The following is a 134430-nucleotide window of genomic DNA, read 5'->3' on the forward strand; positions in this document are numbered from 1 at the left end:
AAACTTCCAAGGAGCTACTGCAGATAAATTATCACTGCAATTACGGGTAGCCATGGAGCTCTAGGATTGTGTGTATATAATACATTGTTATGCAAACACACATCTACTTTTAAACCTCCGCTTCACAGTCATCGTGGTTTTAATTTCAAAGCATCAAAAAGGAGGCAAAAATAAAGTCTCTTGCAAATAGATCTTGATTATATCTAGAAAGAATTTTTGCAAACAATTCAAAAACAGGCAGTCTGGAAATCCTAAAATAGAACTGTGCTAGTGAGAAAAGGACAGTTGCCCTTAAAAGTTGTCCTTAAAATGCAACTTCTTACTTAATAAAATCTAATTCTTGTGCTGGTTTAATGTTAAACAGGAAAAGACAATTGCATAGATAATTGCATCTTTCCTCAGAACACAAGCAAACTCCCACCAAGGTTTTCATGAGAGATTCATAAAATGCCTCTTAGAAATAGCACTCATTTCTTCCTATCTGACTCATTATTGCAACCTTGTGAAGCAGTATTTAATCCCGCAGGTATTTAATCTCGATCATTAGCCTGGACATTTCACAGATTAACTAATCTTCTGTATGTCACTGTACAAAAAAAAAAGAATTTAAAAGCTCTGCAAAAACTGTGAAAATAATATTCCCCCACTCATCCCCCCTGAGACTCACCAGAGCCTGAAAATGCTTCCCACGCCCAGCTCGCCTGCTGGCACCGTCAGGAGTGGTTTTCATCTGAAGGAGAAATCCGAAGACTGAGAAGGGATCCCATCTGGGAGGATTTTGGTAAACAAAAACAAAGTGTACCTGGGGTTAACAGTTCTCAGCAGAGCAAAGGGAATAAGCTGAGACAGAACGATCTGCCTCTCCCAAAGGCTGTAACGCATTCTTTGTGTTAGCAGAAATACCTGGACCCACACACTGAACTCTTGAGCGTCACATGGGTGACAGAGCTAAAAAAGGCAAACCCATAGGCTTAATTTAAACTGCCCCCAATATGTTAGTGTTTTCCCCTGAGGCAGCTTATGTGTCTCTTCCAAACTTTTCTACGATTTTCCTGGAATTTTAATATCCCTCTCTCTTTGGTTTCATACTTTTTAACTCTTTTATTTTTAGATTCAATTTTTCACAGTGGTCTGTAGAGTCTGCTTGACGCCAGCAAATGTAACTGGATCCCAAATCCCTGCAAGCCAGGAATTGCAGCCATGATCAGCATGCTGCCGAGCAAAACCTTGGCACTGGTCAAAACCAAATAGTCTGAATCCTCTATTTATCTTATGGCAGGGCTTGGGAAAGCAGGCAAGAGGAGTTCATCAAAACGTAAAAAAGGAATAGCTGGGAAAGGCTAGGGGTAAGTAAACAGAAATCAAAGACGCAAATAGATCTGTTCTACAACAGATTTGTGTGACCGGACTTCCAAAAGCAAGAACAGGGGTTTACAAAAAAACAGATATTTTATTCTCTAGTAACCTAGTAACAGGACAGGCACGCACAAAGCAGATTGCCTTTAAAAAAGGCTTGTGTCAGCAAGGTTGACTTTAGTGGAATAAATAAGAATAAGCTGCTTGGCAGCAGATCACTGCTGACAATAATCTCACAGGTCAGATTTTCCAAATTTGTTTCATAGCTCATTCAATACACTCATAACTCCAACTACCATTTCTGTCTAGGAACAACATGGAGCACCGTCTCTCACCCAACCTTTGATAATTAGGTCTCAGGTTTTTACCTTGATTTTACATGGTGTGCAACTGGAATAAATCCACTCAGAGACTAAGGAGCTGAATTACCTTGCTTGAACTTTTAATTTTCTGTCACTTGCTGCCCCTTCTTCCTGTAGAAGAGAACAAAATTAAGGATTGACAGTTTATGTGAGTGAGAAATTGTTCATCCTAACTATTCTAGGATCTCTAACTTTGGTAACTTGTGTCTGCAACAGAGTGTGACCACTTCACAGAAGAAAAAACAAGAGTATCAAGGCAGTTATTTGCCAAAGGTGACATGATGAGTCAGCAGCAGAGCCCAGATTAGAGTACAGTGTTCAGACTGCCCATCCCATACGCAGCTCACTAAACCACTGTTCCTCCTGCAGCCTCAAGGGAATAAAGTTCATTTAGTTAGGTGGTAAATGCTCAACTCCTGCCCTCATGCTTCACCTTGTTATTTATCTAAGTTTTGGATTTTATTTAATTGTTTGTTGCCAAGAAAGGCTACAGATCAAGAGAAACAGAAAAAGTGTTGGTCTTATCCTCAGAGAAGTGTTGCAACAGCAAAACTCCACTTTGTGAGAACAAGAGTGGTCTGCACTTGGAACACAGTTGTATGTAGCACTGAAATTGCTTGAAGTGATTTTTGACAGGACAGCTTCTTTGTCTCTTTATAAGTAAAAAATGCAGAGTAGAAGACTCCTAAAGCAAAGATCTTGAACAGAGCAACTGACATTGTATGTCCCTTTTCTCCGTTGCATGAAGAAGGTTCTGTATTTTTTAAGCCATTTGGCAACTTCTGTAGCCTTGGCATATTTTCTTCTCCTGGCAGAGATAGTGTTTGGTATTCACATTTGCTCAGCTAATGAGAAACTTGGAAAGCCAGCCCCAAGCAGTTCTGCCAGCTGTGAGTGATGCCACGTTACTTACATGCAGGAAGTCTTCTGCCTTCACTGGGCTGTTGGTGCGGGAAGAGATGGGACAAATGGGCCCAGTGTAATGCTTGTAACATTTCAGTTCCTCTTGGATGGCAGTTCCTCCTGGTTCTTCTTGGTACATCTGCTTCGTGGCTAACCTTCCATTCTCATTGTCCTAGTTTGCAAGCTCTTAAAGGGAAACATAAGAAAACTGATATCATTCTGTGGTTTATTTATCACCTCGCACTGTACAGCACAGTTTAGGAGTCTCCATTGTCACTGTGATGCTTCAGTGTATCATCACATGAAGCGTAACTAAGGCAGAAGTCTTGCAGGTCTCCCATATTCAAGCAACTGTTCTGTAGAGTTGTTCTTAACATCAAGAATTTTGTGTAAGTGACCCAAAACCGTAACTTTGTCTTCCTGCTACTGGCTAGCAGCCTGATACAGCTCCCTGAAAATGCTTCAGATCATGGCTTAATGATGAGTCAAAGATTTTTGCAATTTGTTCATTGTCAATTTGTCCACTGAGTTACTTTTTTTTTTTTTTTTAATTGCTAAAACATTGTTGATTTTGGAAAGGGAGTTTCTGATCTGCTATTTATTTTTTTGTTTTGTTTTCCAGCATTCAAGATATTCACAGATTATGTAAAACAGTGTAAGCTGACACAGCAGTTGTCAGAGAGCTCAGAAGTAGTAACTTTCTGCTTGGTCCATGGGATTCACAGAAGCCTCACAAGGCAGAAAGTCCAGTGAATCCTAAGTGGCCTGGTCTCTGGGAAGCATCTATGGACTATGGACTATCTACCACCAAGCAGCCTCTTGAGGTCAGCACAACCCAAGATGTAATGGGCACTGAAAAGTAGATGAGCACCAGGAAAGAAATGTGTGACACCACATTGGGCTTTATCAGGGGCTCTTCTCCACTTGGGAAGAATTTTCCATGATGAAGCGTGGATGGCAGAATTACAAGTCCCTGAGATATTGAGAACCAAAGTGTGATTTGGGGGTACATGTTACATTCTATTTAATAAGTTATTTAGCTAAAAGTGGCTTTAAATGTGGTATCTCATTGTATGTACTTTGAATGTACGTAACAGTACTTTTTCTATGATGGATGATGCAGAAATGCTTGCGCTGGGCAGAAAATTCAGCCAGATACTCTAGGAAGCCTCCACAGTAGCCTAAGGCAGCTGTAAAAAGAATGTGGGGTGCTGCTTAGATATTTAACAGTGGGGACTGAGTTACCACTACTGGTCATGATTCATCAACTTTTTGCATATCTATCACCGAGCAATATAAAGGAGTGAGTCCATGAGAGCAGAACACACAAGAAGCCTTAAGCTCTTACCATGTAAATATTTGTAAAGCAGATGGTGAGTCCTGAGCATTAGGGTAAACATACATTTTTCTGTTTTATTCTCAAATGCAAGTGTATTTTATTCAGACCTCAATCTTGGTGCTGTGTAGCTGCCACTAATAAACAGTTTCTTTTCAACTAATCTCTAGAGAAAGATTCCTACCTACCCTGTCATGCCTCTTGCAGCCATGTTGCTCTTTCCTTTGTTGATTTATTTTTTCTTTTTTGGACATTGTGAAAAAAAAGGTTAGGCATCTGTGCTGTGGAAAAAGCAGATTTTAAAACTAATGATACGGAGATATGGTGTGGAGAGCATAGAAAATTTAAGTTCAAATCCTAAGGTTTTTATTCAGTTCTGCAACTGTAGGGAGAGCAACTTTACTTGTGTGTTTGAGAGGGGATGGGAATATCTCCACAGTCCAACTTGCAGTATCAAACTTTAGGGTCTTTATAGAAAGAAGTGGACTCCCGTTTTTTATTTTGAGTTGCTTTCTGGAAGATCCTGTCTCTTTCTGTTGAGTACAAAGTGTGCCAGGATTAGCAGAGCCAAACCTTGTTACATTAATTCCTTCAACGTGAGGATTTTGCTTTAGACTGAGGAGGATTTGATCTCTCTCTTGTTTCACTTGGAATGAAAAAATTCCTGTCAAATGCTAACCAGATTCAGATCCCTGAGCTAGAGTGTGGTATTTTGCTCAGTACATGCATCTCATTGACACATTTGCCTCTCATTTATGCCACCAGCTGAAAAGCTTCAAAATCTACTGTCATAAGTATTTCCTTCATGTAGGGATTTCATATGTATCATGATCTGAATTTATCAACAGATGGAGCATTGATTTATAACCCATACTGTGTGCTTCTTTTAATTAATTGTTCACATGCAGGTCAATTATTTGAAGTAGCTGTAGCAGGCTTGGTGAAACATTATGTATGCAAAGAATATTTTCAAGGACTCAGTTTCCTAGCAAGACCATTCTGTTATTGGCTTGGATTTGCCTCATGACTGTTGTTACAGGATTTTTACTTTATTTCTTTCTCACTCTTTTTGACTATGTTTTGTGGTTGCTTGCTCAGAACAGAAACCCAAGCCCAAAGGAGATAAGTGCTCTCACAATTGCACGTACACAGACTTGGGCAGGACAGGCAAGCAGCTGCCTGGATGTCTGTAACAAACACAAATCCTGGCTACAATTAAACACGTCACTAGTTAAATAAGCAAATGTGTTATTCCAAATAAATTAATTTTTAGATGATACAGTTTCTTATATATATATATATTTATTTAATTCTTAGCATTATTTCAGAATCAGAGAAGTAGGCTACTCTACTTTTTGCATCACTTTTATATCCTGGTAGACTACTGCCCTCACTTTTGGGGTTAAAACTGACCAAAATTAAAACCAAAATAATATCATCAACATCCTGGATTTCTTATTGGAATTTCTACGCCTGGCCATTTTGATAATCTAAGATGATGTAGTAGTTAACATTTGGTTTGCCCTTCATATACAGGCTCTCAATACCCTTGAAATCTCCATGGAATTTATAGTGCTGTGTAGATGGAGACACAGAAAACCAGCAAGTGAATGTGAGCAGGGAGTGAACTCCCATGTGACTGTTACATCATTGGGAAGTACCACCAGGCTCTCTCCTTCTTAGATCAATCACACCACATTACTAAGTAACACACTAGAATTTTTGTACATCTGGGACAGGGCTGAGTCTAAAAATGAGAGTCTAAGATAATGCAGAAGGTATATCATTTTGGAGGGAAAGAACTGCTTCATTTTGTTTACCTCAGAAAACTGATGGCCAGAATCATTCTTCGGGGTGAGCTAGGTTGTAGTTAGTACATTTGTGAATGCAGCTAGGAAGCACTAAGTTGTTGGGCTTCATAAACTGTCCTTGTAGCAATGTGGCATCTCAGCAGAGGAAAAAAAAGGGTTGGGGGGAGGATCCTAGAGTCCTCCAAGTCAACAGTTATGCCTGAGTTACCATAAGGACTTGTGGGGCAGACGTAAGGGGTTTTGTCTTAGACCTGCCACCCTCACGTGACCACAGACAAATTCTCTGTGATGCCATTAATAACATAATTGAGTAATACAGTGTTAGGCATTTTACTATCAACATGGTCAACGTGCCATCTAAACAGCATGGAGCAGCAGTAAATACACGTAACAAGGATTCTGAAAAAGATATACTTGCTATGTATGTGTGGTAGATGTAAAATATTACCATTATAGGTCCTTCCAAGTAAGACATAGTTTCATTAAAGGCAAGTTGCAAAAAGGGTGGTGCACATACTGAGATCAGGCCAAAATTTCAACTGAAATTGTTGGAACAAGATCTTTAGACTTTCATTGCTCTTCATTCTTCCTTATCCCATGCAATATACATACATAGGAAAAGCAACCATAAAGCGTATTTATCTTCATGATACGGGGTCAAGAGCCAGGATGAGACTAAAGACACTCCTTGGTGTTGATAACAACTGCTTTGTGGTTGAAACTGGATCCTTGATGTTCAGTGCCTTGTTTTATGTGGTATGGTGGGAGGAGTCCCCAGGCTCCATGTTCCTGTGTTATCAGCTGGGAAGCAAGTGCTAGAGTTGCTTTCCTAGAGGAGGCTGACTCCTGATGGGGCTCTCTCTCATTTTTACAGAGGGCTAAAACAGCTTTTCAAGTGCTTTATGAAGAAGTTTGGATTCCGTGTCTTAACCTTAGGAAGAACAAAAAGCAACAATAAAAGTCAAATCAATGAAAACAGCTCTTGGTTTTATATCTGTATCTGTATCTATCTATCTGTATTATTTTTTTTGCAAACCAAACAGGCTGTGGCAAAGGTATTAAAAGTGAAACTCAATAGATACAAATTCAATTCACTGATTTAGTTTCCCTCCCTTGACAGAAAGTAAGATTATGGAAACTCTAGTCCAAAGTAAAATAGGAGTTAAATCTTAAATCCAAACATTTAACAGTCACAATAGTGACTATATAGTCACAATAAAAACTTTACTTTTCAGAATCATCTGTTCTAAGTACACAACCACAGACATAACCTTACCTTGCACAACAAGACAAACAGGGCCACCACAGCACAGTGCTTCTTGCCCTGATTCATAGCCAGAGAATTTGATACAAAGCTACAGACCCTGTATTTTTTTAACATGCCCTTAATGAGGTTGTGGGAAGGGTAGGCTATACAGCCACCACAGGATTAATGTACAGACAAGAAAAGGAACATTTTGCAGCTCTTTCGTTCAGAGGAGCACCAGCCTGAACTTTTTTTCTGATCAGCCCTTGCTATTTACCATACAAAAAGTAGAAGATCCTAGACAATAATGGAAGAAATACTAAGCAGGGTGAGCTCTCTCTATGCTCCAAGAGCAGAAAAACTCATGATTTTAAAAGTCTGCGATCATTTTAAATGTTTAGATTATTTCATGTTAGTGACAGCATGACAATTCCAGTAGTGACAATAAGATGCTTTTTGGTCTCATTGTGACACTTTGAATCCCTGCATGGTTTCAGTTCAGTCACTTCAAACCATTCCTGAGCCAGCTCAGACAGCTGAGTTATACCTGGAGCACAGCTGCACGCGTGTTCAGCCATGCTGAGCCAACAGTTTGCAGCAAGGGTAGGGTTAAATGAGCTTCACTTACACATCTCCAGTTGCTGTCTATGAAGCATGAGTCAGGAGAAACCCCACTTGATTTTATGCTCCCTGGGGAACAGGCAGCCTTGGCAGTTCAAGGAAAAACTTGTTTATAAAATGAACAAAAGACGGACAGATTGAGACAGCCCTCCACAATGTCACTGTGAGTCCCTTTTAGGCTCAGAAACGCACTTCAGCTGAGCCTGTCACCTGCTCTCGAGCCTGTTTACTGTACACATTGCTAAGTGCAGTTATTATTGCTTGCTCTCTTTCTCAGATCTGGGCGTACCTTGTCAAAAGACCTTATGGAAAATGCCTAATGTAAACCTAGCTTGCTCCTCTGGAAGTCTGTCAGCTCTCTATCTATTGTTCAGCAGAGCTTTGGTTATCTGACACTGCATACCAGGGAGGTTAAGTGAATGTCAGCTCCTTTAAAGGCACAGGTACCTGGAGCATTGAAGATTGCATCTGTCCTTCATATGTGGTTACATGAGGTCTTTTTCAAAGTCATTATCTAGGTTTCATTATATTGCCTAAATGGTTTTGGCTATTTCAGGCTGGATCTGAATTCCAAATGACACCTACCCCTAAGGCTTTTTATATAAAGGTAACTGGGCTCTTGCATCTGCGGCAAAACATGCTGATCTGCTTTGCCTGCCCATCTGCTCTCCAGCCAGTCTGGCTGACAAGGCCAAAGGCACGCTGCTGACTCAGGCACAGCATCCCTGACAATTCGTAGCACTCCTGTGTCGCCAGCCACGGATCCAGGAGAGACGTAATTCAGTAGTGCAGGAGGCACTGCAAAGTGCTGAGGGGAGCTACCGAACCAGAAGTGCAAATGTAACTCTCGTTCAGTATTAAATTGGAAAATGTAGTTTAGAAGTATTCCTGCATCTCGTCATCGTCCATGTTTCATATCCTGTATGCTTTATGCTATACGCAAAGAGCAAACAGCAGTACCGGCTGAGGTTTACCTCACAAAGGGAAATTGTAACCAGAGCCAAGGTAGTATGAGAACAGCGTGACCTTTAGAAATTCACCAACTTTTGCATGCTCAGGCGCTTTGTTTTAGGGGGCATTCACGTTTCCCTCACATGTTCTTCACACAAATGTAGAGTTACTCGGATGGGAGAGCTTTTGCACCATCTTGAGGAAGGAGCACTGTGACTTCTGTATGCAGGTTCTCTGCTGTGCAGATAAGTTTAGTACAGGAGTGCTGGCCGAGGGAAATCTGATGCCCAGCTCTTGCACCGACCCCAATAAAGCTATGAGAATCCCTGCAGAGAATGTCTCCCAGAGCAACTTAACCAGTCAGGCCGAACACAGTCACTGGGAACTGATTCCCCGAGTCCCAGCAGATTAATGGCTAAAGCTGATTAGAAATTTTGAGTAACCAGAGGGCAACATTTTTTATCACGACGTTAAAGTCTCTGTCCTTCCTACCCCATTTTTGGATAACTCACAGCTGAAAACTCATTTCACTTGGTCTTTCAAACATGAGAGTTGGCTTCTGATCTGGAACCATGCACGGAGAGCTTTGACCCAAGAGGAATGTATTTATTAAAACCTGAAACCATAGAAGCAAGGGGCTGAAACTGACTACCAACTCTGCATTTTAGAGGCTACTTCATGAGTTTGCTAAGTGTTGTTTACAAAGCTTCAACTTACAGATACTGTATAAAATATTATATTTATTGGAGCTAAATACTAAATACCATTCTGTACAGTCCTTCCCCAAAGCAAAAGTTAGGTACTCTAATCATTTTCATTTATTAGCTGCTTTTGAGCACTTTTGCTCCCCTTGTTAGTGGGGGTTCTGTATCTGGGTAAGAAGTGTTCTGGGACATAGGCAGTCAAGGCGTGTTAGCTGCCTTTCAGCTCCTTCCCAGAAGACAGGGGATCCTAGACAGGGAGAGATGCTGAAAAGCTTCAAGGGAACAGTTGGAGATACACAGATAATCATCTCTACTTCATTAAACCTCATTAAACATAAACTCCACTGATGATTCAGTAATGTGAATGTATAAATTCAGTTTGGATTAACCTCTGCTTCATCCTAGGACCCCAATCAAGTGAATTTACCTCTGGGTCCTGCATGCTGGCGAGCATGCAGAGCAGCGCAGCACTGTGTTCTGTACGTGCAGCGGGAATGAGGCTCAGAAAGGTATTGTTATGCTCAGTGTTCCATACCCATGTGAAGCTGGTGTCCTCTTATTTGTCCATTTCTTACCATTTGTCGTGTCTAACAGAATTTGTGTCCTCACCCATGTTGTCTGAATATACAGAGAGCCAGAAAAATCACTTACAGACTCCCTCACACAGCAGACTCCCTAGCAGAGTCTTTATTCTCCAGATAGAGTCTGCTGCCCCCTTTTTTCCTAAATGTTACATAGAATGGCATAAGCAATAACCAAGTGTAGGGCAGTACTGCACAGAATAAAATCAAAGTTACTTGTAAAGCTCTGACAGCTTAGCCCTAGAATTTCAGCTGAATTTTTTTTTTTTTTTTTTTTTTTTTTTTTTTTTTTTTTATCTCATCTTGAAAGAGCTTCTACTTCTCTGAGTGTGAAGACTGACCTATGGCTGAACTCAGGGCACAAATATCCAGCTCCTGAAGTTTGGAGTCAAGGAGTCATTCCATGTGTGCATCACTGTGACAAGGCAGTAAAATGGAAAACATCGAAACCAGTCTTTTTTCAAAGCTTTGCTAGAAATATTATGGAGGAGATTTCTTGTGGCAAGAGCAGAACACTGAAAAAACAAACTTGCTGAGGCTGTCGCACGGACCTCCAGGTACCCCGTTGCAAAACTCCTGCTGCTGGGCAGTAGCAAGACGAAATCCAAACCATTTCCTAACCACCACCAAGTGACTCTGTGCCTATGAGGGCAGCTCTGTTAAACATACTTTCCCTGATGAAACAGCCTGAGTGACAGGAGCCTGCAAATACAGCCTTTGGGGCACGAGAATAGTGCACAGCCATTTGTGACTAATGGGGTATCCCAAGGAAAGGGAAAGAGCCTCACTAAGTAGGTTGCGGGGCATACACTCATCAACAGTAAAACAGGTAGCCACCTGCACTCCCTTCACCTTTCTGTTTATTTTGCCTGTTGACCATAGGAAAACAATCAAATGCCTTTAACACAAATTTTGCATTAGCAACACTGGCTTACTTGCATTTACCTAGAACTGGGGGTAACAGCTTTGTGTTGTTCTTTACTGTTTCATAGATGTTTGAAACCTACCTATGGCAAAATGCTTAGGGGTGAATGGGTGATTCTAATACCTGAGTAATGTTAGAAATCACAAACAGTAACAGAAAAAGACCTTCCAGTCACAAGGTTCCAATATGGATAAACTTGAGATTTTTTTAGAGTCATTGCTGACACAGAGAAACGTACATCTGTGGAAGCGCAGATGACTTCAGTGGGGTGGTAGAGCTAATAGCAGATTGCCTTCTGCTAATTGTAAGTCTGGAATAGCAAAAGTGGTGGAATTGCAAAGCTGCTGGAATACATGATGTGGGGCTCTGAGGAACAGAGAAAGGCCCCTGCATCTCAGGAAGATTATATATTTTTCTTCCTTGTCAATAGCACATAATCACAGACTCAGACTAATTTATTTTTATAATTTCAGGGAAAATAAATTGCCTGGTACATAGTGATCAATGACTGGGGGCCCTGCAATTTACAATGACCTAATGGGCAAGAAACTAAATAGATGCTAATTTGATATTTCAGTACTTTTAGACATTTAAAAGTATCTTCATGAAGAAATAAATTAGCTTCTTTCCATATGTGGATTCCTGCACTCCTTCTTGACAACACTGTAATAATCCTATCTGTTCTGAATGCCTGACAAGGGAGGAGCTCACACCTTTCAATGATTTGGTATGTCTTAGACATCCTCATAGTCAGAATTCTTTGATTTGTTGAGCTTAAAAAGAATGTATTTTAAAAGAAGTATGATCATACTCAAAAGATGAAGTAGGAACCTGTTAAAATTCTTGCTCAGGACTAATTTTTTGATGAATCAGAAATGGTTTTGATTTCAATCATTTGTGTGTAACTGCAGCAGAGATCATGCTTTTCTAGTCAAGATAACACATTTTGGAACTGGGAAGCATTTGGGAAAGAGAACTGGTAGGCTGTTGCACACTACCATAAATAATGAAGAACCATAACAACTATTTTATAGCAATCCAAAATAAGCTTAAAAAATACCAAAACTACAAACATTTTTTTTCAGATTTCTATACAATTTGTATTCTGCCTTTTAACAAAGTAGCTTGAAACTTATTTTATACAAATGTTCATATTCTGTTGTCCAGCAAAAGGTGTATGATGCTCAATTGATACGTTAGTACAACCCATTGCACTCAAATCCCTTCTAAGATTAGTTTTATAAATGTCTCTGACTACCTGGTAAGCGGACTCCTAAAGTTTCCCTCCCTTTGAAAATATTTGAAGTGTCCACAAGTTGTGTGGGGAAAATTGCATTGGACATCCAGACCCTGGAGGTTGACCGGACTTGATCCCTTAAAGCAGCCTGCTACAGTAACAGTGCGATCTGGTGAACCCAGCCTCCAGCAGGAATCAGATCTGGGATGCAGGAGAGGCTGATGATGAAACGAAAGGGGACTGCATGCTATACTGAGCACATGCTGTTTTGGAGATTGCATTCTTTGTCTGACTTAAAGTAGGTTTTCTGCATGGACTTACATTTTTCCCACTGGCAATGATTCAGACTTGAGCTCTGCAAGAGGACCAAGTGAGGGTAAACCCTGTCTTCTCTCCCCGTGGCTCAAAGCAAGTGATGCCCATGTACTCTTACATGGAAACTCAGAGTCCCAAGAGCTTTATTTGGTGCCATCAATGTGACTTTGGTTGTGAGGAGCTCCTAAATAAAACGGTCATTCTTGTGTCAATCCATGATTTCTAGCTCACTTTCAGAGTACAGACTCACCTCGAAAGAGTTAAAAATAATTTCCCTGCTGTCCTGCAGCAAGGCTTTCCTCCAGCAAAATATCTGCAGGTAGCTAGAAACAAGTACTGCTGAGATATAGGAGCAGAGGGGATTCTGCAAACCTGTCCTTGTACAGCTAGCAGACAAGCAGTAACAAGTCTTTCTTCCCATGGTTGTGGTTGTGGCAGTGTTGGGTGGAGGAGATTGATTAAGGGGTTGAATATCTGAAACCCCTCTTTCAGGTGACTTTATTCAAGTCCTGTATCACAAAGGTTCAGTGATGCTTAAGCCATTCTCAGACAAATGTGGATCTTGTGCTTGCTGGTAGTATGGGAGCGCTGGAGCTGGCACGTTATGGCTGCAGACTAAAAAATTCCAACTACAAGGATATAAAGAACATGTGGAAGCTCCTGCAGCCAAGTGCTTGCAATCCATAAACCACAAACTGTGTCTGGGCTTTGCAGATGAGAGGCACTGTAATTCATTAGCGAGCACAGCTGCACATGTAGATAGAGGACTCTGTATTTTAAGATGTGTTTGGAGCCTGTATGACTGTAGCATGCATGAGCTGTTGCCATGGCACAAGGGCTGAGCTGTTTTGGAGGACATAGCTGCTATTCAAGGCATTGTCACAGTGGTGCTTATGGAGTCCACGACCCAAAGTACCAGTGTTTGTAAGGAGCTGTGAGACAGGGCCTGGGAAACAAGCAAGAAGGTGTATACCTTTATACCTATACCTCAGCTGGTGTTGAAGAAGTTAGAAGAGCCACGATGAAAAACTGAGCTGCATTTTGTGTTTTTCTTCTCAGCTGCAAGGAATCAAGCCTGACAGGCCCCTCAGTGCAGCTGGCTGTCAAACAACTAGACAAAATAAAGACCTGCTCAAAACAAAAGTCCTAACAGTAAGCAGTAAATATCAGATCCTAAATTAGAGCTTCACTTCTCAGAAGTCATTTCTGAACTGTCCCCTCAACAGACAGTTACAACGTGCATGTGTCTATGTAATGACTCTGGCACTAACAACCTGCTGTGAACTGACTCTGCTGGGATTATTTCATTCACAATGACCACGTTACTGAGTTAATCTATATTGTTGTCTAAATTAGGACATAAAACTAGGAAGAAATTCATTGAACCTCAGGTCTAGCTCTCCTATCACAGAAAAATTGCTCGTTACCTATTGAGTGATGACCTGCCATCTCCCATTTGTTCCTTTTTGAATCCTACCTGGCCCAGTGGGGAAGCCTGGAGGATACCCTAGGACTGTGAACAAGGCTATCACCATTTTCTTTGTGTCACCTGATAAAAGATTTGCTCGTGCATGAACTGAAATTGAAAATATAAAAATTGACTTTTTTTTTTTTTTCTGTGTAGGCTGTCCTCTTCAGTATTCAGAAGGGAACACATTCTGGTGTTGTGATGTGTAGAAGAGAAGGCAGTGAACATGTGGAGTACAACCAAGTTGTAGTGACTTTGCTGTGAATTGCACAAGCAGTGGTGAGTAGTTGAAAGGTTTAATGTATTTTGTAATGGAAGCCTCCAGGAAATATATGCTGAATGGAATAATTCTAATACCCGAATCTCTTAAGTTTTGTCAATTTACATTTTCTCTCACTTGGTGCGTTCCAGTGAGTCACAGCGTGATCATATTTAGAATTGTAATAAATGCCAGCAATCATGAGCACTTGCTATTTATAGAATGGAGAAGTGAAAACTAGTACTTTCAATGTAACAATTTAAGCTTGCTGAAACTTTCCAGCCAGGACAGTTTTCCACCAGAAAATGTTGATTGAATGGAAACTTATTGGGCTATTTGTGGTCTATCCTTAATCTTAGCATCTCTCTTTATGCTGGCATTGAAATGTATCCTGTTTCGTTGATACTGTGAATGACTCCTTCTCATTTTCTCCTTCAGCTCACACCCAGTAAAACTGTAGGTCTGTCTTTAGCACTCCAATTCTGGACTGATAAACATGGAGGTGCAACTGTTTTGTAACAGAAGTTTCAAATATTTGAAGTTTTTACTCAAAAGAAATGTACAGATATGAACATGTGGTTGTCACAGCTAGGTCAGTTTAGATTATTTTCCTCCATGTACTTTGAGCTGACTTCATCCACAGTGTGCAAATTGGGTATCAAAACGTGCATCACTGGAGTTTGCCAATGTCAAGCTATTCCTGTGCATTCTAGGAATACCATTACCCATCCTCTGGCTACCAGGGCAACCTCTCACTCTATTTGGTGTTGATCAGGGAAATTCCTAAATGTGACGACTACTGCTGCCTTGCTTCTTGTTAATCTGAGGAGGGTCAAGTCACTTTAGTCTTCAGAATTCACTAGCTTTTTTGTTTGTTTAATGTTGAAGTAAAAAAAAAATACCCTCTTAGTTTTAAAACTGACCATATTTAGTCTTGCTTCAGACTGTCTCAGACTTTGCTCTGCTACTTACTTCTGCTGCAGTGCTAATTGCTTTTGTCTCTCTTTATAATCACATCGTATTGGATACAATAGCTGCCTCCTGTGCTGCTTTCCTGGGCCTCATTAACTCATGCTGAAGTTTCATATTTCAGATGCCAGTTTAAAGCTTTGGTCATAATCTTCAAAGTAGTTAATGGATCAAGCCTTAGCTACTTTAAAGGCTGAATTTTGATCTGTGAACCATCATGACAGCTGCACTTCCTCGGGGCAATGTAGATTACAAAGCCTAGAAGGAAGTGTATGAAAGGGAAGAACAAGGCAATCTTAACTGAGAGAAACAAAAAATATCTGGAAGTTATTCTACAGATCCAGACCTTTCAAAGCTGAACAAAATCTTTCCCTTTGAGTCACTCAGAAAACTGATTCCCCCCCCTATCGTAGAAGAATCCTGTCAGACCGACCAGAAACACCTCAGCACCATAATTAAAACAATTTCTACTGTGAGGAAATTAAAGAGCTACCAAAGTCTACTACAAATTGTGCTTAAATGCAAAGTTCTCAAATATCCAAGTGCCAGAACATCTTATCTCTCATGTCTTCAGTTGCATCATGGCCCCAGTGTTATGAGATTTTATTATGCAGAATCAACAACAACAATTAATGAGAAATATTGAAATAGAAACAAGCAGATGCATGTGGGCATTTCTTCGAGTCTCTTCTTCAAGGGGGACTTTTTGTGAATTTGATTATGAATATAGTACACAGTTTACTTTTGATGTTAAACTAGACTTTTTCATTTCTTTTCTAAGCTAAATTAGTGTATTTCAGGATTAATGTTTATGCAAACACTGAAGTCCCAATGGTTAATCTTCCATGGAGGTTTTAACCTATTCAGTTAAATTGGTATAAACACTTCTGTAAAGTCTCTTAGTTTAGTTTATGTCAACTTGGAATCTGTTTATGGCAACTCAAAATAAGCTATTCTTAAGCTTGACTACAAATGTCAGCCAACTTCTTGCACCGATTTTGACTAAACTGATTTAAAATAGAATCTTAACATAAACCAGTGTAACTTTCCTGTAAACTGGAAACTTCTTTGGTAAACTAGAAACTTTAGTGTACTGCATGTCACGTCCTCCCTCTTGTGGCTGACAAGAAGATTCACACAGTTTTGGGGAATGTGCATTAAAGCCCTAAAATGGATCACGCTGTCCTTAGCCACGACCTGGCAACACAGACGGTGGCCTGGCAGTTATTTTGGTGTTCAAAGATATATAAAAACAGCTTTATAAAAAGAGAATAACAAAATACTTGAATTTGTTAATTTGGAAAATAGAATTTATAATTATTCTGGAATAAAGTAACTAATAAATTAACAGTAAACAGTCCTGCTAAAATTACTGATACGAGAATAGCTTGTACTGAGAGAACACGAGTAAGGGAAAGTTGGCAAGGATGGGTAATTGGGAACTGGGGGTGGCTTGTCTGAGTTAGGAACAAAGGGAAAAGCTCCAGAGGACAGCCAAGAGAAATAAGGCTGGCAAATTTGAAAGACATTCTGGAAACAACATTTCCAAATTTTGTCCCACTTTGGATCCAGTACTGGTGGAAAAGTGTCTGAAAAAATGGATGCAACAGAGATACCGAGCACTGCACCTTGACCTCTCTGCAGCAATGTGGCATTTGTTTGCCCTGTCTGGCCGTGCTGCCCTTCCCAGCCTGCTCTGCCCATCCAGACACTGAAGGTGGAAATACAAAGTGGTGTGACTGGTGGCTGGGGTAAGCTGTGCTTCTCCCAAATAAGAAATAGCTGCCCAAGGCTTCAAGAGAACTATAACTAAATTAGAGAAACTAGATCCCTTGCCTGATTGACTACATAACATAACTGAGCAACTCAAAGTTGCCATGAGGATCTCAGTCCTGGACTTCCAGATTTATTTAATTGTTGTGTTTACTTTGCTAACACCATTATATTTTTTTAATTTTTATTTTTTATTTGGAATTTGTCTTAAAAACACTTGGTGCCAGATGAATCCTCTATTCTCTTTCTCCACCCTGCCAAGGCAAAGCTGTCTTACATCCCAGCCCAACATAAGCTGAAAACTGGCAGTAGTTTCAGATCTGCAGAATCCTTTAGTCCTGTCCATACTGTGATTGATCTGTATGCTGGCCAGACCACAGTTTCTAGAGGCCCTTCTTGCCCTTTCACTGACCTGTTTGGGACTGGCTTTAAGTCCTCTCAATACCTCACTACATAAATCACAGAGAACGGATGGGTTGAAAGAAGGAAGACACAGATGTTCTGCTTCCATTCTGTGAGCAAAACTTCTGAAGGAAAAGATGAGCCTGCAAAGACAATAAAACACATCGTCTGTAAAATCTAAAATGGATTGAGAAGTCTTTCCCTGCTGAAGGCATAACTTTCAAATGTCTTTGGGAAGCTACATGTTAACACATAAATTATCCATACCTCCTTGGCACCTTACGCTGTGTTTCTCCACATCCATGCTCCCCACTGTGTGCATAGCAGGTTCCCCTGCCCAGCTCTCTCATCCTGTGCTGTGCTGTCCCAGATGCCTACCACATTTCAGTTGCCAGATGCAAAGCACATAGCTGCTCCACCTCCAGACTCAGGCCTATTATAGCAGGTGTTGTTGCACATAGTTTTTCACACTGAGCCTCTACTTCCTTTCATGAGGGATGCAACAATACTGCTTTGCTAGGGTCCACCTCTTCTATGAGAACACCAGGACTGAGGAATGTGAGAAGTTTGTCTTAGAGGCAAGGAGGTTCAGGACATAGGGAAAGAAGAAGAAAAGCATTGCATAATGCTTGTGCAGCCGGGACGAAGTCCTTCTGTGCCCCTAACTTTGCATCCCAGGCCATCCACAAAAAGGTATTTAGGGAAAAGAAGAAGGTGGTAGCACAGGAAACATATCTCAAAGAGAGGATGAGATGAACCTAGGGCTTCTAATATTGAGGTTGGAACACCTTTCTTCGTGATGGTACAGCCAGAAGGCTACTGCCAATAGCCAAATGGGCTGAAAAGGTAGTGAAGTACTGCCATCATGTGTGAACGTCCCAAGGATATTTCAACGCCAGTCCACAGAATTCACTGCACCGATCAAGCAGGACATCACATGGGTTAATGCAAAATAATCAACACAGGATGAAGTGTTTTTGTTTTGAAGCAGGATTGGTGGGATAATCAGAGTTCTGAATTCTTTTTTTTTTTTTGTCAAGATTTCTTCTAAGTCTATTTTCGATTACATTGTCACCAAATTTCGGATTTTCTGAATTTCGGGGGAGCTGCAAACAGCCCCAGTCTAACAAGGCTGAAGGTGGGGGGTCAGGCCGCAGGTCAGGGTCAGTGGGTCCATGGGCAGGTACAGCTGTGGCTGAGCAGTACCCCGCAGTACCCTGCGTGGGCCAGGACTGAAGGCCTAGGGCTGGAGGCCCCAGGCAAGGCTGGGCAAGGCCATTGCGGCCTATCAGCGTTCCTAGGGCCCCAAGACCCAATGTGATGAGCAAAGGAGACTTCTGGCAAGACCCTCAAAAAGCAGGGATAGAGAAGACAAAGGAATCCACCTGGAGAAGATAACAGGCTGGGACTCCAAGGAGTCTGGAAAGATAAAGTGTGTGTTGGCAAAACTTTCCATAGCATATCTTGGAGAGGCATGGTCAGGAGACAGAAAGTATATATTTGTTAAATATGTAAACAGTCATTTTGCCAGCAGTCTGCTCTGGTTCCTGAAAAGACTGGGCTGTCACCAGGCAGAACCAGTATTGGCCTGGTCACCCAGTGGTGACTCATTGTAGCATTCGGCCCTGAGAGGCGGGGAGGGACGCTGAGTTCAAAGTGATCGTGAGCTCCTTTTGTCACAGCTATTCCCACTGAATGTTAAATAGAAATGTGGTGTACCAAAGGACTTCAAGAGAACAACTAGGCCAAGGATGAGCATCTCTTCCATACTGAAGGCCAAAAAGGTCTTGGGTACCCCATAGTAACAAACACTGTCATCCAGTAAAAAGATGGCAAAAAAATCATACGGCTATTTAGCTTTGTGCTGGAGTTGTACATCTGGCCTCATAGTTTGGACTCCCTCTCTGTGATCTTGGCTACTCCTCTGTGTTCACACACAATGAAGTAACATCCAGCAGGCAAGGGAAGGTAACAGTGCAGAAGGGACCTTTGCTGAACAGCAGTGCTATAGGGTATTCACTGACTGGGCATAATGGAAACTGGACAAAACTGTTGAAAAGTTAGTCTTTTTTACATGTATTTATTCAACCCACTGGCACAGACATTTTGGACATCCTGCTCACATGTTTTGCATTAAAACATTATGAAATCCCAAATTCTGGTGCCAGATGGTTTTGGATTACTTTGCTTGTATGAAGGGTTTCATTTGGGTGCATGGAAAATGTAAAATATTCTGGTAATAGCTTTAGCAGGATATGTTGCATTTGTGTTATTCTTTAACTATGCTATATGCCTTCTATACATTATATTCCGAGTCATGAGAAAACTTTAAAATGTGAATTGAAATGTTCTGACTTCCCAGAACAGACTAAGCTCTGTAGAATGCTTAAAGGGATTGACGTGAAAGGAAATATTCCTAAAGACCTGCTATGCTGAGAAACCACACAGTGAATTAAAATAGCACTCTCCTTACGAATACATGCCTCCTAAGAATGCATTGAGCTGGTTCTGAATGTGGAGCTAGAAAAGAAAGAATGGGTAAAGGTCAAGCATACATCTGTTGTTTCTGCCAGTAATCGTTTTGCTTGCTTTTCTCGGTGAGCTGAATGAGTTTTCTAACAGGGATCTGTTAACTGTTAACAGGGATCACATTTTTCTGATGATCTTTTCTTGGTGCAACAGATGAGCACAAGAAATATAAATATGGAGTTAACTTGAAATTAGATCTGTTGGAATTCACACATCCTATTCTACACAGTATGAATAGGGTGACATGTTCCTTGCAGTTTCTGAATTTCATCCTGCATGGACCACCGTCACGTCACGTCCCGTACTGTGTGGCTCCTGCCTTGTCATTATTCAGGTATAGAATTACTTCACAGATCCAGTCACGCTTCCAAGTGCAAGAGCAAAATGTTGACCTGGTTAAACCAGTGGCTTTCTAGGATACAGTAATAAAAGTAAGCTGGGTTGTATGTTAGAATATTTTAAAGTGACTTCTTTAACTGGGTGTGGTTTTAGCTGGTTTGTTTAAACTCAGTCTAGATGGGGAAGCTAGTGACTAGCTGGAGATAGCCTTTTTCTCAGTATCTTCTTTTCCGGTTTTCCAGAATTAAATTGCTTATTTTCAGACACAGCACAAGAGTAAGGGTATGATATGAACAATGATTTTATTCTCAGTCATAAAGTAGGCTGGGCTGTACAGAGGGATTCCCCTGGCTTTGCTCAACCTTTCCTAGCAGACTTCATTTTCCTGTTTTCCACAAGTACTGAACTCCTGAATTTCAGCTTAAAGCACACAAAGAGAGGCATCAAAAATAATAAAATAAAATAAAATAAAATAAAATAAAATAAAATAAAATAAAATAAAATAAAATAAAATAAAATAAAATAAAATAAAATAAAATAAAATAAATAAAAATAACCCACAGATGAACAGGAGTTTCAGATTTGATTTTGACAACTTATGTAAGAGTCTATGTTTCCAGTTGTCCTGTGTTAAAGAGACTGAAAGTCATTGACTTACATTGCATTTGATCAGTCTCCAAGTACTCCAGAATAATTTACTTGGGAAACATATTTCTATCCAGTTATTCTCTAAAAAGAAAGTGAAACAATGCAAAGTCTTGCAAGCTGTCATCAAAACCTGTGAGCTCCAAATGAGACCTGCGCAGCACAGTAGGAAATTACGAAGTTATACAGGACTCTTATACAGGACACCGATCTCCGCCTCAGCTGAGGTTCCTCATCTGCATCGCCTTACCAATGCGACTGAAAGTAGCAGCTGATGCCAGCTCAGACTGCACTAAGATCAAGAATTTTTTTGGCGAGGTGGAGGGGTGGAGGAGTAAGAATAATGTCGACTAGTACGTCTGGCATTAACAAAGCACCATGATCTTGCTGAGGTCAGCATCACACCCAAGACTCAGAAAGGCTGACTGCGATGGTTTAATAACCGTAGAGCTGGATACGTGCTGATTGGTTTGCTCAACTCCTCTAAGTCACTGGGTGGGGTAAGCTTCAGAGAGGAGACTTCAGAATTTCAGAGTCAGGAGACTTGGATATAATGGCAGTATGAGGAAGCACGTGAAGCAGGTACAAAGCTTAACATTGCATTTAGATGCAGGAGCTTTGGTTTTTAGTGTCTTTATTAGTAGAAAGTGTACTTGAGCAACCTCAGTTTTAAAGGAATGACCGGTGTGAAGGAACTTGCACGAGCAATTTGTTTTGCTTTTAAAAATCTTGTTGTTCAGGCTGTTCTGTAACAATGACACTTTTTAAAACTGGAAAGGCAGAAATTTCTGTGTCTTCCTCACTTGGTCATCTCTCCCACTGGCTCCCCCACTTATCTGGAGGTAGTTCAGAGAAGGCTAGAGCATCACGTGTTTTATTTCCCAGGGTTTACCTTTGGAAGACTCTGATGGATTGCTCGTGACTGTAACAAATTCTAATAATTTTCCTGCATTTTTTTTTTTTTTTTTTACTGGGACCTCTTCTGCGTCCCCATGCTTCAAGGTATGAATTTGCCTACAGCTGTGGTCATACCTCCCTTCTGAAAGTGTCTCAAATACAGAACCTTTGAAAATGAAGCATATAGACTTAGACACCACCTGTGAAAAGTTTTGGTTTTGTGACCTGTCTGTTATCACACAGATTTAGGTGACACAAATATGGACAGAATTCAGTTAAAGGGGACAACAATCAGTGCTCTGAGCCATCACATTGTCCTTTCCCTTTCCTGCAGTCTCCTGTCCCATTGTGCATCTCCCAGCTTTTGCAACACGGTACAAATGCCATTAGCATGCTGCCCTGATTCACTTCCAAGGAGGCTGGGGAAAAAATGGCATTGAATTCTTTCTTTAAAGGTTATTGCAATTCTGTCCACAAGGTTCCTAAATTAAAAAAATATAAGGGACCTTATCTCTGGTATGCCCCAATCCCTGAGTGCTTGGTCTGCAACCTTTTGTATGTCTTCTAATAACTGGTATGGTTTTCTGGATGAATTTTGTCTAGAAATTCATAGGCATCATCAACATGCTGCAGTTACTGTTCTGCAATAAATGGACTTGCCAAAAGGCACTTCCCATGTTAGCAGAGGGAGGTTTCCTCTCATCAAATGAAAATTTAACGGGAGAGCCCCATCAGGCCTTCCCTTGATGCACGCACAAGGGAAAGCGACTCCTGTGTCCACCAGAGGAGGACAGTGGCACAGTTTGGTTAACATGCCTCCCTCTTCTTCATTCAGACTGGAAACTTGTCCAGGCTCACTGCAATCAGCACCTTTAGGGGAGGAAGAGTCTCAGCTCCATGGAGAAGAGTTTGGCTATTGATCGTGGTATTGCTAGGTGGATTTTAGTCATCAGGACCATTTACAACACAACTTGCAGTTGTACAAAGAGTAAGTGACAGGCAGCAATAGAACGGAGGCCAAGGACTTCAGGCCTCTATTTCACATCGAGCGCACGGAGCTTTTAATTACTCATCTAGGCTGGCAGGAGTGCCATGCCCACGAACCTGTTTATCAAGTTGACTAATTAATGTATTTGTTTCTGAGTGTTCCAGTGTCAACGTTAGTCACCCTATGAGCATTTGTAACAATAGTGGGACCAGGCAACACCCAAGGTCACTCCAAACTTAACAGATGAAAATACATTCTTAGTGTGCTTTCCACTTGCTGTCACTTTTCTCACTCTTCCCAATTTGAAGCTGAGTGAGAGCTGCTTCCAGGAAAACAATCAGGATCCTAGCAGATGATGTGTTTTATCCTGGTATACACCAAAGACAAAGACACATATTAATTTTTGAAAATTAAATGCAGAAGACAATTCTACTTATTTTTCAGTTTTCAGGGGTATCCCATTTCTCTCTCTCTCTCTCTCTCTCTTTTTTTTTTCTTTTTTTTTTTTTTTTTTGTAATTTTACATACAACCTCATTTTTCTTATCCTTCCCTATAAATCAGTATTTTATCATTTTCAAACTCATATGGATAAAACATCATTCTGGATGACTTATTTTATTAGTACGACCAACCCTAGAGATGGTTGTTTATGATACAGTTATGCCTAGGCATATCATATTCATGCCTGAATCTTTAAGGAATAATTTTTAAAGACCTTAATATGAAGTGTTCCTATTAAAGCTGGTGATAATACAAATAATGTGAGGCTAAGATGAGTTCTCACATATTTAATTACTATAATATGAAGTAGGAAGTCAGTGACAAAAAAACAATCCATACCTTTGAGTAAAGAGAGGCTTTATCTCCATTTTATTTGAGTAATGAATGCTGTAAAGAAATACCATTTCTGCATCATCCATTTAGGTGACTCTTCTCTATCTGCTTTTATAGAGTTTATATAAGAAACAGTTTTCATATATTATATATTGTACTGCCAACCTGGGAGTAGAGATGCCTTGAAAACCAAGTATTTGCAGTTCTGAAATTCATGTGCACCATTTGATATAATTTGCCAAATAGACCAGGACGATTAAATCACTCAAGTAGTTCATTTGGAATCCCCTTTTGGAGTATTAATAAACACTTTATACTGCTCATCTGTATCTTACATTGACAAAGAAACTTTGCTGACAGCTCTTTTAAAAAATACTTTATAATTGTTGTATTCCTGCTTTTTGCTATTCTTGTAAACACTTCCTGAAAGAGCTATAATCTAAAACGCTGGCCAAATTGAATCAACGGTGCTTTTAAGCAGATCCTGTTTTCTACCCAAGAGACCATATTTCAGCAACGATCCTGTTTCTCTTCTTCCATTCCCAAGATGTTGTAAAGTTTGTCATGAACCATTGGGGGAAAAAATGCCTTAGAACTGTGAGGTCTCATTGTTCATGGCGTGGGTAAGAAATTCAAGCAGCATTTCCAAGCATTCGGAAAGACTTGGGTTTATTCTGATGCATCCTTCATTCTTAAGACTAAAACTTCAAAAAAAATCACTTATTATTTTGCCTTAAGAAGTCAGCGAGTATTTAATGCATACTTTAGGCAGACCTCTTCCAAATGGGTGTCCCTTTTTAACTGGGCACTGGTTTCTTTCCCTCATTATGAGTGAGCAGTAAACAGCAGAGCAGGGAGTGACTCTTCCACGCAGCTTAGTCAAGCTACAGAAGATGGAAGAATGAACATCTTTCTCTTTAATGTTTTATAATTGTGCTGTTTTTGATATAGCAGTGCTTAATCCTATCATTTTCATAATAGTATCTGGTGGGGGGGGGGTTGGTGGTGTTTGTTTATTTGTTTGTTTGTTTTCTGTTATGAGCCATGTAAGCCACTTTTTTTTAGTAAAGGACGAATGATGTATTGTCCTGTTGTGGCATTGACAAAAGTGAGCTAGGAATTTAGTTACATAGCACACCACCTGTGTGCACTACGTGTGCAGTACGTGCAATGCCAAAGTCACGCAGAATGTGTATGCGGGTTTTCCTGCCACTGCAGAGAAACCACAAGGGAAGAAAAAATGCAAGGGAAACAAAATGTCACCGCATATAAAATTACAAAATAGAAATAACCAGAAATAATCAGCTTCTCTATGGGTCAGATGTTGGAAACACCGTTTCCAGTGAATGCACATTTAAGGAATACCAGCATTAGGTGTGCATATAACGGAGGTTGATGAGATTAACCTAAGAAAATCCAGCACTGTCCTTCTCAAAAGAACATGTGCAGTTGCTGTCTAGAAAATGGCATGCTAACAACACTGAGCTGTGTTAATTCTCCTAGCTATTCACACATGCAGATACACGTTTAAGAGATGTCAAAACACCCCAAGATTAGGCAAGGTCCAGATGATGGCAATGTGTGTTATTAACTCACTTTCAACCTGTGTGTATCACAGGACCGGAACTGAAGTTGTTAACTGAAGCATCATCTTTCATTTTATCCCACAGGACCCCTGCTTCTTCCAAAGCAATATTAAAAAAAAAAAAAAAAAATGTTTATTGTGCAATATATGACTCTTTCCAAGGTTTTATTTACTATACACCAGTACATCCACACCTAGTGTGAATTATGAACTATGAATTTACAGCGCAGACCATACACACTCACAAGTGAATCCTCTTCCTGAAACCCAAGACTTAGACAGCTACCCACCAGGTTAAATTTTACATGTTAAACAGAAGAAGCCTGGGAAATCAAGGTATTTCCTTCCTGAGTAGAAGTCTTGCTTAAAACAGTGAAATAACATCAGAAGAAGTGAAAACAGCACTGAGCACTGTGCAGAAGTGCAAAGCATGTCCTAAGCTGAGCCTTTACAAGTGGCTTCCAAGGGCCTGGTTTGTGAAGGTGGCTTTAAGTTACCCTTAACACACCGAGTCTAGGGATTTGGGCTGTTTGTGCTCTAGCAGCCAGACAAACCCAGAACCTCTGAATATTTCACAATGTCCTTTTGCATTTCCAGGGCCATTTATTCTAGGACGAAATAGGCCTCTGAAGCCACTAAAACAATTTGAGAATATCCCAGTAGAAGAATAGCTTGTATTGAAGCCGAAGTTTTTCTTTTTGGTTGGAGCAGACAATCAGATCAGTAAATTTAGTGTTGTTGTTACCAAAAAAGGAAGATTAAATTGTATTACTATACAGTCACAAGGAGAATATTGTTTAATTTCTATCTAATTCATATGGAATCGCCATGAAAAGAGTGGAAGTCAGGACTAATTATAAACATTTTTACATGGAAGTCTTCAGTTTTAACAATTCCAAACGCAATACACTTGCACTGCTGGGGAACCCCACCCTATCTGGGCTCTTGTAACACTGCTCTGACTTCTCATGACACAATTAAAGCAGCTCTTAATTCAGGTCTGCAGAATATTTAACATACACATCCTAACCATAACTTTTCATACTACTCTGATGCTTTTTTTCACCTTCAAGCCATGCACCTTTTTATGACCTTTTACTCATCCTCAGCTTGTAGTTTCTCATGCAATTGAAGTGAGACATGCCTATTTTTAGCACTTAAAAATATTCTAGGAACTACAAAACTGTTTGTCATCTCTATTGGTAGAGCCTGATAGTTTTCATTTGTTAGTTAGTTGAAAATAACACGGAATTCAGTTATCTTTTTGTTGTTGATAAGGTTTACATTTTTTAGATAATTTCTGCCTCGACTTCACGCTGCTCCTTCCCAACAGCCATACCCCCTGACCTTGCTTTGCACAGCAATAAGTGGATGTCTTTTTTAATTATCTTTTGGTTACCAAAAGAGTAGTTGTAATCATTATGATTGTACTTCTACTTAATGTGTAATAAAGCTGAAAGGATGCTGTCATTTTTATATCCACACTTCAGTACGAGGCGGATAACTTCACTTAGCTCTCTCTCATGTGTGCTCAGCACTATTTCAGGTAAAACAGCACATTGGAAAAACTGCACAATAAAGCTGATAAATCTCTGTAATATGAACAAATTTTTATTTTTTTTTTTTTCCCATTAGATGTCTATCTTTCTACACGGAATTTATGTCTGAAAGGAATGCAGCTATAATATTTTCCATTAACCTATCCTGCTGCTAAACCTTTCTTGGCAAAGATTATGATACGGTAAAGCAACTCAATTGCTTTCTTGACAGATTGTTCCAATAATAATGTAGAGGGGAAAAAAGAAAAAAAAAAAAAAAAAAAAAAAAAAAAAAAAAAAACTCATTATTTCAGTAATGAGATCTAGGGGGAAAAGAAGTTTTAATCCTTTTTTGCTTTGACAAGCTGCAAACAGAACACCAAATGGGATGTATTTAATAAATAAACACTGCAAAGTCTCTGATCCACCTACAGCCAAGTCCTTACTCAGCCTTCTCTTACTGAAGTCATTTGGAATCGAGTCAAGTGCAGATAAAGAGCTCATTTCATTTTTGGATCCAAGCTGAGTATTAGTACATCCAAACTAAGTTAGGAACCTGGCAGTGTGGAGAGGTGGGAGTGTGAAAGGACAGAGAAGCTTTGCTTTTGTACTTTTCTAGTCTCTCTCTGTCTTGTAATCAAGTCAAGTTAGAACAGTCTGTATTTACCTACAGTTGCCTCTTGGTAACTTAGAGAGGCTGCTCTAGAATCTGGGTGTATCTGGGCTGCAGCTGCACTCTTGACACAAGATTCCTAAGATTCCTAAGTGTCACAGGATTCCCAACAATCTTCTTCCACAGAGTTAACTGGAATAGCTACATGAGGATGCCCTATAAACAAGGTAGAGTCCCTGGTGTACATGCAATTGCTTGCCTGAAAACATACAATAATACAGCACGGGTTGATTATGAATCCCAAATGTAGGCTTTCAAATCCATTCTGCATAGTTCAGTATGATTGCGCAGCACAGCAAAAGTTTTAGCTGCTGGATCTGATACTCTTCTGGAGTCACGGATCAGGAATTACTGCATAAATGGAATTGCATAAGCATTCAACTGATATCTAAGTCATGGAAGGCTTGGGCTCACATAGTCCAAACACATTACATTAATAATTAATATTTTTAATTGTATTTTGAATAAAACACTGTGTACAGATCTTCTGTCACTGGTTCCTAATCAGCAAACCTAAAGTTTTGGAATCGCTTGCATTAATGACAGAGCGAAGCGAGAGAAGCATTTGAAAGCAAGCAAGTATCCAGGGCTACAGATTGACTGCAGCAGATGCCTGAGGATCGGACAGCTGATAATATACTTTACTGTGCTTCAGTGCATTCACTGGTACAATCAAGGGTACCTCTTGACCTTGATTTTACAATGTAATGTTTTAACCTTAGAGCACTGCACAAAAATAGAAGCAGCAGCACTACAAATCCTGACCTTTTAGTTGAATATCCTGTTTTAGAGGGATACTAGAACTCAATCAAAACTGCATACATGTAAATGCCTGCTATTATTATCACCGTATGGTGCCTAAGCTACTTTACATTCCAGGTTATATAGGTTATTCTTCTACTTTTTTTACATGTGTGGTCTCACAGACGTACTTCAGTGAGGATTGCTCCATCATGCACTAAATAGTTCTTTTAAGTTTGTACAGACCACCAAATATTAGTGCATTTCAACACCTTTCACACCAGTCAACAACTGTAACAATTGTCTCAGTGGTACAATTGCCTCGGTGATAAAAGGAAATAGCACTAGACATTAAAATATTCAGAGCAGTTTGGAGCCAATAGTTTATTCTATAGACTTATTATTTTTATATTTAAAAATAAAAGAACAGAAAAAAAAAAAGTGGGATTTTTGGTTTGGTTTGGTTTGGTTTTGGTTTGTTTGTTTGTTTTCTCATGTCAAAGAGCACACGTCAGAGAATACTCTGAGGCATCTTCCCACCGTATCTCAGACTGACACACTGGCTGTTTGGTGTGTGGGACATAACCTCATGGTGTCTTTATATGTAGGTTTTATCTTCCTGTTCTCATATGACATTGATCTTCTGCTTCAGGCATTTGCCTTAATTGAGTCCTCAAGACTTCCGACCTCCTTCATACCTCGTAAACGCTAACTTTTTTATTCCACAGATCATTCTGAATAACCAATTTAATGTAATTTAAAAAAAATTGTTGCACGCTTAAATTACCTGTCTGGATAATGAAGCCATCTGCATCACCAGTGAAAAATCAATTTAGTCACTCACTTGAAGTATTTTAAACTCTAAAGACGCAACAGAATCATTGAGTACATGTAATAATGTCAGGGCTATGAGTGTACTAATAGAGTTTAATTGCTTTGACCAGCTTTTCGTGATGCCTCCACCCCCACCTCTGCTGATGGGCCCTGGTGCCCCACTTAAGCTCAGCCCTGGGCCTTCAACCCCTGCCTGAGCTGTGTGGTGGGCATGCTGGTTCAGCCCCACGTTCAGCCGGGGTGCAGCTGTACCCATGCCTGGCCACGGATGGACCTCCTTGACCCGAGCCCTAACTATCTTCTTGGCTTGATCCCAGCCCTGCCTTTGCCAGGGGTAATCACCAGCCTGCATCTCACTCTGCTGCCACTGACCCTGATCTGCAAATTGATTTCCTGGCATCATCTCAGACCTGCCTGCTCGTTATGAGCGTGTCCATCATGTGGACTCCTGGCTGACCCCAGCTGCCATCCCTGGGCCTCCCCTGTTTGTGTGCTGTGGGGCTGGGCCCTGCCTCACCACCTGGTAATCACGCTTGGCTCCTGGCTCCCCACACCACAAGCTGTCCCCCCCCGGGTCCCTGACAAATAATACATGCATTGCTGCACTTATGTTTATACATCTCTAAAAATATTTACAGAGTGTTTTCCAGTAGTTTTCCAGACATATTTAAGGGTTTTATTTTCTTTGGAGAAATAGGAAGATGATTGTGTAGCTGGACTCCTTAGTTTACAAAGGAAGTTCTTTCTGCCTGACTCTAAATGGGGATATCTGTGCAATAGTCATGAGCTAACTACTCATTCTTATATTATTATATACGGTAAATAAGTATTTCTTTGAAATCTCATCAGCTAACTATAATAAATCAAAGTAAGCCTCAGGAATCACTCAGTAGGATTACTTCTCTTCAACTAGAATAATTTTACCCTAGAAGAGTGCATATAGCTAATTTAGAACAAACACACTGTTCAAGAAAATGGATATATGAGCTTAGGAAATAATTTGGCCATGTAGGCTGAATACAAATATGAATATTTTATAAAAGAAGCAAGTAGATCTTTGCTTTTATCTGTTGCATCGCCCAGGAGATGATGTGTTCTAGATTTCAGAAGGCTCATAAGATGACCACTGATTCTTACTGAACTGTCATTTACACGGGTAAGTATTAACCAGAATCAAGCCTTCCTATTCCCTATGCACCAACTGATTTCACTGGGTGTTTTATCAAACCCCTTTCAAAGACCAATTAACTGTGTGTTAGGCTTTGTTTGTTTGTTTGTTTTAAATAAATAAATATATATATATAGCTGAACTAAAGACTTGTTTTGTTGTTTTTTTTTTTTCAGTAACACATGATTATCTTTTTACAGAAGTATTTTGTGGATGTTGCTGACCCACTGGACTTATATGAGGTAAAATATGCTCCTCTTATGTGACACTGTAGTACAGAACATTATAAGGAATCTATTGATCTTAGCGAGAGAATGTTGCTTGCCAATCTTTAAAAACAAATATTTTCTGCCTTTGTTCTTCTTTTACCATTGGAACCATCAGAATTAAATTTACTGCAGAGGCTAGGACAAAAAAAAAAAAAAATATCCAAAGGTAGAACTGTGTGTGTAAAGATAGCTGTTTATTCCTGCTCTGCTATATTATCTACCAGTCAGGGAAAATGGTTGGGATGGGGGGAAAGAAACAGGCAGCAGCTACCACTTGTTCTGAATCTGTTGAGGACAAGTTGTTTTCAGCTAAGCTGTACTCCAGGAGCTGTTTCTCTTTTGAATACTTATAATCCAGTGATTATTTTGGGTATCTTTGGTTTTGAAAAATTCCACATGCAAAATGAAACAAGATTTCCTTTAAAAATAAAAATACATGGTTGAGAAGCAATGGCAGTTGCTTGGCAATTAAAACAGTTTTCTGCCAACATACCCAACTACTTGGAAGAAAACAATGCACGAACATCGCTTGCAAGATGTTATTTGTTGTTTTATTTGGTCTTAAAATGATTGGTTTCTTCATCCAACACTTCTAAGAACTGCCCGCATTAGGAATACATTGCTGAAATGGTGGATTTACCTTCAACAATTACTGTACTTGAGCTCCTTTGAATATTGTTACTCAAAAGTTGTTGTTGAAGATTGGAATTTTTTGGACAGAACTAATACAATGGAGAAGTCTGGAACTTAGATGAACTTTTCTTGCACATAAGAAAAGTAAAGACTTTGTACTTCTACCTTGCTTTATGAATACGTTGTTTTCTATAGGAAATACTGCCTGAGCCAGAAACAGCTGTCAAGCCTCTCACTTTTGTTCTTTAACTGCAAGACTATCCTTTGCCTAAATATCAGAGAAACCTGCAAAACAAGAATTGCAAGCTTCATTAAGATATAATGAGCCAAATTAATTCTTGAGGTAAGTACAAAAAACAAATGCTGTTAAAAGAGACTTATTATCTGCTGGGGGAAGATTTCATCCACTATAACAAAAAATAGCTTAAAATATCCTTTATCATAAGAAAATTGGAACTGTATTTGAGGCAGTAGACTTACAGAGGATGATCAAGTGATTTGTCACCAGCAATAACTCTTTGTGAGTAATACATTTTCACTCATAGTTGCACCCTATTCCCATTTCAGCTTAGGGAGAGTCCATTATATGATTTGAAATAAATAAAACAGTTTTGATTTCTTCAGGGGAATTTACCCACTGTATCAGTCACAAAACTTTGTATGGCAGTAAGCCAATGGATTACTGCTAAGATTAAGTTCGGGATTTCCTAGCCTCATGGACAGCACCAGAAGTAAAACCAGCAAAACACAGGAAAAAGTTAGCAAAGTTACTACAATTGTTTTGTCAGTCTAAAATTCCTGAGTCATAAAGACTCATACAGAAGCCAGGTTCTAAGAAGAAAAAAAAAAAAAAAAAAGTCAATAAAGATTTGAGGATGTATGATTTTCCTTCTTTATTTCTTCTCTTTGTGCAATGTATTTTTTTAACGCGGTGTAGGCACACCCTTGTTTCAGAAACTGTAAGCACTTCCTTAATAACAAACATATTTTTTCTTCCATTTATCACCTGTAGGAATTAAAAATAAAAGTAACATCTATTTGTGAGGAAACCAAAGGCCATGAAAATTAAACTTAAATATGATGGTAAAGATTTTTAAAAATCTTTAGTGGAAAGAAACATTATTGTGATTTCAAAGCTTGCTGATAGTGCAGAAGTTTTTACAGTGTTGTAAAACAAATGCCACAATGAGAGTTGGCAAAAGTTACAGTAAAACAGTAGTGTAATGTACAGAAATTCTGAAACAGAAGTAGGCCTGAAAGGCTCACCCCCTTATCAGACCGGAATGCTGATGCTGTGATGTAAAAATACAGCACAGGAAACACAAATACAACCTAGTGATGGAAAAGGTTGTCTGAAGCAAACCACACGTAACTGCATGGAAGGGAACACATACGTTACTACTCATATTCTAATAAAACAATCCTAACCACGGTGATACAAAGATAGGTAGCTTGAGGAAAGGTCAGTCCAAAGTTTTGTCGCCACGTTCAGCCCCACACCCACACTTTAAGCTCTAACGCGTGGTGGGAGATCCTGCAGCGGACCCGTAGGTGGGGAGGACATTTCAGCAGAAGCTTACAGGTGGGGAATTTTCAACGAATTTATGATGAACAAATAGATGGCTTAATTATGATACTGCCCGTGTTACACTCCCCAGAACGTTCACAAGTGGTTCTGGTATATTTAGTTCCTAGTTCGTAAGGCAAAGGGAGAGCATTTGTGTAAAAAGAATCTTAGGTGAATACTGAATAGTAGTATCACGTATGAGATTTTTGTGAGAGTTTTTAAATAGTTTATTGATTCGATGATTCATACAAAAAGAAAAAAACAACAAAAAAAAAAACTTTTGTTGTTGTTGTAATGCGCTAGAAAACACGAGCGGCTGTTAACTGACGGGGCTGGAGGCGCCCCGTCCAGGCCGCCCCCCCGAGCCCGCCGTGTCCGGGCGCCGCGTCCTCCATTTCCTCGCGCTGCCGCCAGCCCCGCAGCCCCGCCAAGATGGCCGCCGCTGCCGGGCGGCGCCTCCCGCCTCGCGCCCGGCGCTCGGGGCTGCCCGGGCAGGGACGGGGAGCGGCGGGGAGGCCGCCGGGGGGCACGGGGAGGCCCCAAGGGGCCGGGAAGAACGGGGCTGAGGAGGAGGCGGCGGGGTGGGGGGCAGCTCCGCGGCCGCGGGGCGCTGAGGGGCGCGGGGCCGTGCGGTGCGAGGCGGGGCGGGCCCCGCTGTGCCGCAGCGCCCCGCCAGGGGCCGCCTGCCCCCCTCCCCCCCCACGGAGCGCGTCACGGGAGGCGGGCCCCTCCCCCCTTCCGCCCGCGCCGATTGGGCGCCCGCGCTCGCGACGCCGATTGGTCGCTGGGGCGGGAAGCGGGCCGCGCCCATTGGCGGAGAGGGGGGCTCCGCCGGGCCGTGCGCAGAGTAGTAGGGAGGGGCGGGGGGAGCGCGCGGGGCCGTGTGCAAGCCGCGTGTGGCGCAGCCAGAAGGGAGCGGAGCGGGCGGGCAGAGCAGCGCGGCCTCTCCTCGGCGCCTTCCCTCGGCGCCCTCCGTCCGCCGCCAGCCGCCGCCGCAGCGCGCCCGGCAGCCCGCGGGTAACGGCCGGGCCGGGGGGAGAGGCCCCGGGAGCGGGGGATGGCGGCGGAGGGCGAGGGGATGGCGGCGCTGGCGCACTCGGGCCTAGCGCGGGAAAGCGGGGCCGGGCCGGGCCTGGGCGGCGGGGCGGGGGGGGAAGGGAAGGGGGGAAGGGGGGGGTCTGTGGGGGCCGGTGGGGTCGGTGCGGGTCTGTGCGGGTCGGGGCCGCTCGGGGAGCGGGGCCGGGCCAAGGGCTGGGCGCGGGGCGGCCTGGGCCGCACCTCTGGGCCGAGGTCCTACGGCAGCCGTGTGCCCCGGCCGGGCCGCAGGGAGAACGGGGGCCGGGGGGGCGCTGGGAGGGCCGGGGGACGAAAGGAGGGGAACGGGGGGGAGGGGGGGGACGGGAGGGAGCGGAGCGGGAGCGGGAGGAATGGGCCGCGGGGCGACCTCACCCCGGGGGGGGAGGGGGGGGAGAGGAACGGTGCTGGGGGAGTTGGGGGGGGAGCTGGGAAGCGGCCGCACTCAAAGCTCTCTCTCTTTCTCTCTCTTTTCTCAACTTTTCTCCTTATTTTTTTCTCGCCCTCCCGAGCTGAGCCCGGCCGGGGCAGCGGGCCCCCGGCGGCGCGGTGTCGGCGGGGCCTGGGCCCGGGCGCACCACGTGGCCGCCCACGTGCTGGGCCCCGGCGGCGGCTCGGGGCGAGGAGCCGCGGCGGCTGCTGGCCTCCCCCCGGCACGGCCCCGAGCCCGAGCGGGGCCTATAAATGGATAGGAAAAAGAGCCCGCGGCAGCTCCGCGGCGCGGAGTAGTGGAGCTGCGTTCGATTTGAGTGCTCGTCAGGCGTAGTTCTCGAGTAACCGCTGTTACTCATTCAGCATGCAGAGTCTGTCACGAGGAATTATTAACTTTAAGAAAGCGTTTTATTTCTGTTGCAGCGCTTAATTAGAGCCCGTGGCTGAAGCCTTAGGGTTGCCTGCTCCGTGTTTTCTTCCTCAGCGCAGACTGGCCTAGAGAAGCAATCCTGTGCCCATCCGAAGTGGAAAGAGTTAAACGAGTTCTCTAGAGTTGGAGGAGAACCTTGCCAGTTACTGGGCTGATCTACCTTTTCTTTTTCCTTAAATGACTTAGTTAACGTCTGGACTAGCTTTTACATGAAGTTTGCACGTTGCTGATACTGCATTCTGAAGTTCAAAACTTTAAAACAACCCAGATAGCAGTAAGAATGTACAGGGGAAGAATGGAATGTGCCGATTTGGTAAATAGCCTGTAGATTGTCACAGCCTGCATGCTAGCGAGTATGGGTAGGCAGAAAGAACAAAAGTTAATCAAAAGAAGTGTTTCTGTAGCTCTGTCTTCAATTTGTAGTCAACAAAGCTATCCAAGAACTACAAGTTGATTCGGATACCTCAATCTTAATGTCTTTCTGACCTGGCTTCTGACCTCACAGTAGGGGTCCGAGTTCTTGAATTTTAGTTCTATCCAGAATTCTCAAATCAGGCAGTCAAGTTTGCCTGTGGAATGTATTGAGGAGATCCGGATTTGATAGCTCAGCTCTCAATTGCTGGAGGTTTTCTTTCTCAAACTGCTTTCTTCTGGAATTGAAGTATTTTTACCTGGTGGTCAAAATACTTAATTATGTATGTTTTCCTTGTGAGAAGAAAAGCTGGAGGCTGAAGCATCACTAATTCTGTGTACGCAGTCACGATCACGTGTCTTGAGTTCTGGACTTCCCAAACATTCTTGTTGGGAAATAAACTTCTTTATGGGTAGCATTTATTTTTAAATGAGTAATATTTTGATTGCTCCTTTGAAACAAAATGCTGACACTTCTGACAGTACTCCTTTCTATTTCTTAATCTCTTGGAAAAGCAGAGCTCTGCCTGCTCTTGCGTGTGTTTTTTGCTGTCTTCAGCCTGGCTGTGGGCTGACTTGTCACATTCAAGCTTGGTATTGTTTGTTGGTCACCAGCAGCCTGGATAGAAATGGCTGACTTCTCAGTGTTTGCCTCCTTGATGCAGCTGATTTGCCAAAGAGCTCTTAAATAAGCTGCTGGTTTTAGCAGTGGGTTCTCTTTAGTCCCTCCTTTCAAGGAGTGAAGTTCTATTAATACCAACTGGATGTGATAGTTGTAGACCAAAGGAAGCATTTGGTAAGTATAATAAATATAATTGCCACTGTTCCATTGGACTTGAACTGTTCGCAAGCTGTTGAATTCTAAAGAACTGCTTGTATCTAGAGGTGTCTGAGTAATGTCCTTGCAACTATTTTCTGTTGCTCCCAAAGTTGTTCTCTTCTCTCTGGTTTAGTCTGTCCCCTACATAATCCACTGCTTGTACAGACAGGACCACTCATTCACTTGTCTCCAGGACACAGTAACTCCTGCTCGGTATTGTGATCTTGGGTGTCCATGACTTCCTGGTTGTAAAATGTGACCTTAAGTGCATGTAAAGTAAAGATGACAGGTTTTTTAGTAAATGTATCTAAAATAAAATTAGTGATGGTTCCCTAAATGAGACAAAAGAGAACGTGTTTAGAGTGGGAGACATCAGTTTCATGGTTCTGATCCTTTCTACCTAGCAGTTTCCCATATATGAGAACTCCATTGTCATAGCGGGGAGCAGCACAGGTTCTGGCAAAAACACTTAACTGCTGCCTGTGATGAAACTTCTGCTACCTGTTGCATTGATCAGGGTTGCTCAGAGTAAATTCTAGCTTCGACACGTTACCTGCTTCTGTAGGTTGCAGTCAGATTTCTTTCAGATAGCTGGAGTGAGTGTTGTGCGCTGGTGAATTGCCAAGAACTCATTTGTCCTCTCTTTAAAACTCTGGGGGATAGCTTAGGTTCCTCCTGTGAGGAGCCCAAGTTAGTTCTGCTTTTGTCTGTTAGAGCAGGCTTCTTTTTTTAGATGGCACCTAAAGCAAAAGCAATAAAACAGCATTGCAGTGGAGATTAGTGGTAGTTCTTTCCATCGCCTGGTCTGGATCGGCTACTAAAACAGACTGGGGTATTTCTGAATGTGTGTGAAGACATGATTTAGTAAATAGTTGTAAAGTGATTTATTTCAGCTTCAAATTCCGGTTAAGGAGGCCTGTACAAGGAGTTCTGGTGAATGTCTGCCTTCGCTCCTTCACAGAAAGGTGTGATTTGAGGCAGCTAGATTTGTGTTTCTCTCAGAGTTTTGGAATCTTATGCTGAGCCACGGCCTCATCTGGTCTGTCTTGCAGAATAATTCTGGAATGTCAGCAGGGGAGGAGTTAGTTTGTGTAATGCATTTGAGCTATGGAAATCATTGATAGATGTGACTGAGAGAAAACAACCTCAACAAGCAGCCTTATCGCAGAAGGCCTATTTAAGGTGGCCTTGATAGATAAAAGGGACTGTTGAGAACTTGTCTGTAATGCCAGTGTGAAGAAGTAGTGACTAACTTGAACTTCAGTGGATTTAAAACTAGGCTCTTTTTTTTTCATGTGAGTAACTGAAAAGTGGTGTCCAAACTGCTTGGAAGGTGTCCATTTAAGGACTCGCTGTACGGAACCAACCTCTTCTGGATATTGTTCATTAAAAGTGTTGGCTTAATCTGAAAACTGAACTCTTACTTTTTTTTAAAAAAACAGTTTACATTGTTGAGGAACTTTGTCCTGTATAAGGCTTCTTAGAATGGGAGGGTAAATAAAACTAGTGTCAGCTGACTCCACCTCCAGCTGGTGAACTTGCGTTCAGTTTTAGATCTTCTACACAAAGAACGCAGATACTAGACATAAAAATACTGGTGAATAGAAGTCCAGAGAAACTGTTTGGTACTTCTGTATGCCTAAAATACCTGGAGATGGAGTGCTGTGCTTTGTGATCCTGTGCTTATGACAGCTGTAGCCTTCAAAGGTCTGTGTGCAGGGAAAAAGCGGGCCTCTGAAGATAAAGGTTGCAAAGTGAATCTTCTGTTCAAGTTGTGCAGAAACTGTTGCTTATTGTCCTCTGGATTTCTTACTCAGTTTGCATAATCCTACTTGGCCAATTTGAGAAATACTAGGGGAAGAGAAACTTGAGTTTTTTGTTTCTTGAAGGAGTGGCTTTAAATAGTTTTGGATCAGATGTAAAACTTGTTTTTAAATTCCTCTGGGGCAGTGAGTGTTGTGCTCTTTGTCCCTTGTGCAGGTAGTGTAGTGACTGGCAGACAGATGTAGCTGGCTGGTACATCTAGGCATAAAAGCTTCTCCAGTGCATATCTAGAGGAGGTTTAGTTCACCTATAAACCATTTGTCTTTTACCATAGGTTAACCTGGGTGGTTATGTTAGGCACACAGGTAACTGCTGGTTATACTTAATCCTGTCACATCATGCTGTAATACCTAGTGCGTGGTTCGAGTGACGCTGGAGTTGTTACATCTGTAGAGACATATTCAGTGCAGCTGGAACTGGTGCTGTACTGTTCCACTCTTTTGGGACAGCAGTGCAGGGCCTCTTCAATAACACCTTAACGTGCTGACCTGTAAGAGTTGCAGGTTGAGTGGGGACTATGTCCCAACACATAAATTGGAGACCCCATCTTGTCTCATGGAAACTTAAAGCAGCATCAACTATTGTGTCAAGACCAGCTCCTGCAGTCAGCTTTGCCAGTGTTTTTCTTCTGCTGTGTCAACATGGTTGCTATGAAAACAGGCCGAAACAAGAGCACACGGATGCCAGCTGCTGCTGCCGTAGTAGGCAGCTCTTCACCCTTGGGTGTCCTAATAAGTTAGAGACTTTGAGCACAGATGAAGCAGTAAATACCTGCTAGCATGTGAAAAGGCTGAGATATGTATAAAATCAAGAGCTCATAGAAAGTTGTTTTGTTCTTGACATCTGTTGAAGATCTGTTCGCATCCTTTCATTGCAGAATTTCATTTTAAGAGCAAATATTATCTGATCCAGTTGGAATGTAGATGTGGGATTACAGAAGTAGCCTATTAAGCTTCACATCTCATGTACTTTAAACTTTCCTGCTTCTATTGTGGTGGGAAGGATGGATGGTCACTATGCAGAAGGCAGCTGGAGAGAAAGGAACTCTTCTGAGCGAAAAGTGACAAGGCTTTTTTAAAGTTTATACTATATCCATTTAAGTTCTTAATGTCAGGATGCTAACTCTGGTTCATCTTGAGGTTGTGGTGTTATTACTGCTTCTTTTGTGACTCCCTTCAAGATGCTACTCATCTGTATTCTTGGTAATTTGAGATGTTTGACAGATGTTCTGTTTGAATAGGCTAGCAGTTCTGGTTGTTACCATTGTTTCATATTTTTATTTGAAAGTGTCCCTATGGGAACATGCAAAATAGTCTTTACTATTTTGGTATGCAACTTTTTAAAAGTTGTGTTTTTTTTTTTTTTAAGCATTCTATACCATGAAGTTGTAGGGTTATAGGAAGAACAGCTCGGGGATCAGGTACCATAACAAAACATAGGGCTAATGATTCTGCTTCCATTGAGTTAAGTGTAATGAATTGGGAGAGAGCATATGAAGTATTCAGCTTAATATGCGTATTTATAAACGAGGGCATTTTAAACTTGTCTTCAGGCGGACTTTAAACAATATCCAATTTAAATATTTAACTTGCTCTGCTGTTTATAGTTCCAGAAGCCATGGCTAATTGCTTTATACCTTAGGCAAGCTAAGGTACTGTGTCTGCAGTCTCTTTAACCTATCCCATCCTTGCCACTGCTTCAGTGGTCTGTGGCAGACCGGCTTCCCCGATCAATGAGACGCCTTCCTCCATTCCCCAATATGGGCAAAAGTGGTTTGTACTGTCATGGACAGGCATGCCTATCCGATGTTTCCCTAGCATTCTAAGAATGTTTTCCAAGTTAGCCTTCTAGATATCTGGCAAGTGTCTGATGTCTTTTAGGGAAGCCAAATGTCTTGAGCATTTTCTTCCATGTAAACTGAGGAGTGAAATATGTATCCTGAAATGTAAGTTAATATATTGAAGTGAACTCTGAGAAATGACTATTCTTTAGGTCAGATAACTGCTCTTTATGTCATAAAAGAACTAACGGATACTAAGCTAACTCACTCTTCAGGGCCTTAGCTGTAATATTGCCTACTCTTTAGCTTTTAAAAGGAGCTTTTAGAATGTGGTTTGGTTAGTGAAGAAATGCAGCTTAGTGAAGAAAAGTAGATGCCAGCCAGGTACTCCCAACAGAAAGAAATGACTAGGAAGAAACGGAGATAAGTAGCTGGCTTTCGAGTTTAACTGAGTGATGAGAAGAAGGTATTACTGGAGGAGATTGTGACAGTAAGGCTGTTACGATCATGGGTATGTCTCTTACCTGAGCCCTTAGCTTGGAGAGGGAAAGTGTTCTAGAAATGTATTTTATTTTTTTTCCCCCTCAGGCAGGTGATCTGCAGCCATGAGCAGCAACGAGTGCTTCAAGTGTGGGCGTACTGGCCACTGGGCTCGGGAGTGCCCAACTGGGATTGGCCGTGGCCGTGGGATGAGAAGCCGTGGCAGAGGTAAGTGATTGCCATGGTTTTCTGCTTATATGTACAGTAAGATGTCTCCAGCTGTCTGTTGTCAGTGCTATGTCAAACTGACTTCAGGTGAGCAAAAGCTGAGATGTAAATTGGTGATAAACTTCCCTGGTTCTTAAGTCTGCATAAGAATTATGCAAGGGCTCCTGAGACTAAACCTGATGTGTCAGTTCAGCTGCCAGTGTCCTTGATTAACTCTTAGGTATTACGTTAAGAATATTCTTAAGCCTTTTTTTCTCCTGTTACCCATTTCAAGCAGGCTTCCAGTTCATGTCTTCATCTCTGCCGGACATCTGTTACCGCTGTGGTGAGTCTGGCCATCTTGCCAAGGACTGTGATCTTCAGGAGGATGGTAAGTATCAATAAATATTCTATCTCTTCAATTACATGGACAGAGGTCTGTGGTTGAAGAGAAGGCTATTGTTCACTGATTGCATAATTCACTGGAAACAGAGTAAATGTCCTTCATTAGAAGCATGCTACACCTCAGTCTACCAAGGTTTTATAGTCTTGTTTGGTATGTTTTTCTTATTGTGGAAGCCTGCTATAACTGCGGTAGAGGTGGCCACATTGCGAAGGACTGCAAGGAGCCGAAGAGGGAGAGAGAGCAGTGCTGCTACAACTGTGGCAAACCTGGCCATCTCGCTCGCGACTGTGACCATGCAGATGAGCAGAAGTGCTATTCTTGCGGAGAGTTTGGACACATTCAAAAAGACTGCACCAAAGTGAAATGCTATAGGTAAGAGCATCTACTAATACTCAAAAGTTGAGAAGCAGCTGTTAAATCTGTCTGAAAAGCTGGCTTCAAACTGTTGCTTGTGCCTGTACCTGCTACAGCGTGGTCATGAGTGCAGTATCTTTCACCCCCTCCAAGACTCCCTTGTGTGGAGGAAGGGAAAACACAGTGTATCTGAGTTACAGCCAGTTAGCTTCAAACAAGGCTAAACAGGAGAAGCATTAGAATGGGGAAAGTCTGGCAATTAAAAATAAGTAAAAATCTGTGTTTGCACTGTGGTTCTGGCATACACAGTGATCAGTGTAAGTTGATCAGTTCCTGGTTCGTGCCTCGTGGAAGAACATGAGAACGCTGAAGCAGAAGAATTGAGTACAGAACAAGTCTTGCATGAAATCAAAGTAGCCAGCACAGTTGGCAGAACAGTAACTTCTCTGGGTGGTTTGGAATCAAATCTTCATCTTTTGATTCTTTCTTTTTTGTCTGCAGGTGTGGTGAAACTGGCCATGTAGCCATCAACTGCAGCAAGACCAGTGAAGTCAACTGCTATCGCTGCGGCGAGTCAGGGCACCTTGCACGGGAATGCACAATTGAAGCTACAGCCTAATTATTTTCCTTTGTCGCCCCTCCTTTTTCTGATTGATGGTTGTATTATTTTTCTCTGAATCCTCTTCACTGGCCAAAGGTTGGCAGATAGAGGCTACTCCCAGGCCAGTGAGCTTTACTTGCCGTGTAAAAGGAGGAAAGGGGTGGAAAAATCAACTTTCTGCATTTAACTACAAAAATGTTTATGTTTAGTTTGGTAGAGGTGTTATGTATAATGCTTTGTTAAAGAACCCCCTTTCCGTGCCACTGGTGAATAGGGATTGATGAGTGGGAAGAGTTGAGTCAGACCAGCAAACCCTCTCTGGGTTACATGGAAGCGATTCTATGCAGGAAGAAAGAAATTCTGGAAGTGTCTTAAACTTCCTCATAACTTTAATTTTATTACAATGGCCTTGGATTGTCTGACCTCAGTAGCTGTTAACACCAAGTAATATCTGTATCAGGCCCTACCTAGAGCATATAGCTGAGTGGGAGTAAATAAACAAGATGCACATGCCTGTTAATGGCCATGAGAGAGAGAGAGAAATCAGGAATAAACTTAAAATAACAGTAATTCAGTCAATGAATGTTCATGTTGGAGATACAGAACGTAATGGGAAGCTTTTGAATAAATACTTCAAAGTAAATCTGAAACCCAGACATCAGTGCTCATAGCATATACAATTTGGAGCTATTCAGGAGTTGCAAATAAATGCATTTTCACAGAAATCAAGATGTTATTTTTGTATACTATATCACTTAGACAACTGAGTTTCATTTGCTTGTAATCAGTTTTTAAAGTAAGATGGTAAAAGCAATTGAAGTCCTAGAACATAGAAAATGTAATTTTAAACTATCAATAAAGCTGGAGGAGGAAGGGGAGTTTGGCTAAAGTTCCTTTTGTTTATTTTTGGTTTTCATGTACACAGTGCAAAATAACATATTAAAAAGGGGTATGTGGAGGTGTAAAAAGTTCAGTTTGGACTTCTCTTTTGTTCTATCTTAAGTTTCCATCCTCTAGCATCAGACTGTCCATACACTGAGTATGTTCGAGACTATTGCTGATCTGCCCCTGGTGTATGTGAATGGTTTGTTCTCATGGGGGGCTTGCTACATATCTTAGCTGATGCTGATAAAGCACTTCTTCCACTTTGAAGTTGTCAAAGGCACGTAACTTGTTGGATGTACAGCACATTTCAAATACAACCTGGAGTAGTTTATTAATGTGCTAGCAGTATTTCAGCCTTCAGCAGTGTGGGCCTTGATGCCCTTTTTGTAGTGAGGGGCCCAAAACTGAAAACAATGCTCCACCTATGAGCAGGCCTCACCAGGGCAGAGCACAGGGGGACAATCACCTCCCTGTTCCTGCTGGCTGCACTACTCCTTACACAAGCCAGGATGCCTTTGGCCTTGGCCAGCTGGGCATGCTGCTGGCTCATGTTCAGGTGAGCATCAATCAGCAACCCCAGGTCCTTTTCCTCTGCACAGATTTCAAACCACTGCCCTGAGCCTGTAGTGCTGCATGGGGTTGTTGTGGCCAAAGTGCAGGACCTCCCACCTGAGTAGCAAACTGAGGCTGAAAATTTGAAAGCCTGTAGAAGTCTGAGCTGCATTGCAGGGAGAAAACATTTTTAATAAAAGTACTAAGCACTATGTAAACAGCCCGGATCACTTGACTGACAACCTGAGTGGGATTTTAGAAAGGCTGCGCTGATAATGCTGCTGAGAGGGATGGAAGGAAGCTGGTGAAAGCTACTTGGAAGCATGTAAAATGAATCCTCTTGCTACTTGAAGCAGTACAAAATCCACGTACTTGCTTCTGACAAATGCAGAGGGCAGTTCTGGAGAGTGCAAAGCCCAGATGACGTGGTGAGAGCTGCTGCAGGCTGCTCATGCCTTGGCGGGCTGCCCTCAGCCCTGCTGTGTGCTGAGCAAAGCCTGTCCTCTTGTGAAACTGAGGCATGGGGAAGGTGTTGTGGCCGGACTGTTTTCATTTTACTTCTAATTGCTGCTATAAAGAACACGAGTGCACTTTGAGCCTCAGCCTGCCCAAACCCTTATAAATTCCGTGGTTGGAGCAGGCAGGCTGCCTTGGGGTCGCCTGAGCTGCGCACAGTGCTCGTTTGGTGACTGCATCACACACCTACAGCCACTGAACTTTGGGGTTTTATTATCACAAAGGCCTGGAAGCCTCTGGCACTTAGCCTGTAGCTTTGTATGCGTGTGTACATAAACACAGGCGTGTCTGTGTGTGTGAGGGCTGCCAGTGCTTCCCCTGCGATTCGGTCACTTGTGTCTTGCAGCTACGGCTTCTTTAGCACTCAGCTGCTTAAATCTCGATTTAACTAAGCCTTAACGTAGTCCCAGTTTTGAGGTGGAGCAAAGCAACACGGCAATCGCGCTGTTTTTAAACGCGATGTGACGCCGGGAGGCTCAGGGCCCGCCGCGCCGCGCTCCCTCAGCGCCTCACACTGGGTGGGGCGGGCGGGCGGGGGGGGGGGGGCGCAGCCCGTGGCGCGCAGGCGCAGCGCGGCAGAGCCCAGGGCCGCGTGGCCCCGCCCGGCCCGCTGAGGCTTCCGCTTCCGGGCGGGCAGCGGCTGCTTCCGGAGCGGAGCGGGCGGCGGGCGGCGGGAGGGCAGCGGCGGCGCCATGGTGAGCGCGGGGCCCCGGCCCCTTCCCCTCCCCGCTCCCCGGGGCGCCGCCGCCCCTCACTCGCCTCTTCTCTCTTTTTTTTCTCTCTTTCAGGCTCGCAACGCGGAGAAGGCCATGTGAGTGCAGCGCGCCGGCCGGCCGGGCCGCAGCTCCCTCGGCGCCCGGGGCGGGCCGCTCGCTGAGGGGACGGCCTGAAGGGGGCTGCGGGGCTGGGCAGGGGCTGCGTGCCGGGGGTGTGGTGATAGGACCAAGGGAGACGCTCTGAAACCCAAAGAGGGTCCAGTGCAGAAGCTGCAGCAGGGGCTGGATAATGAACGTGGAGTTTGTGCTGTCAGTTCACTGGTTTGGGGCAGTTCCCATGTTTGGGACAGAGCTGACAGGTGTCTGGCAGCGTGGCGTTAGGTATCATTTTTGCATGGAAGAGCCTTGAGCAAAATCAGGCTTTAAATCTTAATTCTCCCATTGTCTTTCCAAAGTACCTTTTCAAGAAGGTTTTCAGACCGTGCACTTAAAACCACTGAATTAGAAGCTCATTAATGTATTTGCTTTGCATTCATTTTACTAAAATATTTGTTGAGTTTTAATAGGAATTCAAAGAGAGACTGAATGGACTACAGTTGTGTAGTACCTGCTGAGGTGCTCTCGTACAGTGATACAAGCCAGTGCCTGCTGAATTGGACGGTGCAGCATTTCATTCTGGAAATGCCTCTCTGCTTCTTAACAGCAGATGGAGCCCTTGATAATTGTCTTAGATGCAGAGTACAGATATGTAGCTAAAGAAAAGGTGTTAAGTGCTTTCTCAGTTGTTTTGTGCTTTTTAACATAATTATTGAATGTCTCATAAATAAATAAAACCATGTATTAAAAAAATGGGGTCTGTATAGACTCAGCTTAGTTGTAAGAGACTTGGAATATTTTAGACATTTTAGTAAGGTTGATTGCAAGCTGCTGCCCTCAATTAAGTGTTTTTTTTTTTTTTTTTTGCTTTTTGATGCTAAGATAACTACATTTTATGCTTGTGTTTGTAACTTGTTGTCCTTTTGCTGTTAATATCTAACGCATTGGAATATGTTAAATAGAAAAATTAATTAGCTGCTTGCCAGGGTTTGTCTAAGAAATTAACCGCTGAGGAGTTGGTGGTTAGAAGAGCTGGTCAATGAATGTGTTTTGTTTTCTACAGAATGGAAGAAACATTAACTTTTCTTAATGTTCATTAGGTCTGTATAAAAAAATAAACAGAACTTATTGCTGTTGGTGTGTAGATGTATAGAAGTAAATTTGTTTCCTTCCTTTTCTTCCTTTTTTTTTTTTTTTTTAGGACGGCCTTGGCGAGATTTCGTCAAGCTCAGCTTGAGGAAGGAAAAGTTAAGGTATGATGTAAAAAACTAAAGCTTTGTTAGCTCTGATGAAGGGTGGAATGCAAGCCATGTACAGACCTGTGTAACAGTTTTCAGAAAGACCATGCACTGCATTCAGGAATCGTTTGGGAGCTTGGCATTAGTCATCCGGAAAGCAGTTAAAGTAGGGACTGCATTTCACAATGACACAAAAGAGAAATGGTAAATAGAATTTTCTAAATAACTCCTTAAAATACTGGTAAATAATAATTGCTTAGGGTAGTGTTCTAACAAAGTAATAACCGTGGAACAGAGGGTCTTCAGGATCCTTCTGAACTCAAGGCTTACACATGACAGCAGTGGCATGTTATTAAACCAACACATTGTCTGCATCTGATCATAATTCTCTTGGCTCTTATGGGGCTTTTGTGGGGGTGGGGGGGCTGCGGACTGGAATTGGCATCAGATTTACAAAGGTAGTAAGCCCATTTTAGACATTAAAAAATATAAGCATATTGTAATGCAAGAAGTAGCAGCCCTAAACCCACGTAGAACCTTAGTGAAAGATTTTCAACTCTATGGATGTTTCGGTATGTTTTTCACTGAATCATAACTCACATTGCAAGAATATTTATGTAGGGATCACAGTGTTCTTTTTGAATAAAGTGGGATTCTGTAGTTTACAGTATTCTGTGGTAGTTTAATTTGGTGGGTCTGTAAGTAGTCATTTTTTATCCACTCATTAAAAGTTGGTGGGAGCAGAAGGTACTGGAGGTTGGTAGCGTAGTTTAGGATTAGTCAAGCAACAAAGTTTGCATGAAATGCTGTGACCATATTGATGCTAGATTGTGTGTTTTGTTTTCTTTTTTGTCCAACAGGAGCGAAGACCTTTCCTTGCATCAGAGTGTAATGAATTGCCTAAAGCTGAGAAATGGAGGCGACAGGTAATGTGAATAGATCTTTATAACTCTGTAGCAGGTTGAACTTCTGTAAGCAGGCTGTCTAAAACAGGCACACTAAATTTTTCAGACTTCTTCAGTATACTGACAGTTGACTGTGGTTTAATTTAGACAGGAATATCGTACAGTTCACCACACATGTTCAGTGACGGTACAACCACACTGCAATGCCCAGGGCCATGTCCAGTTGGGTTTTGAGTATCTCGTGGGATTGGGATTCCACTTCTGTGGGTACCATAGGTATGGGTACCAGTGTTTGACAGCCCTTTTAATGAACTTTTTTTTTTTTTTCCTGTGGATGTACTCAGAATTTCCCTGGTCCAATGTGAATTTGTCACTGCTTGTCCTATTGTCACGCACGTCTCCAACAGCCTGCCTGTGTTTTCTCTATACTCTCCAGAAGACAGCAGTAGGGTGTTCCCCCTTCATCTTCTCTTTTTAGGGTTGACCAAACCCATCTCTCTCTCTCAGCCTTTTCTTGCGTGTTGTGTGCTCCAGCCCTCACCATGTGGATGTTGTGCTCCAGGTGTGATCTCACAAGTGGCAAATAGAGGGGAAAAATCATTACACGTGCTGTCCATGTTCTTGCTAACCAAGTGCAGTGTGAGGGTAGCCTGTGCTGCAGTGTTGTACCATTGACTCCTCTTGAGCTTTTTGTTCAACTTACTCTTCAGAAGCTGCTTTCAGGTCATTTGGCAGCTGGCCTGGACTGTTAAATGGGCTTATTCTTGCCCAGATGCAGACTTGGCCTTTTTCTTTGAGGAACTTTGTGGAACTCTGTAGACCCGTTCTCTAACTTATCTAAGTCCCTCAGCAGCCTTTGCTCCCCCCATCTGGTCTCATTGTGACCTTTCCAAGAGTGCATCCAGGCTGTTAGAAACTTTAAATGATGCTGACCCTGGAGGGGTGTCACTAGTAATTATCTGCTAGCTGAACTTCGTCCTGTGTGTCACAACCTTTTGACTCTGGCTTGTCCAGCCAGTGTTGGTGTTGAAATGGCACTGAAAGGCTTGCTAAAGCAAAGGTAAACAGCATTCACTGAGCCTGCCAGCTCATCATAGGGCTGGCCTGTCGGACATTCCTCTCTTCCCCTCTTTGCCTGAAAAGCCAGAGGTGAAGCTATTGGATATACTTATTAGGAATTTGTTTATGATAACTGATGTAAAATAATTGCATGTATTTTAAGCCTCCGAGGTACTATGTTAGTCCAAATAAAATCTATGTTGATACTTGAATTTGGTAGTCTCAGATCCACTTTCTGGATCAAAAAGACAACTTCAAGAAGGACCTTCCTGGGTTTTCTAGTTGGTTGTGGGTGGGTGGTGTCCTTTTGTTTTTTATGGAGAAATTCACTTCTATGTTCTTATTTAACTAGATCATTGGTGAAATTTCCAAGAAAGTGGCACAGATTCAAAATGGTAAGATTTGTCTAATTAAATTTTATCTGTTTGAAACTCTGGTCCTAACCAGGAAATCACAGTATTCCATGTGAGCAATACGCCTCTAGTAAGTTGTTTAATTTCTTGTTTCTTTTCCCTTTAACAGCTGGATTGGGCGAGTTCAGAATTCGGGACCTGAACGATGAAATAAACAAACTTCTGAGGGAAAAAGGACACTGGGAAGTCAGAATAAGGGAGCTAGGAGGTCCTGACTATGCTGTAAGTGCAGATTATTTTGCACTGCATGGTGGTTCTGCTTACAACTGAAATGAATAGTGAGAAAAATCTGTGCAACATTTAGCTAACTATTATTTGTCCAGTGTTTATTAGAGAGGAACCTTATTTAATCCCTAAATATTTCTTCTAATGTGATCTAACATTTGTTTCCATGATGAGCAAATTTGACTTATCATTTGGAGTGCTGGCTTGAGGGGGTCTTATCTTCCTGTTAAAAGTATACAGCAGTGTTCTGGTTTTATCCATTGGTAAGCTTTTATTTGATTCCCTACCTTATCAGCCTGTAGAAAGGTTCTACTTGGGTCACCTAGTTACTGCTGAAAATGAAAGGAGACTAGCTCTCATTTGCCAAAACATCAAAAGTGTGTTTATTGTCAGATTTAGTAGTGCTTATTTACAGGATACCTCAACATGATAGTACAGGCGATAAGAAGGTGTTAGATACTCCGTCAAAGTGAATCAGGTGTGGGTACGTTTTCATTGTTCTTTTAACTGTGATTTGTAGTAAAAGTAGAGGCTGTATAAAGATGAGCTATGAGGGCATTTTACTTGTACAGTTGTTTGAACTGATACAGATTATCTCCTTTCTCAATTCTTTAACCTATTAAAATGCTTTTTTTATTAAGGAATAAAACATAAAGCAACTAACTGTTTATTTTTCAGAGGATTGGACCAAAAATGTTAGATCATGAAGGGAAAGAAGTTCCAGGAAACAGAGGTTACAAATACTTTGGAGCTGCAAAGGATTTACCAGGAGTTAGAGAGCTTTTTGAAAAGGAGCGTAAGTAAATAACTCTTCCTAGATACAAATCTGCATAGTAGTATTTTTTTGAGGTACGAGACAGTAAATTTTACTAGACTCTTTACTATAGTACGTAGGGAATCCTAGTAACTACATATTCTGGCCTGTGTCTTAGATCAGCTACATGAAGCACTGAATTCAATAGATTAATTAAATGCTATTTCTTTGGACAAAGAGCACCTTTGACTCTCTACAGTTTAATAAAAGAGGTGTAGAAAAGAATGAACTGTTTTCTACTTCGAGTCCGAAATAGTAAGTACTAATAATCTATAGAAACCTTCCAGCATAGCAGGTTGACTTTAATGGTAAGCTATAGGAATTAATACTCTGAGTTCAGAATAAAAAAAATAAAATTGAACATAATTTTAGATGCAGGAATCAGCTGTCAAAATGGGAAAATCTAGCTCTAAGTAGATAAAACTGTGTATTGACTTCTGAAAGAATGAGAATTACTTGGACTTGAAAATGAGGCAAGCCTGCTGAATCAGCTCTGTCTTGTTTGCTGCCTCAGGAATTATGGGAAGTACTACCTGATCTGCAGGAGCCTGGGCCAGTTTTCTAGTTTCTTTCATATAGTCCTGCTCAATACTGGGACCCCAGTACATGGAGAAAAATGCATGACAGAACGTAGAGTTGCTAGATGGTGGCAGCTACATGATAGGAAGCATCAGGGTTGTGCAGGCCAGAGTAAAATACCAGTACTGATACTGCCAACGGTTCAGATCCATCCAGTGATAATTAGATTATTGTGGTAGTTATAGTTGCTGCAAAGTTGGTGGGGGTCAGTAATACACTGCAAGCTATCAAGGTTGACTTTTTGAATGACAGACATGTATTTTTCAAGCCCTTCCACCACCCCGAAAAACTCGAGCTGAGCTTATGAAATCCATTGATGCCGAATACTATGGCTACAGAGATGAAGATGACGGTATTCTGGAGCCACTGGAACAAGAACACGAAAAGAAAGGTATGCAAGATTCAAAAACCTCTGTGAGTAGTCATCTAGTTTTTCTTAGATGTGTAGACATCAGAATGTCCTGGTAACCTTTAATGTAGAGAGAAGCCACTCTACCTCTTTTTGAAGTAATAACGAAAATGTTTGCTTTTATGTGTGTACTACTTCATGGCTGTGTTTTCTAGAAAATCTCATTCTGTATCTAGCACCCTCTTTCTTGGAGAGACTTAATTCAACCGGAGACCCACAGTTCCAGAATAGGCAGTAAAAAAAAAAAAAGTTCAGAGTTATTACTTTTTTTTTTTTAAAAAAAAAAAAAAAAAGACACTTCTTATGTCCCATACTGTCAGTCAAGACCCAACCACCTTTTGAATGACATGCACTTTTTTCCCCACTATAATGTTCTGTAACAAAGCAACAGTCTTGCCTGGTCTTACTGGGGAAGACAGAAGGACCAAGGAAGTCATTTCTCCAACTTCCAGCTTGCACACATTCCTGTCTTTTCTTTGAAATACTCCACTTTTGCCCAGACCCAGCACATGTGATAGCATCTGGAAATACTAGTGGATGAGCTTCTCTGCCTTGAGAGAGAAGAGAGTAGTTATTACCAGAGTAGTTATTTTGTATTTAATTGCTGGTGTGTTTTTTCTCCCCAGTGGCATTTGTCTGTAATCCTTTCCCCTAGATACAGTGGCTGCTAGGAGCTTGTCAGATGAATTGCCTTCTGAACAGTAGCTGCCTTTGATTTGGTTTAAATCTCAAGTTCAGGTGAACCGATGCTCCCTTGATACTCTGTTGAAGAGAAAACAGTTCCTCTTCAGGCTACTAAAATTAATTTTAATATCTTATCCCCCAGTTTCTTGTGCGGGCATGAGAAGTTCTACTCCAATGTACACATCCTTTTCTCTGTATAGAAATGGTTTCATATTTTTGATCATCGCTCTTCTCATAAACCTTTTCCAATTATGCTGTTCCTTGAAACATGGAGTGGAGGTGATCAGAGCTACACATAGCATTTAAGATTCAAGTCCACCACGAACTCTTTCTTTACGGTGACAATTACATTTTATCAGTGATTGTCACTGTCCACTCTAAGTAGTTCCTAACAGTCTGTCTGGATTTGGCTGCATGTTGAATTATGTTTTGTAGGTGATTCAGTGTCTTTCTGAACATTAAATTAGAGCAAAAAATCAAGCAGGAGAGATGATGAACTCTGAAATTATTATTTTTTACCCCTGGATAACTTGTGCATAGCTGGCACATAGGTACTTAAATCACATTTGTGTAAAGCATTTCTGGAGGGTGGAGTGAGGGGCACTTCAGAGTTGTCTTTCATCTTTACAACTGTTAGTGGTTTCGTATTGTTAATAAGTAAAAGTCCCCTTTGAAACTAACACTTTAGCAGTAGATGATACTTATTTATATCTGTCACCTTATCCTCTAGCTTTGTTCCTACTGACTTGCCCAGAGAAGACATCAGAATTATGAGTTGAGTTCTTTGAACCCTCTTTAAAATCCAGCACTGTTTCTGCCATCTGGTATTTGTGTAGTTTTAAGCAAGAAACCATACACCTTCGAGAGCTTAGCTGTTCTGTAAATAGTTGTTTTAGCATTTCTGGTGAACACTCATTGATCCTGGCAATTCGTTACTATTTGCTTTGTATGTTTGTCTTATAATACCTTCTATTGATGCTTCAACTGGAGGCAGATCCTCATTGCTCCATACAAAACAGTCCTGGCAGGTTCCTCCACAAAACACAGCAGATGAGATCATTTTTTTTTCTTGAATAGTTTTGCCGTTTCCTAGTGCTCCTTTTTGTATATGACTATCTCTTCAGAATTAGGAAAAAAAGTTTAAATGAGACCGCAGAGTTAAGTAGGTTGAGCTTCTAACTTTTTTTAATACCTAGTGGCTCTTGATACGGTCATTTGCTTGTTACACTTACCCCTCCTCAGTGATGAGATCTTCACACTATTGTGGCGTCTTAGAGCCTCATGACTTACTGGGTAGGTTACAGGACAGGGAGGAAGGAGGGAAAAAAGGACGTGCTGCGCTTACCTGTGTCCTGCAGTGTGGCTTGGAGCTTTAACCCAGGTGAGCAGTAGCTGGCAGACAGATAGTCGCTACCATAGGAAGGGAAGTTGTGTGCATTGCCAGAAAGGTGTCTCGCTCAGTGTTTGTCTCACACATCCTGCTAACTGCAGGCAGGAGAGGTAGCCTATTTGCACTCATATGGTTGCTGAAGAAGATGACCAGCTTTGGTGATTGTGCTACTTGAAATAATAAGGGTAGAGGTAGAGATGCTAGCAGAACCAATACGTGGAAATGAAGCAAATGGGTCAGGGAGAAATGCATAAAAGAGCCTTGGTTTGATTAATGTGGCCAGCGTAACCCTGAATTTGTCTTTCAGTGTGCGTTGCAAGGAATGTCTTTTTTTTTTTTTTTCCTAGTATCGTTAGTACAAGATATCTAGGGTTCCCTTTGGGTCACTTGTTATCTAGGTTCTTGTGACTTTTACCATGTGATCAGAAGAGTTAAATTGTTGTAAAACGAAGTATTGAAAAAAAAAACATAATTTGTGTAACTTTTACGTTAAGAAACCACACAAAACACAGTGATGTGCCGCTGGTTAGATCTTGCTTTCTTAGAGAGACCATTTTAATGTTCACTTTGGGAGCCAAGGGGAATGACTGTTGAATTGTATAGTTGTAGGCATTTCTACTGCATTAGTTTTGCACTTCGCTGCAATTTTTAGGCACTTAAGTTGTCACTAATGAAGCTTCTTAAAACTTGTGTCAGAGCTCTTAGTAACTCTCAGTTGCATAATGAAGATAGGACAGCCTAAACAGTCCTAGCTAGCAGGTAGTTACAGAATTGGGAGCATGCTACAAAATAAGCAAGAAATGCACCCTGAGATGAAAAGTACTTGTGTGGGTGGTCATTCCGTGGAGTGTAGTCATATTTAACGAACTACATGTACATGGCGACCAGGGTTCCTGTAGCTGCTGACATGCTAGAAAGCTGAAGTCACCTATCCTGGTCACGTGGCTCCCTGTTCCTGCGTTAACAGGGTCACTTGGTGTTTGTTCATGACACTCAGAATCTAAAATGTACCCCAGTGAGTACAGTGACAGTGTGCTACTTACTAACATGGGATTTTGCACAGACAGCATTGACATCAAAGTTCTACAGTAAGTGCATATTACAGATGTAGAGGATTTAACTGAGAAGTTTAAGGCTTTGGAAATTGGCGACAAATCGAAGGAGCTCTAGCTTCCATTGTTGCAGGACTGCTGTTGAGGAAATTGGGGCTACTGCTGGACCATGCTGCTTTAAGTGCTCTCACATACACTTGCTCTTTTCCTTTGCCGAACAGTTATAGCAGAAGCAGTGGAAAAATGGAAAATGGAGAGAGAGGCACGACTTGCAAGAGGTGATGAGGAGGAGGAGGAGGAAGAAAATATCTATGCTGTTAATGAAGATGAGGTATGTAATGGTTAAGGTGATGTTACATTTCATGTGTCTTCTGTGCTGCCTTATGGAAGAAGGGAGATTTTGCTGAGAACCTCTCTGCTACTGAGTTCTGCACTTCTTCTGCCTAAATTCCTATTCAGTTGTCCCTGTTTAGTTTAAAAAAATATATATTAGTAGATAAGTATGTTTGGTCTGAGTTTACAAAATGATGAAAGCTGGCAGATAGGAAAGGCATTTTGCTAGAGAGAAACAACAAACGGTTAGCTGAGACCTTGTGATTAACTGTCATTGCCTGGACTGCTGGGACTCGTACAGTTGTGTGTTACCAGCACTGCTGAGTCACACTTCTAAGTATGATCTTACTTCAGTAATAGAATCGTAGAATCATTTAGGTTGGAAAAGACCTCTGAGATAAGTCCAGCCCTTAACCTAGCACTGCCAAGTCTACCACAAAACCATGTCTCTGAGCACCACATCTACACATCTTTCAAATACATCCAGGGCTGGTGACTCAGCCACTTCCCTGGGCAGCCTGTTCCAGTGCCTCGGCTCTGTCAATGAAGCAAGTTTTCCTAATATCCACCATGAACCTCCCCTGGCACAATTTGTAATAACACAAATATGATTTTTTTTTTTTTGTGTAGTAAATTTCAGGCCATCAATTTTTAGTAAAGCTATTTGATGTTCAGGGGTTTGTTCACAGTTCAATTTTGATACAAGGTTTTGCATCACTGTTACTTGCTGCTTTCTTCTTCCTGCACCCAGAGGCAGTAACGGAAATGGAGGATATTCCCAGTGTGCTCTGAGATCTGTAAAAGGGATACTGAAAGCCACTTCTTATTTCTCAGTCCATACCTAAGAGGGTTTATTACTAGAATGAAAAGGAGGTAGTCTGTAAGTTAAAACTGGTTATTGCTTCTGTATCCTTGTATTATTTTGTGATTCATAAGCCCATTTCTTAGGCATGAGGAAGATGCAGCATAGAGCTATACAGGGAAATGGTGCATATATTTTATATTTTTTAAGGCGCTTGCTTTCTTTTTGATTGGCTAGCTCCTCTTGTTTATAGCTTTGCTATTGCAGCCAGAGTTACATAGGAAAGTAGAGGTTGTGGCCTTATGTTCATATTATTTCCACAACAGAGGAAAAGCCATGTGAAGAAAAGCAACAATTCTGAAAATGTCAAAGACCGTAGGATCTGAATATAATGCTTGTCATATTCTGTTGTTGTTTGGTCCTTTTCAGCTACTTCCTGCATTTTTGTATCCTCATTTATTTTCTCACTGGTTCCTTCTGGCAGATTTGTGTTTGACTCCTTCAGAAAGTAAACTTGATGTCATTTTATTTTTGTTTTTTTTTTCTTTTTTTTTTAGTCTGATGAGGAAGGTGGCAAGGAAAAAGATGGTGAAGAAGGCCAACAGAAATTTATTGCACATGTCCCAGTGCCAACTCAGCAGGAGGTAAGACATCAGGAAACTGAATTGCAGACAGGTGCTCTTGCTATTGCAAGATATATAATTTGTTCCTTCAGTGATTTTACCCTGTGACTGTTTAATCCTCTTGCAAATGCTGTGGAACTGCCCACAACTATGGTACCATTGCTATACCCCTCTTCATCTGAGAATTTCCTAAACCTTGATAAGTATTGCATAACTTGGAATATGTTGTGGTGTTAGCACAGAATCACAGAATTCTGGGGGCCCCAGATCTGGATGCAGTGCTCCAGCTGGGTCTCATGAGAGCTGAAGAGGGGGGAGAATCACCTCCCTTGACCTGCCAGCTACCTTTCTTCTGATGCAGGCCAGGATATGTCTGGCTTTCTGGGTTACAAGCACACTTTTCTAGATTATGTTCTTTTTTTTTTTTTTTTGTCCACCAGTACCTGCAAGTCCTTCCCCACAGGGCTACTCAATCCATTCTCAGCCCACTTCATATTTGTGCTTAGGATTGCCCCGACCCAGATGCAGGACCTCATGCTTGGCCTTGTTGAATTTCATGACGTTTGTATGGGCCCACCTCTCGAGCCTGTCAAGGGCCCTTGTTGGTATTCCTTCCCTCTCTTCCACTCATTTTATATCAGTATAAGCCTCTTAACTTTCACTGTTCATTTCTTGTGCTTCCTTCTGTTTTGCTAGCTGGCTGTTCTGAGTTTCAGTGTCTCAACTAAGCTGAAGGTCTTATTTTTATACTTCCAGATTGAGGAAGCTCTTGTACGGCGAAAGAAGATGGAGCTTCTTCAGAAGTATGCTAGTGAAACTCTCATGGCACAGAGTGAAGAAGCAAAAAGACTTTTAGGATTATAATGCTGCATGAGTACGTCCTGGTTTTATATAATCCATCCTAAAGCACCAGTTTGTATTCTGACAGCAGTCACTTTTAGCCCTGAAAGTCCCTGTGAATGTTAAGAGTAAATTGTGATCATGTTAGTGTGCTCTACAAAAGGAAAAACACTCTTTTGGTCAATCTGCTAAGATGACTTGCACTTGGGTGCTGTGAAAGATCAAGCCTAGATTAGCATGGTTTCTATATCTCCAGTAACAGTCTTCAGTCATTTCACTTTGCGAAACACTGTGCGGCAGCACATCTTACAGATAAACCAGCAAACCAAATGACTACTTACATTGCTAGAGAAATCTAACTGATGTTACTGCTGGTCTGTCTCCTGTATCTGTACTGTATGTGAACATATTTCTCATGTTAAGTTTATCTGACCTGAGTACAGAAGTAACTTACTCTGTTGTGCCTGGTTAGTTTACCAGAATAGCTCAGAACCTGCTTAGAGAGAGCTTGATGGCAGATCCTGAATGATTTTGAAGTTGATTTACTTTTTTATATAACACATGCAGTATTGTCCAAAAGCTGTTACTGTTTTTATGGTTTGGAGCCGTGTGTATGAACTGCTCAAATGCTGGATATTCTAGCAGCTATTGTAAATACTTTCATCTTTGCAATACCTTGTTCAAATATTTTTATTAAATTTTATACACACTAATGTCTTGTTTCATTCTAGTTCAAAGGATTGTGCTCTTTACCCTAATCCTAGTCAAAGAATAGGGTCATGAACAGTCATCCACACAAGGATTTGAAGTTGGGCATCCTCTCCTGCTCACGGCTTATGTGAACAGAGGCAGATCACAGCAGAGGGCTTGTTTAGGGTCTGAGTGAGTAACGTTGTTACACAAGTCCGAGTGAAACTTTAAATTGGACTTCTGTAGCCATGGGGTAGAAGTGCTATCTAAGGAATACGCTATAAACAACTAATCACATCAGAGACCACAGAGTTTCTAGATGCTTTTAATATTCAGCTCTATATTATAATGTAACAGCATACTAATCTGTTTCTGACTCAATTTTGTGTTCTTTGAGTTGCAAGCATCTTTCTGAAGCTGTTTTTACTCTTTGCTGCTGTCTCAGAAGTGTTTTCTAGTCTTGCTTTTAGAAAAGCTAATGTACTTTATCCACAGGTTATTTGTGTTGCTGTAAAAGATAACACTTTCCTGGAGTTCCTTCCCTGAAATGCCTGACCACCAAGAATGGAAGAACAGGCTTCTTTCATGTTGGAGGCTTATGGACAGGCAGGACTGGATCAGAGTAGTGTACTTCACCTATGGAAGAGATTGGTATGGGAAAGCTAAGGGCTTTGTTGCCTGGCACTCAGCCACTGAGTTCCTGGAGCTTAATAAATTGGTAGTCTGGCTGTTAAGTCCTTATCAAGCTTCAGGAGCGTTAGTCACCAAACCATAGTATGACAAAAAGGCAAACAAAAATAAATGAACTAGAGCTGCCAAATGGCCTTGCCAAAAAGGCATTTAAAGTTTGGTTGTAAACAGCCCCATGCCAACCATGCTTCTGTTAGACTGTCCTTTTTTCTTTTCTTTTATTTTTTTTTTTCTAGTGGAAGAGTGCTTGTAAGAAAAATGCAGGTCTTGCTGCTGATTTGCTAAGCTATACACTGCAGCGTATAGATAGTAATTGCATTCATGTTCAAGAAAGTTTGTAACAGTCCTGAGTAAGACCAATATAATAAATAGAGAAGCCTTGAAGGCAAATACTGATCTCCGCTGACCAAGATGAAGTGAATATATGTATAAAAATGCAGTCTGGAACTGTGCAATGCAAGATGGCAGCTGGTTGAACCCTCTGTGCCGAATATGGTGCAGCTCTGAATGCCAAGTGTTTTTAAGTACAATGTTCTCTTCAGCCATGTCTGAGTCAACAAATTACAGAATAATTGTTTCTTGGCAGTGACCTACAGTAAAATACCTATATTTTGTTTGCTTTACAGGCTGTTACAGGGCTGGTGAAGTTAGGGCTGGGACACTTCTGTAGCCAAAGCCATGAAACTGAACTTGTAGGTTGTCCTACGGAATGCAACAGTGTTGTATGCCTGCATTAACTCTTACTTTGGGTGTGCAGCTGTAGAGATGTGGATTTTATCAGGCCTGTAACTCCACCATTGGTATAATACCTCAGTGTTAAACGTGTCCAGGTGACAATAATCATTTTACAATGCTTCTGTTCTTTTCTGCTTCAGAGTTCTGTGCTCTGCATGGTCTTGGCTTGGGATTTGAGGGAATAACTTAATCAACGTTTTAACAGTTCTGTTCTCTGCATCATTTTCTGTGTGCTTTTCTGATCTGGAAATGCACGCAGCTTTGTTTCATTTAATGCCAACCCCGTGAGTAGTGCAGACAGAAGACACCGTCCCTACTCTGTCGTGGTAAGTGCAGCGCAGTCACTGGAGGACCGGGATCTCCCTGGAGCGTTGGGGGGGGAGAATGAGGAAATCGGTGGATTTACTTAATCCGTGTTAGCAGATGAGGAAGATGAGGAGAGCTTTGCGGGGTATCTGTTAACTAATGGTGTGTTGTGTTTGGTTCCTCGCCTCAGGAGGTGGGGAGTGCTGCTGTGATGCCGCTCCAGCACCCGACAGGTGCCTTCGTGCACCTCGCACAGGCCGGGGGGGCGCCGGGCTCCGCTCCTTCTCTTCCCTCTGGCTGATCCCGGGCCCTTTACCGGGGCGGGGCTCCCCGGGGCCCCGGCACCGCCCGCCCGGGGCGGAGAAGCCGGCGTGGGGCGGGGATCAGGGGCCGGCGGCTCGGGGCCGTGCCCGGGGGCTGCCGCCATGCGCCGGGGGCTGCCCGCGCTCCGCGGCCTCCTCGGGGGCGGCTCCGCGGGGCGGCCGCTCAGGCTCCCGGCGCCCAGCGGGCCCGAGCCGCCGGCTGAGGGCAGCGGGGGCGGCCAGGTGAGAGGGGCCGGGCGGGACCGGGAAGCGGCCGCAGCCGGGCCCGGGGGGGGGGGTCCCGCGGGGCTGGGCCTGAGGGAGGCGGCGCCCGACCGGTCGGAGCGGGGCGTGAGGCGCGCGGGTGCCGCTGCTGCCTGCAGGGAACCCGCTGGGAACCCGCTGGGAACCCGCTGGGAACCTGCTGCTCAGCTCCTCTCCCTCGGTGTTCGGACAGCTAAACTTGACGCTGCCATGCCTTTAAAATACTGACCTTACTAAACTGGGCTTTGTATTGGAATACACTCTCACTCACGGGTTTTGAAAATGCAGTTTGTGGCTTCTGGAGGAGACAGCAGCGAGATCTTGTCAAGGAGAGTGTGGCTGCCTCTCCTGTCTCTCACGGTGACGGCAGTGTCCATTTCTGCTGTACCCAGCTGCTGGAAAGATGTACCCAGTGAATAATTGATGAGGGACAAAGTGCTGCTTTGATGGGCAAAATGCCCTTCTCAGTGCGCGGCGGGCTGGATTTCTGTCAGTACGTCCCTTCCAATAGCATTGTATCACATAAGTGTGCCTATAGGGCGTATTAGAAAGGGCAAAATGCAAGATCCTTTCCTTCCCTGTGCAAGTGTGTCTGTTAACTGCAGTGTAGGTGTTGCATATTTCATCAAATATGTACACATATGGACATAACTAATATACTCTTTCTTTTCAATTTCTTCTTGCAGCTCAACGTTCTGCCGTCCTTTGGGTTTCTTTTTGACATTGATGGTGTACTGGTACGAGGAAAGACTCCGATACCTGCTGCAAAAACGGCCTTTCAAAAGCTAGTTAATTCTCAGGGACAATTCTTGGTGCCTGTGGTATTTGTCACCAATGCAGGGAATTGCCTTCGCCAGAAAAAAGCTGATCAGTTGTCTCATATACTGGGAGTTCCAGTGAGTAGCTTAAATCCTATTTCTTTAGTTATATACTTTCAGTGATTGTCAAATGTATTATATTCCATTAAATGCTGCTCAGTGAATTTTGCTTTTCCCTTAGGCCCTCTGAAATGCTTTGCTGGAAGTATTATAAAAGTAAAAAATACTCTCTGAAGCTAATGGCAATGGTATTTCCGTTGGTAAAAGTAGTGATGTTTCCAATAGCAATGGAATTTCTTTGCAAAATTATTACTGTGGGACTAAAACTTGCCTTCTCTTTCTGAATAAAAATAAATGTGTGCCAGTAACGTGAAATGCTGTTCTAGCAAGCTGAATGTCTTCAGTGATAATGTGAAGACTGGAGCCTTCTATCTGTCTTTGGTACAAGTGGTAAAAAATTTATTCCCCTCCAGTCTTTGGGCTCTGCAGGTGCATTGTTGAGGACTATGTTTGAGCATTACTAAGATGAAGCCATAAAGTTAGTTCTGCGGTGCCTTTTCTTTCAGTAAGGGTCTACATCAATAGAAAATCACACATGTTGTGGATAAAATGTGATATCTGAATTATTTCTGGATTTTTTTTTTTTTAGATCTGTAATAGTAGTAGATAGTAATTTGTAGTAGGAATTCTTCTAGGATAATCATTTTACTGTTTTCATAGCTATTAAAGGAATGGGATATGTAAACTAAGAGAAGAAGGTCTTCTAATACAACAAAATCAACGCTACAGTCTAGCAAATCTACCGCAATTAGATCTAGAGCAGTGCTGGTTCATCTTCCTTGTTTGTTTTCTAAATTAATCTGGTAACTCTGTAAAACCAGGAGAGAAAAACTTGTGTTGATGTGGAATAGAAGAATTATGGAAGCAGAAAGGAATGTGTATGTCAATTAGCAATGTATGTTTGTTTGTTTGTTTTTTTTTGACAGGGAGATGTTATCAGTACTTCAACTGTGAAATTTAGTAAAAAAAAAAAAATAAATAAAATGATAGGGTTTTATACAAATATGTATGATTGTTTTGTAATTCATAGAATTTGTCACACCTGTTAATTAAATCTACATTTAGATCACTTACCTGAAAGCCAATAAATTCCTTTTGTTCTTAAATTTCAAACAGATTTCCCAAGACCAAGTGATGATGTCACACAGTCCTCTGCGGATGTTCAAACGTTATCATGAAAAATGTGTTCTTGTATCTGGACAAGGACCGCTTCTGGATATTGCTCAAGAGTATCTTTAAAAAAAACAAATGGCAACTTTCTGCTTAAGTATTTTCCTTAATCGAGTTCGGAAAACCAAATAATTAAACACTACAAATTCAGTATTAAGAATTCGTTGTTAAGCTATGGTAGTTCCTACTCTAACGTCAAATGTATGTTTTGAAAATGGTTGCCTTGTTGATTGTTGCTTTACTTTATTCTGCACTTTTCACCTCACTGTTACATGCCTTTTTACTGTGAAAAGAAGAAAGAATTATTTCTTTGGCATATATTTGTGAACGATCCTTTGGCACAAAGGGTTTGTACTCTCTTAGAATCATAGAATCATTTAGGCTGGAAAAGACCTCTAAGATCATCTGGTCCAACCTTTATCCTCTTGAAATGAGAGCATGGCACTCTACAGTATCATGTAGTAAATAATATAGTTAGCCTTGTCTTGGGAATGGTATTTCAGAGCCTGAGTTTGTTGCTCTACGTTTCTTTCATTTTCTGTTACCTTCTTCAGGCCAGCCTGCTTGGCTCAGGTGCCAGTAGGTTATCCCCTGCTAGTGGAGTGGGATGTTATTATCTGTTATTTATCTCACCTTCCTTTCAACTCAGCAGCTTGAGATCTGCTTTGTAAAGGAGAATGTCACAGCATTAACAAATAACCTGCTAAACATGTGTTCTTAGCTTTACTAGCTGGGGTGTAGGTTCTACTTTTGTGATTTGTGTTTTTTTTTTTCCTTTTTGTAAACATCTTAGTCCAAGTAATATTGTTTTCATAGCCAATATCTAGAGTAATCCTATACTTGAAAATATTTTTGCAGCTTCTGTACTAACTGTCAAAAAGATCTTTAATTACATTGATATAATTGTGCTGTCGAAGCTTCTGACTTAATGATCTTAGTAACTCCCTTCTGAACTTTTAAACGATAAGTTGTAAAAAATGTAGATGCAATTTCTAAGTATAAGTTTGCTTTCATGCTCAAAGATGAGAAAAATTACTGAAGGAACGTTCCAGTTACCTGCCAAAATTTGTTAGACATGTTAAGAGAAAAGTATGTTACAGGACTGAATTCAGCATATAAAAAGTGCACTTGTTGGATAGTATTCTTGTAGGGGATAACCTTATTTTCAAATAACTTTACAAGTCGTCTGTAGTGTTAATTCTGATACAAAATCAGGTGGCTTAGTTTGTATAATTGATATATATAAATAGCTCTTATTTGCATCTTCGTTGCAGAAGTCTTAGTAGTATTGCAAATAGCATCCCAACTGCTTTTTGCTGAAATGAGCAGTTTTAGTTTGATTATTTTCTTGCTATGTAAGTTAAAATTAATGAGATATATCTGCATTTAAGAGAACTACTATGCAAATCTGGAAATTTTCTCCATTTTTTTCTCCTTTCCTTTTTTTAGTGTATTTCTGAATTTATCTTTGCTACCTGTAGGGCATAATTAACCTTTATTGGTCAGTTCATTGTTCTGCAGTAGACTGAGCTTTACTATGTTTATCTGAAAATACATCTGCAGCTATAATGGCCAAAGGAAAGCATGGTTTGTGGGGACAGTATTTTTTCCTCAGATCATATTTCTTTCCTATAAGGATTACATAACTTGTCTTGCCATCAGATGAACTTTTCTGTATTTATGTAAAGATAATCTTTGAATATTGCAGCTGTTGGGTGACTTCTTCCTTCTAATCTCGTATTTTGAGCAAGCTCTCTACATAATTTCTGTCTTAAGATTTCAGGCGTACAGATCTTCTATATATAAAGAATGGAATGATCATCTTTTTATCTCATGCAAGAAAAGTCTTTAATATCTTGCTTTTATTCCGAAATAATTTGCTTTACTAGATGATAAACTGCTTATGTTAAAACTGAATTACAGATTTTTTATAAGTCTTTGAACGTAAGGAATTCTGTATCCTTAACTGGTGTTTTTCCAGCCTTGGTTTCAGTCAACCCATCACCATTGAAACATTGCGGGAGAAATACCCTTTGCTGGATGTAGTTGACCATGACAGAACACCTGATGTTTCGGTGAGTCCGTGTTTTGTTTTAAATTCTTTATGTTTGATCATTACATGACATCCTACAGTAGAGGTCCGTATTTAAACTACAGAGCTAATGTTGTTGTTTTATGCTGCATTTTGACTTAGCTTTTTTTTTCTGTTTCCCTGTTTGTTTTATTGCAACATTTTTAACAGCTGTAGACTTTTCTTCTGTTCATGTTAACTTTATAACAAATCTTTACATTTTGTAATTTACGGCTGTGAGACAACTTATAACTTGTTACAGATACCTAATCAAAAATCTGTTTTGGAAAGCTTACTGGTTTCTATGAATGTATGGAAGATGAAATTAGCTTTTTCTTCCAGTATGGGATGGTCTTTGCTGCTTTAGGCTCTGAGGTTGATCTGATTGTAAAGAATGATTTGCAGATAACTAACTTTTCTCCAAAGGACTGCTTTTCTTGTTTATACCATATGTTAGTATATTTAAATATTAACAGTACATACTGTTAGTTTGCATTAGCAGCATGGTTTGAACTGAATTTTGCAGAATTTCAATATGAAGTGAATGTATGCATACACATCAAATGTATGCATATATTAAATATATGCAGGGTCAGTAAATGAAGATTTTTTTCAATGGATAGTCAAGAAATTCTTTGTGGTTCATACAATTCTTAATTATATCAGTGTTTGCCTTGCTTCTCAACCGTGCACATTTAGAGTTCAAGAAAATGGTTATGTGTTTGTCACAACGACAAGTAAATCATGAAACTACTGTTTGGCAAATAAATGTTGTATGATGTGTTAACAATATTTTCTCTTAGCAGTGTTAAAGAAATATGTTTCAAAATACATTTTTCAAATGTGTTGTTAATGACAGAGGCCTGTGTCATTCCTGCAGAAAAATAAACATCCATACTTTACGTAACACACAGGAGTGAAACAAGCAGCTGAAGCTTTGTATGTTCCCAGAGGTGGTTGAATAGATTGTAGAAGGCTTCCATATGTAGAATGCAATAACTTGTCTGCTGTCCATTTACCACGAGATTTCAGTTAGAACTTGAAATGCAAATTTGTAAGTAAACTGACATCAGGTACTGGAGCAGTAGCTGCACCAAAATAGAGTGTGTGTTTCCTGTCAGTGTTGTGGAAGGCAAGTGTGGGAGCTATACTCGAATTTATTCTGTTAAAAATAGTAGTAGCTGTTTAATCTTGTAGAAAACTTTCACTTTTTTCTTATTTCAGTACCCCTCTGCTGTGGAGCTTCCCAAGATTGAGGGTCAGTTATCTTTACTTAACTTGCAACTGTCCATTAATAGATGAAGTACCTTTATTGTACTTTTCAGTATAATTATTATTGCTGGCCTCATTAGAAAGTTGGTTGAGACAATTCCAAAATTTCCTCATTAGTGACATTGGCCATTAATATGGAATGTATAAAGCATGAGAAAACTGTTTTATATGTGCAATTTTCAACCATGTATCTTTAAAGCTTCAGAAGGAAGGTGAGGTCTGCTTTCCTTTTCTATCTTTTTTTACCAGGCTATTGTTGCATTCCTTTTAAATATTAAGAATGACTTGAAGAGTTCAGAAATAACGGGTCTTGGTCTTGCAGTTGTCAGGAGGGTCACTTCAGAGTTGTAGTATAAGAAGCATCATGTTTCAGTAGGCCATATTCACATCCCCATTTTGTCTGCAAAACAGGAAGGTAAGGTAAAAACTGGACTTCAGGATTTAAAAAAAAAAAACAACAGATTGTGATTGCTGGAGATCTGAAAGTTGTCTAGAATCAGTATCCCAAATTTGTTTTTAAGACGAATAAAATAACATTACTGATGGATTATTTTAATACAGTATGTAAACATACAGAATTCACAAAGGTACACAAAGATACATAAGACTTAGTGAAGCAAGATTGTGGAGCAACTTAGCCAATACAAAAAAAAAAACAAAAACAAAAACAATTTCTTAAACACATAGATTTTGCCCTGGGGTTTTGTTACTTCCAAGATTTTTCTATGAATGAATGGATATGTAATGCTAAAACATAAAATTAATGCGACGATTTAACATGAACTGATGAAATAAAATTAATTGCTCAGCCTCTTTAGACCAAGTTGCATCAGGGTTTTGATGCCCTGTTAACTCTGTTTTGTAATTCTTGTTCTTACAGCTGTTGTCTTGTTTGGGGAGCCAGTCAGGTGGGAAACCAACCTTCAATTGATCATAGATGTTTTGCTGACAAGTGGCTATCCTGGAAATCCGTATCACCATGAAAATTACCCTCATATACCTGTACTGGCTTGTAATATGGATCTGATGTGGGTAGCTGAAGCACAGTCTCCAAGGTAAGTGCAATTACAGTGTGTATATGCCATGTTGTATCTTAGGTTTTTCCTCGCTTTTTCAGTAGAATCCATGATCAACGTTTTCATGTAAGTGTTTGATGTAGCTTCACAGTAGGTCTCAGCTTTGAATACAACATTTCAAAAGTAGTGTACTTTCAGCAAATGCTGCCTTATTACTGCTTACAGTATTGCATCCAGGAAATTAGTTACTTGAGATAAAGCGCTTGTAACACCTAAACCTTTTTTGTTTCCTTACTTGCAAAATAGAGAAATTTTTGCTTGAGAGCCTTAGAGTTTGTCTAAAGGAAAAAAATTGGAAACAATACCCCCTTTTATTTTTCTTTTCATATCATTAGATCCTTTTTTTGGTGTTCCTGTTTTCTACCCTGCAGTTTCTTGTAAAGTGAAGAAATTGCCCTGCTAATTGAAAGCAGTGGTTTTGAGCTGAAGACAACATAGTGAACTGTTTAGGCAACATAAGAAAAAAGAAATAGTAAAAACTGAACATACACCAAAACAGATATTGTTGTTATTGTGACTTGATAATGGGCTTGCTCTTGGGTAGAAGATCTTGTCAGGTATTCTTACTTGGTTGCAAAGACCATCTCTAATTAACACATTAGCAGACTATGTGTATGTAATAGTTTCAACTAGAGTAAGGTAATGAGTATATCTACAGAAAATAAGACGCATAGTTTCAGTTTTGTTCTTTGGGAAAGATCCAGTGTTAAAACTGAAATCTTCCTTTTTCATTTGAGCTTGACAGTATGACAGATTTGTATGTCAGTGCTGTTACCTTCCCTACTGGAAAATGTGGTTTTAAGCTGTTGCTAATAAGTACTGGAAATAATTGCATCCTGATTTATTCATGTTTCTTAACAAACAAGGTAGAGAGAGGAAATGAACAGTTAATTTGGCAAAACTAATTCTTTACCATACTGAAGTCCTACAGCTGTTTCCAACTTTTTAGCTTTTTTCTTAAAGATTATTTTAATTTCTAGGCCACTAGAGACTGAATTTATTAGCACAATGTCTCAGATGGCTTCTGGTGCTCATTCGATCAGTGTTACACTTTTTTTTTTTAGGCTGTAGATACTTGGTTTGAACAGCTATACTCAGCTATGTGCCTAACACAGATGAGTACCTAACAGTTCTTCTAAAGTACTCTGTATACTCCAGAAAATAGGATTGCTGTATAGCAACTTTTTATTCTTCTTAGTGTTTTTGATGCTTCCTTGTTTCTCGAGTGATATGTATTAATCCATCCCTAATCCCATATCCTGATTTCAGTAATGAAGTAAAACTGCTTTTTTAAAGCATGAAATTACATCTTTTAAATTAATTGGCTTGGCTTGGTTTGGCTTGATTGATGAGCCATTGTCACTGTTACCAGCTTGCTTGAGTAAAATAATTGAGTTTTCAAAAGCTTGTTGTAAAATTATAATTTGTTCCATGATTCTCCGTTGCTTCTATTCTTTAGAGAAACCCATGAAGTTTTTAGATTACAGAGTGGATTTTGGTATACTCCTGTGGTTAAAGAGGTTATTTTTCCTTCTGTTCATTTCCAACTTTCCTTTTCATCTTCTCTTTAGTAATTCAGTTGATTCTGTTTGGTCACTGCAAAGAGCAGCTCACAGGCTAGGTATTATTTCAAAAATTCCCTTTTGTAACTGAAGCACCTGCTTAAATACAAACAACAGTATTGCAAATCATTGCTGCATTTTTAAAACTGATAAGTCTGTGCTGTCCCAATTACTTTTTTTGTTAAGGTCTTCATTGTTCAGCTAATCAGCACCTAGTTATTACTGAAACAGCTGTGGAAATGTTGCATGCAAATTGAGGGAAAATTCATGGTAACAGGATATGATTTATTCCTTAAAAAAAAAGAATCTAATTTTTTCCTGTATACTTTATAAAATTTGATTTGTCACAAGGCCTTTTTATCTTTTTAGGTTTGGGCATGGAACATTCATGGTTTGTTTGGAAAACATTTACAAGAAGATCACTGGCAAAGATCTGAAATATGAGGCCTTAATGGGCAAGCCTAGTGAACTGACCTATCAGTACGCAGAATACCTTATCAGGACTCAAGCAGCAGAAAGACAATGGAAGCAACCTATTCAAACTCTTTATGCTGTTGGGTAAGATGTTATAAGTCTAATGAGGTATTTACTTATGAGATAATACCAGCAAACTAAAATACCCAGCTCTTACTTGGTTAGTTGGGATCATTATGCCACCACTGGGACTTCCTAACATTCTTGGCACTATGTTGTACTTTTTTATGATTTCAAACCTCATTGTTTCTAATCTTGAAACTTAATACTTAGCTCTTTCTATGTGTAATTTCTGTAGAAGTGCAAAAATTAGTTTATATGTCCATTTCTTAAAATTTCTCTTACATACTCTGTAAGTCTTTAACAAAAAGGCAGTGGCAGGACTGTTTTGTTAGTTACTGGTATAACCCTAACAAGCTTTGAGTAGAAAATAGAATTTTAAGGAATGTAGAGCTAGAATTGATTTGTGGTGTCATTAAGCTTGGTCATGCACTACTGTGCATGTAGTGGCATCATAGAATCCTTTCCACAGAATGAGAAAAAGCTCTGTTATATTAGGGACTGTTCCAGAATCTCCAAGATGTTTGGAAATATAGTAAGTTCATTCATGGACTGTTGAAATTTATTCTTGATTCCCTTTCCCGCTTACCCACGTCTGCAATTTTCATTATGGAGAATTACTCCTATTAAATGTCATAGTTGATACAATGGCATAATAAAATAGCTATATGTTTGGATTTCTTCCTGTCTACATCCACATGAAGTTACGTAAAGCGCAAATTAAACTGTTAAATCAAACCCTTAAAAATGTCTTCTCTTATGAATTGAAATCAGAGAACTAAAATTGTGTTGCTGACTAAACTTCTTACATTTCCAGAGATAATCTCATGACTGATGTCTATGGTGCTAACCTTTACAATCGCTATCTTGAAGAGAAGAACTCCAGAAAAGGTTCAAAAACACAGATTCAGGCAAAAGTTGCTGGAGGCAGAGGGTCTGCTGCTCTCTCTCAGGATGATGAAATAGACAACAGTTGGGAGAATGAATTAGCATCTGCTGCTGCTACCCACTGTAGGTCTGTTCTCGTTTGCACTGGGGTTTATAATCCTCACACAGAGGCACCCTTGGATACCAAGGAGAGCATAACTGAAACAGTGTTCCATGGTCACAGAGATTTTAGGTTTGATCCCGGTTTAGTAGAACCAGATCATATTGTACCAGATGTTGATGCTGCTGTAGACCTGATCTTCCATCTGGAGAACTTTGCTCCTAATTGATACGACAAGATTTCTTAAGGTCTACTTAGTGCTATGCTCCTTCCCACCTCCCAAATCCAACAGCGTGCTTTAAAATCATGCCACAAACTTTCTAAAGCTTTATTTTTTTTTTTACTTTTTCATTTATATAAACTTCTATAAATTTATATACATATAAGTATATATGAGCACAGGTTAATGTGCTAAATATACCTAATATAAAATTATATACGTTAAAAATCTGTGCTTAATATACTTAATATAAAATTACTTAAGTATAAATCATACTTTCAAAGTATTGAAAATATGTAATTTCTTGCTTTTGTTTCCCTTTATTTTCATCCTATTTGTGTTTTATTTTTGTTTGTTTGTTTGTTTTAAGCTATTTTAGCTATTTTATCGTAATAGCTTGTGTGTGTTACTGGTACTTAAATTGCCATGTGACAGTTCATTTTTTTCTTTGCTGAAAGATTTAGCTTCTAATTTTTGGGGGTCTTTATGATGCTGGGGTTGTTCACACAATTAGAAATTGGTTGGTAATGAGCACAGTAATGCAGACTTCTCAGTATTCTGCAAGTACTGTGCACTTTTTCAAATATGTTGCTTCAAATAAATGCTAAATTCAAGTATGTTCTGCCTCTTTGTACTCACATGTAACCCCACAGCCTTTCTTCTTATCTGTTTTTGCAGTATGTCTGTGGCTGCATTGCCTCTCTACTTTGACATGTAAATCTGTAAAAGAAATGCCCATATAAGCTGATGAAGGCTGAGTTGTTAAACACGATTTTTAGAACTCCTGCAAAGCTGAACAGAAGAAAGGCAGCTAACCATGGCTGTTCTGCATGGCGTAATAGCTGGCCTTTTTGTTGTTACCTTTTTATTTGCACTTCTATGGGGAATTTAGAATTTTAGAAAGCTTTAGAAATTTTCAGGCATTTCTCTCAGCTGGACTTCTCCACTGAATGTGTGACTGTTATTTGGGCAAAAAGTGCCTAGTAATTTACTTGAAGCTTCATACCACTGTGGTAGTTAACTGGCCTTTAGATTAATATATTTTCTTTGTGTCAATGTCATGTGTTTGGTTCACGGATTTTATATCTGTTCATTAAAATAAGTAATTTATTTTACCTTATTTTTGTAAAATACTTTTAAACATTTTAATCCAAAAGATATCTTTGAAAATAGTTCTATTGGTTGTAACAGTGTATTTGTGAGATAAGTTATGTCTGTCCTTTATTGATTGGCAAACATAAATCAATTAAGTGTATTTAAAAACAAAGTCAACTTACACAGAAATCTGTGGGTCTTCCATTTTAGACAGGTGGTGGCATGAAGATAAATGACTTCCTGGCCAACTTCTTCACTGTTTATTATCGTGAATTCAAAATCTGAAAACTCTTCATGTCATGAAGAGATCAAAATTGTTACAATGCAGTCAGGTTTATCTTGTGTTTTTTCCATGTGCAAATCACTCTAGTCCCTCTCTCAACAATCAAGATTGTTGATTCATGTACTGGTAGTATTTCATAAGTAACTTTCAACATACCTTGCATGATCCAGGCTTCTAAGTTTAAGGAAAGTGTTCCAAACTGTATCTCCTTTTTCTTCACTGGGGAAATACTATAGCTGCATATTCTTGCCTTTCTTATTGTTACAGCAAGTGAATATTTATCTACTTCTTAAAGCACATTTCTGTAATACGCCAACTATTTGCAAAGTATGCCAAATCCTTCTAAGTAAAGAGTGTAGTTATGGTTTTGTAAGATGACAAGATAACTGAAGATGTGTTGTTTCAATACTGAAGCATGTTGCAGAGCTCTTTATTATTGGAAACAGTTTTAGACCATCAGTAAAGCAAGAAATAAAAATGTGGAAGTTGATGAAGAACGTGTTGTTCCATTTTATTCTTTTTCCCCCAAAATATGCATGAACATTTCAAAAGGTTCATGAAAGAACTGTGTATATACTTTTAAACTTCATTCCTCATGAAAACAGTAACTTAAAATGCTTATGTTTGGCTACTAATCTGGCTACTGTTTTTTCACTACACTAAAAGGAGGATGGTTTTCAGTCTGTAGTCCTCTTAGATCATTTGCAATGATAAGTCTGCTTGAGTTATCTTTAATGTGATTCTTCAGATGAATGTATGACTGAGTCCCAGTTGTGTTCTAGGGTGCTACTAGATTTGGAGCTGTACCAGCGCAAAACAAAAAGAAAACAGGTAGTTGTTACCATGCATGGTGAACAAAGATGACATATATATTGGAACTACTACAAAACTTGAGAGAAACGTTAGCATAGTAGGCACAGGTCATGGTACACTAGTGAGTTGGGCAGATGTCTTGGTGAAATATGAAAAAAAAATTTTAAAGATTTGAAGGGATATAGTGAGTTACCTTTGAGAATGTTTATCTGGAGCTCTTGATGAATGTAAAAGACCTCACAGCACCCACTTGCTAAATGCTCCTACAACTTCATTATGGTGTTGCTGAACTAAGTGCGCTGGAATTAAATTGTATTCTCTAATTATTACAGCAACCACAACTGACATAGAGCTAGCAATGGAGCCTGAAAGCAAACTGTTTCCTCATTGCCATGTTCCAGTGTTAATGCATACTGAACACTTTCACTGCAGAATTTGAAATACTACTGATGTTAGTGGTATAGCATCTCTTTGCCAGAGGTTCTCACACTTTGCAAGGTGAGTAGAAAAGCATGTGTTCCTCCCTCAATGAGTCCCAGTCTAGTTTGCACTTTAATTTAAAATTCTAGAGAAAATGTTTGTGCCAAAATGCTTCCATACCAGTCTACTTTCCTGAATTCCAGCAAAAGACTTGTCATCTTTACCTTTTTATTCGTATGACTGCTGAAAAAGCAGGCATTATTGTTCATTATACTGTTTGATGTCTTACAAACGAAGATACTACACTGACGCTTCTTATTTGAATTTTGCCTCCTGTTCACTCAGGAAGTGGTACAGATGAGAACTGCAAAAAAGAAGTGTCAAAACATTGCAGTAGAGTTACTATTGCAATAGCTAACATTACCTTGATGTGGATGATGTGGTCGCAAAGCAGTTTACTGTACTAATGGGGGAGTCCTGGGCAGCCACAGAAACAGGACTTTCAGGGAAAAAAAATGGTATGAATTTGGGATGCTTCTGTGGACTGAATACCTGTGAGCTGCAGAAGTGGATGAGGTGCTTTCCTGGAGTACTTCTGCCTTCGTCCTGTGAGAGGATGCATGTGGCATGCTTTCTAAAAGCTAAAAAAAAATGCAATGGTCCAGGCTTATCTGCCATAAATATGAACAGATATTAATTGGTAATTAATATCTTTGTTTTTCACATAAACAAAGTGGTGCATGCTCCTCAACATTCCAGGTTGGATATCAGGAAAAGGTTCTTCACTGAGAGGGTGGTTGCTCACTGGAACGGGCTCCCCAAGGATGTAGTTACAGCACTAAGCCTTTCAGCGTTTCACAAGTGTTTGTACTATGTTCATTAGCAATATGGTCTGAATTTTGGGGTAGTCCTGCGTGGAGTCAGGAGCTGGGACCTTGTGGGTCCCTTCCAACTTGGGATATTCTCTGATTCTATGAAAAGCTGCGTGAATACAGCTCACAAGTATTTCTCAAAGGAATTTTTTTCTCAAATGGACCCAGTGCAGCCCATATCTAGCTGCGAGCAGCTCCTGCTGAGGGACTTGTTTTGCCCTTGGAAAAATCCCTGCCACTTGCAGACACAACTGCCTATGTAACTGTAGTCGGGTTTTTGTTTTTCACCAAAACTGAAGAATATTGAACCCCAAAGTATGGGGCAGTTCATTACGAAGTGAATTTATTTGTGGAACGAGGGGATACCTCCTGAGAAGCAGAATCTGCGCCAGTTTTTGTACCACATTCTCCAGGGGTACGAAACCCCGGTCAGGTTTGCTCTGAGGGCGGCCGGCGGGAGGCGCTGTCCGCCATCTTGGCTTTACCTCAGCCCAGGCACCGCGCCGGGCAGGCAAAGCAGGGCAAGTCAGAGCACTGCGACCCTCTTCTGTCTCCGTGGATTTATTTATTTATTTATTTATCAATATATGCTTTATAAGTAGTAAAATGAGAAACCATTGCCCCCACACAGTTCTCCAAGGCCTGGTATATTTCAGTTCTCCATCCTCGTGGACAGAACTCCAGCTCGGTAAGGGTTAATATAAGCTGGGCAGACCTTGAAAAAGACAAAATGCTTAAAAATAGTAAGAGACAGTGTTCACTTAAAATTCTAGCATCTTCTAATTCCCTTCCTCTTTTGATTCCAAACAAGTACTAGGCATTTGATCCCTCCTTAGTAAGTTTTTCCTGTCAGGAACCGAGAAATTTTGCCCAAGGAATTTGAGAGATGAGCTCAGAGTTTGGTGCTCTTAAAACCTCTCCCAGCTGCTGACAAAGACACATCTTGCTATAGATAATTTCAAATGAATCAGAAGTGTTCAGTTTTGGCATGAGCTATGATTTTAGCTATGTTTAGGGTTTGTGTGTTTTTCAAAATTGTTTGGACTTTGGTCAACAAGAAAATAAGCAGCTGGGGCATGGAAGTGACAGTGTTGTCTTTTCATATAAAATGTGGGAAGGTCATGCAGTTGAAAGGCTCTGGAACATTTGGTTTTTGTTTCATCAGTGGATGGATTTGCAGAGAGGCTGGTATCATACCACAGTCCTGTTTTCTTTGCACTGTATTTTCAGAACTTCAATTTGTCATCTCTTGGCTCAAAAAATATTTTGAGGTGACGCATAGAAAACTAACAGAATGATTCACAGAAACATGTTGCTAAACTTGGATTTTGCCAATGTAAGTAAATTTGTTCCCTACAGCTACAACTGAATCTCAACTGGGTAAATTAATTGTTAGAAGCAATTATTTTCAGAGTGCAGTTTATCAAGTTCCAAGCACAGTATCAGCACGTAGGGATACGGAGACAACACAGTGCAGCTTCATACTATCTGAATAGGGTTTTGTACTCTGATGTGCAAATACATTTGAAATTGATGCACATAAATATTGTTTTAAATTATCCTAATTGCACAGACAGCTGAAGGTATGTGAACTTGCCCAGACCTTTGGTTCTGTAGTTGACTGAGTCTGTGTTCAGATCTTTTGTATATACAAGGTTGGATTTTTGGGTGATGAAATATATCCTGTGTTCAACATTGAAATAGCCTGCATGTTGAAAGTTTCAAAAGAGTATTTCTGTGGTCGATTTTGTGAATAAAACAGATCAGTAGGTATTCCAAATGTCTCAGGTGGTACACATACAGTAAACCCAAAAATCTGAAAATCAGCTGAGCCAGAATCTTTTACTGATCTTAATTAAAAGTTATCCCTCCTCTTTGATCTTGAATGTCAGGCTCTGAATCCTTGATTGTGCTAACCATGTAGAGTTAAGCACCCACATGGGTTTACTAGAGATTAACCTCTTGTAGCAGAAGCAGTACCTGTTGAATAGGTAAGAATATTTCTCAGAGTAAGAAATGGATTTTCAACAGGACTTGAGGCTCATTGTTTTTTTATGGAAATATATCTATGGACGTGTTTTTGCTAGTTTAACAGCTGAGATCCTGACCGTAGATGGGGGGGGGGGAAATACATAGTGAATTTACACTCTAAAAACTCATTTTTTTTTCAGATTAAAGCTACATAATAAAATCCAGCTTGCCTTACTAACAATAAAAAAATGGTTGTGCTATAAATATCCTCCTGTATCCAAACTATTCCACAGTCCTAGATAATTCAAGGAAAGGTTTCTAGAAATGTAGGAAGTGCCTTTGAAATGTTTGTTATATGCATCTGTAATAAACCAACTAAGCAATTTTGTCCTGGATTTTTTCCACAAGAAACTGAAGGAGACCTGCTAATGCTTTTAATTTGTAAGTTGCATGCACTTACTGAATTTGTAAGGGCTGCACAGATCAGAGCAGGGGGGTTTTTCTTGATGTGTTTGTTTGTTTCTCAGCATAACATTTTCTGACTAGGTTTGCCTGTTCAGAGTTTTAAGGGTGCGCAAGGGGAGATTTTGGCTGGTGTTAACAGTCTGTTTAGTTCATCTACTGATGCTAGAATTAAAGGGACATGTAAAAAGAAAGGGGTGTTGTTTTGTTTAGTTTACAGCAATCAAATAAAATCCAGGATCTAAATGTCCCCTAGGGAAGGCAGTTTTAATCACATTGTTTATATTTGACTGTAAACACTGAAAAAAGTTATTTGCAGCCCTAGTTACACCTCTAGTCTTCCATTTGCACATGGAAGACTTTGAATCAATTCTGTGTGCATTCATTTCTGTAAGGGATGAGCAGTTGTAGGTATTAGAGGAAGAATTAAGTACTGCTTGTTTAATGGAGTACGTTGAACTACCTTGTGTTAAATTAGAAGACCATCACAGCACTATAGAATAGGATAGAGAATTTCTTAAAATCTTGATTTTTGTCTCTGATAAACTAAAGCAAGGTACATGTATAAAGTAACAAAAGATACTAATTGCCAGATGTTTACTTTAATTAAACCTTTTTAATGATACACAGTACAATGTATCCACTACACTACAATTCACAACAAAAAGCAGGTTTCATATCTGTTTAAAAATATTTTTCATAATGAATTCATAAATAGATGAAAGTAAAGTATAAAAAAAAATACTGTAGTATGCAAGCTTGCTCCCTTGTCTCCTCATATTCCAATTGATCTAGTCAATATCGTGGTAAGCAAAGTAGTTACTGATGATTAGAAATGTATAGCCTGCATCTCTTGAAGAAACCTTGAAAAACAGCAACAAATTTGTCCTAGAAAATGCAGAATAATTGTAACACTGTTATCCTCTCAACCCCTCAAATCATTTTGGAATGCATTGAATGAATTCAATATGAATTAGAGATTTGTATTTTCTCCCCAACAGGTGTGTGAGCCAGACTCACTTGAATGCTATCTAGTCTCTAGAGTCGTGCATCCTCTGGAGACTGGGTTTTATATAAATTATCAGATACCAGTGAGTGAGGCACAAAAGAGGGAAAAGTTTGTTGACAACACTGAGTGTATCTGACTATCAAAAATCTTAGCATTTCTCCACACAGACAAAATAAGACAAATCTTTAAACAGTTACAAATAAGTAAATTCACCTTCTGCTCAGGATATTATGCCTGGGAAACGGAACGGTGTCTGATCTCATGCATTGGCTTCCCAGGTCCCGAAGCGGTAAGTTTATGTAGCACCATTCAAACACAACTCCACGTGGTGAGTACATTACACCACCAAGCTGTATTAGTAAATTTACTCTCCTCATCAATATGTCACTTCCTTAAGAAAACATAGATAGCATTTTCTTTTACCAAGTGTCAAACTACTTTTCATACCTAGAATGATCTATTTTAATACTGCTTGCAAAAGGAAAAATGTTTATCTATGCACAGCACGGAAATAGGGAATGAACATGAAAAATACAGAATAACGAGGATGGCTCTGCCCTTTGCATGGAAGTATTTTTTCTGATAGCCCCTTGATTTCCCCCTAATGCAAACCCAGTTCCACACAAGTTTTTTTTTTTTTTTTTTTTTTTTTTTTTCCTTCTCCCAGTGGGAATTAGATACTTTCGAAGACATTGGTAGGCATCTGTCTGAAGCTTTAATCTCACGGAAACTGCAGCTCTTAATTCACTCCTTAAAAGTAGCTTCAAGTTGTCAAGGTAAGTTTGCATGCCATATTCAAAGGACAATCTTTCATACCCTTGTTTTCACATGCAATAGTTTTGATACCCAAAATCACCTCCTTACATCTGCACTGCTTACAGAACTTGGTGCAGAAGCAATGGGTGTTGTTCATCACCTGCTCTAGAGAACGCTGCAGGGTAATTGGCTGTTGGTGGTTACTGGAAAGAGACTGCCTTTTGGAAGTATACCGCTGTTGTTGGTCAGATGCTTTAAAAGACAATTTCTAAGGAAATAGTCTTCCATTTAATGTTTTCCCATGCTTTTGTCTGGAGAAGTGTCTTTTTTTTTTTTAAATTGATTGCTAGCTTGCCCCGATCCTGGTCATATGTCAGGTACTTTTTCTAAGCTAACATTTACAGAAACTTGGATCCTTTTAGGCAGCTATTACATTCAAATAGGGTTTACTTTAAGATGTGTTAGTGAGTTTGTGGGGACTTAGGATTTAAACTCCTACAGTGTAGTCAGCTACATTGCATTTTAAGTATGCAAGCTTAAAATAGGGGACTGCTGTTTTTAGTATCTTCGTCTAGACTTTATGATTTAAAAATATAAATGTAGGAAAATATTTTGTTATTTTTATGACTAAATTCAAAGAAAATAGTACATTTGTAGTAATTTAGCTGTAATATTAATTTCTGAATGGGTTAAGTGAGCTTTAGATAGAAGTGGCTTAGATAGAAGCAGCTTTGGGAAGCTGCTGTACCTACCTACTTGCACTACCTCATCAGGCGAATGATGGCAGAGCTAGACAACTGACATTTTTCAGAGTACAGTATCAGATATACAAGTTAAAGATCTTAAGTAACTATCACAGGGCCAGGAGACTGGTAGTTACGCGTGTACAAAACCCCTGCTGGTTACAGTTTATCTGGTGGCCCTTTAGAGATTTGTGATAAGATCTGTTCCTCATTTTTCTAGTGAATTTGAGGCAGAAAGAAAGTAGAAATCAGTGTCAGCAGTTCAGTTCAATTCAACAATCAAGCTGAAAGTAACTCAACCGAAGTCTAAAAATGTCTTGCAAAACAAACATGGAAAATGACCTTTTAAAGATAAAGATCCTCAATAGTTTTGTTATCAGTTTGTGATCCCGGTGACATTGAATCTGATCTCCTAAAGATTCTCAGAGGATGTCCCTGGAGGACAGTGTCTGTTACCATATGCTTAGCTAGTTTATCAGTCCCCTCTTGTTCAGCATAGACAGCTGCCAAATTTATTTAAAAGCAAAAGCAGAAAAAATGGAGCTACTTGTATAGTTTATTTTACCTTTGGGAAGGAAATTAGTTCTCTGAACTGAGTAAACATTGACTAAACCTATCAGATTTAACAAGACAAAACATAAAATCCTTTTTCACTAACTCAAGCCTTCATTTTTCTCATTCTTGTGAACTTTCTCTGGTTTTCTACTGGCCGTTGACTATAGGCAGTTGTTGACAGTCTGCCTTCAGTCACACCTAAAGTTACAAATATGACATGGGTAACTGCCTGTATCAGTATTCATGGCGAAATCTTTGTTTAAAAGACACGGTTAAAAAAAAAAAAATCACAACCATTTTTCCTTTGAATAATTATTTTGAAATGCATTTTTAGCATTTAGTGTTTCTTTAATATGACTGATACCTAAAATTGGGATAGGATGTGTGCTGTCTCTTTTCATCTAACCTCTGGCAACAGTTCCACGTATGGCAAATATCCCTTTGCCTTGGTCTGTTTTAATTTTGTAACCTTGCTCTTTTCTGAGTAAACTAAAATGAAATGATAAAAGGGATACAGAAGGCTAAACTTGTGCTGGAAATCAGAACACCTAGTTATGGGATAGTTTGTTTGCTTTTCCCTAAAGTACACAGTGGGGACTGCATTTTAGTGCTTACATCTGAGATTTTTGCTGCTCTGAATAGCTCTAAAACTTAATTTAGTAGAGTTGAAAGAAATCTGACATGACCTGGTCAGCAAAAACTAACACACCCAGGAATCTTTCCTCAGACCAAAACCTCAGTAGGATGGTCAGCACCAAAAGATACTACAAAATTAAATCTGAGACAGTATTTCCCAAATCTATGAATGTCATCTTCTCTGGAGGAAAAGAAATGTCAAATATGAGAACAGACCAAAACAGACGAAGGGCTCTGTTCTGTGACTCTTGAAGTCACCATAATTCATATAACTGCAGTAAAATGAGATGATTACTCTGTAGGGGTTAATGATATGGCATATTTTATTGCCAGTCTGTAAATCTAAAATGCCTTTCAGTTGATCAAAAAAAAAGTTACCCTTTCTCAAATGATACAAAATGTTTAGGGTGATTTGCCTAAACTCTGGGATTTGTCTCCTTTCAGTTCCACTGTGAACTACCCACGGCATCGATCTGTTGCTCTGGTTTCTAATTGCCTTAGTACGTGAACCACAAGAGTGGGAATACAAGCTGTGTGGTGATCATAAACTCCTGTGGTGAAGCGAGTCACGGGAAAACTACTGCTTCACAACAGTACACGTACCTGCTCCCCTTTCCTTGGATTTTCCCCAGCTCTTTACTCGTGGCTTGTTCTACCCAGAACCTGGTTTGTTTCTGTGAAGTCTCCACAGAAAATGACTGCAGGGTTAAACTGAGCACTCTCCAAGGTTGGAAGGTATCAAAAGGAGAGTAACTTTATTTCAGTTTCACAAAGTACCTATTGTTCTCAGTTTCATTTTCTTCTACTGTGTTTACACAAACTGATGCAATAGGGTAAACTTCAGTGGTCTGTTAATATAGAAATGTTTTGGAAGTAGGATGCATAAAGCTAATGATTTCTACTAATGAAATAACATATAAATACATCCAAAATTTAAAGAGACTCACATTATAGCACTACGAAACACAATTCCATGAAGGGAAACTAATAATGTTATCGCATCCCAGATACCTCAGTATTGGCATGAGATGGCCAAAAACATTCAAATGATCAACTGGACACAAGTTGGCTGGCTAGGAGACTAAATAATGGAGGTGTGAATCTCAGTGGGACAATATATGACAGGGAAACATCAAGGAAAGGCTTTAATGTTATTTAAGTGTACTACTGCTTGAGTATCTACAGAATGTAATGCCTTTACCGTGGTAACATGCAACACATGACAATCAGCTCTATTTTTCAAATAAATCTGATCTTCTCTGAAGTCAAAGAAAAAAATGAGAAAGAGTCCAACTTTCCACGAAGCTCTAAGAAATCTACGCAGTGTTAGCTGGGCTTCATTCAGGTTTGTTTGTAGTTACTCCTGCCACAAAGAGACCTGCTTTCAACTACAGGGAGAGTGATAAAATCATTAGGACTTTTCCTCCGTTCTTAAGTGTTTTTGTTTTAAATTTGTTTTGCAAAACAAATATTAGTAGGTTTCTGGGCTGACATATTATATAATATTTACACAATAAATATTTGTAAAAATTCCATTCGTGGCAGGCTAGATGAGTAACTGGAGATAAAATTAGCTTAAATCACAAATCAATACAAAGGATAACTGCCCACACTCCGGGAACCACATTCTGCTGATGATTTCATTTCAGTATTTGCCTCTGCATTCCACTCTGAATTGTTACAGGGCAGGGATCAATGTTCCCTTCTGTGTTTATGTAATATTTTGCACACTTTGGGTACTGCCAAAACCAAGCGATACATATTAATGCAGATACATGGTCAACCAAGGAGATCTGCTTAAACACTATTACTGCACCATATTCTTGTTAATGTTCAACTGCCAGTAAACAGGATTCTTGGCAAATGTTTACGCTATGAACTCTGGTCATGTGCTGCTGAATTATTCACTTGATGTACATCAGTGCACATTTACAACCTGAGAGGTGAAATAGTTTTTTTACCTGTAAACCTCAGGTTTATGGCTACTCACTCTCTTCATCCAGGTAGCCTTTTCGTTCAAACAGGACTAATGGAATTGAACCAACACGAGGGGCTTCCTACTACCTGAATTACATAGCTGGGTGTGCAAGTGATTTATCTAACAAAAGTCTTCAGAAAGGGAGTGAGGTTCTGTTTACTGTCTAATGTATTTCTGGTTAAGAAGCTATCGATCTAGTGAGTATTGTGCTATTACCAATAGAACAAGAAACTGTAACTGAAATAGCCTCTTACTACTGACAGCTCAAGCTGTCAGGTTGTGTCACTCTGCTGCTAAAAAAAATCACAAGTCTTCCATCTGTTTCTTTGTTCTTCTTTGTTCAGTTAGGTACAACACGGCAACTTGCATTACACTTGTTATAATGTGGAAGACTCAGGAGTTACTAAACAATGCTGACCTGAAGCCATCCATAGTCTAAGTCTTTTTGCAGCAAAATGAAAACTAACCTCAACTGCTGGGTGCCATCATTTGAAAAGGCAGCGAACAAATCACTGACTCCGTACTTCATGTGTTCTGACTGAAACAGAGGAACCTGCAGGCAGAATCTCAACCTTCAGCACTATCTTAAGAGAGAAATAGGGGCAAATCATAAGGAAAAGTCTAGTGCTTGGTCTAATTCTGCTAATGTACTAAATGAAACCCAAAATTAAGGGAATGGATCAGTGCTTCCTCATTTCTCCATCTACTGTAAAAACACAATCATTCACTGACTTCACTGGAAGTAAGATCTGTTCCTTGTACATCTTGCTCCAGCTTTAAGATGAGTTACTGTGTAAACTCCTGATTTCAATCTGAGTAGTAGCCATACTGTTCTTAAATGCATATCAAATTTTATCTGCATGGCTTCAATAATTTGGCACTACTCCTGCAAATACTGGGAGGCTGAGCTTATCTGAGGGTCCACGTTCATGCATGCAGAACTGCAGGCCTGTGACCTGCAGGTGTAAACTATAATATGTCAAATGTTTGCTAGTATTCTGTAGCTTAAGGCCCACCTAAGCAGGAAGAAAAACAGTAATCAGGACTGAATTTTGGCTTGGACTGTCTTCACAGGTTCTCCTGGGAGTGGAGTACAGGATTTGTGATAGAAAATCTGGAGTTTGGACAATTCTCATTTTCAGTTTTTAACTACTGCTGAGCACTTACTGCCTGTAATCTTTGGATGCAGGAGAGCTGGGAATGTCCTGGAAAACTATCCAAAAATACTACTGAATACTGCAGCTTAACCTGCCCTTCCACATAAAATGTTAGAATTGTGAAAAGCTAATTGAAAAATGTAAAGCCCTTTCACTCTTACAACTATAAAACTTGAAAACTATTCCCTTAGATTAGGAGCAAACAGGCTACAAAACATATGCAACTCTTCAATAATCTACTTCATAGTTAAAAACAAAACAAACAAAAAACACAAACAGAAAGTCCAAAGAATGATTTAATATTTTCTGTACGAAAATGAATAGTATTGAAATTAGGATCCATTAGCCCTTTCTTAAATCTTCCAGATTTTCATGACATTGGATATGTTGAATGGCTAAAAACAGGTGTAGCCCTAGCAGCAAACCAATCCACCTGGTCCTTTTTGATCAAGATTTTCAAAAGGGACAAGTGACTTCAGTTGAAGTGAGTGCTTTCTGTAAATGAGCTCCTTCAAAGAATGAGGACTGCAGAAATCACTTGCACCTCTGAACACCTTTGCTTTAACAGCAGAATTAAAAATAAACCTGCTTCTGCTCCCTTTGCAAATCCAAGTTTGTAAGGTGCTTGAGAGTGTAAATCCAGGAAGGGCTGCTGCCACCAGTACTTGGACTGTATCTACAACATGCAGTACAGAGCTGAATCTGAAAGGCAACTGTATGTAGTTGGATTATGAGACCTATTTTACTTAACAATGTAGACTTCTGATCAACAGTTAAAGAAAATCCCTGCTGAGTTTTCAAGAAATAAAAAGCGATTAGTAACTTGTGACAGGGAGAGATGCAGATGAGTACAAAGGTGGGAGGTAATCACTCCAGATGCTACACTCTTACAACCAAGAAGTTGCAGGGCGTGCAGTTTTCTGCTATTCTGAAGTCTTCTTTTCAAATACACACCCATGTTGTATTTAAAAAGACAGTTAAAATCCAACCAACCAACCAAATCCTACTTATGCCACTTAAGCAGTGAACACTTGGGTAACATAATACCAAATGTACGACCAGAATTAACCCTGTATATGGCCATTAGGCACATGGCAAGAGATCACAGCCACCAGACAGTTCAAGGTTTCTCCAGTTGCTGTTTCCAGTGGCACAGGTCTGTAATTTCAAATGAGACTGATAGACTTGAGGGCAAAAAAATCAATGATACCCACTTGGAAAAGGGAGCTATCCCTGTGCAAACAGTAACAAATGCAATACACCTACCCTCTCCTCAAGACTGTATTTAAAATAACTAAACTGGTCCAACCCTGCTTGACAGCAAGTGGTGATACCGCTCAGGGTGATTTTGCTATCTATTAAAATGATAACTTAAGAAAATGAAAACAAAACCTGAGAGAAGGCTGTCCCACCTGGGCCTGTTCCAGTACTAGCTAGCAATCCATATGCCCTTGGACAGGTGACTATTTGGTCCTGTAATCAAAATGCTGGGTGTTTTGACAATAGAAATACCTTGATCAGACACTCTCTGTCGCTTCTAGGCCTTCTGGTCATTGGTGGAGTGCTGAGCATTTAAAGAGACGCTGTCAAGCGTGCCTATTCGTCTTTGCCAACAATCCCATGACAATTGCTTCAGAATTTGGGTATGTGGCAGTCTCTTTTCCAGCCATCTGTTTCCCTACCCCACATCTCTGGTTCAAAGTTTTTTCCTCCACTTTTGTAACTGGCATGAAGGTCACAGAAAAGAAAATGGTAGGGACAAATGTCGAGTAAGTTTTTCAGAGGGCTTGACTTTTAGGACTACCTCTCAAAAGTCCCCTTTTAAAAAAAGACACCAAAGCAAACAGGATTGTGTCTAACTAACTTCTACAAAATTGCTGGTTTCACAGAAGGAGGAAAATATGGCTACTGTGCTACTCAGCATTAGGGTGAAGCACCATCTAAATTCCAGTAAAGTTAGGGATTTCACCTAGCTCATATCAGCAAGCACACCCCCATCCTTCTACAACGTCCTTGCTGTCAAGCTTGATGCTATCAGTATTCTTCTCACTGAACATAGGGCCTCCATGCCTCATCATGAGCTCTGTGGCCATCTTCACAAAAGCCTCCTCCACGTTGCTGGAGTCTTTTGCAGAGGTCTCTATGGCACAGATGATATTATCGTAGCGTTCAGCCAGATTCTGAGCTTCTTCCAGCTGAACCTCTCGAAGGTCACTTAGGTCAGACTTATTTCCTGGAAGAAAAATAAAAACAGAGAAATTTATAATGACTATTTGTGCCAGGGCACGAGGTTCTCAGATTTTCCAGAAACTTCCATTCTTGGAGATTCTCAAAATCCAACTGAAAAGGCCCTGACTAACCTGACGTCAGCCTTGCCTTGAGTAGGAGGTTGGACTAAATCATGTATTTCTGTGTGATTCATATGGAGAACAGAAAAAGTCAGAGAGCAACTGGAGAGCAACAGCTGTAGACTGTAAAGAAGGAAATATCAATGCTAAAACCATTCTGTGAGGAAAGACAAGGAAGACAATGTGAAAACAACAGCAGTCTTCTGGCTCCCAGGGAAGCCTAGAACACTGAAGGTGCACTAGCAGGTCTGCAAGCCCTGAGAACGGTGTCCCACTCAGAAACATTGGGGCTGGGAGGTAGAATTTCCAAGAGAACTGATGAATTCTGGCTGCCCTGAAGTCCTTCCAAAGTCCATGAAGTCTGTGGGTGTCCCAGTCCCCTAAAACAAGTCTGCTCGATACCATGGAGCTTCCTGCCCCTAAAACCGTACGGTTCTGATCACCAGAACAGCTCCATAGCAGCTCTGCCTCAAAACCTGGAAATCCTGGGTACCCAGTCCTTCACTAAGTGAGCGCAAAGGGTGGCTTCCAAGCTGGCTTCTGACACAAAGCTGCCTAATTCTTAACAGAACTTCACTCAGGCAGATAGGCATCTTAAAAACATTTGTCTCATGCATCAGCATTTCCTGATTAAAAAATAAAAAACTTGGAAAATTTTCAATCAGCTCTATTACATACATCTTAACTGCAAGCAAAGCCAAAACGTTTAACCACCTGAATGAGTACTGCAACTACGTACATCACACAGTACCCTGTAGTGCTGCTATTCATATTTTCATTCCGAGACTTGAACTTACCAATCAGTAACTGTACTATGTTGGAGCCAGCATACTTTCTCACATCCTCGATCCAGCGAGGAATGGACAAGAAAGAGCCTCTCTTGCTGATATCATAGGCCAGGATTGCTCCGTTGGCGCTGCGGTAATAACTCTGCGTGATAGTGCGGAATCTCTCTTGGCCAGCTGTGTCCCAGATCTGCAACTAAATAAAACAAAGCATGCAATGAGATACTGGCAGTAAAGGTTCAGTATATATTATGTTTTCTTGAATCAAAAGCTAGGACTTGATTTAATAACCTTGTTATAATAACCTTATCCCCCTTATAGGTAATACATTGTGGCATTACGTATTTCTAGTCCTTTGATCATGATTTAAGGACAGCAATATACACTGGAGAACTCTTTTTTTGCTTTTGGCTGCTTAAATTTCTATTTGCATTGAGATGTTTTGGCGAGCTGGAGACAAGCTCTGATGCATCCTTCTGTGGCAGATTATGAAGTTATCACTTTGGTGTGCCCAGCCCTACCCCTGTCACTTTCTCTAGCAGAGTTATGAAAACAACACCAGAGCCAAAACACTCCAGTTCATCTTCTGGTGTGTTACTGAAACTACAGGTGGCCTTTCACTGGCACGCTGGCTGAGGTACTGAGGGAGTCTTGCCAGGTCTGCTACAGAGGCAGTAACAACTGAAGTAGGCGGCGGTTGTATCACGTGAGAGCACCAAGGTTGTTTGATAAGGAAATAAGAGACAAATAAAACTATATATATAGAATACATAAAATCTATAAAAGAAGGCATAAAAGAATGTATAAAAGAAATGCCAACATCTCTAGGTTCCAACAGTTGGTCAAACATTTAGACTCTTAAGTCTCCTGAGAGCTTTTAGGTGCAAAAACAGACTGCATCTGGGAAGGAAGAAGAAATGCCCAGCTCATGTACTTTTGCCTACATCTAGGTGCATAACAGCTCTGAGTTTAGTATCAGGTTTTAAGTTCCCAGTACCAGATGTTCCAGAGGAAGAAGCCAAATACTTGAGAGTGGACAAACACAATATCCTGTTAGTAGGGAAAATTTCTTTTCAAATCCTGTTGTTTTGCAGGTTGTCTGATGTCCTGGAACATGATGGTTTATGTCGCAGGAGCTTCTAATCTAAAGTACCTGCAGATGTTCTCATTCTCCATACAAATCACTAATCCGTTCTGAATTCTTCACAGCTCTTGGCTTCAATATATCCTAATAATGAAGCCAAAGACTTTTATTTGTAATTTTACATTTTCCGTCCTTCTATTTCACTTCGCTTTTTTTTCCGTTCTTTTCCCAAATGATAAATGAGAGACCATTTGTGTGTACAATTCAGTATATTCTGCATCTCCTCTTAAATGAGACAGGACATAAGCACACATTCTTTGGTGTTTTAATCTTTCCATATTGTGGATGTGCTACTTATTTGTTTCCCTCTCTCTGAATCTCTTTCCTATAAAGATCTGACTACAACTTAACTTCAGTGATGTTTTATACCAAATAATACAGAACCATTTCCATTTATTTCTTCTGCACATTAGTATTTTGTTTCCATGATCTGACTCTGCTGCATGTTTGAGCAGAAACTTTCACTTTGAAAAAGGCTGTAGAGATCGCTTTCCTGTGCTAACTAGCATTTAGATCCCAAATAATGTATGTACAGCTTAAAACAAATCAGTCCAATGAAAAAAGTACTTCTTAACAGTTTTCTCAGCAAAGGAGAAGGGACTGTAATGGACTCAGAAAACAGGAAACAACAAAACAATGCTTATTAATGGAACAGTTAATTATCTAGGACAACAATTACTGAGACTAGGAAGTTAATAGCAGGCTTTTGATGCTCTCTGCACTCAAGCCTCCCACTAGACCTTTGTGTCCTTTATGCAGTTTTAAATCTCAGCATTTGGTTAGGTCAAGTGCAAAATAAAGCTAATGGTGATTACTCAACTCCTGGGACAGGTCTGAGATACTGTGCATATAGAAGATTTATATAATTTTTAAATTTAAAAAATACTTAAGCTTACACTTTTCTCATGGAATAAAAAAAAAAAAAAAAAGTGTTTTACCTGTAGAGTGGCTGAGCAAGCTAGTCTTGGGCCTTATGCTTTACACTGGATTTTGAAAATCTGTATGAATGTACCTTCCATAAAATCACAGAATCACTGAAGTTGGGACAGATTTTGGTAGGTGACAAAGCCAACTGCCTGCTCAAAGTGAAATAAAATCTTAATTTTTCCAGGAGGACTTGCTCCATCATTTTCCCAGAGACCAAAATGAATCTGACCAGCTTGTAGTTCCTAGCATTTCTCACTCTTTCTGAAGATAAGTATAGTATTTGTATTTCTCTGGTCCTCCCAAATCTCCACAGGCTGTCAACAGTGATAGAGCAACCTCACAGTGACACCAGGAAGTTCTTACAGCACTCCCAGACATTTTTTACTCAAGTTTTTATGTCTGTGCGTTCACAGGACTCAAAGTACAAAGTTGCTGAAGCCCTGAGCATCCTGCTGGGAACAGCACAGACCACAGACAGGCTTCACCTTCTGAGGAGCGCAAGCAGTCTTCCTTCCAGGCAACATCCTCCGGGTAGGCTCTTTCCCTTGGAAGTCTAAAGTTCATGCTCCCTAATTGTCCCTTCTCTTTAAATGTACGGACTCAGAATCATTTAGCTTTTTACAAGATCTTCAGTTTGTTGTGGTTTTGCTTTCAATGCTGAGACTACAGCATGTGTTAGACTTGTCGTGTGACATAACCCACAAGCAGATACTTTGCAAACATAGATACCAAATGACACACCTGTTTGCCACTGCGCCCGTCACTTCTGCTGGCAGGAGCCAGGTGAGTGATCACTTTTTCAAGCGAAGTCAGTCAAATAAGGAGATGGTTTAATGACTTGCTTAAGCAAAACTAAGGCCACACTGTCATCAGAAACTTGCCATCCCAGCTGCATGTCCTTGTCCTCTCTCTGCACGGAAACTAGGAACTGTTAATTTGATTCACTGTACACCTTCATTCACAGATTTAACTGAAAAATATGGATTTTTCTTTTGTTTGAAGAGTTAGCACTAATTACACAGCCATTCGGTACTGAAAGCATGCAGGTTGCACCTTCCTGGGGCAACTACCCTTTACAGCAATGGCAAAACCATCTTGGACCAATCCCAAATACACCCGTTCAGCTTAACTTGTTGCTGCTGGGTGTGAACCAATCCAATAACCTTATCTCTCCACTAAACTATTTACAAGCATGTAACTCTTGACAAGAAACAGCAATTGCAAATTCTTTGAAAAAAATATAGGCTCGGTATTTCTCATTTAAAAGTTCCTTAGTAAAGTTAGATGTAAATACCAAAACAATGCCAAATAAACTGTACTAGCCACAGGTTGCAAAAATAGGTATAAATGTGTCATATACTGCATATGTGATATGAGGTTCTTAAGTATTTATCTCTGCAATTTAAGTGCTTGAGCTTTGTAAATAATGTGACGAAATGCCACATGTCACTTAGCAACTTTAACTGTTTTTAAGCAATTCCCGGTTTTGTAATCACCTTGGCAGCAGCTCTGCTGTAAGAAAGACAACGAGAAGTTGGATTGCTGGAGAATTGTGTTAAATTCAACTGAGGACCCTGAGAGAACATACCTATGAAATGAGAGAGTGGTAGGAGGCTTTTAGGGAGACCATCTCCAGTAACCAACAAAGACAGGATAGAGAACAGATAAGCACCCATTGTTCAGAAGGCCAGCACAGAATACCCTAAGTGAACTAAGACAAGAAGCTACCTTTCTTGTGCTAGTTGTTTCACTATTGAATGCCCATTTTACTACAGAAGCTGGTTATTTTGGTCTGCTTTTAGCTTTGAAATTTTTGGACACCAGAGCTCTTAGCACTGGCTGGTACTGAATAGCAAAGTGCTAAACCTGCTATTAACTCCTGTACGATTTTTCAGGACCGTACAATCACTGTGGAATCAAAGCTTTCCGTGAGTACATTAGACAAAGTCTTGAACGTTTTTTGTACTTGTTTTTTCTTTTCTTGTTGGAAAGGAGCATGCACAGAATATATGTCATTCATTCCTTGCAGTGATGTGGGCTGGGGACTGACTGTCTGGGGAGCAGCTGTGCTGAAAAGGCCCTGGGGGCTTTGCAGACAGCAAGCTGAGCTGGCGCCAGCAGCGTGCCCAGCCAGCAAAGGAGGCTGGCAGCATCCTGAGCTGTATGGACAGCAGCAAAGCCAGTAGATCAAGAAAGGTGATTATTCCTTTACTCAGCATATACTAGATCTCAGCTAAAATATGGTGTCCAGTTTTGGGTCCCCAGCACAGGAAACACATTAAAGAACTAGAGCAAGTTGAGTGGAAGGTTTTCAAGATAGTCAGATAAGGGGACTACATACTCTGTGAGAAGAGGTGGAGGGAACCAGGCTTATTTGGCATGTGAATGGGACTGAGGTCACCTATTAGCTGCTGTCCAGTACCGATGGGGAGGCCATCAAGAAGCCTGAGTGAGGCTCTTCACAGTGGCACATGGTGGAAGGATGAGAGACAGCAGACAAAAATTGAACCAGGAAATATTTCAACTTGATGTGAAGAACAGATTTTTCACCATGAGTACAGTGGAGCACGTTGTCCAGAGGTTTTGCAGTCTCCATCCCTGGAGGTTTTCAAGGCCAGACTGGATAATGCCCTAAGCAACCTGGTCTGTTCTCCTAGCTGACTGGTTCAAGTAGGAGGTTGGATGGAGACCTGAAGTCCTTTCAACCTGAAATACTCTGTGATTCTATGACTTTATATTTAAAAATATGTATATATCCGCATGAAAGTAAGTAATTGCAGGCTATCATGTTTGAGAAAGCAAGTTCAAAGAGGCGTGCTTCAAAGAGGGTTGGCACTGTCAGCTCTCATGATCTGAGAGCACGTGCATAGGATCCCTGTACAGCTGCTGAGAAAACACTAGGCAAAAATATATGTAAGCATTCCATATATTTGTATGTGTCCATGCTTGTTGGATGGCCATGAATGCTAAAAGAAGCCAAATATTTTGTGGGCACTTTGGATTTTGTGTGCATACACCAATAGTTTTCAGATTTTATAGTATCTGAACAGTTTATTTCATCCATCAGTGTGCGCAGGTCTCATAACTCTGAACCAAGTCTGCATGGTGCTGTGGAACTGAACATAGACAGCAATTTATGAGATCTGTGCAATTACTTCGCCAACCTGGTTGTGTGATGACTCTTCACAAGTGTGTTGCCTTAACTAACAAGCACACACATTCACGGTATGTGAGGAGGGAGGACAGGGAAGCCACATGTAGCTAGCAAACTCCAGCAAATCATACATGCCCTTAAACCAGAAGGTGGTGAGATGTAAGATGGTTCTCTGGCAGGTCGGTCTTGGTTGTCTGATCAGGCTCAAAGAAAGAGTTTCAACCACAGAAATTGACAGTGTTGAAAATGGTGAGTGACAGACTGACCAAAGAGCATGGAAAATGAGTATTATCAAATGTTTTCATGCAGACTCACTCATCTTGCATTGATAAACATAGCTTATCGAAGGTTAATGCTTAACAAATGGCCTCGAGATAATTGAAAAAATTTCTCCCCCTCCCTCACTTCCTACATAATTTATTAAATACTTTCCTGATTCTTCTAGAGAAGCACGGAAGTTCAGGTCTACCTTTGTTGGTGAAGCAGTATTAATCACTAAGCATATTCTGTAGCTGATCACTTCCATTATAAAGATAAAAATGTCACTCTTGTACTATGGATTCTTCAAACTAGAGCAGCTTTGATAGAACTCCCATGAATTGAAATGGTGGACGCAAAGACTCTGCTAAATAATTCCAAAGCAACTGACCATCCTGCCATCTCAAATGGCAAACAATAATATACATTTCGGCACACTGGCAAATCACAACACTTACTCCTAAAAAGCCTTACTGAAAGGATCTTACAACTTGATCTATACAACCTTTGCCAAAAGCAACAAAACCAAGCTCTGGAAAGCAGTGTAAGTAACGTTCATAGACAGAACAGTTCAGATAAACCGATTCGTTTGATTGTTTCCTCTACAAAATTCTCTGAGAATAAGGAATCCCTGTTTGCTGAGAATTCAGCATTCTTGTTTGCTCTCTTGTTCTGAGTGTCAAAGTAGTTGACAAGAGAGCTACACTTTCCTCTAGATATCAAAGATCACTGCTTCCATGTAATAACCAATTGCATTATTTGTGTTTGCTTAGCAATGTTGATAAACGTAACTTTATTTTCTTTTTCTTCCTTTTGTTTTCCTTTTATTCCTGTCTTTTTTTTTTTTTTTTGGTCTTTTCCCCCAAATACATGTATTTTTTATTTTTCTCCCTTTTACCTTATCTGATATGATTCATGATAAATTTGGGGTTTGTTTGGAGTTGACCTTCCAATCAGTCCAGAATCGTGACAGCTAACAAATCATAATTTTATATTACTTGCAATTTGGCCAGGTAATGAAAGACACATTACATTCTGAAAATAATATATTTACAGCCATGAAGCCTGAATAAAAGCCCAGAACCTTAATATCATACGGGCTCAGAAAGCTTGTAAATTAAGAAGTGCAGTGGTACATAAAGAAATAATTGTTATAAAAGGAATGCGTTTGTTTTCAAAGGTTCTCCCCTGCCACTTTCTTAAAGATATGGTACGAGAAAGAAAAATAATACCATAAACAAAGAAGTCCCTGTATGTAAAACAATATAAAATAGCATCATAAAGTAGATATTAGAGATACCTATAAATTTATCAGTTCACAAGGATGCTCATGAAAATAAAAGGAATTTTGTTATTATTACTTGCTACAAGTCACAGACTTGGACTCAGGAATGTCCTTGCTTATAATTATGTAAAATCTTAGTTACATGGTTTTATAAATATCTTTTCCTACAGTGATAGAACAGTTAGGAAACTGTTTTGTTCTGTTTGCCAGATTCTTTCTATTGCTCAAAGAATATGGGATTATTTTATCAATAGGACTTTACTCGCTATGCATTAAGTCAACAACCACGACTTTTGGGAACCGCAGTCTCTGTCCTGTAGGACTAAGTCTGCTACATAGGAGATAAGAGTGTAACACCACAACTGCAACCTGATAAACAGCATATACGAGAGCATTTGTTGTTAGTGATGATAAACTGCAGATATTTCATAGAGCTGAAGGGGAACAATTCTGGATACATGCTGGTCAGAATCTGCCTTTGTGACAAAATCAAGGTGGTCATCACCAGTAGCTCTGACATTCAAGTTCCATTAAAACCTAGCCTGCCAGATCTGCCACATCCCTGCATGGCTCCCTCTTAGCCCCATTGCCTCCAAGAGCCCGTGGCTCAGAGAAGCCTGTCCCACTGACCAGTGGCTCGTGCAATCCTACCGGTCAGAATTTCAAATTGCAGTTGGAAATCTGAAAGAAAGAACAACAAGAGAAACAGATTGGATGGCACAGAGTTTACTTGTTCTTCCCCTCTGTTAGTGGTAAATCTCTGCAAATCTACGTTAGCACACATTGGGCATGCTTGCACTGCCAGTGCTTTATGTTTTATTACTCTAGAGAAAGCTTCTGTTATGAGGACTGTCCATGAATAGCTCCTTTCTCCAGCAGTAACCTCCCTTTGCGTATGACGCTTAGTCAGCTTTCAGTAGCTGCTGCAGCAGTTGTGTATGAAATGTCATTTGAGACATGTGGAAGACTACAGCTTTAAGATGCAAGGAAAGATTTACTTGAGTTAAAAATAAAAACAGAAAACCACAAGTTATTTGCAGAATCTTCACCTTTACTCCCCCAAGATGCTTCTTTTCCCCTCTCCAACAAAAATGCATCAAAATTAAGTTAGACTTAAAATCCTTGTGCTCCAAATGTTGCAGAAACATATAACTGTAATGAAAACATTGACAGTTTTACATAGAAAGAGACAGTAACACAATTAACCTTAAAAAGTTTGTATGAATCTCAAAATAAGCATCTGATTCATACTTACTCAGTTATGTTGTAATACTATCCTTACCCTGTCTAAAAATGAAGCGCAGGCCACTGGGGATGTGGAGCAACTAGTGTTCAAATGCTCCTTGGGACTTTTTTGGACTTTTCTGTTGGTCTGAAAGAACTTTTAAAGATGATCCAGTTACAAAAACTGGATTTTTCTCATTCTTGCACCATTTGCTAAGCACAAAACAAGCCTTCTCATTCCTTATGAAGAATCTTGTCTTGACTAGCGTAAATCCATAATGAAGCTGGAGCAGCGCTGGGAAATTGCCTGGCATGTGTTTGTAAGGATCTTAACGGTAAAGCAAACTTTATTTGAGACACATCCTGAATGCATCATGATTTGAGGAAGCCCAGTTAACAATTCATCTGAAACACTTCTAAGCAAGTATGCCTCACGTGACTGACACAGCGAGAAACAGCACTTCCAGAGCACATGTACAGGCTTGTTTACTAACTGGTTAGGGTATGATCTGTTCAGATAGCTGCAGTGCTTTTCCTAGAAGCAGTATAAGCTACACCAAAATCAAACCTGGACAATGTGTCAGCTATACACACCTGATCGTACCGATCTGCCTACTTTGTGAGGGAGCCCACAAAAGTGTAATAAAATGCCTCCTGATTTTCTATTCCCTATAACGTGCTGAACAAACCTGCTGAGATTAAATGCACTGCTCGAAATCTCAGTCCAAATGGAAAAGCCTGACTGGAATATAAACTTCACACACAATGCACACCTTAAGAGACCAAACAAACAAAAAAACACCCTCCAAGAGAATGTTTTTATATTCTAGCTGTGGTCCTGACTCAGCAGCCAACAAAAATAACTACAAGGTATATCATTATCAGCAGCATTAGATTAACTTGTTTCAACTAATGTTTAAAGTACTCTTCTTCAATCTGGGCATCCCTCATTTTTTACATGGAAGTACAGGATAATCTAAAACAAAAGGAAGGCTCATGAGGCTTGCATCTTCTTGTTTGCCATTTGTAAAATACTGGGAAATAATCCACAGGTTTCATTACACTCAAGCCTCAGTATTGAGGATATGAGAAAGCACACCTGGGAGATTCTGCCCTGGGCTAGTCCTGCCCTTGTCCTGAAGTGCCTAGCTGAGCCCCCTGGCAGCAGGATCAGACACATTTGTCACTTTGTGTGTGCCTGGCATTTAAATTGCGCCAGGTTTCAATCTTAAAGGAGAAATCCCACCTCTAACTGCTCTCTTGCTGGAAAGCACAGAAGAGAAAGTAATAGCACAAGCTGAGATTCCTTTCCAACAGCTAACCTCAGCTAACCCCATACACAAAAGGAAAAGGTAAGATACTACAAAGAAAGCAAACACCTTTCTAGGTGTGGAACTTGTAATCCTCTTCCTCTCCTGAGAGGTGAGCTTTTATTTCTTCCACTTTCTGCAACTTTCTCTGCTTAATATTCTGCTCACCTTAGTTAATTTATAAGGAAAAGACAACAGAGGACTTCGGCCCCTACTTTGATAAATGCAGTCCAAAATTTAGCTGCAATTATTGTGTTTTGTTATCACCTTTCCTCCAAAAGCTTTTCAGTTTTATGATCTTTCCTGGGCAGGGGCTGAATTAAGTTATTTTTAGTCCCAGTGGGAGTAAGTAAAGATAGCTGCACGGCTTCACGGTGGAGGGGACTGGCGAAGGGCTTTCTGCCAGCAGCCCCCTACAAGCTGCCGGCTGCTCCAGCCTTGCCTTCACACTGCCTGATGGTGCCTCTGTGCTCAGAGGCCATGCCCACTGCATGGACCCTGTGCCACAGAGACTGGGGATAAAAATCACGGTATGTACATACGGATGTATCCAGATATATGAAATCCTTTTTCTAACCCTAACAATTTCCTCCAGCATGAGAAAAGCAGAAGCCAGATTTAGGGTCGATTTGCTCAGATCTGAGAGCCGCAGCAGCTGCACTTTCTAAGACCCCCCTCAAGAAGCGCCTTAAGGGGAGCTGTCGGGGTGGCTCCGCTGCCAAGCGCTCCCCGGCCCCTCCGAGCCCGCCAGCCCCAGCGCCCCGCCGGGCACACAGCCGGGCTCCGGCCCCGGCCCGAACCCCGGCAGCAGCGGCTCAGTGCCGGGCTGCCCCAGCGCCCCGAGCTGCCAGCCGGCACCCGGCGAGCCGGGAGGAGCTTCAGGGGCCCGGCTCTGCCCCTGCCGGGAACCAGCCGGGCAGGAGCGGGGCAGCGGGCCGGGCCGGGCCGGGCCGTGCTGGGCTGGGCTGTGCCGGGCCCGGCTCCTCGCCGGCCCCTGGGGCTGCGCGGCCGGGGGGAGCCGTGGGGGGCGCTGGGGCCGCCGCTCACCTTCACCCGCTTGCCCTGGATCTCCAGGCTCTTCATGGTGAAGTCCACGCCGATGGTGCTGCCCTGGCGCTCGGCGAAGGCCCCGGTTTTGAAGCGCTGCACCAGGCAGGTCTTGCCCACGCTGGCGTCCCCGATGAGCACCAGCTTGAAGAGGAAGTCGTAGCCCTCCTCCGGGTCGGCCCCGCCACCGCCACCGGGCCCCGCGGGCGCCGCCGGCCCGGGCATGGCGCCGCCGCCCCCGGCCCTGCCGCCCGCCGCCCGCCCCGCCGCGCTCTGCGCCGAGCCGCCGCCCCCCGCCGGGCCGAGCCGGGGCCCGGGGCCCGCCCCCCGCCGCCTCCCGCCCGCCTCCGCCCGCCCCCCGCGGGCCCTCCCCCGGCAGCCCCGCGGGCCGGGCCGGCCCTTGCTGGTGGCGGCACAATGCCCGCGGGGCGCGGCCCGGCTGCGGGGCCGCTCCTCCTCCTCCTCGTCGTCCTCCTCCTCCTCGCCGCCGGCCCCGGGTGTGCAGTCGGTGTTCCCCCCGGCGGAGCGGCGCTGTCCCGATCGGTGCTGGCCGCGGTGCGTTGCCCCCGCCGACACGCCGCAATGAGCAGGTGCAGGGGCACCGCGCAGCCACCCAGGAGGTGCAGCTCGCTCTTCTCGCTGGGCTGTTCATTTTTAGGTCTGAGGCAGGGTGTGGTTTGTTTCCAGAGTCGCAGCCCAAGGCTCAGGGCTATGTTTTTTCAGCCTGGCGAGGTGCTGCGCTGCTCTGACACAGCGGCGTTGTCGGCGTGGTGCTACGTGTCCTGCATCGGGCAGTGTGCGTGTGCTAACACATTGCACCACAGCACGGTGTGTGTGTTGGCAGAAATGTGCTTTAACCTCTGCCTACGTAATCTGCAGAACGAGCTGCTCTTTAATAGATACTCTTTCAGATTACGTGCTGAGTCAAGATGCTAATAAAAATCGGCTTTACTAATAAATACTTTGACACAGCACGTCTTGCCAGTGTGCTCTTTGTAAAAGTGATTTGCTAATTTCCATCCTCAGTATGAAACGACAAAACTGTGAAATGGAACAATTGAATAATGGCATTTCTGAGAGCGAGAGTTAAATTTTCCCATAGGTAGCTGTGCAGGAGGAGGACTGGCTTTGTGACTGAGCCAGCACAGGTCAACCAGACCAGCTTGTTTTTGAATTATGATGAATCAGTGGATTTTGGGGTGGGTTTGTTATGTTTCCTATTCATGTCTGTCTCTATATTTTTGGTGATCCATGGTAACCTTCCAGCAAGAGCAGACTCATGAGTACTTGGGCTGGGAAAATGGTTGTTTCTGGTAGTCTGAAACTGTGAATTATGCCGGCCGCTGAATTCTAGAATGAATGATGAACCAGGACAGAAAGTGTTAAAGAGGAAATAAGATCGCTGAGCATATGCTGCCATGCTAATAAGCATTTTCAAAGTTTTCAGTTTCTGAGCCAAGCACATCAGAGAACTTAGATTATTTAGGAGAAAATAGTTCTAGAGATGTTAGTCTTAATACTTAGAATTAACTGCATGATCTCATTTTAGTGGAAAGATAAAGGTACTACTTCCATGAAGATAGTTACACAACCAGGTATTCCGCTATCCTTGCTGTAAATCATTACATTTTCTTTGCATTAATGGTCATTGTTGCTTCGTATCTTCATTAGCTTTTAAAGCAATTAAAACAAGGAATTCCCCAAATGCAATGTGCTGACTTTTGTTTTCTGTTGCTACACGTGTGAGGGATCTTTCATTCCTTCAAATTGTGAAAACTGCATAGGATGGTTTGAATGCTGAAATGCTGGTCTTTGGCTAGTTCCCAGACTCCGCTGGGGATCAACACCTGTCTCATGGAAAGCAAAGGAAAACCAACATGGGTGTGAGTCCATTTTTCTTTATCTGCCTGTACTTGAGTCATCCATCAGACAAGAGCAATGACAGAAAACAGTATCAGAACATGGCAGAAGGACCCCTGTACTTTTCATAGCTAATCCCTCAGCTAATTCAGTCCAACAAGAATTTCGATTTTTCAGGACTAATAAAGAGGTTGGTCTGCAAAACCTTTGCTGTAGGTGTAAGCTTGCTTGCAATTTCCACATTTGATAGCGGAATTCAGTTGGTGAGACTGTATAATATTTCAAAGCAGCTGCTTGAGATTTGAAGTTACAAAACAAACTATTTTCTGACCTTCTAAATGAATCTGTATGGTGACCTTATATCACTGGGGGGGGGTAGGGGGAACAGGGATGAGTCATAAAATCTGACCCAGTCTTCTACAGCACAGTTTGAAGGAGCAGCAGGGAAGGGTTCAAAGAGCATTGTGTAACTATGCAATGACTTACTGAGTTTACAGACTCCTGTAATTCTAGAAAGTAGCAAGCATTCATTCTTAATACCTTCCAGTAGGGATATATAACAATTGCCAAAATTGCTCATGAAAACCAAGATAACTGGAATTATAGCTTTGGTTGGTATGTTGTTTATACTTCGTTCCAAGATAAACTTTTCAGTGGAGTTCAACCTTTCCTTCTTGCATTTATAATGGCGGGACACATTGCTTATGTGTTAACACTTCTTAGGAGGTACCAACTTTGGTTGGTCAGGCTTTGGTTAAAAGAATGTTTGAACATCTCTCTTTCTTGGCAGCTTTATAGCCTGCCAATTTTATAGCTGAGTCAGCATGGATGGATTGGTTTCTTGAAGACATGAGAAGCAATGAAATATTGTACTTTCTGGTATAAGCAGTATCTGCTAAATAGTTACATATTTAATTTTATAATAATAGACATAATAAATATAGGTTATGAAATAAAAACTACTTGTTGCTTTTTTAAAGCCAAAAACTCCTGTTCCCATACTCACCATTGCCTGACATGGCCCCATACTTTTGATGCATACATTTTGATTGTTCATATTAAATCATACATATTTTGTTACTCTTGAGCATATTTTCTTTATGAGGCCAAACTTCCTCTTCCCGTCTTGTAATAATTTTGTTACTGATATTACTTGAGGTGAAATACTTTATTCTTTCAAACTTTATTGGTGTTTATAATCACGTGGGCTCTGGCTATGCACTTCTAGACAGTGTTTCAGGTTATCTTGGAGGAGTCTCAGATTTTGATTTACAGATAGGGTTTTCTGAGTCTTCTGAGCAATGGAACCTTCAGTATTACGGGCTGTGTTCTTATACAAAAATGGATTGTTTTGAATCTTAGCCAGAAGAATTTTGTGATAATATACTGTTTAGTAATTTAGTAATTCAGTCTAAAATGAAGGAGATGCTAAATTAAACATATTTGTATCCAGAACTACCTCTTTTTTTTTTTTTTTTTTTTTTTTTCTGTAAATTTAGCAGTTTCTGGTGTTTGCCAGTTAAAATGTCAGTAGATTTACTTTTATTTAGTTTATTTTGTTAATGTTCTAAAGCCTTCCCCCCCCCCCCCGCAAAAAAAAAAAAATAAAAATCTTGGAATGTTTTTAGACTGTTTAATGTTAGCAAGAGAGACAAAATTTTGTTCTCTCTGTAACAGGATGGAGACCTTTTGATTTATTTGCAGAGGGACAAGACAAATGGTTATCTCGAGGATCATCACTAGTCAGATATTCCTGCTGTATATGACAACCTCTGATTCTCCAAATCTGTGCCTGTATTGTAGGAGAAATAATTAGGGAACAGCATAGGGATAGACATCTCTTATGATTAATTGGGAAGCCCCACAGCTGAAGAATGTATTTCTCCTGGAGAGTCCTTTTGCCACACTACCATTTGTCCCCCAAAACTACAGTGGTTCCAGCAGCAGGATGACTCCTGGAGTCTTGAAAAATTATGCCTCATAGGCCTCATATCGGTAGTGGCCTATTCTAGAAGAAATTTTGCTTCTGCCTGGTGTTCTCTTACTGTAGTGGCAGCGAAACTGCCAAGTTGTAAGGAAGTTGCTAACCAACAAACAGGAAAGAATTTGAGGTCTGAAACTCCTCCGGCCAAGGCTTTTTGATGTTCTCCTTGCAAGCCTGCAGAGCCTAACCTTGCTCTGAGAACAGGCTCCGTGTCTCCATGTGTGATTCCTAGCGATGAAGTAACTTCTGCTATGCAGCTGCTAGGCAGAGCGTACAATTTTGTCATATGTGATGTGCTTGGCACCCAAAGCAAGCGTTGAATTTGCAATCAACCAAGCTTCAGAACAAGCTAGTGATAACAACATTTGATTGCCTTCACATGGTTTTTGAAGTTACTTGTTATGAGTATTAGAAGCCATAAGCTATTTCCAGTTCCTTTTGGGTGACTCAGTTGTAGAGAGTGGATTCATTGTCATTTGAAATACTGTATTCATGTACATAGCTTCATCGTCTGTACGAATGCAATGCAAATTCTCCTCCTCTTTCTTTCCAAAGGCTTTTATCAATCTTAGTCACCCATCCGTTTCCTTGTCTGTATTCAGAGTGTAAAAGAAGACTTGACATTTCAGAAACCACGCCAATTAATAGAAGAGATTTCTTAAAACACAGCTGTTAATCACAGTTTCAACCACCAAAGAGTTGCTGATGAAACTAAAAACTTTGGTTCCTCTCAGTCAGGTCCATTTGGCAAATCATCACAGAGCAGTCCCCCGATTGCTGCTATCTCTGTGTGGTTCCTTGAGTCATTCGTTTACCTGTTAGCATCTTGCCATTGTAGACTGGAGATGTATATTCAGGAATGCAGGGTAAGGGGAATAGGTGAAATCCCTTTGCACAGCGTGTGCTCTAACTAGTATTCCTCTTTTGTGTTCCGACCACAGCCAGAATCCTATAGAGCAGCAGCGTGCACATGTGCGTGGCTTTAGCAGTTGGCCTGTGGCTGTACACTCACAAAATGCTGCTTGAAGTGCTGAAGACTCAGTTAAGAACCACCTGGAAATCTGCACGGTTTGCTGACTTTTATTCTTTTAAGTGAGATTAATATAGTACCTGTAAGCATCATAAAAGCAGTTTTCTTGCAGTATCTGTACGTCTGTCTGAGATTTATCACAAGAGCTGGATTTCTTGGTAGTGGGTAGCTTTTCCTTTCCCTGGTACACGTTGCTGAGTGAGGTGGGGTGATTCTGCCATACATCCCTTAGGTAAAGATCTTCACAGTTCCTGAGTTGTCTTTCCAGAACTGATGCATTCAATTTAGAAACTAGTTTTATGAAAACTGCCCTCCTTGTACTTATTTTGTGTATTTGTTAACTGAATGTCATTGCTCCTCTTCTACTTAGCAATCTCTAATCGATTACCTTCTGAATTGTGTAAAGAGTGGCTGTGATACTTTCTCTCTTCTTCAACATATTTTCTGCCTGTATTTATGCTACATTTGGTACCCCTCCTATTTGAAATCTGAAATGTCCTTATGTTAATGTCATTTCCAAGTTAAATCTTGATATATCATAGCTTATTTCCTGAGAACTGATGCTTTGGGCTTTACCCTTGAGAAGATCTAGAATATATTCTATTATCAATTTTTGCTCTCTCTGAAACGCAGTCATCAAAGCCTCAGTTCAAGTGAGCTTGCCTGTTTTCCCAAATGTAGATGAGAGTTTTAATATAACGTGTTGGAAAATACAAATAAAATTGTCTTTCTGCTAATTCTAGTACCTTCTCATTTAATTCATCAATATCATAGATCATATAACAGTAAAAAAAAAAGCAAATTATTAAAAATACTGTATGTGATTCGACTGTGATTGTGTGCATGTGGTTTAACTTTTGCACGTTCTATTACACCTTTATTAAAAAGTGGACTGAAGGATACAACTTTTCGGTTTTTAGAATGTGCTAATTGACCAATTAGTGGCTAATGAAATTCTGCCTTAACAGGAATACTTAGAATGTCCTTCACAATTCCAAACATATGTTTTTAAGATTACAGGAAGTAGATCCTTTTTGACATAATTATTGCGTTATACTGGGGGAAATAATGAGCCTGGCAGTTTTCACGATGTCATGATTCTGTCAGTACTCCCCAAACAATCTCGTAGTTTATTGCCTTGTGAATTTTCAGTTTATTACCTTGTAAATTCATTTGAATTTCCCTGGAACTTTTATCCTCCTCAAGTGAAAGGGTGATATTTCTATGGCAGAGAAATTCAATTGCTGGATTAATAATTTAATTGCTGATTCTAACTATAGATTGTAAAAATGGTGTTAGGAAAATAGGGCATTACTGTTTTTTTCAGCCTAAATTAAATATATGTATATATTTTACCTCTCCTGAGTAGTAGCTTCATCAATTCTTTTTTTTTTTTTTTTTTTTTTTTTGGTCTGAGAGCAAGCTGGATTCATGATGTCTTTATCCCCGTCACACAATGGTGCTGTGGCTAAATTCAAACTGCAGTTATGTTTGTGCCAACTGCTGTCTTTGCAGATACAGTGGGGATTAGAACATGCAAAGTAACTTTGCATTGCAGTACAGAATATATTCAAGATCTGTTGTCTTAGTTATGCCGCCTCTAGAGAATTTAGACAAATATGGAGCAAGCAGATCTTGCATACGTAAAAGAAGAAAATCTGGTAATCATTTCCCCTCCCCCCCCACCCAAGTGCAGAATGCTGATTTTGTTTTGATTTCTTAGACTGCAAATTGAGCATCATTTTGAATCACTAAACTGTAAGTATGAGAATGAAGAACAATCCCAGTTACCACTTGTTGATAGCTATGCGGCCCCACTGATGGTCATAGACTCACCACTGATGTGTATAAATACTTTGAAACAGAGGTGCAAAAGCAGTTCATGTCCACACATGACTGGTATAAAAACATTTCTAGTTTTGGAATATATGATGAATCTGCTGAGCATTTGGCAATTCTGCTACATTATTCAAAGAAGTCTAAATTCAGGTAGTAATACTAGATGAGATTCATCTTTGGAGTGAAACTAATTTCCCACTCAGATCAGTGAGCCTTTCCATTATATTTTTTATCAGACCAAGAATGGGAAAGATCAAAATGGTCACTTTGCTTGGAGTGTATTATACAAGGCTCTGCACTTCATATTCACTTAATCATTTGGAAATTCTTACCAAAATTAACCATTTTTTCAGTATCTTATTAAAATTTATCATCATCATCAGACTGGCACAATTTAATCTCCCTTAAATGAGTGCGAGGCTTCTTGGTTGTTTTGTGTATATGCTATAGGGGTTTGGAAATGATCGTATGTACTCTGCATACCATTGGAAGGAGGAGTCATTTCATACCTGAATGTACTTGGAAAAGGGCACAACACAAGGCCAGCTGTGTGTATCAAAAGAAGCATGCAGTTTGTGGTAACGCAGGCTGGAGACCTGGCCTCGTAACTCCAGTAGTTTGTCTTCTGCTATTCTCTCACTCCGTAATGAGAACTCAGCACCAGAGCACGCCTGCCCTTCCAGCTGTAATGGTGATGTGGTGTTCTGCTGATTTAGACAGCATGCTCACCTTGTTCATCTCAGTCTCTGTATTATTTGAGAATTGTTTCTGCTCTTCTCAAAAGTTTTGACCCGGGAAAAGTCAATGGAATTAATTTCAATGTTTGAAGCTAAGATTTAGTCAGATATATGGTTTAGTCAGATATATGATTTAGTCAGATATATGGTTTAGTTGAGCTCCAGAACCTAGTGAATCTTCTTGTGTGTTTCCATTGGATACACTATTAAAGCTGAAGTTGACCAGTGTTGTTACCTTGCTATTACACGTCATAGTTATCTAAGGAAAGCCTTACAGGTTTTGCTGAATTCTGCATGCAAAGTTTTGGCAAACCAAACTCCTAATTTGTATTGGATGGCCTGTGATGCAGGGAGATGCAACACTTCCTACAACTGTTTACATGCTGTAACTTTGTGTTGAAAAATAGAAATTTTAGTACTTTATTTGCCAAACTTAGTCCGTGTTGTAAATAAATCCTCACTAAAATTAAGAGGACACAAAAACATATATTAGTTAAGGTTAATAAGTGTCTTCCTCAATTGCATTAATTTGCGTGATAGGTACAGCTAATGTGGAAGCTTGGTTCCTTTATCAGCATTCTCAAGCTTTGAACATCGACTTCTTACTGTCATTAGTAGCTGAGACCCCTTTCAATACAGAAGCTGCATTTCAGCCTTGTGGCTTTATCGCCGCCTTTGCAGGTTCTGATTTCTAAGTGGTGGTGTCAGGCTGGCAAAGATAGTTTTACACATGGATATGATTTGCAGAAAGTGGACTCCCCAGTCAGTAAGCTGGTACCGTAGGTGTGTTTATTCAGCACTAGGCAGCACGGGGGGTAGTCCCGCCAAAGTCATGTGCACCTGACGCGCCAACTTGCCTTGGTTATATGCAGTAAAGTGTTACATATACATGAAGTTTCACACTACGCCTGTACATATTCATAACCTGTCCCTGCTTCATATTAAAATTAGTCCCAAAGAGTCATTTCCATAAACTCCTCCCATCTGTGCTTACGCAGTGTGTTCTGGTGGTGGTCGCTGGGGGTCGTGGGGATGAATGTTGATGACTCTTCCTCATCACCACTAGCTGACCTCTTGTCTCTGCGCAGACTCAGTTGCTCCTTGGCTCTTGTCCATCCGCAGGACCAGTTTCTACCAGTTTCTTAAGATAGGCTCCCACTCTTATTAGGAGACTGCCCTTGGTAAGGGGCCCACGGCTTCTTGCTTTAGTGAATTTGCACAATGCAGCATAGTTAGCAAAGACACTGAGTAACATCCTAATACAATGCTGTCAGCGCTCTATCGCTACTTGGTAAGATTCTCCTAACCCCCTCTCTCATATGCACACAGCTACGTTACACAGTTCTGTTAAATTTAATGGGACTGGCAAGTTCACAGCTCCTGTGTAAAGAATGTAAAGAACATACACCTTGGTCCTCTGCTGATTATTTTTTATTACTATTTTATAGTAATTTATCTTTGAGCTTCATATTACCTCTACAGCAGTAGGTTCTCAAGTGTGCAAAGAAAAAAAGTGCACGTGGAAAGTGCTATGTCCTTTATTGTGATATGGAAAGGAGTAGCCTATGCTCAACAAAGAGATTGGTTCCTAGATGCTTGCATTTTTTTTTGGTGATATTTTATTGTAAATATCTATGAAACACTTAGAACAACAATTTGAGGCCCACTTGGTCATGCCAAATGTGGTAAACAAAACAAAACTACAACAAAACACCAAAACAACACCCCAAAGTAAAACGTTTTAATTTGATAACCAGGAAAAAAAAAAAAGTACTTATATCCATCTTGTGAAGACACGTTTGCAGTCTGTTCATAAATAGGAACAAACAAACAAAACAAAATAACTTCAAAGAAAATGGAAACAAAATAATGTGGCATTTGTACCAATCTCTGCTTCATAAATTACAAGCCTTTTTCAATTAATGCCTTTGACAGGGGACAAGGGAGGTGAAGTACTCCTACAGCTTCAAGGAAGGGGCTCTTCCAGCACCTTTATTGTACCTATTGTACTGCACCTTTATTGCTCTGTTGCTATAGTTAAACCCCTTAGAAAATCATTCTTGAACCATACAAGTGTTGAAAACAGAATCTTCCCAGACTAATCTAAAATTCACGCAGGTTACACAAAAATGGTGGTGTTTTATACACCTATGGGACTAATAAGTAAAGTAAACTAACTATTTTGAACACAAGCAGAAAAATGAAGAGTAAAGAGCTCTCACTTTGTTTCTCCAGCTCTCTGTTTTGCCTGAGATTCTGTGGCTGGATTCCCTCTGATAGCTCATTGTCTGTTAAACAGAGCCCATCCCGTTCAGCTGGTGGGAATTTATTTGGCAGCAAGGCGTTGTTTGTGTTGATCAGGAGTCAAGATGGGGGCCATAAAATTGGTGCTTTTTGGCATGGCTTCTGCAGCAACACGCAGCCAGCCAGTGCTTCCAAAACACACTGAGTTCCTTTGATGAAATTTGCTGTAAATGTGAAACTACCATCTGTAACATGTGTCGTTATCATCATCCCTATTCAGATGGTGTTGTTTTCCCTGAAGAGGTTCTTGAGAATACATTGACCTCAAGCTAGCTGAAGTAAAGAATGTGAAACCCACATACTCAAGAAAAAATGTGCTTTGTATTTTTATGCAAAATATATTAACAGATCATAATTTCTAAACTTGAAATCTAAAAACCCTTCTTTTGCTTTATTGAAGATAGTTGATAGATTAATGTCATGGCCTAAGGGTTACCTGCCCTGCAGATGTATGGGAACCATGACAGCGGGGTCAAAGAATTTGGTAACATACAAGGACATGGAGTCTTTATTTCCTAAATTTCTTTACTTTATTAGAGATTAGTAGAAATAACCACTAGCAAGTGTACTGATTAATAAAGCAAATACATGTATCTGTATCAGCTATTACAAACTTATTAGCAGAAAAGCAAGGATACCCATATTGCCAATGGCAGTGGCAATCACTTGGCAGCATTTATATTTCAATATTACAAGTTACTACAAACTTCTCACTGGTGAAGTAGGAAATGTATTTGTGATTAGTTACTTATGTTATTACTATACAAATATTGCTGGTACAAGGTGCTGGTCATACCCATTCCAGATGTGGGGCCAAGTGACTGCAGACTAAGTCTCACCTCAGTGAGACATTCTGTGTCCCGGAGTTTGGAGCCAGCCAGGTGTCCTGCCAGGAAACCCTGCACCAAAAGGTGCACAGGGAGTTCTCAGAGAGAGAAGCTCCATTTTGGGTAGCAAGTAAGTAATTTTGATATTATAGAGACCTAAGAGGGCTTAGGACACCACCACTTAGACTAACCAATAGGTGCTGCTAATTTCTACTTTTCACCTGGGACCGCCACGAGATGATGATGATCTTCTAGATCTAGATGATCTTCTCTCTGACAAAATTTTACTTTTCTCAGGCTTATTTTTCCGTTACTGTAGCTAAACCAGCCAGTAGCAGTTGTTGATTCCCACTTTCTCAGCATATTTCCCCATTTCCAGAGTATTGTTCACCTTGCCAGACAATAAGGTACTGTCACAGTTCCATATTTTGCCCTTACCGATGGTCTCTTCAGGATCTGCCAGGTTCTCAGGTATCCAGCTCACTTCAGAGGCCAGCAGTGCTGCTCGGGGATGCTCCCAGTTTACAGGTCTCGTCCCATGCTGCCAGGCGCTGTCTTGAGCCAGTGTTTTAGCAGACCTCTTTTGTCAGTATTTTCCCCAGTGCAGGCAGATCACCTTTATGGCTGCTCCCATTGACTGCCAGAGGTTTTATTGTATTTATTTATTTATTTATTTTGAATTGATTTTATTGGATTTTGATTCCTCTTTCGGAAACAATCTCTCTTGTTAAGATCTGTTGCAGATTTTCAGGAACAGGGGAGCAATGATGATAAAAAAGTGCTGTTTTCTTCAGTGTCTTTGGTTTATTTACTTAATTTACATTTTCTTCTTTATTTTGTTGTACTTTGATAGAATGATGTTACGGTGCCAAAGTGATCACTCAAATAATCATTTACAGTAAAGTTCTCCACAACTTCAGGAGATCAGAAGAAAGAAAACATGTTTGGCTTTAATATGAAGATTGAGCTGTCTCTTGAGAGTTGTAGTAACAGAAAACTTCAGGCAGGTCTAAAAAGTATTAATCACAGTGAGGAAAATAAATGGAGGTTGTATTGCCCAATGTCCAAAAGTATGGTACCTTCAGGTTTCTGGCTGTCAAGAGAAAACCATTCATGTTCTGTAACATCTGGCACCTCCTGACAGAAAGCCTGCGTTAAGGCTCTAGAAGGAGCTAACTGCAATTGGTTTGGAAGATCACTCCATCGCATCCCATTACTGAGATCTTGACATGAAAGGGTGACAAGCTTCAAGGAGAACGTCTCGCTTCTCAGCAGCCACTAGGTGACAATGTTGGTCCAGTTTCAGAGCTGTCCTCCTCTGACAGAGCTGTTACTGAAGTTAAAGGAATCACTTCAGGATTTCTCAGGTTCTATTATCCACAGTTTGTGATCTTTTATGAACTGCAGTTGCTCTTTTCCTTCAGGCTGAAATTGCTGCTGTTTTGATTCCAATCTTTCTAATAACACAGCTTTTCCTAGGTGTACCTGAAAATTAAGCTATCAGGTTTTGCAGTTGTCTTCTGAACTCAGGGAAATCAAACATATGCTCGCTTCCGAGTGCTCTGGCATCTTGAAGGCAACCCCTTACAATGTGGTATTTGCCACATTCTTCCGCTGCTTCGTGCTGCTACTGACATGAGTGGGTGGCATGGGAGGTGTTATATAGGTGTGTCAGTAGATTTCACGCGCCTTCTCTGTGGTTATAAGAGGCAATATAGGAATCCTAGGAAAAAATAACCTAATAGCATCAGAGGCAAAATCTTCTGGCCCCTAAAGACTTCCTTCCCTTTACACCAAAGCTGTTTAAGAATGGGCTTCATGTGATTTTTATTTTATTATTTCCTGGACTAAGACAAATGCTCTGCATTTCCTTAGCACGCAGTACTACACTTTAGAGGGAAGAGGACTCCATCCACTTTTCCCACAGAACACACCTGGGTAAAAGAAATGCAATTAAACTTTAATAACTGTAGGTTATCAAAGGACTGGATGCTTGATGGTCAAACAAGAAATTCATAACCAAAACTGAATGAAATCTGAATGAACTTCTGTCAGGTACCTTGGATTTATCTTGCCTAAAAGGAATTGCTGTGTCAGTGAGGAGCTGTGAGCCTGCTGACGTGACCTCAGTGCTGCTGCCCATGGGCACTCATTTGGACAAGTTGAGAACGTGCCACCAGGGAAGGCACTCGGAGAGGGTCTGTCAGGGAGCAAATTGCCCCAGGGAAGGAGTTGGGAATACAGAGCAGCCGTGTGGCCGTTATGCAACTAAAGCGATTTGTTGTCATGCTCGCATTGAGTGTAATCTAAATTTAATTGGGTTCAATAACAAAACATATACATGGGTTGGAGCAACAGACTAAGGGCTTTTGAGAACCTTTTTGCATAGTGCTCTGAAGAGAAAATATTACTATAAGCTTAAAGTAATCATTAGACAGGACTTGTTAATTTTTCAACATAGTCAGTTTCTCCCATTAAAGTTAAAAAAAAAAAAAAGAGGGGTGGGGAGAGGGAAGATTAGTGCTGTATATGGGCAGTTTTGCAGACTCACTTATGGCATCAGCATTTGACAACTGCAATCACTCTTTCACCTGCAGAAATGTGGCATTTGAAACAAGAAATTTATAGTCTCAAAATACTGGTGTCCTTAGTAAACACAAGTAAAAAGATCAAGCAAATTCAGTAAAGCCGCAGCATGTGGAATGATTTTTTTCCATACAGTAAACATGTAATTTTGCCATAAATAAGCATAACATCAGCTCTAAAATTACTTACATCACAGACATGCACTTGCTCTTCTCTTTTGCAAACAGACACTTGTGCCAAGGCAGGAAGACGAGCAGGCTCTGTTCCACCGGCCATGTAGCTTTGTGCAGCAGCATGGTGCAGAGCCTAGAGATACCGAGCCCTTCCTCTTGGTGTGCCTTCTACCCTTGTTGCTGGCAGTTGTCCAGCCACCTGTCCTGTGAGTGCAGCAGAAGGGTATTGGATTGTTTATTTATTTTTTTAAGGTGGCATGTCAGCTGCCCATTCCACAAATACCAGATTTCTTGCTTGCTTTCCTGCTTAGTTCCAGCCTTCAGACCCCGCGTGCTCTTTGCTTTGTGCAGTTACTCCCCAGTAAGTGCACTTGCTGCCCTCTGCTCTTGCTGGGGTTTCTTCTGAGGAGCTGCAGTGACCCGAGGAGCCTCCTGCTGCCCAAGCAAAAATTGTGTTTTTGTTTTCACATTCTTTCAGAGTTTTGTTTTGTTTTGTTTTCCTTGTTGCTTGCAATCTTGTAAATAAGCAAAAATGCTTTAATTCTCAAGTACCAATCTACCTCTGGTGAAGACAACATTATTTGTAGCTAACTTCAGGATCCAGATCCAGAGTGGCTGCATTCAGAAGAAGGGCATTAGTGACGCAAAACAAAACTGCCGAGTCTGAATAACTGCATAATGATAGCACAGTTTGACTCTGGTAACGCACAGAGGCAGTTGTATTTGACATAGTGTGGCCTTTCAGCCCACTTTGAGCTGAGATGTGGCAATTTTTACAGAGTGAGCTTTTTGGTGTTTTACATTATATAGCTCTAAAGCTGATGGTTAGCACATTCCTCAAAATAATGGCCTGACATTAGTGATAATGGCCTTAAGTTAATTGCACACAATGGAGAATAGTAGTGTGTGGTGTGTGTGTAACCCTAGCGTGAAGGTTGTGTGCAACAATCCGGGTGAAACCTGTAAGCACTTCAGAGGGAATTTATCTCCAGTGTAATGCCACTGGGCTCTCAGAGGGATATTTTCATCGGTAGGCCAGAGAGCCCCAAGTGACTATGAAGTTTCAACTGCTAATACATTAAAACCAAAGGAGGTTTAAAAAGACCTAAAATGCTAGCCTTGGACACTGTAGTTCCCTGCTCAATAACAAGATGGGTAACAGACTTTTTCACAGCCTAGCTGTGAAATGTTTGTCCTGTGATAGACTGGAAGGTTTGATTTGCTCCTTCTTGAGGACCTGTCAGTGCCATAAGGCAAGGGTGTGGTTCTGAATTGTGTGAGAGAACTAATCTACAAGGGGATAGAGTAAAATAATCACTTTTTTTTTTTTTTTTTTTGATATGAAACAACAGCCATTTACTGTTCATTTATTCACTCTTAAAGATATTCATTACCAGTGAGCATAATTATATCCAAGTCCTGAGCAAGGGATAACAGTGTATTTAGTTGATTTCATAACACGTCTGTGTAAATATTCCGTTCATAATATTCAGGCCAGGATCTGCTCCTTAGTGACTTAGTGTTGTGAACAGGAATCACACAATCAGAAGTGCAGCATTCAAGAAAGGAATTGTGTCAATGGATATTGCCACAATGGATGTTGCCTGGTGGTCTGCAATTCAAGCCTGTGCTCAAAGATATTAGAAAGTAAATGAACGTGGGGTAAGAGGTGCTGGATACATTTTGATTTATTTGTTTAAAAGTGAAATAATTGTCTCACCTAGCAGTGATGCAATTAAAAAAGATGTTCTATTCCCTTTCCAGAATCTGAATTAAGGATATTTAGGCAAAAAACATGCACTATAGTAACCATATTTTACTTAAAAATTAATTAGCTCCCCACTGAGATGCCTTTTTTTTGGGCCAGATTTTGAGTCAGTAGGAATTCTAAAACACAGCTACAATGCAGACTGGTTTCCCTTCCTAGCTTTGCCAAAAATAACTGCAAAGAACTTAATGATGTACCTAGTGAAAACAGGCCTCCTCTTCTTGGAGTGGACGTAGGGGCAAGCACTGAAGGATAACAATCGGCTCTTCCCAGACTGATTGTGACTTATGCTTTTGATGATGGCAAGCAAACAATAAGGGCAAAAAGGGGATATGAAAATTTTCATCTGTTAGGCAGCACTTAAAAGTTGAGCTTCATCACACTTGACTAAAAGTCATCTTAAGGGGGAATATTACCCAGGGAAGTGTTTTAAATATACCTGTTAGTACAACCAAATACTGAATGCTACGTGCCATGTGGTAAGGCTGTGTTTTCTGCAATCCAATATTCCAAGGTTAGGAGAAGCCAATGCCCATGCTATTTCCATTGCACATTAAGCATTTCAAGAACACTGTGATCCACCTACCATATTTAATAAACAAACCCCACAAATATGTGCTGTGTTAATTGAATTGCAGTGTACACAAATCTGCTCTGCATATTACAGTGAGCTGTTTAAAAATAAATTTTTTATTCATGCTCAATAATTCAGCATGTGACTACTTGTCTCGCTAAATATTGAAAAACTCAGAACTTCTTTAGTTGTAGTTAACCCTAGCAGTTGTGCCGGAGTTACCAAAGATTGCATCCAGCTTTTTAAAGCATTGCACTTACTGTAAGTTCTAGGAGGATGTGAACACCTACATGTTACTGGTACACCCTTTTCCAGCATGATATAGGAATACATTCTGGGATCCTTAAAAACTCCTTTGAGTATACTTCTTACTGTTTTTTTGGATAGCTGACATTGTATTTTCTTGTCCTTGCATATTGTTATGCCATTTGATGGAGTTGTATGGCTTAAGCACGACATCGTGGCCTCTCCAGATAAACATACGAACGTTGCTCACGAGCCTTTAGTTAGCAGTTCCAGCTTTCCTCTCTTCAGAGTTTTTTTCAGATACAAGCAAATGGTTCACAAGTGATAAACCCAACTCTGCTGTAGTGGAATGTGAAATACTGTCATGGGGCAGATTCCCTCTTCTTTCCTTTAGTGAGGCCAGAAAACCTGTTCTCTCAAATACCATTTTGTCTGTATCCTGTGTTTGTTGCTTAATGTGGTGTTGGTATGAGCACAGATGTTTGCTAATTGCTCATTTTTCTATGTTTGTACAAGTAAAGCTACACAATAAAGCAAGTTACTATTTTATCTACGCTAACAAGTCTTCAAGTTGACTGCGTTCCAATGCATACTTCAGCTTCACCCATTCACCTGTGTATTAAATGTTGGTTTGCTATAGGTCCTGGGCTGCATGCGTTCAAATGGCCTTTTTTTATGACAGGAATAAAAATACTTGTCTAGGTTTGTAGGCATAGAAGAGTTACATGCTTTTAGTGTTAATGATTTATTTTATTTCACGGAAACACAAAATATCATTTAGGAAACTCTCCATGAGAGACTGTGGAGAGTATTTCTTCTGTAATGTTCTGCGTTATGACAAAATGGTGGTACTTTGAAAGTGCTTTTTAAAGACTTTGAAAAGCTCAGTGCAGAGAAGGTAGTCATATATATAAGTGCAAGCACCATTATGTTCACATATACTTCTTTGAAATTCTCTTCTGCAGCAGTTCTTTATGTGGGACATCATTAACTAGTGCCAGAGAAATTCTGAATGTTCGTGCCCATCGGATTGAAATGTGTACATAAACCTACCCACACAATTTTACTGTGGGCTGAGCCCAGAGCCCTGCCATTTCTAGGTTATGTTGATCACTTCCTGAAGCAGTGTGGCAACACTTTGTGAAAAGCAAACGTGGTGCTGCAGCTGGAGTACTCCTGGTCAGGAAGATGAACGTGCGTTTCAAGAAAGCAGGGTGCAATATTACTGCTGCGGGAGGATGGCTGGGGCAGTGCTGCTCAGCTCCTCCGAGGCACTGCCAGGGCACCCTGCGGGTGGCCAGGTGATGTGCTCTCACCCCGGCCTCTCTTGTCAAGGGCTGTCCCACTGCTCATTTTGCAGATGCCCAAAAGAATCAGAAGAGCTGTAAGCTTTTAGGTAAATGTGACATGTAATTCTATTAGAATAGTTTCTACTTCAGATAGTGTCTGCTGATTAAAAAAAAAGTCCAATGGTGGTTTTAAGCTGTCAGGTTCACCGTGCCATTTGAGCTGTGTCAGTGTTGTTTGAAAATAGGAGTTCTGTAGTTATTTTCAAACCGAACACTGAGACAGGTCAAATGGCACGGTGAACTCACTGCTACACTTTGAGCCCTGTTTCTAGTCTGATGCTCTAATTTCTACTTCCAGCCTTTTGTTAACAAGTTTCTCTTTGTGTAGATTTGGACAAGCTGTGATCTTGTCATTCCTTAAGGAGTTCCTCTTTATTAAATGGATTCAGCTCCTCTTAAGATACATTATCCTGTCCTTATTTGCATTGTTTTTGTTTGTTTGTTTGTTTGTTTTTGTTTTTTCTTCTGCAGCTGATCCTTTGTGATTTGTAGACATTGATACTGAAGTACTGTAGCTTGTCTAGACATGGAAGTAAATAAATCTTTGTCCTTAAATGATATTCCCTGTTTTAACCAAAGATCATGTTAGCACTTTGCTGTGGTGCTGTATATGAGGGATCACAGTTCCCAAATTGTTAGCCGCCTTGAACCAAATCCTCAACCTCATCTTTTTTTCTCAATGCATGATGTTGCATTTGGTTGGCACTGCAGGTAACCCACTGCTCTTTGCATTTATGACTTCTCTCTTGTTCCCCACCGTGTATTGTTTGCAGACATTAGCATTGCAATGTGCACCTTGTCTCCCAGGTCATGCATGATTTCACAGCACAGCACCTGACTGTTACTTTCCTTTTCTTAACCTAAAGCCCCCTGCTACAATTTGTTACTAACTTGTGTAACCCTCTGTGTGTGGTGCCTTTTCCCCGTCTATTTGTGCTTCATGCAAAGCTCTCTCAGCAGTTCTTGGTTCCTCGCACCGCTCAGAGGGGCAGGTGGCTCATCCTAACCTGCTGTCAGTGTCTGCTAACAAGTGGCGATGTCTCATGCTGGCCTCTCCCTGCTGGTGCGGGAGGAAGGGAGGGCCAGCAGTGAAGATATCTTGCAGGCAGTAATGTGTCTTTTCTGAAGCTGTCTGGGAATGTCACGTCCAGTCAGCACTGACGGTGTGAAGCCGTCTTGCTAAAGTGCTTTGGCAGGAGCCAGAGGGACATGGACATGTCCCTGTGCACTTCCAGTCTTTAATTTGTGCGTTTGTGGCTAGGGGTGAGTTTCACCCTACAGAAGTGACAGCACATCGTAATTGCAAAGCCACGGCTTTGCTAGGGCTGTTGTGTGCTTTAATATGGAACAAGGTGCAAGGTAAAGAGCCAGGTGGCCTTTAGTGTCTTCAGCAGCTAACCTCTAATACCTTGTTCAGATGTGGAGCAAGGTGTGTCTAGAACTGAACTGCCAGCAGCAGTATGAGGCCTTAGAGATCTCCCATCTCACCAGCCCAGCTTGAGCAGACCAGATGGGGGTACAGCACCAAGTGTTGTTCCTGGAGTCTTGTAAAAAATCACGTCGAGGAGAAAGTGGTATGCTGGGGTCACTGCAACTGTTTTTGTATGAGGCTGGGGGCACAAGAAGAGACAAGAGAAATAGATCCTCTTTAAAGCTGTTGCGTAAAATCCAGTGTATTGAACGGCAGGAGTAAAACTGGAAGACAAGCTCTGGAAATTTCTTACTATTTTAGTCAGAAATCTATAGAGCTGTGAGAGAGATCAGACAGAAGGGAGTATGAATGTTCAAAAACACATCCTTTATTTTAATTTCATGTAGATTCTTTTTTTCTTTTTAATTTTTCACTCTAGGAAATTCAACAATATTTAAAATTATTTTTATTGGTTGCTTTCTCATTACTGTCTGTCTGTAGACACTTTCAGTGGGGGCACACTCAGTGGCTGGCCTACACACAGGGATTCTGCGGGTGGGAAACTCCAGGAAGAGAGAGCTGAGTTTGTCTGCACACGCGTGACCCAACCAAGGCCACTAAATCACCAAACTTATTTCTGAAAGGAAATTAAACCAAACTTGCCTATCAGAGGAACAAGATTTTGTGTCCTGGGATTTATCTGTAGCACGCTTACCACTACAGCTTGTGTTGCCAGTGCCTGTACTTTTTCCGTGGTAGACTGCTTTGATGTTTCTGTTCAAGCTGGTGGTAGTGAAGAGCTCAGTGTAGCTTGTGGTTTTTGGAGGCGTGCCTCCACAACAGAAGGCCCCTGGTGGTGTACCGACGTAGGTTTATTTGGTAGACCACCTTTTTTGAGAATTTCAGAGCCCATGCTACTAAAATAAATGTAACTATTGCTATTGCAATTAAAATTAAGTCTTTCCAAAAGAACTCAAGGCATTTGGTTGGGAGAGACCTCTTGCAGGTCCCCAGCTCGTTCCCAGTCAGCTGCTTCAAGGGCTTCATCCTCACCGGAGCAGGAGTTGCACATCTGATGTTTGCAAGAGCGGCTTCAGAGATGTCTTCTAACCAGAGTTTTAGATACAGGATATGACAGTCACAGTTCCAAGGATTGTCAAACAGTTTTACTTCCTCCACACTGAGCAAGCTGTCCAAGGCCCCGGGAGGAACCGTGGTCAGGCTGTTATTCTGCAGATAAAGCCTCTTGGTGTTAACGGGCAAGGCAGGCACTTCCTTCAGCTTCCTTGAACTGCAGTCTATCTGCAAACCCTTCCTTTCTCCCAGTGCCTTACAGCTGCAGGAAGGAGGGCATGCTTCAGTTTGGGTCATGCAGAACAGCAAAGATATGGCAAATCCTGCAGCAGTGATGAATTCTGCCTTGTTCATGCTTCAGCTAGCAAGAGAGTAAGAATAATAATCTGATAAGCATGATTCCTTAATTAGCTAGTGTCTAAATGCAGAACCAGAACACAACTATTTCATTTTCAGTACTGTAAGTACAGTTGGGAGAGAGCACAGAGGTCAGTTTTTGCCTCTAGTTCATTGCTTTTCCTTCATCACTGTACAAAATTTATTGTTATTCAATGTTCTGGAACAGACTGTCAGCAGGAGGTGATGCTGATAGCTAGGTTAGTTTTAGGCAAAGATTTAGATTCAGTTTCTATATCTTCAAGAGTCTAATGTTAAAATTGTGTGTCAGAGATTTCAAAACTGAGTTTAAAAGACTGAATAATTGTAAACCGCTAAACATTTTATTTCTGGGCAGATGAAGATCCTAAACAGGATGTAGGAATTGTTATGTTGTAAAAAGTTGTGCTTTTGTTTCTTTGTTTTTTCACCCCCTGCCTTGTACCCTCATGCAATTCTGAGAAAGCACAATTTAGATCAGGATGAATAGAGAACTGGAAATTTTGCATATCCATTACTGCTCGTCTTTCAGGGATTAAATGACCATACTTTGGGATTGAAGGTAATTACCCCTTTTGCTATGTCATTCCTAGTTATGTGGAGTGGCTCTCACTCGGCTTTCACTGTAGTGCCTTCCATTTTGCAGTTTCAAATCTCTAAAATTATTCCCCTCCTGTATTTCCTACTATGTCTCTGCACCTAAAAATGCATACCAGGCCTTGGGACTGCACTGAAATTTTAAATACAAACTCCCTTGCTCAGATTGAGTAAGTCATGATTGTGGAACCATCTTTCTTTGATTTTAATACATAACATAATGAAAAAAAAAAAACAACCAACCAACCAAACAAACAAAAACATTTCAATTCATTTGAATAAGTATATTAAGGCAAAAATGTCTGGCTATATCGTCCTGGGTACTACTCAGCAGGTACTGTAAAATGTGTTGAGTTTTTATATCACTACACCCGTAAAGAAGCCTCCTTTTATCTGAAGAAGGTGAATGCAGTTGTATAATTTTTTTGTAGGCACATGTGAGAAGAACATTGAATATGATTTAAAATTAGACAGGACAAAGCCTTAGAAATAGTGGGCAGATATAACAGGCCTATTAACAACAACAAAATTACAGTTTTTTCATATATAAGGTGATAAGGTAAATCCAGAGTTTAATTTACTTATTTAGAATGGAATTTTGAAAAAAAAAATCAAATGATTGTTTTCAAGTGTACAGAGATTTTAGATTTTTTTTTTTTTAAAAAAAAGGTTTTCTTATAAAAAAGTAAGCTGAGACTTTTTTCTCAAGGAAGTTTCATTTAATTAAGATTAAAATTGTGTGGGGAAAAATGGACTGATTTTCTTTTAAATTAATTTACTTCAATTTGATTACAAGGATTATGTAATTAGCTTCCTGAAGTTGGACATCTTTAAATTCTTATTCTAAACACTAAATTTCTATATTTTAAATGGGATTAATGCTACATAAAATTACAGACTTCATCCCAAAGTAGCTGAAATATTAATCTTAACAACCTCCCATGTCTTTGTTAGCAAGTAGTTGGTCTGAAGATCTTTGGCCTGAACCTAGGTACTTGTATAATAGTTTCCAAGAGATCTATTAGGGCCGTTCTTTTTAAAGAGACATTTTAAAAGGATAGACTGTAGGACTGACTGAAAAATTAGCGATATCTATGTATAAAAAAATACCACTTCTGATTTAGCAGACAGGAGGGAAGAAATTCCAAATCAAATAAAATTAACAGCTGTGGCAAAAGCGCAGAAAGGAATTGGTGGTGAGAGTCAGGCCTGACCCCTGACTGCCACTTACCCCTCTTCTTCCCCTCTTGCTTCCCGTCCCTCTGCGCGGTGAAGTGCTGGAGCACACGGTGCAACAGAGCTGACTTTATGGAGTCAGTAAGGAAACGGCTTAAAGACAACAATCTTTTTCTTATGCATAATAGGAAACCATGCCCAGTGGAAGATGTGTCAAGTGGTTGACATGTGTCAGGGAAGATAGCGCCTGAGGCATTTTTATATTTTCTGCAGACAAGAGGAAACGCTTTTCCGTCGTTTTTATTGCTAATATACTTTTCCTATTACACCTGACAATTTAAAAGCTTAAAATAACTCACCTGAAATCTGACAAATTTCTTCCTCAGCTGTAGTAATCTCCATACAAATTTAAGAGTTAGCTTCAGATTCAACTTTGGGAACACACAAGCCTAACAAAGATACCAGGGAGCTAAAAATAGCCCATAAAATAGAGTTCTTGGTTGTGTTTTAGTCACAGCTACTTGTGTCTGATGAAGGATCCATGTGCATGGATCAATGGGTCAATTCCTATTTTGGTGTAGAAATGAATTCCCCAATAGTCAGGGAAGGTGCACGGGGAAGACTTGTCGTCATGGTTAGCAGAGCACAGCCTAGAGGATGGGGAACTCCTTGGCTCCCTGTATGCCTTCTCCCCACTTAGAAGAGATGAGTCTAGCTCAAGAAAGGACTAAGACCTTGCAAATTTCTTAGCTCTCATGTTGCTGGAGAATATCAGCAGCATGACATCTCAGAACATAAGGCACTCAGCATACGTTTGGGTGAAAGCCAGTAATTCAGGATGATACAAAGCTATAATTTAGTTTTGACCTCTATTATTTCATACGTGAAAATTTGGTAGAGAATTGAAATACAGTTTTCCTTAGCTTTAGCTACAAACATGAACACTAGAATTAATATTGCAGTTGACTTTCGGAAACCCAGTGTGCCGTGGATCTGATGTTTAATTCAGGACAGCTCTTGTTTAATATGTTGTTTTGGAGACAGGCCTTGAGCTGTGCTCTGCATTTTGAGGTGAGTTTCATATGTTGCAGATGCACTGTACAGCCCTGCTTCTGAACTGCTGTTTCCTTATAACACGCTGTTCTTGAAGGCAGACTAATGTTTGACATTTAAGATTATTTGGATAGTAATTACTATTGTTTAATTCTTATTTATATTTAAAATGTTTTTCTTCCTTAAGTCCAAATCATTTACCAGTAGCCTGAAGTTTGTTAGGAGCATCCTTAAGAAAATGATTTGCTGTGTATCTCTGCCCTTTAGCACTTTAAAAGTTATTTTAAACACTGCTGTGAAGGCAAAAATACTTAAAACCCCTTTTGAATTTCTTTTTTTTTTCCCTATAAGATGAGGAAAGTAATTTTTCTCTCGTTAAATGAGCAGTCCATCTGCCTGTCAGATGCTCAACAATTGGGCCTGTGAGTGGACTGCTAATAACAGGAAGATCCTTCTGTCTTAGGGATGGTTTCCTGCAAGTGTGGGTGGGATGTTTGTGGAATATCCAGTTTATCATTTGTCTATCCTTATGACTTTGAAACATCTTCAGCAGAGATTAGAGATTTCAGGTGGCAAATGTTGATTACCGTGGTGAATGATTACATTCAGTTAACAAGAGGTCAGATTTAAATGTTCTAATAAAAGGGAAATAAAGGGTTTGCTCTTGAGGTATTTGGTTTCAAGTTGCTTTTAGAGGAAAGAGAAAGACCAAGTGTTTGAAGTGAGGTAATTGCTTATTGACTAAAAGGTAAATTGTGTGTGTGAATGTATGTATTGCTCGGGTGGTTATCTTTCACAGAAAGATCTATGGATGAGATTGTGATTTTTTTTTCTCTCTAACAGAGAGAGAGCTTTTTTTAACAGAGAGCTTTAAAAAACTAAAGCATGCCACTAGACCATAGATTTCATAAATGCCTGTCTTCATCCCTGCCTGTTTCCTGCATCACACTATCAATGACACATATTCAGGAATGCTGCCATGGAATACAAAACCTGCTGCTATACAGTGGAAACAAATGCTGTGTCTGATAGCATCCAAACAGATGCAACATAACTGGAATCCTTTGGAGCCCCTACGCAGGTTCTGTTTTTACGAAGGTGGTCTCTGTTCCTCTGGGTGCTGCGTTACACACAGTTGGAGAAGCAGCTGGTCACGCTGAGTCTCTTACTTCTGATGAGGACTGAGAGCCTTTCTTCCACTCAAAGGGATGTAAATGTGTGCAGTGAGTGTCTGGCAGAAGCAAAGCTCAAAATACAAGGCGTTAGCGTTTATCATTTTAGGGCTATAGCTTCTTGTAGGCCAAATGACTAATTCTTCTTTTAAGAGGATTTATTAAGAGCTGATTAGGAAAACAAAATTATAATCTGCTATAATCTTGTTATAATATATTATAATCTGAAAACATTTTTCACAGAGTGAATGTATTTGAACTTTCTGTGAATGAAGAAGGCTGTCAGGCTGCTCAGCGGTGAGGTATTTCTGATCATTCTTGTTTCCCAAACCAAACCTCACTACCTCGCTTCCTGAAAGTACATTGCTCTGGAGTAGCTTTCTTTTGAGGCCTTGACTTTCCCATCAGTTACATGACTGCTGCTTCTGCCTGCTGCTACAGGGGGAAAAAAGTTGGAGAGGGGGGATTCCTGGCTTGCTTGCAGTTACAGATACAAGCTGCAAGTTAAAGCTAAACGTGCAGAGCAAACGCCCGATCTACTAAGAGAAAATTCAGGCAGAATGTGCTATTATCTTTTATAAAAGGTTTTCAGGAGTTATAGTCATTCATTGTAGTGAATGACCTGTTCTTGACATAGAAAGAAAAAAATCCTTCTCAAATCCTTTTCAAGACCTACTCCCATTTCCAATGCTGACAAAACTTGCCCATCACTGTCAGAGAGCAAAAGTGCTTCTCATCTGAGTTCCATCACAGTGATTAAATCTGTTCTTCTGTACTTTCCAATAGGCTGCTGACAACACTAATCAAAATATTTATAAATTGATGAGAGTCACTGGAAATTCAGGAATTATGCAAATAATTAAAACGAACAAAAGAAAGGATATTAATCACAAAATTCAATCACGCATCAAGGAGTATCACCTGTCGAAATTAAAGAAATTCTGTGGCTTCTCTCACTTCTTGAGTACTTTTAGCCCCTGGGACAAAGTGCTCCTGCCATCTACTGCACCCTAGAGGACTAAGCTGTTGAAGTCATTCTGGTATTTATACATAGGAGGACTCCAAGTTTCATCCTGTACATATTCTGCTTCTTGTATTGTTTCCAGTGGCATACTTACCGTGGTTTTACCTGATTTAATTTCGCCTGTGTCAAACCAAATATCCCATTTCCTCAGAAGATTATTACATGGGCAGATAAACTCTTGTCGTTTAGGAAATTCTCCTAAATTGTACTCCACTGATTTTATCAAATATTTTTGTCCTTTGCCTGCCCATTCTCATTCAGAGCCACTCTCCCTGCTGTTTTCACTGTGCAAAACGGTACAAAGTTGCTGTGTGATCCTCAGCTATTGCTTATCTTTCCACTAGGTGTCATTCAAGTTATTTCCTTTGTTAAACGTGGAGCATACACTGTCTGAATCAGCCTTTGTGTATAGTTTACCAATTCAAAACAATTATCAGATAGGCTGAAATACTCTTTTAAAGTACTATTTTTTTTCCATAACATAAAAGACTAAAGTTTAACAGGCATACAAAATGTGTGAATTACATAATGTGTCTAAATCAGGTAGCTAATCATGTATTCATGTTTTACGGAACTCCTAGGGCCATGAGCCTGTTAAAGAAAATAAATATTCATAGATGATTTGAGTTCAAACTGTCCTCAAGAATATGTTGCTATCAGTTATGCTAAATTGCAACAATGGTAGAGTGTACATGGGAAAGCTTTTAGAGAGACTCTAAGAGCATCATTTTTAAAAGACACACTGTCAGGGCAGTATTTCCCGCAACAGGATTGTGCCTTGGCAGTTCCCTGCACTCCCAGTTCAGTTAATTAGCTCTGAACATGCACCAGGGAACCCAGTAATCCTCACAGCAGTCAGTGCATTCAGTGTTTCTTTCCTGTATTTCATTAACTGAGTGTAGCTGCATTGATGGGAAGTGCTGGGCTTGGTAAAATGGAGTCAGCAATGTCCCTCTCTGCCTTGCTTCCTTTGTTGAATTAAATATTTTGCTCCAATTAAAAATAATAAGTTTTCCAGCTCTTTATCCACAGACACTGTTATTGAAAATGCAATAGTGTGTTTCAGTCAAACTGTTAAAACACAAGGCTGCATATATGGAATAATTTATTTAGGATCAGGATTAGGCTTGCAGAGCAAATCTCACCATCTTCCCCCTTTTCCAGGCATGCCTTTTAGATGAAACCAAATTGCAATATGAAATCTGGAAACTTCTGATTTGTTCCAGGAAGCTCAGTACTGGGGACCAGCCCAGAATAACACCGCCTCTCCAGGTACGTGTGGTTGGGTGTGGTGTCCTTAGTTTGCAGAGTGTTTCATCTAGCTCTTTAGGTTTTTCTGTTTGCTGATATGAACATGGCCAGCATGACAGCCAAAGCCCTATCCATAACTGAGCTTTTCTTGAATGCCAGGCAGTTCCCCGGTAAAAATGCAGTGAAGCCTGCTAAAGATATCAAGCGTTTTACCAGGTTACTGGACAGTAGCTGTGGCAAGACTGTAAAATGTATGAGGTCAAGCAGCACACTGAGCATTGCAGGGCTGTCCTTGTTTAAGGAGCTTGGTAATAAACAAAATCAGTCTTCAGCCCCAGTATCTAAGGTCCTGCTATTTTCTGCCTGAAGAGTTGGAAATGTTGAAGGCAGGGCATTGAACTTTACGGTCACACTGAACAGTTCTTGGAAAGATCAATTAGAAATTAATTAGTGTCTGATGCAAAAGGCTGTATTGGAAAAGCTCAAGTGATGACTTTCCCCTGGTAGTTCACTGTAGGTTTAAGTCAGTTCCTAATTGATTAGATGGTTAGTTTTTGTATTGCCCTTTATAAAGCTATGATTTTATAGTTTTTGTTTGTTTGTTTGTTTGTTTTTTAAATAAGTTAGTCAATTCTGGATACATTTTCAATGATGAATTATTTTTCCAGGTGTGAGCAGCTAGAGTCACGTTGTTCCTTCCATACTAAAGTTGTATTTACACACTGTGTTGCTCAAACTTGCACATTTGCCCAGTTATGTTCTCTGTGCCACGGTGAACTGCAGAAAGTTCTGCCCAGGCTTCGGATCACACCGAGAGCCACAGAAAGTCACCACAGGTCACATTGGGTTTGCTGACTTTGGGCTGAATTCCCACTGCAAAGCAGGTGGATTGTCAGGAACAGGATGCAAGGTGACATTATTGTCAATCCCAGGATTCCAGTTCTTGCATTGCATCCCCAAAGCATGATATTTATATTTTAAAGCAATATTATATGTTGAATCTTTATTTAAAACTTTTTTTTTTTCAATCGGTTTGGTGTTTTTGAGCCATTAGATGTCACACTTCCCAAGTTCTGCTCACAGACACTGAAGTTATTAGTAATAAAATCAGAGATTTGCCTATTATTACCTTATGCCAAGTATTAGTTTTGGAAGGAAATCTTTTCTATAGTGTGACCTGTGATAAAATCACAAGAGCTGAAAATGCTGCTGTGCTAATCCGATTACTTCTTATCATTGAATTCTAATATACTGGCAGTTTGGAAGTCTGTTTTATCAAGCTGGCAGAAGAATTAATGATATGGCCACATATACTGGGGGATAAATAAGCAATGTTCCTCTAAGGAGGATTGTAAATTCATTTAAAGATGCTCTCTCTTCCCACATAATCTAATTCTTTCTGTGCCCTCATTTGCTCCCTCTAGCTCACAGCATCAGTGATGGTACAGTAGTGAAACTTCCTACATTTAATGAAGCTAGTTGGAGGTTATTTATAATTAATTTTCACATCAGTTTTGATGAATCTTGGTGGTTTGATGTTGTCCTGCAATGACACTCATGGTGTCGTTCTCTCCCTGCCGACAAGCACAGAACATCCAGCAGCATCTCAGCCCCTAGCAGGAAGAAACAGAAGTTGGAATGAGAGAAAAGCTCTCCTCTCAGGTCAACAGCTCGTCCTGATTACACCTCTGAAATACATCAGCGTTTGTCTCCTACCTTGCCTGGCTGCTTTCTGCACACCTGGCCACAGCAGCTTTAGAACACAAGCTAAAGAATGTTGTTCAGGTTTTATGACTACAAAAAATCATTTTCTTTCATTTTTTTCTTTCTTTTTCCTAGTGAATCCAATTATTTTTCCCTTTCTTCCTCACTGAACTCAGTGGCATTTCTGATAAATCCCTATCAATGAGACACAATGTGCAGTAACGAGAACCCTTTTCCAAAATGCATGGCAAGTTAAATGTCTACGTACTACCTCCAGTTTAATTGCTATTGCTAGATTGCTATGGTTCAACAGCTCTATTACAAATCTTAGCTTTCGCTCAGTTTGCAGTTCTAGCAGTTGGGAAAAATGTATAAAAATTCCATCAACTCTTTCTTAATCTTGCTCTGAACACCAGTAGGTTGAAAAAGAGTATTTCACTTTTGTGAATAAAGCTGTGCCTGAAGGGCTTAACTGGGTAGACAGAATGGAGAGAGCCTCACCTGTGGGGCTCGCAGGCACTGCCTGAGATTAGTCATCCATCTGGTGTCAAAGAAAAGGTGGGAGGCAGTAATTCCACCCCGCCACAGCCAGGTGTTTGATAAAAAAATGTTAGATACGTAGATGGAAAAGGAACCAATGACATTGGTACTCAGGTTAGTGAGTTCACACCCCAAGGCTTGGCTGTAGAAAGCAGTGCCCGCGAGAGCTCTGTAACCTAAGCATTTTCTTGAGCTTAATGGTGTGTGCCAACACCTGGCTGGAAGAGGGCTTTCTGGAAGAGAAAAATAAACCAACTGCTAGGGCTAGAACCTAAGGCTTGAGTGGCCAGGACTTTACCATTTCTATATATGAAAGTGGTTCAGCAAATAGATGTATTATCTTCAATGAAAAAAATCTCTTTGAGAAAAATGTGAATGTGTTATTTTCCGGAGTTCCAGAATTCCATTTTTTTCCTGACTTGTCAAGTAGGGCCATCAAAACCCTGTGCTTGAAAATACTTGTTCAGGAAGCCTCTTGCTTTGACTGTAATTAATGGCGCGGATAAAAGAACGCAGAGAGCAGTCAGCAATGTGACCTGGGGCAAAGTTCCCAGCGGACATACACTGAAGATCTGAGGGAAGAAGCACAGGCACTAATTCTCAATTCAGTGAAGACTGAGATTTTCTCAGCCTCCAGGATATTGGATATAACTAACAAACAGTGCAGGTGTCACCTGATTTCGGGGCTTCTATTATTTCTAGGGAAGTCTGCAAACTGAAATTCAGTACCTGTCTTTTTTGGTCAGAGTCAGCACGTAAAGTAGGTAAAGTAGAAGAGGGTGAAAATACTTGTGACTTTGAACAAATGTTCTGGAGACTCATCTTTGGGAGGTTTTAAAGGTCTCATGCGGGTGCTAACATGATGTGAGTTTTCATGAGTACAGAGCTGCTAACAGCATTTGTTGTTTACACGGAAAAGCCCCAAGGGCAGGATGCTTAAAATACAATGAAAAGTCTGGGTGCTACTTCATGCAGTATAAAAATAACAGCAACGTCATTGCACAACTGCTGCAGAAAATCAGACGAGTGCATAGAACTGCTGGCATGCTCTGGGTGTGGCAAAGGTTTCCGTGGTCAGCTCTGGCAATGGGAAAGGGGGCCCTCAGATGAATGGTTACCTCCTCGTTCTTCTCCAGAAGACAGCCATGTGGTGATAGCATGGAGTTCAACGTGTGCCAAGAGGCAAAGAATCACTCAAACTCCACTAAAAGCCTTGAGTGTATTGCAAACATTTTGATAGTAAAGAATTTTCTCCTCATTAAAAAAACCAGGATGGACATGTATCATGCAGGTCTTGTTTGCTCGTGAACCTGCTGAGAAATAGCTGACAGATTCTGTGTGTGGACACACTGCAGTGAGTGTCTGTTTCCTTTCTATGAACCCAAAACCACCCAGTAAAGCTGAAGAAGACGAAGGCATCTTATTTCAAAATAATATCCACGCACAGGAGTAGTTACAATTTACAGCTCAGAGCAAGTTATCTGTGCTTAATCGGAGAGAACAAGAGAGTTGAATAGCTTATATTTCTCAAGTGGTTTATTTTTCTTCTTCTACAAGCTTTTCTTTCTGGCTACTCCAGGTCTTTGTTTCAGCACTTTGCTGCTACTAGAGATAGATGTATGTTCTTCACCGCTTACTTTTTCCTCTTTCATCCTCCCATCTGTTCCAGCCATTACAACTCCATTATTTTCAGTGCAGACATATGCAATATGCAGATTTATCCTGCAGCTGCTTCCCTGCTGGGGAGAGGAGACGTGGTTTGTATTGATTCATAACCTGGTTCCGTCCTCCTTTTTCTAGAACAGGTCTTTTGTCTTTTGTGGTTTCACTCTTTTAAGCAGTGTGTGTGTGTGTGTGTGTGTGTCTGTATAGCTGTCCAAAAACCAGCCAAGGTTTACAGCCCTGCTAAAATGCTGTTGCTAGGATTGTGTTCTCAGAGCATATCTCACTCACAGTCAACAGAGATGCACTCGACATATTGCTGTACACGAATCCTAATATATCACAGCTTGAGAGTTGTAACTTTTTATGTGGTAGCTTTCCTTAAAAACTTCTGCTTGGCCAGACTGTAAGCCAAAAAAGACAGCTGCTGTTATTTTCACATTAGAGTTAAGTGGGCAAAGGCAACATGCTTTCACTAACGGAACTGCAGCAGTGTGAACTGTATTTGTGTTAGAGAGCTTTTTGAATAGAAGCCAAGGATTGACTCCCATCATTGAAATCATCCAATTTTTGCCAGATTTAGCTTACCTAAACAGAGGCAGTTTACCTTGCAAAATCGGGGGAAGATAGAGGCCAAAAGACAGCTACATGGATAGCAAGGCACTGGCTCTGCTCCATGAGGCAACTGTAGAAGATATGGGTGCTAGCCCTCAGATAGCTGACAATGGTACCAGTGATAATAAAGATCCCAAAGCTTGGGATTTACTTCAAAGACAGAAGCAGAAAAAAGGCAGAAAAAAGGACCTTTGCTGTAATGTTTTAAAGCCTGTGTGCAGTTTCTTTCGTCACAGGGAATGGTGTTTGGCTTTGCCAGTGCTGCAGTTTGAATGACCCAATAGCTGCAATGCCATGGAGAACTGGTGAAATCAAGCGCTTATGGCACACTCTATTATAGGAAAATAAAATCAGATAACAGAGTCATATGGGGGTAGAATATTAAGTGAAGTTCCTGGCATTAACTACTGAGGCCAGGTAGCACAGCTCTGTGAGGAGGGGTATGTTTTGCACTGGGCTTTTGAAATAGATCTAAATCTTTTGCCTTTTGACATTTCACCCACCAGGTTGTCTCAGAATGTTAAAATAAGTGCATAGAATATGGGTGGGAATAGGATGATCTGTCTGCAAAGCAAACTAAATAAAATTTCCCTCACACCCAGACCTTGGCAATACCTCTGACAACAAACCAACACGAATACATTACCGATATCTTCAGCCAAGATTTTGTGACAAGGTCTCGATCCCTTTTACAGTCTTAATCCATTGATGCCAATGTTGCAACTCACAAGCAACTTCAACTCTTTAAATTCTTGACATTATTGTTTGCAGGCTTGAGGTGAAAAAGATCTTTTTTTGTTTTGTTTTGTTTTGTTTTGTTTGTTTGTTTGTTTTTATTAAATGTGTGGGGAAAAAATAATTTGATTTTATATTAGAGCTTTTTTGCTATTAATTTTATGTATCGAAGCACATCAGAAAATGTGTAACTTTCTTGGATCTTAAGTACAGAAGTTTTACATTTATTGAATAGGTGACAGTGAATGTTCTTGTAGGGAGACTGCATTTAAGTTATTATGACTTCTAAAAAGAAAACACTAAAAACAATAGCCTTTTTGAAGATTGTAGTATTTATTGTGTTTCTATATGTAGCTTGTCCTTGATGGGAAGGAAAATACCCAGTTGCTATCTAAATTGCATTTGTATGTGGCTAGCTATTTTTAGGAATGTTTACTGTGGCTTAACCCTGAAGCATACCAGGTAAGCCATAGGTAAGGGGAAACATAAAACCAGACTGGCATTAAGTGATAGGTAAAAGTATTCAAAACATTTGAAGCAGTGGAAAAGTAATTTGAAATGTATGAAACAAGAATCACTGTGGGAAAAAAAAAAAAGGAAAGAGAAAGGAAAATGTATGGAAGAAAACAAATCTTTTTTCAGGATGCATGCTTGACATTGACAAGTATTAGAGATTTAAAGAGATTTTTTATGTCCTACACAATGTGATGCGCTCTCTCTGAGCAACCCCCCATGCTGTCAGATGGAAGGGTAATGCAGTTCTCTGTCCCATGCCATGCCCAGCCTTCCTGTTCCAGTGTTCACGGAAACTGCAGGGAGTGGTCGTGGGTTTTGTGACAGGGACAGCTCACTTCACATTAGGTCTTTTCTGTGCTCTCACTTTCTACTGTTCTTATCTAAGGTCTTATTTCAGACGGTGAAAGGCTGTGTGAATAGTCTTTCTTGTTCTGGGGACAGGAAGGGAAGACTGGACATAAATTGCTTGTTTCAGATTTGTTTAAGATTTAGCTAATTCAGCTCTAACAACTCTTATCCCTTACTCAGAAAGCAGGTTTAAACTGGATTAACCTGAGGGGTGCACATAAAGTTGAACTGGACACCCCATTTTTCAGAGCTTTCATCTAGGATGTGGGAGAACTGGGTTTAATTCCTTGCTCTGCATGACGTCTAATTATTTATGCAAAGTGGGGCAGCTCCAACAGGAGAGATTGAGAGAACCCAGCAGGTCAATAACACAACGGTTGGAGAATTTGTGCTGATATGGGAGACCCCACTCAATTACATTCCATCTTCTGCCTCCTGGGTGAGCACCGTATCCCCTGACTGCTGGTTGTGCTGCAGAGCCCTTGACACAACTTCTATCAACAGAATAGGATTCATTTAAGGTCATGCACTTTTCCTGACCAAAGTATTTCACTGGAAAGTTTCTGGTCTGTTCTTGCTAGGAAAGGAAAGGCATGTCCCTGATGTCTTTCTCTTGAACTGACTTTTCAAATGCAAGTATCTTTGACTGTCATGCTTACCAAGTACTATTTTGGCTTGTGGTATGAAAAGTGATGTTCTCTTATTCCTGCATATCCAATATTTGCTTCATTCAGAGAAATATGTGAATATCGACTGGTAAAACACAATAAAACATGGGGATTTCACCCATGAGGAGACAATTTCCCATGGAACTTACATGTATTGTGAAGTCGGTGGGAATTTAATGGATTGGTTCAAAATATATAATATGTGCACTTTTGAGCACTAAGATAAATGAGAGTTATTAGAAGAAGCAAGCAGGGAATATAAAGCACTGACACAGGTAGCTGTCCTTGGTCACACAATGCAGAAGTTGTTTATTGGGAAATATCCCTTGTCTGCCTTCTGCTTGATAAAGAACCATTTATTCTTCCAAGACAAAATCTAAGGTCAAAGGAAATAATGAATATTGGAGGACCTGGAACTGGGGAAGGGCGTATTGCAGCGAGTGGCTAAGTGCTCTAGATGTAACTGAGTAGGAACTTATTATTACATTGTCATTGGTGATTAAACAGAGCAAATATGAGCATGAAATGCTCAAATTGTTTGAATAGCAAAATTACCTTGTGTTTAATTATGGCAGAGATGTGTGTAAACACTGCACACTGATTGCTAGGGATGTTGTCTGAGCCATTATTATAACTTAATACTATGAAAATTAAACTTGAATCTAAATGACTTTTCTATTGTGGTTCATTTTTTCTTACCATTTAAAATGTTTCCAAAGACCTTGCTGGGGGTCTGGTTAGCCCACTTGCACGGCAGCATAGTTGTAGTGGGGCCATAAAACGATGTCAGCATTCCTGTGCCCACAGCTGCTGTGCTGTGCTTTGAAATTTTTATGTGGTATTGGCTGGACAAGGAGAGATAGTGGAAAAATAAAAAGGCAAAATGTGACTTGCATTTGCTGTTTGTTTGTCTGACAATTTATGAGCCAGTCAAAGGCTAAGCTATAGTTCCGCTATCCTTCCAAGATCTCCAGCAGTTTATTTTCAGCAGAATTTCTGACCAGGTGTTCATAATGTTATCATGCAACTTCAGGTGCAGCTTTAAAACTATTTACAGAGTTTATTCATCTGTGCAGGAGTGACTTGAATCTGCAGTCTGTAACAAGGAATTTCCAAAGATGACATTCAAATTGCTGGAGTAGGTTCTTTCCACTTTTAGTAGTGGCAGCATATGGGCCTATATGCTGATTTTTGTTACTAATTCTGTTTCTACCTATAAGGCAATGTTAAATGTCTTAAAAGCTTTGAAAGCACTTTTAAAAGTCTTATTACTTTTTAGCCCTAAGTTCCCCTTTCCTTAAAAGTTACAAACAGAATAAACTTGGAGTTGCTGTTTTCCCGCATGAAAGAAAGAATAAAGTAAACCCAGGTTTCAGTATTGCTAAACTTTAAGTTTTAAAGGCCTCTAAATTCAAAAGCAGATTAGGTTTCCTCACAACATTAGCTCTTGCCATCACAAAATGAGATTCAATTGAAGTGTAGCAGGTAAGTGAACTTGAACAGGCATTTTGTCAAGGGTGGGATTTCTGTTCATCAAGGGGTACAGATTTCCCACGTTGGCACAGTGGCTATTCTGCTGCCATTTTGCCCTCTAATTGTATGTTTTCTATAATATTCTCCACAATCACAATGTTATTGATGAGATACACAAACTGTAGAGACCTTCATCTCTACATACTAGAGACTCTCAGAATGACAAAATAGTTGAATCCTCTGGAGATTGCCCAGTGCAACTGCTGTGTCCAGAGCAGGACCAGCTGGAGCAGATCGCTCCTGTCACCAGCTGGGCTTTGGGTAACTCTGAGGCAGGAGACTTCACAAACTCTCTGGGCAGTGGGGGCCAGTGCTTGACCACCTTTACAGTAAAACAAACAAAAACTCTTATGTTTAAATTAAATCTCCTGTACGTCAGTTAGTGCCTGTGACCTCTTGCCATATCACTGGGAGTAGCACATCAATTAGACCCCCTCACCTGCCAGGGTGCTCTTGGCCTCCATAGCGGTTACAAGAGATTGTGATTGAAGTCCTTCTTGATTCAAAGCACAGACCTGAAGTTCAGTTCCACCCTTCCCAGAAGGCTGCCCTGACTGCTGGGTTGTTCAGGCTGGCTGCGTGGAGGTGGGTAGCATCTTGATGCAGTGTTGCAGTTTGTGTGTAGGACTTCACTGGGGCAGAACCCCGTATCTTTGCATTTCAACTTGTTCCACTCTGATGAAAAGTCAGTCTCTCAATGGGCTTTAGAATATTTTATAATTTATATTTAAATAGATTTTTCGAATATTTGATTTCTTGACTCTGGATGGTTTTATAGCACAAACAAGCATGTTCTTTCCTTATTTCACATACGATTTAGTGTTCAGTAATTTATATTTAAATTTGTATTTAATTATACTGAAATATATTCTCCTTAATGATTTTTCACAGCCTTTTTCTAATACTGATCCAAGTTCTACTAACATGCATTCAGAAATATTCCTCAGGAAAGGAGCAAGCAGGTTTTTATCCTAACCTATCATGAAGTTCATATTCTAGCCTTCTAAAATATTAGAGATAACAATTAGTTCTGCATTTCTATGCAATATTGAAGTAGCTGGGACTTTGCAGTTGTTTGAGAAGTTGTCCTTCAGCTTTTTGCAGTTCCACCTTGTCAACATGGTTCCACATCTGCTGACATCCTTGTCTGTATAGGACATAAAATGAGAAACAAGGGATTTATCCCTTTCCTTCTACATATTCTTGAGAGCTTTTTCTTGTACAATTCTTGTCAGCAGAATTTTCTTTTCTGTGGTCTCAGCATTGTCAAATATGTTTCATTTCAGAGTCTCAGCCATATTATTTTTCCTCTCTTCTTGTATTTTTTAATTGCTTGCTATTTCTGTCATGCTTCAGCTTTTGAGAGTTTGGGGATGGCTTGTACATTCAATTAAGTAGTAGGATAAGTTCAGGTCAGTCTACCATGACTTGCAACAACTTCAATTTATGAAATGGTTGCTAGTTAAACATTTCTGCTTCTTTCTTAGGAAAAAAAAAAAAAAGTTGTAAAAAAATAAAACAAGCAATAGCTATTATATTAATGTCTTTCATGAGGATTGGCAGCTGTTGGGATGGAGGACTGTGCCCTGCACATAAACTAGAAATCCTGCAGTGTAAGTTCTTGAGAGCAACCCATTGTTAAAATTATTCACCATAGAAATAAAATGTTCACATTTGTCAATGTAATATGAAAACTTTGTTTATCTTTCTTAATAGGTTCCATTTCCAAATTCCGTCTTGCTAAAGGCACTTCCTTCCCAGATCTGAACATCCTGATTCTATACTTAAAATAATCAGGTTAGAGTGTTCACTGACAGTCACTGTAAAAATTCAGTCTCTTCCTCCTGCATCAGTAAGCCTTTGGCATTCCCTGAACAGAAAAGCATCTGATATGTAATTATTTCTTATTTCTCATGTCCTGAAATATTTCTGTGTTTCAGGATTTGAAATGCTTCCCGTCTCTTTTCTGTCTCTACTCAGTAGATTGTTGTTCAGTTGAATGGCTCCTTAAATCTGATTTTGTGACTCAAATTATTGGTTCTGTCAGTTTTATTTATATGTAGTTCCAGCTAGATACATCAAAGCAGCTCCAGCTGTGTTTTCCTTCTTGGTAGGTTCTCTCAGCGTTAATGATTTCCTCTAAAGCATTAGTTTAACACAAGCTGTCATACAGCTTGAGTTACAAAATGGATGCATAGGATCAGGCAGTCATTTTGCTTCCTTCCCTAAAAGACTAGGAGTGTACCAGCAGACTCTGAGCCAAGACCTCCTGCATGGTATGTATCTTCCCATCTTTATCCTGGAGAGAGTATGTCTTTTTATTGGTGTAATTACAGCAAAAGTTAAGCTGGCTACTGCAATCTTCATTGAAAAGGAGTGTGCTGTAATGGTGGAGTTGGTGATAAGATGTTTTCTCTGCACTGTTATGTAAAGGTGACCTAGAAATGGTTTCCATGGCAGTAGGATGTGCTACGTGCTGTCGATGGCAGGGCTCGGAGGAGGCCCCGGAGGACTATTAGGTTTAAAATCTGAGCACATTCAGGAATGTCTTTCAAATGACTCTCAAAACCGGGTGACATTTTCGGGTGACTATCAATCCTTTGGTAGATGAGTTGGTGGTGTGTCTCAGCCCAGGGCATGACAGATGTTTGTTCATAAGTATTTAGCAGCCATCCTGACTGCTCCTGTTGTCCCCAGAGCTGGTTAGAGCTGCAGTGCTTGACAAGAGAGAAGTGCTGCTGCATGTGCTGGACTAGCACTGTGAATGTGCTGGACTAGCACTGTGAATGTATAGTGAACTTTGTTCTCCAGGTTAGTTTAAATGCACACACCCAGAGAAAGAAAGAGTCCCTCCCCTTGTTATTGCATATTCTTTATTCTAAAAATCATGTTTTTGGGGTCTAAATTGTATGTTTAGGTCAGGTTGTCTCACCTTCCATGTATTTTCTCTTTTTCCCCTCTTTTTTTGCTGACTTTCAGAGTTAAGAAATGCTTGATGATCTACTGAACATGAGCTTTATCAGAGTACTTTTTTTCAAGTTGTAGTTGCAAAAAAATCAATAATAGTCAGCAAAACCACAACTCTAAAACAACAAAACTTTCTTCAAGTGCAGAAATTGTCCCCAACTATAATAGGACACACACTGAGCTCTAGTGACCTTTTTGCTTTGCAGTGAGGATGTGGGTGAAACCACTTGAGTGCTGATAATTTTTCAATGTCATCCTACAGCCCTTGTTTACTCCTTGACAAAGATAAGTTAGCTCATAGTTCTTTGAGGCAGAATCATAAAATAGTCATTTATAGTGTAATTTGTATTGTGCTCTCAAAAGTACTATTCATACAAAACCCCACAGAGAATAGAGTATTTGAATGAGGTTTTGAAGCCTATCCTCTCTCACTTGGATAAATCTGCCTGGCATGCAGGGTGCTGCTGCTCAGCCCCCGCAATAGGTCTGTAAGGAAGATATGCCCTCAGTAGAGACATTGCTCATTGGCCTTATCTCATTACTATGTTTCTACATGGTGTGTTAAATTAAGTGTTTCATAAGCCTGACATATGCTCAGCTCCCTGAGTAAGGTGTGATCTGAGAAATTTGGTAGCCAGCTTTAGATCAGCTGGTACAGGCTGTCTTTTGGTAGCAGCAGCCCTGTGGTGCTTTCAGCCTGGTTGCATACCTTGTGCTGCTTACCCTCTGCTATTTTCTCACAAATGCTATTTTCTCACAAATGTCTCTATTCCCATAGTTCACACAGAGTGGGCCGTGGATGGCTGGAACCTGTTTACAAAAGAGCCAAAAAAAGTAGAATGAAAACCTAACAGGAACTCTACAAATCCTGGCCCTTTGAAAGTAAGGTGTAATTCAGGAAATAGGGATGATTTCCAATTGAATTTCACGCTCAGAAACACACTCTATTGCTTTTTTATTATGCAGAATTACACGTAAAATTATTAATCAAATAAGGTAATGTAAATATTAAAGGATTGAATGTCTTTAAAATCCATGGCATTATAAATCTAAGAGAGACCCTTTGGCTGGTAATGTGATGTGGCACACGTGCTGGGAATGTTCATTGCCATTCTCATACCTAGCAATTCCATTTCATGCTGCACTGTTTGAAAGCGTTCCCTTCTTCTTAGCAGTTCAATGAAAACAAACAAACAAAAAAAAAGAAATCTAAACAGTCTTTCAGCATTGAAATATACCACGTAGTAGATTAATGGACTGTATCATAAAGGATAGAAAACTTAATTTCAGCAAATTCAGCAAACATGGGCCAGTGCCAAGGATTTTTTCTTCCAAAAATGTGCACAAATACCAGCAAACTTTTAGAGTAGCTTTGGATAGAGACTGGGGACTGCCACACTGGCTTGGTGCAGAAGTTTTGTAAATCAGTGTCACAGCTGCCGAATGGCTGCAGATAGAGGTTCAGAGAAAATAAATTGAACAGTTATTGAACAACCTTTATATATCAGGTGGAATTTCATACACTAATAGTTAATACCTTGTATAAAGTAAAAAATAAAAAATATAATAATAATGTGAAGAGGAAACACTGCTTGTGCTAGGAGTGTTGCAGACCCTCAGGTTCTCTCAGGTAGCGTTGTGCCAAACCGTAAGTGAGAAGGGCACTGGGAGAAGACAGTAGTTTGAGAAGGAGTCAGATCAGAAGGGTTGTTTTGTGGGAACACCATGGAGATCAGTGGAGGAAATACCCCAGCTTTGTTCTTAGGGTCAAGTTTCATTTTCAGCATAAATTGTACCAGATACATGATCGTAGCTGCTAAGAAAGTGAGGCCGATCACAGTTTGTGGAGCTCTGCTAAGGCTAACGAAGTGCAAACATGCGTGAGCAGAGTCGGTGAGAACTAACCCACCAGGCCTGGGGGACGTGTGAGCAGGGCAGAGGGCCCCGTCCTGCTGCCGTGTGAGCAGCACCTGCCCAGAGACTCGCAGGAGCGATGGTTGGGAGTGCTGAGAGCTCTGCTGGCAGCTCTCCGAGGGAAAGACTGCACTCCTGTGTTAAAGTACAGATCTGGGCACCTGAGGGTTTACTGCTCCGCAGATAGTGATGAAGAAGGAAAAGAAAGAAAGGCCATATGGAAAGGTGACAAAGAGTAACTTTTCCTCTGGGGTGACTTAATTAGGGAGTCCCAGCAGATATAACTGGGAGGAAACAAACTGTCCTTCCTGTAAGAACAGAATTATTATCTGGTGTTAAAAATAAAATAAAATAAAATAAAATAAAGAAGAAAAAAAAAACACAACAAAACCTTCTAGAATTTGGAATGAGCATGCTG

At 40.6% G+C, this 134430-nt stretch overlaps 6 protein-coding genes and 1 long non-coding RNA gene across 14 annotated transcripts in view; 3 read left to right on the forward strand and 4 right to left on the reverse strand.

The window, feature by feature from the left end:
- Positions 1-885, reverse strand: part of RAF1 (Raf-1 proto-oncogene, serine/threonine kinase) — a 78647-nt gene extending 77762 nt beyond the window's left edge. Inside the window, exon 1 of the mRNA XM_068694605.1 lies at positions 668-885. The gene's annotated coding sequence lies outside the window, so the exon portion shown is untranslated. The remainder of the gene's footprint in view (positions 1-667) is intronic.
- Positions 886-33309: 32424 nt separating this feature from the next.
- On the forward strand, positions 33310-42157 carry CNBP (CCHC-type zinc finger nucleic acid binding protein). Of its 4 annotated transcripts, none has more exons than XM_068694488.1 (5): positions 33310-33477; positions 39820-39939; positions 40214-40308; positions 40494-40696; positions 41180-42157. In XM_068694488.1, the coding sequence occupies exons 2-5, from the start codon at positions 39837-39839 to the stop codon at positions 41295-41297; spliced, it is 519 nt and encodes a 172-aa protein (XP_068550589.1). In that variant the 5' UTR covers positions 33310-33477; positions 39820-39836; the 3' UTR covers positions 41298-42157. The 4 variants fall into 4 exon arrangements, with proteins under 4 accessions (XP_068550589.1, XP_068550591.1, XP_068550590.1 ...); XM_068694490.1 differs by having other exon boundaries at positions 40217-40308; XM_068694489.1 differs by having other exon boundaries at positions 33312-33477; positions 40214-40309; positions 40498-40696.
- Positions 42158-43842: 1685 nt separating this feature from the next.
- On the forward strand, positions 43843-56123 carry ISY1 (ISY1 splicing factor homolog). Its single transcript, XM_068694486.1, has 11 exons — positions 43843-43927; positions 44021-44043; positions 45246-45297; positions 46143-46208; positions 47599-47641; positions 47769-47881; positions 48563-48680; positions 49546-49668; positions 53034-53143; positions 54505-54591; positions 55327-56123. The coding sequence occupies exons 1-11, from the start codon at positions 43925-43927 to the stop codon at positions 55432-55434; spliced, it is 846 nt and encodes a 281-aa protein (XP_068550587.1). The 5' UTR covers positions 43843-43924; the 3' UTR covers positions 55435-56123.
- A 1848-nt stretch (positions 56124-57971) lies between these two features.
- LOC137862419 (haloacid dehalogenase-like hydrolase domain-containing 5) lies at positions 57972-70825 on the forward strand. Of its 5 annotated transcripts, none has more exons than XM_068694482.1 (9): positions 57972-58376; positions 59084-59293; positions 60392-60504; positions 62427-62520; positions 63741-63774; positions 64669-64843; positions 66796-66984; positions 67778-67971; positions 70692-70825. In XM_068694482.1, the coding sequence occupies exons 1-9, from the start codon at positions 58257-58259 to the stop codon at positions 70796-70798; spliced, it is 1236 nt and encodes a 411-aa protein (XP_068550583.1). In that variant the 5' UTR covers positions 57972-58256; the 3' UTR covers positions 70799-70825. The 5 variants fall into 5 exon arrangements, with proteins under 5 accessions (XP_068550583.1, XP_068550586.1, XP_068550585.1 ...); XM_068694485.1 differs by having other exon boundaries at positions 57974-58376; positions 67778-67975; positions 70692-70822; XM_068694484.1 differs by lacking the exon at positions 70692-70825 and adding an exon at positions 68847-70043 and having other exon boundaries at positions 57974-58376; positions 67778-67975.
- Positions 70826-81196: 10371 nt separating this feature from the next.
- On the reverse strand, positions 81197-94684 carry RAB43 (RAB43, member RAS oncogene family). The gene is made up of 3 exons (XM_068694487.1): positions 94401-94684; positions 84064-84247; positions 81197-83151 (listed from the first exon to the last, which is right to left on the reverse strand). The coding sequence occupies exons 1-3, from the start codon at positions 94623-94625 to the stop codon at positions 82898-82900; spliced, it is 663 nt and encodes a 220-aa protein (XP_068550588.1). The 5' UTR covers positions 94626-94684; the 3' UTR covers positions 81197-82897.
- Positions 94685-105636: 10952 nt separating this feature from the next.
- LOC137862503 (uncharacterized) lies at positions 105637-108541 on the reverse strand. The gene is made up of 2 exons (XR_011100325.1): positions 107757-108541; positions 105637-106704 (listed from the first exon to the last, which is right to left on the reverse strand). It is a non-coding gene; the product is annotated as an uncharacterized lncRNA (long non-coding RNA).
- Positions 108542-113454: 4913 nt separating this feature from the next.
- Positions 113455-116510, reverse strand: GP9 (glycoprotein IX platelet). The gene is made up of 2 exons (XM_068694633.1): positions 116366-116510; positions 113455-114523 (listed from the first exon to the last, which is right to left on the reverse strand). Exon 2 carries the CDS (start codon positions 114514-114516, stop codon positions 113890-113892), a length of 627 nt encoding a protein of 208 aa, XP_068550734.1. The 5' UTR covers positions 114517-114523; positions 116366-116510; the 3' UTR covers positions 113455-113889.
- Positions 116511-134430: the final 17920 nt, after the last annotated feature.

Source organism: Anas acuta, chromosome 11 (genome assembly GCF_963932015.1).
Source record: "Anas acuta chromosome 11, bAnaAcu1.1, whole genome shotgun sequence".
In the NCBI taxonomy this organism is placed as follows: Eukaryota; Metazoa; Chordata; class Aves; order Anseriformes; family Anatidae; genus Anas; species Anas acuta.

Excerpts from the sequence above, each read along its gene's own strand:
- CNBP (XM_068694488.1), top strand. The coding sequence starts at position 39,837 with ATGAGCAGCAACGAGTGCTTCAAGTGTGGGCGTACTGGCCACTGGGCT. Across the intron at positions 39,940-40,213 it reads GATGAGAAGCCGTGGCAGAG|CAGGCTTCCAGTTCATGTCT; the intron begins GTAAGTGATTGC and ends ACCCATTTCAAG. Across the intron at positions 40,697-41,179 it reads ACCAAAGTGAAATGCTATAG|GTGTGGTGAAACTGGCCATG; the intron begins GTAAGAGCATCT and ends TTTTGTCTGCAG.
- ISY1 (XM_068694486.1), top strand. Across the intron at positions 47,882-48,562 it reads TAGGAGGTCCTGACTATGCT|AGGATTGGACCAAAAATGTT; the intron begins GTAAGTGCAGAT and ends TTTATTTTTCAG. Across the intron at positions 49,669-53,033 it reads ACAAGAACACGAAAAGAAAG|TTATAGCAGAAGCAGTGGAA; the intron begins GTATGCAAGATT and ends TTTGCCGAACAG.
- LOC137862419 (XM_068694481.1), top strand. The coding sequence starts at position 58,257 with ATGCGCCGGGGGCTGCCCGCGCTCCGCGGCCTCCTCGGGGGCGGCTCC. Across the intron at positions 60,505-62,426 it reads CTTCTGGATATTGCTCAAGA|CCTTGGTTTCAGTCAACCCA; the intron begins GTATCTTTAAAA and ends GTGTTTTTCCAG. Across the intron at positions 64,844-66,795 it reads GCTGAAGCACAGTCTCCAAG|GTTTGGGCATGGAACATTCA; the intron begins GTAAGTGCAATT and ends TTATCTTTTTAG.
- RAB43 (XM_068694487.1), bottom strand. The coding sequence starts at position 94,625 with ATGCCCGGGCCGGCGGCGCCCGCGGGGCCCGGTGGCGGTGGCGGGGCC. Across the intron at positions 84,248-94,400 it reads TCCAGGGCAAGCGGGTGAAG|TTGCAGATCTGGGACACAGC; the intron begins GTGAGCGGCGGC and ends TGTTTTATTTAG. Across the intron at positions 83,152-84,063 it reads CATAGTACAGTTACTGATTG|GAAATAAGTCTGACCTAAGT; the intron begins GTAAGTTCAAGT and ends TTTTTCTTCCAG.
- GP9 (XM_068694633.1), bottom strand. The coding sequence starts at position 114,516 with ATGAACAAGGCAGAATTCATCACTGCTGCAGGATTTGCCATATCTTTG.